Consider the following 121,896-nt stretch of genomic DNA (forward strand, 5'->3'; position numbering starts at 1 on the left):
AGATTTTCACACAAGTCCTAAAAGTAGATAAAGAGAACCCAGTTAAACAAATGAGACAAAAATATTATACTTGGTCATTTATTTATTGAGGAAAATGATCCAATATTACATATCTGTGAGTGGCAAAAGTATGTGAACCTCTAGGATTAGCAGTTAATTTGAAGGTGAAATTAGAGTCAGGTGTTTTCCATCAATGGGATGACAATCAGGTGTGAGTGGGCACCCTGTTTTATTTAAAGAACAGGGATCTATCAAAGTCTGTTCTTCACAACACATGTTTGTGGAAGTGTATCATGGCATGAACAAAGGAGATTTCTGAGAACCTCAGAAAAAGCGTTGTTGATGCTCATCAGGCTGGTAAAGGTTACAAAACCATCTCTAAAGAGTTTGGACTCCACCAATCCACAGTCAGACAGATTGTGTACAAATGGAGGAGATTCAAGACCATTGTTACCCTCCCTAGGAGTGGTTGACCAACAAAGATCACTCCAAGAGCAAGGCGTGTAATAGTCGGCGAGGTCACAAAGGACCCCAGGGTAACTTCTAAGCAACTGAAGGCCTCTCTCACATTGGCTAATGTTAATATTTGTGAGTCCACCATCAGGAGAACACTGAACAACAATGGTGTGCATGGCAGGGTTGCAAGGAGAAAGCCAGTGCTCTCCAAAAAGAACATTGCTGCTCGTCTGCAGTTTGCTAAAGATCACGTGGACAAGCCAGAAGGCTATTGGAAAAATTTTGTGGACGGATGAGAACAAAATAGAACTTTTTGGTTTAAATGAGAAGCGTTATGTTTGGAGAAAGGAAAACACTGCATTCCAGCATAAGAACCTTATCCCATCTGTGAAACATAGTGGTGGTAGTGTCATGGTTTGGGCCTGTTTTGCTGCATCTGGGCCAGGACGGCTTGCCATCATTGATGGAACAATGAATTCTGAATTATACCAGCGAATTCTAAAGGAAAATGTCAGGACATCTGTCCATGACCTGAATCTCAAGAGAAGGTGGGTCATGCAGCAAGACAACGACCCTAAGCACACAAGTCGCTCTCCTAAAGAATGGTTAAAGAAGAATAAAGTTAATGTTTTGGAATGGCCAAGTCAAAGTCCTGACCTTAATCCAAACGAAATGTTGTGGAAGGACCTGAAGCGAGCAGTTCATGTGAGGAAACCCACCAACATCCCAGAGTTGAAGCTGTTCTGTACGGAGGAATGGGCTAAAATTCCTCCAAGCCGGTGTGCAGGACTGATCAACAGTTACTGCAAACGTTTAGTTGCAGTTATTGCTGCACAAGGGGGTCAGACCAGCTACTGAAAGCAAAGGTTCACATACTTTTGCCACTCACAGATATGTAATATTGGATCATTTTCCTCAATAAATAAATGACCAAGTATAATATTTTTGTCTCATTTGTTTAACTGGGTTCTCTTTATCTACTTTTAGGACTTGTGTGAAAATCTGATGATGTTTTAGGTCATATTTATGCAGAAATATAGAAAATTCTAAAGGGTTCACAAACTTTCAAGCACCACTGTAGTTACACTTAATTGTAATTTTTAAGAAATCTTACCTTAAAAAATTTAAGTTACTTACCTCAAAAATTTTTACATAATCGGTTTCAATAAAATTTTTGAGCTCAGTGACCTTATCGGGTTTTGCAGTGCAGGGTCACGGCTGACCTGCAGCATGTGCCTGGGAACACTGGAAGACACAAGAATAGGCAGGATATACCTTTAATGGAATGCCAATCCAACATAAGGCACCATGTAAACAGTCCCATATGCGGCTCCATTGACCATTTATGGAGCCAGACCGAGCTGACCCACAACTATACCCTCAACACCCCAGGCCATTGGAAGGCATGAAGGGTAAGGCACTGTAAACCCAGCATCAGCGAGCAGGTGATGACAAAAACAAAAGAATAGTTGAGAAGCTTCCAGAGGCTGTGATTACTGCAATGAGCAAGAACTCTTCACTGCAGGGAGTAGTGAATACCTGAGCTTGAAACTAATTGTGGCAGGCTGTTCTATAGTAATAAAGGTAATAAGAGCCACCTTTGCTCAGTGCCTGAGGCTAAAGCCACTGTGCTATGGCTTCTGCCATTTTGATTGTGTTCTACAGAATATGTTTGAGTATAAGTACTTGTCTGTTATGTAAACTGTGGATTTCTACGGAAGTGTATTGTTGCCACACCAGAAAAAAAGAAAAAAAAATCAGTATTATGTAATAACGCGAAACGTTTATTATAACAATATATTTGTCACGTTATAACAATGTATTTTCACATTATTACATAAAACGTTTCACATTATAACGTCATAACTTTAAAGGTCCCATGGCATGAAATTTTCACTTTCTGAGGTTTTTTAACGTTAAAATGAGTTCCTCTGACCTTCTTAAGTCACCCCAGTGGCTAGAAATTTCATAATGTGTAAACCAAACTATGCCCAACATTTGAGAATGGCGCGTCAAAACGGCACGTTGATAAGCTCTTCCCTTTACTACGTCAGCAAGGGAGATGATCCCCAGGCCCCCCCTCTGGATTCCCACCCACTGTATGGATTGCCCCGCCCAGTTGTAGTGAGGAGACCATAGAGGACACAACAACATGGCATCACCTAAGCGAGCGAAACATGGAAATTGCGCTGTACATGGATGTGACAACACAGAAAAGAGTCTGTTTTTACTGCCGACGGGAGAGCCCCTGAAGACGCAGTGGCTTAATTTTATTTACTTCAATAATACGCCGTTGAGTCTACCTAAGACGGTGTATGTTTGTCGGAAGCATTTTCCTGAGGAATGTTTCCACAACTTGGGACAGTACAGGGCAGGTTTTGCACATCAACTGTCACTGAAGCCTGGGTCCGTACCAAGCATCCCTGCCGCATCAGCAACAAACACCGAACAAGTAAGTGTATAACTGGTTGTTTTGCCGTGTTTTAAAATCGGTGCGTTAGCCTAGCAATGGCTACATTAGCTGTGCAGCTAACCGCTTCCTGCAGTTAGCCAGGTAATCTGCGCTACAAAACTAAAGAGCATGCAGCATGCTCTGTTAAACTGAGTTTAGTCTGGAAATTGACTGTAACTTATGAGCTTATGTTTGACTATTGCTCCGCAATGCACGTCTTCTGTTGGATAAGCGATATGTTGCTGTAGTTGCTGCTTCTATCCTCTTTGGTTATGGAGTGCGTGTTCAAGCCTAGGGTATTATATGTTCGTAAACTACCACTCCGAACACTCTCACTCTCTGTTCTCTGTGTCACGTTGAGTTTACGAAAGGAGTCCGAGGGAGAACGGGGTTTTGTCTTAGCAGCGTGGCTACAGGCGCTGATAGCAGTGAGTATGTGTGTGCGCAGCTTGGTCAAGCCCCTCCCCCTCCCCCCATGGCCCGCCCCCACCCTCTACCCTTCCCTGCCTCCTGCTTCTCATTAGCAAAACGACACACTGGGAAAAGCGCTGAAATGGGGCTTTCTCCCAGGAGGCTATATTTACGTGCCGAGGGTTCATTTCGAGAAAGGCTGCGGATATAACATCCGGAAGCCTCCATGAGCCCGTTTAAAGTATCAACAAACCACCATGCCATGGGACCTTTAAACTCATGTTTGAATCTATGGTTTGAATAAATGAGGTGTGCAGAGAATAAACTGGGTAATATGGAGAATAAACTGGGTAATATGACTCATTTACATGATTTAATCAAGTTCTATTTCATACTTGGGTTGAACTGCAGTAAAGCTGGAAATATATTCACAGATTCAAATTTCCCAGATCAATAATTCTTAAGCGAAACGTTGTTAAAACTCAATAGAAGCTTCTTTCCTACTGTACCAAGGTAGACAACAAGCTACAACTCAATTTTAATCAAAACTAGTCGTTTTAGGGACCATTTAAAAAGTGCAAGACCAAAATGAGATACGACAGAAGTATTCAATCACTTCACTTTTATTCACTGTAGTGTCATCATAATCACTGCACACATCAACAATCTCCTGTTAGTGATTTTGGTGACAGCATAGTATATAACACAGTAAAGTTATTCAATATTTTTCCAAATAAAAATTCCCCAAAATTATGCAAAAGCACATTTTCCCAAAATTACTGTTGTTGTAAAACCACCAGGAGACAAAGACAATGGACATCATACTGCTGCAAGTGAAAGGGTGACCATGAAAAATCTCTTTAGAGTACAGCAACTTCCACCACATTTTCCTTGCTTCACTTATTTCTGCGTTGAAAAACCAATTCTGATCAAAAATTAAATCGCCGCTACAACTCCTTCTTTGACGTTTTAAGACAACTCAGGAGCGGCGCGCATTACCACCACCATCTGAGCTGGAGGGGCCGTTTTGAACAAAGTCTCTCTCTGCATTTACAGCATTCAATAGACAAGTCTATCAAGACGAGAGCAATCCACTGCTGCCACATAAAGCGGCAGGGTATGTGAATGTGCAAAGTTGCAGGAGTAGATACACAAATCAAGTATGGAGTATGTGTCACTGTCGAGCAAGGAAACCCAACGTAGTGATAATCATCAAAAGAGAGGTCTGAATATTCCTCCTGCTACTATGACAACTATTATTACCAATGATAATCATAGTTGTGGGGTGGCACAGTGGTTAGCACTGTCGCCTCACAGCAAGAAGGTCCTGGGTTTGAGCCCAGTAGCTGGCCTTTCTGTGTGGAGTTTGCATGTTGTCCGCGTGGGTTTCCTCCGGGTGCTCTGGTTTTCCCCCAAAGACATGCAGGTTAGGCTAATTGGTGGCTCTAAATTGACCGTGGATGTGAGTGTGAATGGTTGTTTGTCTCTGTCAGTACGCTTACATGCACATCCAAATCGAGCTGCTGTCGGTAATCGAGCAAAGGGTCCCAGCAGGGGTGCCAGAGAAATCCAATCCTACATGCACACAAGGAAATCGAGCTATTGTGTGAGGTACATTGTGCACCTGAGCCACAGGTGGCGCTACACGCCCCATCGTGTTGGTACACTTCCGGTTGTCGTCATGAAGAAGAGCTATTCAAGAGTGTAAACAAAGTTATCAGTTCCATGTTCTCCATTGCGCGTTTTTCTCCCGTCCATGAATTTTAATATATTCAACTCCTTAAGCTGAATGAGCATGAACTCTGTCTCCTCATTGCTCCAGAAGTGCACGTTTCTGCTCGCCATTTTCTCTTCTTTGTTTGTTCCTCCTGACCTCTTCTGCTGCTCGCTACTACTGTTGTCATGCCGACCGAGGCTGTCGTGTTTCCCGCTTGTGGTCTCGTCACTCGTCACTTCCGGAAGGGGCAGTGCTGAAGTAAGTAGCTCGACTACGTAGCTCGATAGGGTATACATGCACTAAGTAGCTCGGCAAAAATCGCATAATCTAGGTCGTGTAGCTCGATTACAAGAAATCAAGTTTGGTTCAATTTCAGCCTAGCTAAGGTGTTTCAATGGCATTTAGAACTTCGATTTCAGTCGAGCAACGGCAGAAATTCGATTTTCTCTATGTGCATGTAAACACACTGTGTGTCAGCCCTACAATAACCTAGTGACTTGTACCCTGCCTCTGACCCATAGTCAGCTGGGATAGGCTCCAGCTTTCCTGTGACCCTGTAGAACAGGATAAGCAGCTACAGATGATGGATGGATGAATCGTAGTAATAACAGCAAGTAAATCTGCTACAAGAGGATCTTACCTTGGAACACGTATAGTGATGTACAGTCTTGAAGGAATAACTTTATCCCAAATATGTTACTTTAAAAATTAAATAGAGAAAGGAAAAAATGAGAGGACTGCATGGCTGAAGAAATGTATGAATGAAGAAAGACGTAAACAAAGGCAACATGAATACTATGAAGATAATTTTGTGAAAATGAAAGAATTTTCTGTTCAGTTGACTGATTTATTGATGATTTTGCGAGACGTGCCTCTCCATAATGTGTTTGCAGGGTAACAATTTGGTGAAAGTTGAAAGAGTTTTTGCATTTAAAAAGAGTTTGAAGTGAAAAAGCTTACAGCACCTGGTATTCCCAGGCGGTCTCCCATCCAAGTACTAACCAGGCCCGACCCTGCTTAGCTTCCGAGATCAGACGAGATCGGGCGTTTTCAGGGTGGTATGGCCGTAAGCGAGAAATGAGAAGCACTACAGCCTATTTATAGTGTATGCTGAAGTCATTTGGGACTCACTTCTTCAATTGCTGTCGGACAGAAAGGAAACCTCTTGGTGTAAATCAAACAATCTGTCCCACCACCTGCACGAGCACATGGCTCCCCACCTCATGGGTTTCACAGCACTTTATTATAAAACTCACCCGTCTTTAGTTCCCGACATTTTTAAACAGGCACATTGCATCTTAGCTCATTGCTTTATTCTAATGCCATATACGCCTTAGAAAAAAAAAGTAAACTTGCCAAGACATCTTACTGCTGCAAGTGAAAGAAGTGTGACCATCAACAGTCTCTTTATACTACAGCAACTTCCACCACATTTCCCTTGCTTCTCTTCTTTCTGCGTTCAAAATCCAATTCTGATCAACAATTAAATCGCCGCTACAACTTCTTTGACGTTTTAAGCCAATTCAGGAGCGGCGCGCATTACCGCCACCATCTGAGCTGGAGGGCCGTTTTGAACAAAGTCTCTCTCTCTCTCTGTATTTACAGCTTTCAGTAGGTGACTCTATCAAGAGAGACTTACACGTGCTTGAACTGGAAACATCATTGGGGTGTTTTACATTTAGCCGAATTAAAAGGACGCCATAAACAGCACCGAAAAACACACAGAATGCCGAGCCTCCCTCAGCATCTGCGGAAATGAGCTTCCGTGGCCATCAGGACTCAATGATGTGCTGCACACACAGTGCATGCTCAGGTTGGTGCGCGATCACGATATAAAAAGTGAAAAACAGGCGCCTGCTTTTGCATACGGGTCATGAAATGCAGAAAATAAAGGGAAACATTAGGAAATAAATGAGGAAAATGGGTGCACAGAATAACAAAAAAAATCAAAGAAAAATTATTTTTCTAAAGCAAACCAACAAATACATGCATACATACATAAATGATTGAATAAATTAACACACAAGCAAATTAAAAATTAAATAGATGATTAAAGAAAAGGTTAGCAGGTTAGGCTAATTGGTGGCTCTAAATTGACCGTAGGTCAATATACTTACTTATACATACTGCTATATATACTAACTTAATATTTATATATTAATTAGTGTGCTTGCTCAAGCACACAGCAGCCAAAGGCAAGCACACTATTGTTCTTCTTAAGTTTACTTATTCTGCCTTATTCCGACACGTTTTTTGGATCCACTACTCCTCCTAGGGCGTTTGAGATAGAGACACCGTTCCAACTCTGAGATGTCTGGCCCGAAGTGGTGTAGTGTGCTTGTATACAGCTTTTGGATCAATGCGCCTGTTCTCTTGTTCTTGTCGTTTTTCTTTTGTTTTTTTCCCATAGAGAATGAAAAGGGCTCATGAATTTCCTATGGAGGAAAAATATGAGTGTGGGTCAGAGTGTGGCCGCCAACTCCCCTGACACATACATGCAATCGGTTCTGACCCACACTCATATTTTTCCTTTCTTTTTGCTCATCCCTTTTTCCTCCATAGGCTTGCATTGATTTTTGGCTCCATTGAAAATGACTGGTGTTTCAGGAGAAAAACTTTCACTCTCCATCAATTTTTTTAACCAAGTGACCAAACTTCAAGAAACTTCACTTGATGCCTCAGGCCAAGTCCCCGCACAGATCCATCCCCTCATCTGAGACCTGCACTCGTCTTTTCCTTGGTTTTCACGCATCTCTTTTTATCTCATAGGCTTCCATTGATTTTTGGTCCCATTCAAATGAATGGAGTTTTGCTCAGTAACACTTCACCACACATCCACCAAACTTCATATGGCACCTCAGGCCAAATCACCCATCACAGACACAATATCGGTTCAGACCCGCACTCGTCTTTGTCTTGCCTTTCATCCATCCATTTTTTTCCATTTTGCCGCAAATCAATGGAAGCTTGACTGAGTCATTCCTCCTTTCCCCATAGGTGATGATGCATTTGGCAAGGATCTGCTCATCTGAGACTTTGACAGCAAATCAACTTCAACTCAATGGCCACTTTATTAGGAATACTTACACGCATACACGATAGCAATTAGCATATAAGCATTCACGTGTTACGATGCTAGCTGTTAGCATGTTACCCATTACGATAGCATGCCTGCTGTTAGCTCGTGAGTTGTTAGCATGTTCACCATTAGTATGTTATCATGAGAGCTGTTAACATGTTAGGATTAGCATGGTAGCATGCAGAGTTCGCACGTTTGCTGTTAGCGAATTCGCCTGAGCATGTTAGCATGCTAACTGTTAGCATGTTAGCTGTTAGCATGTCACCCTTAGCGTGTTAGCATGCTAAAAGTTAACATACTAGCCATTAGCATGTTAGCCTGTTAGCTGTTCGCATGATAGCTGTCAGCATATTAGCCTTAAAGTGTTAGAATTTTAACAAATAGCATATTAATCATTAGCATGTTAGAATGCTAGCTGTTAGCATGTTATCTATTAGCATGTTAGCATTAACATGTTAACATGCTAGCTTTTAGCATGTTAGTATGCTGTTAGTATGCTAACTGTTAGCATGCTAGTTGTTAGCATGTTGGCATTAGCATGTTGGCATGCTAGCTTTTAGCATGCTAGCATGATAGCTGTTCTGCTACAGCTCAGCAAGCACACTTTGCATTTTCTCTGCGGAAATGCAGTCTAGTTTAAAGGAATACGCCACCCCCAAGTGAAATTGAGTCAGTCCCTGCAGTCCCTAGACTTGGATGAGTGAGCCAAAGCGTTTTATAGCTGACCCAGCCATTGTCCTGATCTGGAAACGTCCCGGTTAGCTTTAGCTTAGCGTAGTCGCTGTAATCCGGCGTGTCCAGATAGCATTGTCGTTGCAAAAGTGAATCAAATAACTCAAGATTTTTTATAATTATTTCTCATGACCTGTACATTCACATCGAGTACACATATCAATGCAAATTAACACGAAGGGATTTACTAGACCAATTTATATATGGAACTATTTTCGGCCACAGCACAGGCAAAGCACCGCTGCAGGCGCAAAGACACCACGCAGCACCTGAAAACCCTGGTTTCCTTGGTAACACTGGTGTATTGATGGAAGTTGTGGTGCTGCGTGGTGTCTTTGCGCCTGCAGTGGTGCTTTGCCTGTGCTGTGGCCGAAAATAGTTCCATATATAAATTGGTCTAGTAAATCCCTTCATGTTAATTTGCATTGATATGTGTACTCGATGTGAATGTACAGGTCATGAGAAATAATTATAAAAAATTTTGAGTTATTTGATTCACTTTTGCAACGACAATGCTATCTGGACACGCCGGATTACAGCGACTACGCTAAGCTAAAGCTAACCGGGACGTTTCCAGATCAGGACAATGGCTGGGTCGGCTACAAAACGCTTTGGCTCACTCATCCAACTCTAGTGACTGCAGGGACTGACTCAATTTCACTTGGGGGTGGCGTATTCCTTTAATAGTATATATCATATACTATCACACTATTGCATATACTATATGTACTGATATATACTTTAACTATGCCTATCATGTAATATGCTATGCGTTTTATCTATCTTATACCATTAAACACACTGCACATGTATGTAACTGTCCACAAAGTATTTGCACTGCTCACGACACTCTTATTTGCACTGTGACTACCTCACTACCTCACTACCTCCCATACTGAGAGCTGTATATTCTATTACTTGCTCTTATTTGTAATGTTTTATTTCTTTGGTATTTTGTATTTTAGTTTTTTATACGATTTCCTTTTATAATGCTATTTAGTTTTGTATTGATCTTGTGCAATGTGGAAATGTTACTGGATACCTTGAATTTCCCTCTGGGATTAATAAAATATCTAATCTAATCTAGGTCTGAATGTGAGTGTGAATGGTTGTTTGTCTCTATGTGTCAGCCCTGCGATGACCTGGTGACTTGTCCAGGGTGTACCCTGCCTCTCGCCCGTAGTCAGCTGGGATAGGCTCCAGTTTGCCTGCGACTCTGTACAGGATAAGCATCTACAGATTAATGGATGGCTGGTTGGTTGGATGGATGTTTCTTGTCATCATAATATTACACTGAAATTATGTTTGTATCTCCTGTCATTATATCAAGTCAAGTCAGTTTATTTGTCTACAGCTTTTCACAACAGATATTGTTGCAAAGCAGCTTTACAGAAAAATACAGACTTTAAACATGTGAGCTAATTTTATCCCTAATAAATTTATTTATCCCTGATGAGTAAGCCCGTGGCAGCAGTGGCAAGGAAAAACTCCCTCAGACAGCATGAGGAAGAAACCTTGAGAGGAACCAGACTCAAAACCAGACTCATTTTGGTGACAACAGATAGCATGGTTATAAATAACTTGCTTCTATAACTGTGTCCTATATAGTCACAAAGTAGAACTGTGTAACCAGGAAATTCATTAGAGTTTTAGCATGAAGTCTATTTTGTTGAAATTATCAATTATTCATTGAGAGACTGGAGTGCAAAACTGTTCATGACAACTGCAGTCCTAAAGTTATCATAGCAGTTGTAGTCCTCAGCCATCATAGCAAAATTAAGTGTCCAGAGCCATCTTCTAATTGTGTCTTTAGACTGTCCATATGAGGCCATCCTCCACAGGAGCAATGTGATGAGACTCCAGCCAGACGTAGGGCATCAGGATGGATCAGGCAGGTCCGAAGAGCAGGAGAGTTCAGCATGACTGGTGTCTCAGGATTGACATATATCTCTACAGAGGGAGAGACAGAGAGAGCAAGTGAGGGAGAGAGAGAGAGAGAGAGAGAGAGAACACAGGTTGTTAGGTATTTCCAGTGTTGCCTAATATTTAAGAACAGTATACATTTTGCACTGAATGCAAGCAGGGACTACGGCAAGACTAACTATGACAGCATAACTAAAAGGGAGAGCCAGAAGGTAACACAGACATGAGGGAGCCCTGGGACATAAAGCAGCCAGCTACTCCACCATCAACAAACCTGAGCAAATGTGTGATAGTGGGGAGGCAGCATCCATACATCCCAGTTTACCAAAACACTCTTTGCCCAGAGGTGGACAAAGTACCCAAGTTTATTACTTGAGTCAAAGTACAGATCCCACTGGTTAAATATTACTCTGATACAAGTGAAAGTTGTCCAGTCAAATTTTTATTTAAGTTAAAGTACTGAAGTAATTGCTTTTAAATATACTTAAGTACTAAAAGCATACTTTCTGTCAACGCATTGTTGTATTATTGCCACAACGCTTACAATACCGAATGCCTCTGAAGCAACCGACTGGATTTACTGACAAGCTTGTAAAACCTGTAGAGCTGAAGCTCCACCTCACATGCTAGCAAACTCTTTTCAAACTCGAAATCATATTGGATAGCTAACGTTACTAGAAAAGAAAGATTTCTACATTCTGTTTATTTGGCAAGATTATGCTAAAACATATTTCTGAAAGGACTTCAGATAAGTTAACGTTATTCATGTTAGCATAACCCTGTTTTTACATGCTAACTAACATTGTCCAAGTTAACTAGCTATGTGGTAACGTTAGCCATGGACAAGGCTGTAGCAATTTGGCAGGCAAATCCACAGAAAGTCATTTGACTGACCAGACTGCATAGCTGTTGCAATGTTATCCCTCGCTCTAAAAGCACAGACAACTTCATTGCAAGCTTTCTCTTGGAATAAAATGTTTACATACCTCAATATGCTTCCGCAGGTTGACGGCGAGTTTTTGTAGGCCGTGATGTGGTTCATTTTAGGCAAACATTTAAAACAAAACGAATCTTTAATCCTTTCAGAAAACTGAAAATGGGTTCTAGGTATGGCCATGGGTGTGTGTATTCTCCAGAAAAACCGCCTCCTTCCGTTTTGCCATCAACTGATCGTGTTCAAATAATACTGATGAGAAATTAACTTGATTTTATACAGTCTATGGATGTGACGTGACCATAGTGATTACTGATAGGCTGTCTCAGTGTCACCTGCGAAAAAACCAATCATGTTTTATAAAATAAAACAAAAAATATCCACTTTCAAAGCTGCTTCATAATAACGAGTAATGAGGACCTTGATAGAAATGTAGTGGAGTGAAAAGTACAATATTTGTCTTTCAAATATAGTGAAGTTAAAGTCATGTTTCCAAAAAAAACAATACTCAAGTAAAGTACAAATACTCAAAAAGTGTACTTAAGTACAGTACTCAAGTAAATGTACATCGTTACTGTCCACCTCTGTCTATGCCTGAGGACCCTCCAGATCTACTCCTTTACTGAATAAAAAGTTATTAACAAAAGGCTTGACTAAAAATATATTGTGGCAGCAGGGGCATAGCCAAGCATCGGTCTGTGAATGGAGGGTGGAGTCAGGGAAGGTAAGTGGTGGAATCACTGCACCTGATGGGAATTAACCTGTGTTTGTGTGTCTTCCCCAGTGACCGCGCCCTTTAAAAGGAGAGAGAGAGAGAGAGAGAGCAGAGAAAGGGAGCTCTCTCCCCAACCACAAGACTTGTGCATGTGTGGCTGGGAGAGTGTAAAAGGCAAAGCTGAAAAGCTGAAAATAAAAGAGTTTTGAGAACTCAGTTCTGGCCTGCCATGCTTCTGTGCTCCACCCACCTGGTCAGATACAACAGTGGTGCCAAAACCTGGGACGGAGTGCAGAAGGGAACAGCCACATGGAGTCCTCCACCTTTAAGGACCTGGTCCATGCCCTCGCCACGGCCCAACAGAGCCAGCACCAGGCGCTGATTGCCCTCTGAAAGGAGCAGGAACAACGGTTCGAAGCCCTGGTGTTGGTGCAACAGGAAGATCGCCAGGCATTCCGGCACCTGCTCGCGTCAGCAGGATCCACGATCACCACTGCTGTGGACCCTCCCCACCTCACCCTAACAAAGATGGGTCCGCATGACGACCCCGAAGCCTTCCTCGCTCTTTTTGAGCAGGCAGCAGAGGCGTGGGTTTGGCCAGTGGAACAGCGCGCGGCGCGCCTCCTCCCCCTGCTAACGGGCAAGGAGCAGCTGGCCATGCTACAGCTCCCCGTTGACAACCGGCTGGTCTATGCGGACCTCCGCAGGGCCATCCTCCAATGCGTGGGTCACACCCCGGAACAGCAACGGCAGCGCTTCCGCGCACTGTGCCTGCAGGAGGTCGGCCGGCCGTTCGCGTTTGGCCAGCAACTCCGGGACGCCTGCCGGCGGTGGCTGAGGGCCAACAACCGCGACCCCGAGGGAATCATCGATCTGGTGGCGCTGGAACAATTCATCGCCCGACTTCCGGAAGGAACAGCGGAGTGGGTCCAGTGCCATCGCCCGGCGTCGCTGGATCAGGCCATCGAGCTGGCAGAGGACCATATGGTGGCCGTTCCGATGGCAGGACAGCGTGTCTCCCCTTCTCCCCTCTCTTCTCTCTCTCTCTCTGTTCCTTGTCCTCGCCCCATTCTCCCACCACAGAGGCGGGGGCTGGCTCCACCCCAGCCGGCCCGCCGCACCCGTGGTGCCCTACCGTTTCCTACTTCCTTGTCTGTGTCTTCCCCCCCTCAGGTGAGTGATCTCAGGAACACCGGTGCAAGGAGAGAGCCTGGGCCGGTATGCTGGCGCTGCAGGGAACCGGGGCACCTCCAGCATCAGTGCTCGGAACAAGACAAGGGTGTAACAACTCCCCCACAGAATTTAACCTTTACAGAGAGGACATTATTAGAAGAACAGAGGAAAGGAAACCAGACACAGGAGTAGTCATAGGAGGCAGGAGGTGCAGTAATGTCAGATATGCAGATGACACCACCATCTTGGTGACAACAGAAGAGAGTGCGAGGGCTTATTTTGAAGAACTCATCAATATAAGCGATGGTTTCAACATGAAGATCAATGCCAAGAAGACAAAACTCATGTTAGTCAGTAAGAACAAAGATAAAAGGGTAAACATGTCATTAGGTGGTGAGGAAGTGGAACAAGTACAGTAGTTCAAATTCCTGGGTTCCTACAATACAAGTATAGGAGACTGTACCAAGGAGATACATAGACAAATTGGACTAGCTAAGGACAGCTGGATAAGATCTGGAGAGACAGAAACATGAGTAGGACATTGAAAATCAGAGCAATGAAGGCACTTGTTGTTAGGGTTTTGCTGGGATTCGAACCGGGTTCGTTGGTGTGATAATCCAGCAAACCCCCACTAGGCCACCAGGGGGATGACTCAAATGCAGAGGCGTGAGGCGGAAGTAGAAAAAGAATCAAAAGGTTTATTTAAACTATATACACTATATACAGGGCAAAACAAAAGACAAAAAAAAAAAACCAAAGAGTATAATCCAAAAGAAAAGCAAAGTGCAAAAATACAAAAGCTAAGAAGATCAAAAAACACAGTACAAAGGAAACTGGAGATAAACATAACAGCACAAAGACTCCGTGACAAGAGGACTGAACTCAGGGGTATAAATAGACAAACTAATTAAGGACACAGGTGAAGATAATTAGGCAATTAACACAAACACAAGACACAGGAACAGTGGCGGCCTCTAGAGGCCAAAATAAACACGACATGAAAAGGAAATAACAGCGGCCTCTAGAGGCCAAAACAGTCCTAGTCCTAACAGGACCCCCCCCTCTAGGAGCGTCTCCTGACGTTCCCAGGGCGATCCGGATGGGCCGAATGGAAGTCCCGACATAGTTCTTTATCAAGGACATCCCGAGCAGGAACCCAGCAGCGCTCCTCAGGACCATAGCCCTCCCAGTCCACCAGATATTGCAACCCGCCGCGGACCCGGCGGGAGTCAAGCAGGCGATTCACAGTGAACACAGTCTGCCCCTGGAAGATGCGGGGGGGTGGGGGGTTCCTAGGGGCAGGGGCATACGTAGACGTCAGTACGGGCCGTAACAGGGAAACATGGAAAGTGGGGTTGATCCTCAGAGTCCGGGGCAACTGGAGCCGGTAGGAGACAGGGTTCACCCTGCGCACCACCTTGAAGGGGCCAATGTAGCGAGGAGCAAGCTTGCGGTTCTCCACCCGCAGTGGAAGGTCCTTAGTGGACAGCCAAACACGCTGCCCAGGGCGGAAAGCGTGTGCAGGTCTTCTATGGCGGTTGGCCTGAGTCTGGTTGGTTCTGGAGGTCTGTATGAGGGTCTTCCTGACCTTGCTCCAGGTCTTGCGACACCGTCTCACATATTGGTTGACCGAGGGCACCCCCGCGTCCTCCTCCTGGTCCGGGAACAGAGGTGGCTGGAACCCGAATTGGCACTGGAATGGCGACAGCTTGGTGGCCGATGACTGCAGGGTGTTGTGGGCGTACTCCGCCCATGGCAGCCAGGTGCTCCACGATGTCGGGTTATCCATAGCCAGGCCTCGCAGGGTGGTTTCCAGGTCCTGGTTGAGCCTCTCCGTCTGACCATTGGACTGTGGGTGAAACCCAGAGGAGAGGCTGGCAGTGGCTCCGATGACCTTGCAGAACCCGTGCCACACTCGGGAGGAGAACTGGGGCCCTCGGTCTGAGACGATGTCCTGTGGAAGACCAAAGACTCGGAAGACATGATTAAACAAAAGTTTCGCAGTTTCAAGAGCAGAGGGGAGTTTGCACAGTGGTATGAAGCGGCAGGCCTTGGAGAATCTGTCAACTAAGACCAAAATGACCGTGTTACCTTGTGACTCAGGGAGACCCGTGATAAAGTCGACTGCCACGTGGGACCAGGGACGCCGGGGAATGGTCAGAGGATGCAGGAGACCCTGGGGACGCTGTCGTGGGTTCTTGGTTCTGGTGCAAACCTCACAGGACAGGACAAATGACCTTACTTCCTTCTCCATGTTAGGCCACCAGAAGCGTCTTTTCAGGAAGTCCAGGGTCCTCCGAGCTCCCGGGTGGGCGGTGAGAGGGGAAGAGTGACCCCACTGGAGAACCTTGGCCCGGGCTTGATGTGGGACGTACAAGAGGCCTGGTGGCCCCGTCCCAGGACCGGGGTCCTGGCGTTGGGCTCGTCGGACAGCCTCCTCAATACCCCAGCGGACAGGGGCCACAATCCGGGACACAGGGATAATAGGCCCGACTTCATTCTCCCTGTTAGTGGCAGAGAACAGTCTGGACAGTGCGTCAGGTTTGGTGTTCTTGGAGCCGGGGCGGTATGAGAGGGTGAAGTCAAACCGACTGAAAAACAGGGCCCACCTAGCCTGTCGAGGGTTCAGTCTCTTGGCTTGCTGGAGGTACTCCAGGTTCTTGTGGTCAGTCCAAACCAGGAATGGATGTTGTGCTCCCTCCAGCCAGTGCCTCCACTCCTCAAGGGCCAGTTTGACCGCTAGCAGTTCTCGATCCCCCACATCGTACCGGGACTCAGCAGGACTCAGGCGGTGGGAGAAGTAAGCGCAGGGGTGCAGCTTTCCTTCCGAACGTTGAGAGAGCACCGCGCCGACACCACTGTCCGAGGCGTCCACCTCCACGATGAATGGTTGGGAGGTGTCCGGGAGAACCAGAATGGGTGCCGTGCAGAAGCGGTCCTTGAGGTCTTTGAACGCCTTTTCTGCCTGAGGAGACCAGCCATAAGATCCACCTGTCCCTTTGGTGAGGTCAGACATGGGTGCTGCCACAGAACTGAAGTTCCTGATGAACTTGCGGTAGAAGTTAGCGAATCCTAAGAACCGCTGAACCTCCTTAACGGACTTGGGAGTAGGCCAATCCCGGACGGCCAGGGTCTTGGCAGGGTCCATTTGGAGTTGGCCTGTCCGTACAATAAATCCCAGAAAGGAGACCTCGGGAACATGAAATTCGCATTTCTGGGCCTTGGCGAACAGATTGTTCTGTAGCAGCCTCTGGAGAACCTGGCGGACATGGTGGCGGTGCTCCTGCACGGTCTTGGAAAAGATAAGGATGTCGTCGAGGTAGACAAAAACGTATAGGTTAATCATGTCCCTTAAGACGTCGTTGATTAGGGCCTGAAAAACAGCTGGTGCGTTGGTGAGTCCGAAGGGCATCACCTGGTATTCGTAGTGCCCAGACGGGGTGTTAAAGGCAGTCTTCCACTCGTCTCCCTGTCGGATACGGATGAGGTGGTATGCGTTCCGTAGGTCCAACTTGGTGAAGACGGTGGCGCCTTGGAGCAGGTCGAAAGCTGTGGACATCAGCGGAAGGGGATATCGGTTGCGCACAGTGATCTTATTTAGGCCCCTGTAATCAATACATGGTCGGAGCCCCCCATCCTTCTTGCCGACAAAGAAGAAGCCGGCTCCAGCAGGTGAAGTGGAGGGTCGAATAAACCCAGAGACCAGGGCATCTTTGAGGTATTCCTCCATGGCCTTGCGTTCTGGCTGAGAGAGTGAAAACAGTCTGCCACGAGGAGGGGTAGTCCCAGGGAGCAAGTCGATGGCACAGTCGTAGGCCCGGTGCGGAGGAAGAACGGCGGCCCTGCTCTTGCTGAATACCTCCTTGAGATCCCAGTACTCTGTGGGAACTTGAGATAACTCGGTGAGATCAGGGGGCTCGGCAGGAGACACAGGAGAGCTAGAGAGCAGACAAGAGGCATGGCATGCAGGGCCCCATTCCACAACCTGGCTTGTTACCCAGTCTATGCGAGGGTTGTGGCGAGTAAGCCAAGGAAGGCCTAGAATAACTGGGAACTCAGGTGAAGGAATCAGGTGCAGGGATATTTCTTCCTTGTGACCTTGAGACTGGAGGAAAACTGGAGAAGTAACTTGGGTGACTCTTCCATCACCTAACGCTTGGCCATCGAGGGCAGACACAGACAGTGGGACTTCAAGAGGTGCAGTCGGAATATTGATGCTTTGGGCGAAGTGAATATCCATAAAGTTCCCAGCCGCCCCTGAGTCTATCAAAGCTTGACAAGAGTGGACAGACTCACCCCAGGAGATGGAGACCGGGATGTAGATTCCTTGGCCAGGGAGTCCGGGAGAGAGGGTAGGCCCCGTCACAACCCTCCCTCGGCTGGACGGGGCGGTCCTTTTCCCAAGAGTTCGGGACATGATGCTCGGAAGTGACCAGGCTTGCCACAGTAGATGCAGCACTTGTCCCTCCTTCTGCGCTCCCTCTCAGATGCGGAGAGGCGAGTACGACCCACTTGCATGGGTTCTGGACAGTCACTGAAGGAGGTAGACGGTCTCCAGGTAGAGGTAGGGAGGCTGGGGGGGCTCAAGGCTTGGTGGCGTTCTCTCATCCTGTTGTCCAGACGAATAGCATGTGAGATGAGGGTTTCGAGGTCACTTGGGCATCCAATAGAGGCCAGACCGTCCTTGATGGGGTCAGACAGACCATGGTGGAAGGCTGACACCAGAGCAGTCTCGTTCCATCCACTTACTGCTGCGAGTGTTCGGAACGAGATGGCGTAATCTGCGACGCTTCCTCCTTGCCGGATGGACATGAGCTTTCGGGCTGCGTCGGTACTGATGTCTGCCTGATCGAAGACCCGAAGCATCTCTTCAGAAAACAGCTGGAAATCAAAGCACTCAGGTCCCTGTCTTTGCCAGATAGCAGTAGCCCAGGCTCGCGCCTTACCAGCTAATAAGGTGATCACAAAGGCAATCTTGCGGCGATCCGTAGTGTAGGTGGTAGGCTGAAGCTCAAAGGTGAGTTGACACTGGGTAAGGAACTCTCGGCACTCACTGTGCTTGCCGTCATACCTCTGTGGTGCAGGAAGGCTGGGTTCGCGAGGTGAAGAAGGCAGCATTGCAGGAGGCACTGGAGCAGGAGTGGGAGCTGGATCAGGAACTGGATCAGGAGCAGGAGATGCAGGCAGAGATGTCAGCTGTGCCAGGGTTTTCCCAATTTGCTGAAGCAGTTCCTCGTGGCGAGCGAGGGCCTCACGTTGGCTGGTGAGCGTACGTCCATGAGCGTCCATGGTCGCTCCAAAGCGTGTCAAAGCTGCCATAATTCCCTGAAGGTTGGCCGGGTAGACAGTTGAAGCAGCCTCTGCTGAGTCGGTCATGACAGAGTCTTTCTGTTAGGGTTTTGCTGGGATTCGAACCGGGTTCGTTGGTGTGATAATCCAGCAAACCCCCACTAGGCCACCAGGGGGATGACTCAAATGCAGAGGCGTGAGGCGGAAGTAGAAAAAGAATCAAAAGGTTTATTTAAACTATATACACTATATACAGGGCAAAACAAAAGACAAAAAAAAAAACCAAAGAGTATAATCCAAAAGAAAAGCAAAGTGCAAAAATACAAAAGCTAAGAAGATCAAAAAACACAGTACAAAGGAAACTGGAGATAAACATAACAGCACAAAGACTCCGTGACAAGAGGACTGAACTCAGGGGTATAAATAGACAAACTAATTAAGGACACAGGTGAAGATAATTAGGCAATTAACACAAACACAAGACACAGGAACAGTGGCGGCCTCTAGAGGCCAAAATAAACACGACATGAAAAGGAAATAACAGCGGCCTCTAGAGGCCAAAACAGTCCTAGTCCTAACACTTGTGTGGTCAGTGTTTTTGTATGGAGTATAGGGGTGGACCATCAAGAAGTTAGACATGAACAGGATTGAAGCATTTGAGATGTGGTGCTGGAGAAAGCTGTTGGGGGTGTCTTGGAGGGAACACCGAACAAACGAATCAGTGCTGGAGGAATTGCAAGTAAAAAGGGAGCTCATGGAGAGAGTGACAAAGTTAAAACTTCAGTACTTCGGCCATGTAGCTTGGGGTAGTGCAGGAGAGCTAGCACTGACTGTAATGGAAGGCAAGATCAAGGGCAAGAGGTACTGTGGGGCACCCAGGAAACAGTGGATGGACAGCATCAGGGAATGGACAGGAGCCAGTTACGCGCAGTGTAAACTAATGGCTCAAGACAGGAGAGATTGGAGAAAGAGAGTCAAGATCTGGTCACTGGCTGCCGCCAACCTTTGAATGAGGATGGCACATCAGTGAGTGAGTGAGTTAACTGTGCTAAGAAAATGGCTTACAGAGTTCTCCATAGTTACAAATATGACATCATAGCTGAGGGGATTTTCCAAGAAATGGGATTTCCTACATGTTAGTGTTCTGTTCCATGGTTCTACTACAGTGGTGCTTGAAAGTTTGCAAACCCTTTAGAATTGTCTATATTTCTGCATAAATATGATCTAAAACATCATCAGATTTTTACACAAGTTCTAAAAGTAGATAAAGAGAATCCAGTTAAACAAATGAGACAAAAATATTACACTTGGTCATTTATTTATTGAGGAAAATGATCCAATATTACATATCTGTGAGTGGCAAAAGTATGTGAACCTCTAGCAGTGTTCGAAATACCCGTCTGCAGTCTGCATTTTGCAGAATGATTTTCAAGATTGCAGAAGAAAAATTAAACAACCTGCAATTTTGCAGAATGAAAAAATCAGGCTTGGGATTCAATAGTGTGGCAGCGGGGGCGTGGTCAAGCGCCGGTCTGTGACAGGAGGGCGGAGTCAGGGAAGGTAAGTGGCAGAATCACTTCACCTGAGAGCAATTAACCTGTGTTTGTGTCTTCCCAGCAACCACGCCCTATATAAGGAGAGAGAGAGCAGAGGAAGTGAGCTCTCTCCCGCACCAGATGACTTGTGTGTGTGTGTATGCATGCATGTGGCTGGGAGAGTATACATTGTGACTGAAAAGTGCAAAATAAAATAGTTTTTGGAACTCAGTTCTGGCCTGCCGTACTTGTGTGCTCCACCCACCTGCTCTGACTTCTACAAATGGTTTTCAATTTAGCAAACTAGCAGCGCTGTAAATAAACTGAAACCTGTGCCGCGCGAACCTGACGGCATTTTCCAGGTCAGAGTTGAGCAATATTTACGTAATACCGACGAAAGGCGACGACAACCAAATAAGGGCAGTTGCCATTTTCCCATGTAAGATTTCATCACTTTTAATACCTACTGGGAGGACCAGACAACTACCTCAGCAGTGTTCGGCAGTTTCCGCCATGCATCTCCCAGAATTCAATGCGGCACAACAAACATGGCTCCCAAGAAGAGGATTGTTTCTTCGGGGCAAGAGTCCGACAAAAACGCCAAGAAAACAAGGATGATTTTGTCGTATCTCGGCAAAACTGGCAGCCAGCGTGACTCCAACAACAATAGCGACAGATCGCACGTCCGCGAGGGTGACAAAAATGAAGACGTCGCTGTTATAGTTGGATACATATATATTGGTAAATTGTATAGGTTTGTATATATTGTATTGTTGAATCATGCAAAATTATACTGATATTATATCCCTTTTGAAGACAGCAACAGTATTTTACCTTTATTCATAGATACTTTTGAATATTTTGTTTTCTCATACCAAGCTACACTAATGCATGTTTTGTGTGCATGTTCTATTTTTTTTTTACTAGTGCTGTCTTGCCTGTGGTGCGGACTAGCACAAAGTAAAACAGTTGCCCTGTAAGACAAAGCTCATAGGTTCAGTTCTGTAGCTCTCAGTTCTGCCATGATGAGTTTGTACCCAGTTCTCTGTTGTTAGTTTAGAGCAGTGAAGCCCCTGCAGTAGTTCTCAGTTCAGTTCATGACCTTGCACTTTAGAAGCCAGGCAAACACAATGAACCCAAACGTCTTTCCATTTGCCAGTTGGGTTTTATTCCTTAATGGCATCAATTCTTTGCATCATCGTAAGATGTAACAGAGTGTAGAATTGAAACCTTGCTTTCAATTTAAAACTACAGGTTGCAGATGCAAACACTGTGAATGAAGTACATTTTGGGTAACAATCTATTGTTCAAGCTAGAAACTTAATCTTGACAAAATGTAACATGACATGTAACATGAAAATGAATGTTTTGTTTCTTGAAGAACAGTTGTGTTCTATTTTTTTATTGTGGTGATACCTTTATTAGTGTGTTGTGTGGAAGGATAATGTGTGGGTGTGATAACTAGTACATTTATGAATTAGTTGGTATACTTCAAGTTGTAGTAGCCCGTAGTGTCAGGGCGAGGGGGATGAAAGACCTGTGGAGGTATCATGGAATGATAACTTTGCTGCAGAGAAGGATCTATGAAGACTGAAATTAAAAATAGAGAGAATAAAGAATTACAGTAGTGCTATGAGTTGTAAAGCTAGATATGATGTAAATATAGGCATTATTAGGTTGAGAAGGGTGTAGTATGGAGGCTTGTGTATTTGCAGAAAATATTTCCAAATTGCAGAACAAAATTTTGACATTCTGCAATATTGCAGAACACTGGAAAAAAGTATTTCGACCACTGTCTAGGATTAGCAGTTAATTTGAAGGTGAAATTAGAGTCAGGTGTTTTCAATCAATGGGATGACAATCAGGTGTGAGTGGGCACCCTGTTTTATTTAAAGAACAGGGATCTATCAAAGTCTGATCTTCACAACACGTTTGTGGAAGTGTATCATGGCACGAACAAAGGAGAGTTCTGAGGACCTCAGAAAAAGCGTTGTTGATGCTCATTAGGCTGGAAAAGGTTACAAAACCATCTCTAAAGAGTTTGGATTCCACCAATCCACAGTCAGACAGATTGTGTACAAATGGAGGAAATTCAAGACCATTGTTACCCTCCCCAGGAGTGGTCGACCAACAAAGATCACTCCAAGAGCAAGGCGTGTAATAGTCGGCGAGGTCAGAATCAGAATCACTTTTATTGCCAGGTATGTGGACACAAACTAGGAATTTGACTCCGGTTTCACTTAGCTCTCATAGTACAAAACAGATAAAAAGCGTATACACAAAACAAACAAACAAAAAAATGGTGCAATAGGTGCATAGTGCAAAGTAATCCAAGTAAGTCAAGTATGAAATATATAAAGTATACAGTTTGCACAGAATGACAGTATGAGTGTGCAGATATTTTACAAGGATATTACTGATTATATGAATCTGGATTTTAGCTGTTCATCACAGAAAGGATTTTCCCTTTTGGTGCAATATGGTGCATAGTGCAAAGATGAAATAGTAAATAAGTATAAATATAAGTAACAGTGAGCACAGAATGACAGTATGAGTGTGCAGATATTTTGCAAGTGATATTACTGATATATGAATCTGGATTTTAGCTGCTCACAGAGACAGCCTGAGAGAAAAAAAAAACCTATTCTTGTGTCTGGTTGTTTTTGCATACAGTGATCTATATCGCCTCCCTGAGGGGAGAAGATTAAACAGATTGTGACCAGGGTGTGATGGGTCCGAAGAGATGTTACCTGCCCGTTTCCTGACTCTGGACAAGTATAGGTCTTGGATGGAGGGCAGGTTGACACCAGTAATTTTCTCTGCAGACCTTATTGTCCATTGTAGTCTGTTCTTCTCCTGTTTGGTGACCGAGCCAAACCAAACAGTGATGGAAGAGCAAAGAACAGACTGAATGATGGCAGAGTAAAATTGTGTCAGCAGCTCCTTAGGCAGGTTGAGCTTCCTGAGCTGGCGCAGAAAGTACAACCTCTGTTGAGCCTTTTTGATGATAGTGAGTGTGTTGGTCTCCCACTTCAAGTCCCAAGAGATTGTGGAACCCAGAAACCTGAAGCTTTCAACAGCAGTCACAGTGTTGTTGGTGATGGGCAGCAGAGTGGGGGGGCTCCTCCTAAAGTCCACTGTCATCTCCACAGTTTTGAGCGTGTTCAGTTCCAGATTGTTCTGACCGCACCACCAGACCAGCCGTTCAACCTCCCGTCTGTATGCAGACTCGTCACCATCTCGGATGAGGCCGATGACCGTTGTATCGTCCACAAATTTCAGGAGTTTAACAGACGGGTCTCTTGAGGTGCAGTGGGGAGAGCACACACCCTTGGGGGGGCGCCAGTGCTGATAGTCCGAGTGCTGGATATGATGCTCCCCATCCTCACCTGCTGCTTCCTGTCAGTCAGGAAGTTTGTAATCCACTGACAGGTGGAGGAAGGCACAGTGAGCTGGGTGAGCTTGGTGTGGAGGATGTCTGGAACAGTGGTGTTGAATGCTGACCTGAAGTCCACGAACAGGATCCTGGCATACGTCCCTGCAGTAAAAAGGTGTTGCAGGATGTAGTGTAGATCCATATTTATTGCATCATCCACTGACCTGTTTGCCCGGTAGGCAAACTGCAGGGGGTCCAGCAGGGGGTCTGTGATGTCCTTCAGGTATGACAACACCAGTCTCTCGAAGGACTTCATGACTACAGATGTGAGGGCAACAGGCCTGTAGTCATTCAGTCCTGTGATATTGGTTTTCTTAGGAACCGGGATTACTGTGGAGCATTTGAAGCATGAGGGGACTTCACACAGCTCCAGGGATCTATTAAAGATCTGGGTGAAGATGGGAGCCAGCTGGTCAGCACAGACCTTCAGACAAGAGGTTGACACACCATCTGGGCCAGGTGCCTTCCTGATCTTCTGTCTGTGGAAAAGCTGACAGACATCCTCTTCACAGATCTTGAGTGCTGGTGGGGGGTCAGAGGCGGGGGGTGGCAGAATGGCAGGGGGCGTAAATGGGTCTTTAATGACTGAAGGGGGGAGAGGTGTGAATGTGTTGAATCTGCAGTAAAACACATTCAGCTCGTCAGCCAGTTGATGGTTCACTGCAGTGTTGGTGGATGGTCTCCTATAGACCCTTTTCAGTCACGTGACCTTCGTAAACGCGACCACCATTTTGGACATGTAGCGGACTTCGGCTCGAATTGGTTTGAATGCGAGGAAGGCGACAAACGGAGAACATACAAGAAAAAGGAGCGAGATGCAGAAAACACCTTCGCTATCCAGCGACGTAGGGCATTTACAGGGTGAGCAGAGGGAGAAATAACAACAGTAACGACACATTAGCAACGCCGTACAGAAATAACGGTTTATGGCACAGACCCTTTTGGTTCTTGCTCATCTAGCTGCTACAATGACTGCTTAGACTGCAACAATAATACCTAACACACATTTAAGTATCCGTCGTAAAGACGTGAAACTCATCGAGTGAGTTCATTGATAAGCTAACACAATCTAAAAGTAGACATACCATCACACTGCCCTGGCGCTGTGTACAGTTTCCCTTCTATGGTTTGTGCACTCACTATTTGCCATTACTTTCTCCAAACGTTGTTACAGATTACAGGGAACGGCCTGGATTTAAGAGACAAATACATGTTCCTCTTATTTTGAACACTTATTTGTAGGCAGTGCTTAATTTGTAAAGTGGGAGGTCCCGGAGCGCAGAGGATGAGCGGCTCCGGTGCGGAAAAAAAGAGGGGGGGAGGGGGGCGCTGCGCTGCGCTTCTGGGCATGTTTTGTAATAACACTGCAAATTAAGTTCATCTGCAGATATTTTGTGGATGTCGTTTCATGAGAGAAATCACCAACAAGACAGATATCAAAATCAGACATTAACACTAAATAAACTTGCATTTTTTAATGTAATTATTATTATTATTATTATTATTATTTTGTTACATAGTCAAAAGAGGTGTCGGATCACCGGATCCAGTGTAAATAGCTGCCGGAGCCAACACCCGAGGTTCCGGAGCGCGCGCCGGCTTGCTCCCCCTCAAATTAAGCGCTGTTTGTAGGACACTGCCTCTGATCTGTCCTACAGTCTACCAACAGCAAAGGAACACAATGCTAGCTAATGTCGTTAGCTAATAGCTACTACAGAAGAACAAAGAGGTTACAATGGGTTATTTTAGCCTATTTGGTTACACACTCGCCGCCACAGAAATGTTAACAGCAATGTAATGCCTTTTCTGGCTAATTTTATTCGTCTTACCTCCAACAAAGTGGTCACTGCACAAGCGTTGGTATGCCGCTATCCATCTTCTCCGTCGGTCAGCATCTACCGGGATCCGATAAAATGATAACCCTTGCCTTGTTTGTTGATGGTTACTACATCCAGGTGCACAACAATATCAAATCAAATCAAGTTTATTTGTACAGCGCTTTTAACAATAAACATTGTCGCAAAGCAGCTTTACAGAATTTGAACGACTTAAAACATGAGCTAATTTTATCCCTAATCTATCCCCAATGAGCAAGCCTGTGGCGACGGTGGCAAGGAAAAACTCCCTCAGACGACATGAGGAAGAAACCTCGAGAGGAACCAGACTCAAAAGGGAACCCATCCTCATTTGGGCAACAACAGACAGCCTGACTATAATATTAATAGTTTTAACAGGTATAACCCTCAACTGTCCTCATGGGGCCGTCCCCCACAGGAGCGGGGCGACAAAACTCCGACCAGACACAGGGCACCAGGATGGACCAAGCAGGTCCGAGGGGCAGAAGAGGCCAGCATCCCAATCCCAGGATCAACATGCAACCCAGAGGGACAGATGGGGGGGGGGGGGGGGGAAGAGAGAGAGAGAGAGAGAAAGAAAACATGTTATTAGGTATGCCCTAAAAATGACAAGTATTAAATCTGTGTGGTAGGCTCGCAGAGACGAGAGTCTTTACATCAGGCATGACACACAATGGCATGTTAATATGGTAAAAAAATATATCATGACTGCTCTGGCTGGATGCTTGATTGGGTGATGGGAGCACACTCCTCAGCAATGATGAGATGCAGATGGGACCCTTAGGCCTGGCCAAGACAATTCAGTTACATTTCACCGGGTCTGGGACATGCGACAGAATGTCTGACGGCCGATTCCCTGCAGGCTACGATAGCCAGTCGAGGTCCCCACCGTCTCCACCAAAAGATTTCCTGTTGACTCCATGTAACTCAGAGGGACAGATTTGGAGTGGGGGGGGGAGAGAAAGAAAACACAGGTGGTTAGGTATGCCCAATGTCACCTGAATAAGTAGGAACAGTATACATATTGCACCGAGTACAAGCAGGGACTCCGGCAACTAACTATGACAGCATAACTAAAAGGAGAGAGCCAGAAGGTAACACAGGCATGAGGGAGCCCCGGGACATAAAGCAGCCAGCCACTGCACCGTCAACAAACTTGAGTGAGCAAGCGAGTGGGGACTGACAGCATCCATACATCCCAGTTTACCAAAACACTCTATGTCTGAGGACCCTCCAGATCTACTCCTTTACCTCATAAACACCATTAACAAAAGGCTTGACTAAACAGATACGTTTTCAGCCTAGACTTAAATGCTGAGACTGTGTCTGATTCCCGAACATTACTTGGAAGGCTGTTCCATAACAGTGGGGCTTTGTAAGAAAAGGCTCTGCCCCCTGATGTAGCCTTCACTATACGAGGTACCAGCAGATAGCCTGCACCTTTTGATCTAAGTAGGCGTGGCGGGTCATAGAGGAGCAGAAGTTCACTCAGGTACTGTGGTGCGAGACCATTTAGTGCTTTAAAGGTCAATAGTAGTATTTTATAATCAATACGAAATTTGATTGGGAGCCAATGCAGTGTGGATAAGACAGGCGTGATGTGGTCATATTTTCTAGTTCTAGTAAGGACTCTTGCTGCGGCATTTTGAACTAACTGGAGCTTGTTTATGCACTTATTGGAACATCCAGACAGTAAGGCATTACAATAATCCAACCTGGAGGTAACGAAAGCATGGACTAGTTTTTCTGCATCATGCAATGACATTAAATTTCTTATCTTTGCAATATTTCTGAGATGAAAGAAAGCTATCCGGGTGATGTTATCAATGTGAGTTTCGAATGAAAGACTGGGGTCAATAATCACTCCGAGGTCTTTTACTGCTGCACGTGAAGAAACAGAAAGGCCATCCAGAGTTACTGTGTAATCAGAAAACTTACTTCTAGCTGTATGTGGTCCTAGCACAAGTACTTCAGTCTTGTCAGAGTTAAGCAGAAGGAAATTTATAAGCATCCAGTGTCTAATGTCCTTAACACATTCCTCAATTTTATTAAGCTGGTGTCTCTCATCAGGTTTTGCAGAGACATACAACTGTGTGTCATCAGCATAACAGTGGAAACTAATACAATGTTTACGAATAATATCGCCCAGAGGTAACATATATAGAGAAAAAAGCAGTGGACCCAAGACAGAACCTTGTGGAACACCAAACTTTACCTCGGTACGTCTAGAAATATCACCATTTATATCAACATACTGATAACGATCAGTTAGATAAGACCTGAGCCAGGAGAGGGCCATTCCCTTAACTCCCACAACATTTTCTAGTCTATCCAGAAGAATGGAATGATCAATGGTATCAAATGCTGCACTAAGGTCAAGCAACACAAGTAGCGAGACACAGCCCTGATCAGACGCCAACAGTAGGTCGTTTACTACTTTAACCAGTGCTGTCTCTGTGCTATGATGAGGTCTAAATCCTGACTGATACATTTCATGGATGTTATTCCTATGTAAATATGAGCATAACTGCTGTGCCACAGCTTTTTCAAGGATCTTGGAGATAAAGGGGAGGTTTGATATTGGCCGATAATTGGACAGCTGACAGGGATCAAGGTCAGGTTTTTTAATCAGGGGTTTGATAACTGCTAGTTTAAAGGATTTGGGTACATAGCCAATCATAAGAGAAGAATTTATTATTTTTAGAAGCGGTTCAATTACTCCAGGCATTATCTGTTTGAATAGATGTGTCGGTATATATAGTGTTGGTATAATATAGTGGCATGATGGAAGTCTTGCTGAAAATAAACACTTTCTTTGCTGCTGTTCCTCAATGCTGGCTGTGGTAAACTACTGGTAGTACACGTCCAAAATGGCGGCCGCGTTTGTCGTGACGTCACGTGAAAAGGGTCCATAGACCCTTTTCAGTCACGTGACCTTCGTAAACGTGACCACCATTTTGGACATGTAGCGGACTTCGGCTCGAATTGGTTTGAATGCGAGGAAGGCGACAAACGGAGAACATAGAAGAAAAATGAGCGAGATGCAGAAAACACCTTCGCTATCCAGCGACGTAGGGCATTTACAGGGCGAGCAGAGGGAGAAATAACAACAGTAACGACACATTAGCAATGCCGTACAGAAATAACGGTTTATGGCACAGACCCTTTCGGTTCTTGCTCATCTAGCTGCTACAATGACTGCTTAGACTGCAACAATAATACCTAACACACATTTAAGTATCCATCGTAAAGACGTGAAACTCGTCGAGTGACGAGTGTGTTCATTGATAAGCTAACACAATCTAAAAGTAGACATACCATCACACTGCCCTGGCGCTGTGTACAGTTTACCTTCTATGGTTTGTGCACTCACTATTTGCCATTACTTTCTCCAACCGTTGTTACAGATTACAGGGAACGGCCTGGATTTAAGAGACAAATACATGTTCCTCTTGTTTTGAACACTTATTTGTAGGCAGTGCTTAATTTGTAAAGTGGGAGGTCCCGGAGCGCAGAGGATGAGCGGCTCCGGTGCGGAAAAAAAGAGGGGGGGCGCGGCGCGGCGCTTCTGGGCATGTTTTGTAATAACACTGCAAATTAAGTTCATCTGCAGATATTTTGTGGATGTCGTTTCATGAGAGAAATCACCAACAAGACAGATATCAAAATCAGACATTAACACTAAATAAACTTGCATTTTTTTATTTAATTATTTGTTTTGTTTTTTTTGTTACGTAGTCAAAAGAGGTGTCGGATCACCGGATCCAGTGTAAATAGCTGCCGGAGCCAATACCCGAGGTTCCGGAGCGCGCTCCGGCTTGCTCCCCCTCAAATTAAGCGCTGTTTGTAGGACACTGCCTCTGATCTGTCCTACAGTCTACCAACAGCAAAGGAACACAACGCTAGCTAATGTCATTAGCTAATAGCTACTACAGAAGTACAAAGAGGTTACAATGGGTTATTTTAGCCTATTTGGTTACACACTCGCCGCCACAGAATGTTAACAGCAATGTAATGCCTTTTCTGGCTAATTTTATTCGTCTTACCTCCAACAAAGTGGTCACTGCACAAGCGCCGGTATGCCGAGGGCTGCCAGTCTTTCCTGTTTATGGCCGCTATCCATCTTCTCCGTCGGTCAGCATCTACCGGGATCCGATAAAATGATAACCCTTGCCTTGTTTGTTGATGGTTACTACATCCAGGTGCACAACAATATAGTGGCATGATGGAAGTCTTGCTGAAAATAAACACTTTCTTTGCTGCCGTTCCTCAATGCTGGCTGTGGTAAACTACTGGTAGTACATGTCCAAAATGGCGGCCGCGTTTGTCGTGACGTCACGTGAAAAGGGTCCATAGTTAGTAATGTTCTGCAGGCCTCTCCACACTGACGTCGGATCGTTTGCTGAAAGGCTGTTTTTAATCTTATCAGCATAGCTCCTCTTAGCTGCTTTCACCTCCATTGTCAGTGTGTTTCTGGTCTGATTATACAGAATTCTGTCTCCACTTTTGTAGGCCTCTTCTTTGTTCCGACGAAGTTGCCTGAGTTTTGCAGTGAACCAGGGTTTATTGTTGTTATATATGCAGAAGGTTTTGGTAGGCACACAAAGGACCCTAGGATAACTTCTAAGCAACTGAAGGCCTCTCTCACATTGGCTAATGTTAATGTTCATGAGTCCACCATCAAGAGAACACTGAAAAACAATGGTGTGCATGGCAGGGTTGCAAGGAGAAAGCCACTGCTCTCCAAAAAGAACATTGCTGCTTGTCTGCAGTTTGCTAAAAAAACATGTGGACAAGCCAGAAGGCTATTGGAAGAATGTTTTGTGGATGGATGAGACCAAAATAGAACTTTTTGATTTAAATGAGAAGCATTATGTTTGGAGAAAGGAAAACACTGCATTCCAGCATAAGAACCTTATCCCATCTGTGAAACATGGTGGTGGTAGTATCATGGTTTGGGCCTGTTTTGCTGCATCTGGGCCAGGATGGCTTGCCATCATTGATGGAACAATGAATTGTGAATTATACCAGCGAATTCTAAAGGAAAATGTCAGGACATCTGTCCATGAACTGAATCTTAAGAGAAGGTGGGTCATGCAGCAAGACAACGACCATAAGCACACAAGTCATTCTACCAAAAGAATGGTTAAAAAAGAATAAAGTTAATGTTTTGGAATGGCCAAGTCAAAGTCCTGACCTTAATCCAATCGCAATGTTGTGGAAGGACCTGAAGCAACCAGTTCATGTGAGGAAACCCACCAACATCCCAGAGTTGAAGCTGTTCTATATGGAGGAATGGGCTAAAATTCCTCCAAGCAGGACTGATCAACAGTTACCAGAAACTTTTAGTTGCAGTTATTGCTGCACAAGGGGGTCACACCAGATACTGAAAGCAAAGGTTCACATACTTTTGCCACTCACAGATACGTTATATTAGATCATTTTCCTTAATAAATAAATGACCAAGTATAATATTTTTGTCTCATTTGTTTAACTGGGTTCTCTTTATCTACTTTTAGGACTTGTGTGAAAAACTGATGATGTTTTAGGTCATATTTATGTAGAAATATAGAAAATTCTCAAGGGTTCACAAACTTTCAAGCACTACTGTATATATCTACACAGGGACAAAAAAAATACCACCCAGGTTTTTTGTACTGAATGTAGTTGACATTTTATGTTTTTTTTGCTGATAAAGGAAAAAATATTTTTCATGTGATTAAGCTGAATAATTATTGTAATTTGAATAACTTACCTTTCATCAAAGCATGGTGTTTTGGTGGGTTATATGAAGTGTGGCTCTCTTTCCAATGTAATGAAGTTTATCAATAATTTTTTTTGGTGAAAGTTTTTTTTTGCCCGGAAATTTCATTTTCCAGCTTCAGACACTGGTGGTAATCAGTTTCATCTCATCTCATTATCTCTAGCCGCTTTATCCCGTTCTACAGGGTCGCAGGCAAGCTGGAGCCTATCCCAGCTGACTACGGGTGAAAGGCGGGGTACACCCTGGACAAGTCGCCAGGTCATCACAGGGCTGACACATAGACACAGACAACCATTCACACTCACATTCACACCTACGGTCAATTTAGCCCATGTTTACATTAGACCGTATCAGCGGATCATCAGATTAACGTTTTTAAAACGATTAGTGTGCACACAGCAACACCAATACACGATTCGCGTGCACACAACAATACCAATACGCGGATACGCTCGGCTCCGCAGGCATCCTGCGCTCCAAATCACTCCGCCCTGAACAGCGAGTGCCCTCTGGAGGGTGCGCACTCCGGCCCTGCGCAGCTCACAGAGCGCGTGAGTGAAGCGCACTAGCAGTGTTTTCGGGACTGAGCCGCTGTGTGTGTGATCCCAGCGCATATCACTTAACACTTGCAAGTGGAAGGATGGCAAGCCTAAAGACAATCATAACTACACAATGGGCAGTATTTGCATCAGTATTTGCAGTATTTTCATACTTTTATACTCTTTAATGAAAGGTGATACAAGGCGGAAGTCCGCGCCGTTTTTCAGCAGTCGCGTCACATGACCAACGCCAGCGAATCAGGAAGGTGGATGTCACAGTGACGTTGTCCAATGAGGACGCCAGCTAGAGCTCAGCACAGCGTATTCGCGTATCTCAATGTTTACACAGCACCGGACCAGATACGATCTAGATTGAATACGTGGACGCTGGCGGATTCACGTTTCCAGGTGGTTTAATGTAAACGGACAGTGCATCCGCGAAGAAAACGAGACAGATACGGTCTAATGTAAACGTAGCCTTAGAGTCACCAGTTAACCTAACCTGCATGTCTTTGGACTGTGGGGGAAACCAGAGCACCCGGAGGAAACCACCCTTCAACATCATCCACAAAAACAAAGCTTATTTGAAAACTGTATAATAACACTACAGTAAACACAAAATACAAGGATTACACTGGTATAATATATTTATTGATAAATACGTTTCAAAACATAAGTGGGTTGGCACGGTGGTGTAGTGGTTAGCACTATCGCCTCACAGCAAGAAGGTTCTGGGTTTGAGCCCAGTGGCTGATGGAAGCCTTTCTGTGTGGAGTTTGCATGTTCTCCTCATGTCTGTGTGGGTTTCCTGTGGGTGCTCCAGTTTCCCCCACAATTCAAAGACATGTGGTTAGGTTAACATGGGGCAGCATTGGGCTGAAGTGCCCTTGAGCAAGGCACCTAACCCCCAACTGCTCCCCAGGCGCTGTGGCTTGGCTGCCCACTGCTCTGGGTATCTGTGTGTGCTCATTGCTCACGTGTGTGTGCATGTGTGTGTTCATTGCTTCAGATGAGTTAAATGCAGAGAGAAACTTTACTGTGCTTAAGTGTACGTGTGATAAATAAAGTTCTTCTTCTGTATTTGTAAGTATGCACAAACGCTAACTGCCAGCTTTTTTTCCCAACAAAACAACGAACCTTAGAATAGCCCATAAATAACTAAAACGGGTTTTTCCACCATTTTTATACCATAAAATTAACTTAAACTTACATCCTCACAACGCAGTGTCACCAGCTGGTCACAGTGAGTTTTATGCTGCTCTCAGCTCCATAAGTTTCACAGAATTAATTTAAAAATGGCGAGTTTACAAAGATTAAAACGTCAAAACAATAAACCATTATTGCACCTTGAACACAAAAGTTCAATGGAAGAAAAACTGAAAGCAGTCAAAAACCTTTCAGACGACATGCACTGCAGTGATGAATCAATTTGAACAAAGTTATAATGAACGTTTTTGTTAGTAAGCAAAAAAAAGAAACAGTGAAAAAGTGAATGTTTTCATCTAAACCTTACTTCAGTGAAAAAACTCCCTTTCACACAGAACATTTTTCAAAAGAAGCGATGTTTTTATGATTGGAGATGTGAAGTAGGCGGTGTAGTGGTTAGCGCTGTCGCCTCACAGCAAGAAGGTCCGGGTTCGAGCCCCGGGGCCGGCGAGGGCCTTTCTGTGCGGAGTTTGCATGTTCTCCACGGCCGAATCCCATTTCACCCCTTGGACTTGGCCCTTCCCCTCCATTTTGCGCGTTCACGTGAAGGGGTAGGGGTATCCCAATCCCAGTTAACGCGGAGGGGTAGGGGAAGGGGTAGGGCTTCTGTACCCCTCCAAATGGAGATTTTCCTGGAGCTGACTCCGAACGAAGGGGTTTGAGTGATTTCCCACAATGCCATGCGGATTTCAGCGAGATTTCATGCGGATTTCAGAAAGATGGCGGTTCCCGCGGCGAAAGATTGTCATAAATGTATTTTCTCCATTATTTACGTGTTTTAAGTTGTTATCCAGAGGAAACACGCTGCTTGATTCGCTTTCGAGCTGAGAATGAGCAGCGATTTCTGAAATCCAAGCTGCTGCTAAAAAGCTTTGGGAGTGAGTATTGTTTTCGGTTGCTTTACTGCGTACGTTTTGTTCTGTTATTCTCGCTTTTATTGTTTACATGAGTGTTCTGACACCTCATTCTGTCGGATGTGGTGCACGAAGCGCCAAAGATATCCCATTCAGTGGTGTTAGTTAACAAATCACACCCTGCCAGCAGAGATTTCTGGCTCTGACTGTAGCGGCTGGTCGCAGCCAATGACGCATTTGGTCGCGTTTTGCTAACGTAAACGCTGACGGAGGTACGCGATGACGTATGTGATCGTTGAAGGGCTATCCCAATACGTAAGGGTTGAATTTCAAGCCCTATCCCTTGTAGCTCAGTTTCAGGGCCCGTTTACACGAGGACGCTGTCGGGTAAAAACGACTAAATATTTTATCAGAAGTGCCTTTCGTTTACACGAGGACGGCGTTTCCGAGGCTGAAAAACGGATAAAATTGAAAACGCCTTCCAAAGTGGATAAGTTTAAAAACGGCCCCCATTGCGTATCCGTCTAAACTACCCAATACGCGAAACTCTGCTCGGATCTGCTCACGTCGGGTACGCGTTTACGTCATACATGTGTCATATACTGTACATGCCAGCCCGGGAAGCAAGAAAGTAAGTGGGGGTGTCGTGGCTCAGATGGCTAAGGCATCATACCATAAAATCCGGGGACCCAGGTTCGGTTCCGACCTGAGGTCATTTCCCGATCCCTCCCTGTCTCTTTCTCCCACTTATTTCCTGTCTCTCTACACTGTCCTATCCAAAAAAAAAAAGTAAGAGCATGTCTGATTACATCGATCCAACAGACCTTCAAGCTGCTCTGTGTTTTAATGCAGTAGATGTGTTTTCCTGCTCACCCGCCCGGCTGGAGCTCCTCAGTTTGGTGTCGCCAAGTTACACGCGTGCGTGCACGCGCGCGCCGCCTATTCAAGCCGCTCGTGAAACCATAAACCCGAGACTGAAAACAAAACCAGCAGCCGAACGGGTTTATTTTGCTGAGATGGACACTGCCTTTTCTCTTCTTCACCGAAACAAGAGTGAGTGTTACTTAATAAAGGCAGATTAAAAGAGTTTCGGTTTGCTCCTGCTCCTCCCTCGAGCACTACAGTACCTCAGCCGGACCGGTGTTCTGTAAAGTTATCCTAGCAAGTTCGCATACAGACCGTTTTATTATTCAAAATAAGTCATTACAAATTATTTGACTCAGCCAAAGACTCGACCAATACGCACAAAACATAAAAATCGGCAAATGCGTGAAATTCTCACCGATTTTCTATCAGCCCAGCTGATCGGTGGGACAAAACTACTGTTAAATTTTCCTACCCTCCTGGATTTCGCACATGCGTAGTAGGCTTGGTAGGATAACTTGACAGAACAGCGGTGCAGATCAGACAAGACAGAAGACGTTGCGCATGCGTGCAGACATAGCGGAGACATTTATGCGTCACCGTATAGACGCAGATTTCCTCCTTGAAAACGGTCGTGTAGACGCGGAAAAAAGTGAGAACAAAAACGGACTTTTGCGTTTTTGTTTTATACCGTCCCCGTGTAAAGTGGGCCTCAAGGGGAAGGGCCAAGGGGAAGGCGGAGGGGAAGGGGGAGGGGTAGGGGTAGAAATTAGAATTGGGATTGGGCCCACGTGTCCGCGTGGGTTTCCTCCGGGTGCTCCGGTTTCCCCCACAGTCCAAAGACATGCAGGTTAGGTTAACTGGTGACTCTAAATTGACCGTAGGTGTGAATGGTTGTCTGTGTCTATGTGTCAGCCCTGTGATGACCTGGCGACTTGTCCAGGGTGTACCCCGCCTTTCGCCCGTAGTCAGCTGGGATAGGCTCCAGCTTGCCTGCGACCCTGTAGAACAGGATAAAGCGGCTAGAGATAATGAGATGAGATGAGATGAGATGTGAAGTACCTCTGGCCAGTACAGGGTTAATCTGTGACGTCAAACAACCGGAAGTCTTACCAAAATAGAACGCGATCGAGAACATCGTTCCTACTTCCGCAAGACCTGTTCCCATAGTAACGCTTCCCAGACTCAAGCATGGTTCGCAGTAAGTGCTCTTCGTTTTTAATAATATTCTACACATAATTAAAACAACGAAAGGTATTATATATTTCCCCATAAATATATGCTGGCATAGAATAATATTTACTTTTTGAACTTCAGGTTCGCAAAAGGTTGTACATTACAGCTTTACCTGTTGCAGCTTGCTAGCTGGCTAGAAAGCTCATAAGGAAAGTGAGGTAGAAGAAGAGATGAATGTACAACCAGATTCCATTCCGAAATCTATTCTTTTCCACTTCGTGACGACTGGCTTGTGTTCGAAATAAAGCAAAACAAACTTTATTCAGTCACCCGCGCGGGTAGCACCTCTTGCTAATTTATTATTATTATTTTAGCACATCTTTATTAATACCTTGATAACTGTTCTTCTCTGCTGCCTGAAGGCGCCACTGCCACTGCCGGTCGCTTTTAAAATCTTTCACCCTGTTTTCCCAGTAAACCAAATAATAATCTGCCCAGAAGAAACTGATTTCATGTGTTTTCTTCAATGTTGAAAGTATGAATTATTATTATAGGGAAAGAATGTAAATTTGATGAAGGTCTTGTTTACAAAGATGCACTGAAAATGTCCTTTTTTGTAATAGAAATAAGCGTAATAAATTTAATTAAGTTAAAAAAATACCTTTGGCAAATAGGTTCTGTAATGTAAGTAAGTAGTTCAGGATTAAACCAAATTTAACACTTTAATTGTCTATACAAGTTGATCGCGATAAATATATGTAGGTAAAACTAAAGAACAATTAAGGTCAAGTATTTTGTAAAAAATTTTTTGGAAAGCCCTAAATACTGTAAAGCCTTGAGCCACCTTAATGCCTTTTATTTAACAATTATTCCATGAAGTCATGAGCTGATAACCGATGAGGCGCATAGCACTGAGTTGGCTATAAGCCATGTACGATGAGATTGAGTGCAACAGTTATTTTATTATTTCTGCAGTCACTGGATTTTGAGAAACAGCAATTTTTTTTTGGCAAAGTCGATAAATAAAAATTTTATCCAAAACATCCGACAAAATCATTTCCGCTTGGGTGGACTTCTTAAAAACCTATCAAAGAATGGTTTCGATCGAACATATGAAAATTGCTCAAACTACACTAATGGCCCTTTTCCACTACCCTTTTTCAGCTCGCTTCAGCTCACTTCAGCCCGACATGGCTCGCGTTTCGACTACCAAAAACCAGCACAACTCAGCTCGTTTCAGCCCTGCTTAGCCCCTAAAACTCGCACCGTTTTGGAGTAGGGCTGAAGCGAGCCAAAGCGAGCCGACTGAGGCTGGGGGCGTGAGCAGACACTCCCCTGTGCACTGATTGGTGAGGAGGAGTGTCCTCACATGCCCACACACGCCCCGCGAGCGCGCTGGGATCTGTAAACACCGCAAACCCGGAAGGAGAAGAATTACGAGAATTTCTGAAGCCTTATGCGCCTCGCCTCATCTATACGCTCTTGCCAGTATCTGTCCGCGTTGTCGGTGACAACAAGCCACAGCACCAAGACCAGCAACACTAACGGCTCCATGTCCTCCATGTTTATTGTTTACTATTCGGGTCGTGAGACTACCGCTTAAAAGCTCACTGATGTCACTGTTTGCGCTGCTTAACGACATCACCTGACGTCCACCCACTTTCGCTAACTCCACCCAATGTGTCCACCCACTTCCAGCCAGCACGGTTCAGCGCGATTGTAGTCGAAATGCAACTCCAACAGCCCCGCTCAGCCCGACTCAGCACGGCACGGCTCAGCCCGACTCAGCCGCGTTTGTAGTGGAAAAGCGGCATATGACGCGGTACGCGGTGGTCCGGATCACCGTATTTTCCATACAAAACGAGGGCATTAATTAATTATTTTTCCTGGATTGTGGTCCGGTTCACCGTATGCTGTATTATATTACGATATAAATAAAAACTTACCAAAATCATACTGTGTTTGTCATTTAATACGAGTTTTTTTACAAAGTCGTACATCATTTGTTATTTTTTCTCAAACCGGAAGAGAAATGCATGCGTAAAACACACGCGCAATAAAAGATACCAGTTCTAACGCATGTAAAAAAGCGGGAGCTGCCACGAGGGAAGTGAAAAATAATTTTACCAACTTTCGTCATTATGTCTCAGGGTGGTTATGAACAGCTTCTAAGGAATAAGAAAAAATGTGCTAGAGACTACAAAGCAACAGAAGAAAGGGCAAAGGAAAGAATTTATTCTAAATTAGGGGAAGAAGTAGCTGAAAATTTAAAATTTATTTGTCTTCTGAACTTGGTGGTCCGGACCACACCTGAAAACGGCGTGGTCCGGACCACAACGGTAGTCCGGACCACCGCGTACCGCGTCATATGTGTGAATCACCTGGATATGTTCTTGAGCACATGAAGAAGCTTTTCTTTTTCATATATACATTACAGTACAGTGAAATTCTTTTCTTTGCATATCCCACATACAGGGGCGGCACGGTGGTGTAGTGGTTAGCGCTGTCGCCTCACAGCAAGAAGGTCCTGGGTTCGAGCCCCGTGGCCGGCGAGGGCCTTTCTGTGCGGAGTTTGCATGTTCTCCCCGTGTCCGCGTGGGTTTCCTCCGGGTGCTCCGGTTTCCCCCACAGTCCAAAGACATGCAGGTTAGGTTAACTGGTGACTCTAAATTGACCGTAGGTGTGAATGTGAGTGTGAATGGTTGTCTGTGTCTATGTGTCAGCCCTGTGATGACCTGGCGACTTGTCCAGGGTGTACCCCGCCTTTCGCCCGTAGTCAGCTGGGATAGGCTCCAGCTTGCCTGCGACCCTGTAGAAGGATAAAGCGGCTAGAGATAATGAGATGAGATGAGATCCCACATACACTATATTGCCAAAAGTATTCGCTCACCTGCCTTGACTCACATATGAGCTTAAGTGACATCCCATTTCTAATCCATAGGGTTCAATATGACATCGGTCCACCCTTTGCAGCTAGAACAGCTTCAACTCTTCTGGGAAGGCTGTCCACAAGGTTTAGGAGTGTGTTTATGGGAATTTTTGACCATTCTTCCAGAAGCGCATTTGTGAGGTCACACAGTGATGTTGGACGAGAAGGCCTGGCTCTCAGTCTCTGCTCTAATTCATCCCATAGGTGTTCTATCGGGTTGAGGTCAGGACTCTGTGCAGGCCAGTCAAGTTCATCCACACCAGACTCTGTCATCCATGTCTTTATGGACCTTGCTTTGTGCACTGGTGCACAGTCATGTTGGAAGAGGAAGGGGCCAGCTCCAAACTGTAAAAACAGTCTGCATGCCTAGGTGCTTGATTTTATACACCTGTGGCCATGGAAGTGATTGGAACACCTGATTCCGATAATTTGGATGGGTGAGCAAATACTTTTGGCAATATAGTGTATCCCAGCTTGTTAGGAAGTGCAGGGTCAGCCATGATATGGCACCCCTGAAGCAGACAGGGTCGAGAGCCTTGCTCAAAGGCCTAACAGTGATCAGTAACCCAGAATCTTGACCACTGAGCCACCAGTGCACACACATGCTGTGCCCTTCCAACAAAATCATGAAATTATTAATCATGCAGTATTTGCAATTAATGCTATTTTCATGGTATTAATGGTAAAACTTTCTTTTCCAAAAAGTCACTGAGGATCTCATCCGCCGTCATGCTGAACACAACAATGGTGAGATCTTTTCTTTGGAAGAGATTTCACTACATCAGAAGGACATTGAACGGATTGAGCACATCGATAGGTGGTGCCGAGACCTGAAAATCCTCTATTTGCAAAACAACCTCATTTCCAAAATAGGTACAGAGGCACAGTATGTTTTTTATTTGGTCATGGTGTTGTCATGATCATAGTGTCACACTTGAGTACATTTTCATTGAGAAACCAATTTGTTCTGTGTATCATAATACCTATTCGTGTATATATGTTCTGTAGAAAATGTTGGCAGACTGAAGAAGTTGGAGTATCTGAATTTGGCATTGAATAACATTGAAGTGATTGAAAATTTGGAAGGTAAAAGCTCTATTTCACCTTTTCACTCTTTATGTGGCTTATTTATTTATTTTACAACTGACTGCTGGAGTGACAGCTTCAGCTGGGTTTTTTTCAACGTGTATGTTAACATATAATATACATGTGTATAATACATGTGTAGGTTGTGAAGATCTTCAGAAGCTTGACCTCACTGTGAATTTTGTTGGCCGACTGAGCAGCGTGGAGTCTCTGAGACAGAATGTGCATCTCCGGGAGCTCTTTCTTGTGGGAAATCCTTGCACTGATTTCAAGGGTTATAGGCCATATGTAGTGGCTTGCCTGCCTCAACTTCAGGTACTGCATACTGTATAATCAGTCAGAGTAACAGGGTTTCATTCTAATTTTCTCTTCCAGCAGAGTTGAGTTCCAAGATAAATCGAACATATCTGAACCACTTAACGGAGACACCTTCAGATTCCCCTGATTAGCTAGTTCAGTAATATTTTGCAGTAGTTGCACAGCAGTCCTTGCTTTTATCCCATTAAGCCTTTGTTGACTTTCACTCACAACTCTCTTTCTTTGACAGAAGACCAGTGAGAGAGCAGATTTTCTAATAAGAACACGCATGTGGCAGCAAGGATAATGTAACTTAATTGATTCTCTGGGTGACGGGCAGGGGAATAATCTAGAGTGTACTGAGGTCAGGGGCTTGGCCCACATTGTCAACATGCCCACCCCCCATACTCTGTTCTATCTTAGCACCTCTTTGCGACCTCATTGAGAAGAGAAAGGCAGTCATGTCGTTCCTAAATATTCAATATTAGAACAGGTGTTCATCTGCAAAGCTACAAAGACAACTGTTATCACAAAGTTGATGACAACAGTGCCACTTGGTATATAGCCTTCTTGATTTACAACCCCAAATCAGAAAAGTTGGGATGGTGAGCAAAATGCAAACAAAAAAGAAAGCAGTGATTTTCTAAATTTACTTTGACCTGTATTTCATTGCAGACAGTATGAACCCAAAATATTTCATGTCTTGTCTGGTTAACCTTATTTCATTTGTTAATATTCTTCCATTCCTGTGTTTCAGGCCTACAACACATTAAAAAAAAGTTGGGACGGGGCAATTTAAGGCTAGTAATGAGGTTCAACAATTAAATAATGATGTGAATTGAAACAGGTGATGTCAACAGGTAATTGTAATCATGACTTGGTATAAAATCAGTATCAAGGACAGGGCTGGTCTTTGAGGAGCAAAGATGGGCTGAGGATCTCCAGTTTGTCAGCAAATGCTTGAGAAAATTATTGAAATGTTTAAAAACAGTGTTTCTTAAAGAAAGATAGGAAGGGATTTGGATATTTCACCCTCTATGGTGCATAATACCATTAAACAATTCAAGGAATCTGGATGAATTTTAGTGTGTAAAGGGCAGGGGTGCAAGCCTAAGCTGAACACCTGTGCTCTCTGATCCCTCAGATGGCACTGCATCAAGAACCATCATTCATCTGTGGCTGATATAACCACATGGGCTCAGGATTACTTTGGCAAACCTTTGTCAAGCACTACAATACAGAGTTACATCCCCAAATGCCAGTTAAAACTTTACTGTGCAAAAAAAGAAGCCTTATGTTAACTGTGTCTAGAAGTGCTGTCAACTTCTCTGGGCCTCGGAGGCATCTGGGTTGTACCATCACACAGTGGAAATGTTTATTGTGGTTATATGAATCAGTATTCCAGGATGCCATGTGCTGTAGACCAAAGACATAAAGGACTGTCCAGATTGTTACCAGCAACAAGTCCAAAAACCAGGGTCTGTCATGGTATGAGGTTGTGTCAGTGTCCTTGGCAAAGGTAACTTACACTTCTGTGTTGGCATCATTAATTCAGAAATGTCCATTGAGATTTTGGAGCAACATATGCTGCCTTCAAGATGACATATTTTCCAGGGATATTTCAACAAGACAATGCAAAGCCACATTCTGCACACATTACAAAGGCATAGCTGTGGAAGAAGAGGGTGTCTATCCCCAATAGAGAATGTATGGTGAATTTGAAGCAAAAATTATAACAACAATGGCCCCGTACTGTTGCACACCTTCAGACCTTTTTGCAGGAAAAATGGGACAAAATAAAACTTGAAATGCTTCATCACTTGGTGTCTTCAGTCCCTAAACATTTTTAAGTGTTGTGAGAAGGAATGGCAACATTATAATGAGGTAAAGGCTTTTATGTCCCAACCTTTTTTTTTTTAATGTGTTGCAAGATTCAAAATTGAAATAAGCATTTATTTTGATAAAAACAATAAAATTCATGAGGTAAGACATCAAATAATGTGCTGTTGTATTGTTTTGAGTGCAATATAGGTCAAAGATTATTTAAAAATCATTGTTTTCGGTTTTAATTTCAATTTCTCACACACACACACACACACACACACACACACACACACACACACACACACACACACACACACACACACAACCAGACCCCTGCCTTTGGCCACTATTTTATCAAAGACAATATATTCAAATCAGTCTGTTCAATCTCATCTGATTAAACATGATTAAAATATATTTAAAAGCACAGCAGCTTCAAGGATGGATAAACAATATATAACATGCATGCTGTATTTACTTCTTTGTAGAGTTCATAACATACCAGACCAGATAACATCCACAAGAAACTAGTGGCCAAAGACAGGTGTCTGGTAGTGTGTGCGTGCACACGTGTGTGTGTGTGTGTGTGTTATATTCAAGTTAGTCTGATATTCAAACTCATCTAATTAAACATGTGTAAAATGTATAGAAATACATAATGTTTACAAGGATGGATAATCAATATGTAACATTAGCCAGCCAGGGGATTGCTGAGGATCAGATTCGACCACCCAAATGGTTAAACTCATCAAAAGTATGTGATAAATTAAACAATAAGTTAATTAAACAGTAGGTTAATTGTCAAGCATATAACAGTGTAACATGTCACGTTATGTAACTTGTTAAGCATGTATCGTAACAATTCACCAGATTCACTATTTGAATCGATTTGATTCACAATAAAGGGTTCATGATTCGATTTTCTCGCAATATTCTTTGAAAAAAAAAGTTTATTACCAAAAAATGCAACATTTTAGTTTTCTATTCTTTATCAACTTAAAAATTATTTTTGTTAAATTAAAAAAATAATAATTTTGATCAACAATAATTATTTATAAACATTTGTAAAGGTTGGAGTAAAATATAATAACATTAACTTGGCCTAAAATGTTCCTTTTAAAAATGAAAACAAGCAAAAAAAAACAAAAACAAATATGCCTTTTCTTAATAACTATTTCTGAACATTTGTGAAAGGTGTTGTTGATAGGCTTAAACAGAAAACAACTACCTCTGTTTTCTTTTCTCTAGCTTTCAGTAGTCTGTAAAAAGATAACTCTGATTTCTTGTTAAAGCTAATTGTACAGTCAACTGCACAACAGTGGTTTCTCATTTAAATGTTTTATTTTTATTTATTTATTTATTTATTTATTTTCCCTTTGCATTTGGGCTGTGTTGCTTCTGCCAACAGTGACAATGTGTGCATTCCCTCTATTATATATTATTTCACCCTCTGCTGTCTAAATAGCACAATTACAGCTAGGAAAAATGAAGAGATGATGCAGCTGTGATAATCATGGTTCATTTTTAAAATTTCATTGATTTGAATTGTCATAAATTTGTATCATGATTTATAGTTACACGATATATAGTTACATGCCTAATATTAATAGTAACCTACACCATGGCCCACAATTCAAAAGACAATGTAACTTACAACCAGTAGGACAGGTTTGGGGCTATAGAAAAAACGTTCAGGGTCAGGGTTAGGAAAATTAGCCCATAGCCCAGTTTTAGGCCTGCCCCTGGCAATGGGCACAGTTTCCTTCCTGTCAATTATGTATAGAGACATTTTAGATTACTTTACTAGCTGGTAGAATAATTTGTACTAGTTGTACTAATGTATGCTAATCTGTAGTATTGGGTGTTACAAATCAGCACTGGGACACAGGACAGGTAAAGAAGAATAAATACCAGCACATAAATCATCATGTTTTTCTGTCTGTATGCAATTATCTGGTGATCTTTTATCCTTAACAGTGGTTAGATGGCACAGCAATAGGTCGAGCAGAACGGATACAGGCACTGCAAAACCTTGATGACTTGAAGAAGTGTGTCTTAGAACAAGAGGCTGAATATGTGGAAAGGAGAGAGAAACAGAAAAGAGGGGGACTAAAAGAAACCTCAAGCAGCAACCCACAGGATTTAGATCAGAAGCATCTCCTGAGGAACTGGTGAGTATGATGCATTACACAAAACATAAAAAGTTGAAAATGTTAGCGTATGCGTGTGTGCATGTGTGTTTCACAAATGCATTATGCATTCAGCCAATCCTTATCAACTTGTAAAGTTGAAAAATTTTAGAGTTTCCCACCAAGTATTTGCATTTGAACACCATAGAAATTTTCCAGTAAATACCAGGATATACAGTTGGGTGCATAAGTATTTGGACAGTGACACAATTTTCATAATGTTGCCTCTGTACGCCACTATAAACAATCTGATATAAAAATAAAAAATAAATCAAGATGTGACTAAATCGTAGCCTTAAGTCAAGGGGTTTAACAAAAATATGGAATTAGCATTTAGGAATTACAGGCTTTTTTAAAAATACATAGGCCCTCCATTTTTACAGGCTCAAAAGTAATTGGACAGTTGACTGATAAGCAATTTCATGGCAGTTCCGGCCCATTTCTTTGTTATCTCATGACAGATTAAGGAGATAAAAGGTCTGGAGTTGATTCCAATTGTTGAATTTGCATTTGGTAGCTGTTCATGGTAACTCTCAGTATGCAGGCCGAAGAGATGTGAATGCAAGTGAAAGAGGTCAAATTCAAATTTCATTTGTCACATACACAATCATACATAGTACAACATGCAGTGAAATGCTTATTGCAGTGCTTCATAAGTAGTAAAGATAGTTGAAAAAAAGGAAAAGTAGTAACAAGAAAAGGAGTAAAATAGAATGTAATAAGTAGAATAAAATATAAAAATAAAAAATGTGATAAAATGCTCTGCAGAATATACACAATATGCAGAATATGTATAAATATATGTTGCACTAAAGAAAAAAATTGAAATATATATTGCACTGTACTGAATGAAGTTGTACAAAGTGGTACAATTGCAATAGAAATGTACTGTATCTGTTGCACTTTAGTGAGATGGAATTGCATGAAAATGTGTAAGAGATGGGGCGGATGAGGGTGAAGTGATGACAAGACCTAGTTATTGTCTGTTATTGTCCTGGTTAAGAGCCGGAATGGCCTGAGGGAAGAAGCTCTTCCTCATTCTCTCTGTATTGGCCTTAGGGAGCAAAAGCACTTCCTTGACCTCAACAAAGAGAAGAGTTCATAGTTGGGATGGCTGAGGTCCTTCATTATCTTCCTGGCTTTGGTTGGTGTAGACAGATTGCAGGTCAGGGAGCTCAATGTGGATTGTGCTTGGCTTGGCTGATGCAATGCGCTTGGCTGATCACACCACTCTCTGGAAAGCCCATCTGTCCTGCTTTGGTGCTGTTCCCAAACCAGGTGGAGATATTTCCTGTCAGGATGTTCTTGATGGTGCAGGAGTAAAAATTCCTCAGCATCCCCGGTGGAAGACGGAAGTCTCTGAGACATCATAGATGGAACAGACACTGGTGGGCCTTCTTAACCAGGATGTTGATGACAGGTCTTGTGTGAATGCCCAGGTATCGAAAACTATCCACTTTCTCCACTGGGGTTCCATTGATGTTGAGGGGCTTGTAGTTCCTCCTCTGCTTTGTGCAGAAGTCTACAATCAGCTCTTTTGTCTTGCTAATGTTTAGGAGAAGGTTGTTGTCCTGGCACCAGATCTCCAGGTTTCTGACCTCCTCCATGTAGGCCTCCTCACTGACTACGTTTACATGCACATCCAAATCGAGCTGCTGTCGGTAATCGAGCTGAAGGTCCCAGCAGGGTGCCAGAGAAATCCAATCCTACATGCACACAATGAAATCGGGCTATTGTGTGAGGTGCATTGTGCACCCGAGCCACAGGTGGCGCAACACGCCCCATCGTGTTGGTACACTTCCGGTTGTCGTCATGAAGAAGAGCTATTCAAGAGTGTAAACAAAGTTATCAGTTCCGTGTTCTCCATTGCGCGTTTTTCTTCCGTCCATGAATTTTAATATATTCAACTCCTTAAGCTGAATGAGCATGAACTCTGTCTCCTCATTGCTCCAGAAGTGCACGTTTCTGCTTGCCTGTGGCAGTGGGGGCGTGGTCAAGCGCCGGTCTGTGACAGGAGGGCGGAGCCAGGGAAGGTGAGTGGCAGAATCACTTCACCTGACGGTAATTAACCTGTGTGTTTGTGTGTCTTCCCAGTAACCGCGCCCTATTTAAGGAGGCAGAGGGCGAGCAGAGGGGACAGCTCATCCCGGGACTAGAACACAGCGCGCGCGTGCGTGTGTGTTTTTTCTCTCAAGAATAAAAGTAGGCTGTTAAACTGAAAAGTCTGACAATAAAAAGCCTATTAGTACCAGAAGCTTTGTCCTGCCGTCCTCTGTGCTCCACCCACACTTCAGAGAGCTCTACATCGCCATTTTCTCTTCTTCGTTTGTTCCTCCTGACCTCTTCTGCTGCTCGCTACTACTGTTGTCATGCCGACCGAGGCTGTTGTGTTTCCCGCTTGTGGTCTCGTCACTCGTCACTTCCGGAAGTAGCTCGACAACTAGCTTGATAGGGTATACATGCACAAAGTAGCTCGGCAGAAATCGCATAAACTAGGTCATGTAGCTCGATTCCGAGAAATCAAGTTCGGTTCAATTTCAGCCGAATTAAGGTGTATACATGGCATTTTGAACTTCGATTTCAGTCGAGCAACGGCAGAAATTCGATTCTCTATGTGCATGTAAACGTAGTGACTTTTATCTAAGATCAGGCCTACCACAACAGTGTTGTCAGCAAACTTGACAATGATGGTGGAGTCTGATGAGGCTATGCAGTCATATGTGTACAGAGTACAGCAGGGGGCTCAGAACACAGCCCTGGGGGCTCCAGTGCTGAGGGTGATGGGGGAGACGTATTTCCCCACAGTTATTGCCTGTGATCTATACGAAAGGAAGTTGAGGATCCACTGACACACAGTAATGGGCTGAGTCCCAGATCCTTCAACTTCGTGAAGAGCTTTGAGGGGATTATTGTGCTGAATGCAGAACTATAGTCCACAAACAGCATCATAAACAGGTTGATTAGATACAATAGAAATACCCTTATTTCTATTAGTCAACAATCTACTCACCTACCGACATTTTTAACACCGGATCCAGCCTGGCCAAGGGAGATCTTGAGGGAGAACAAAGGCTGCGACCCAAAGCGCTGACCTCAGGGGGGAAACGAGCTAGCATCAGGAACAGGCTGTGGGCTCACACACATTGTGCACCCATGCCCAGTATCCAGCGAGCCAATGTACAATCCATCGAGAGCAAGTTTGATGACCTTGGGGCCAGAGTCAAGTTTCAGAGGGACATTCGAGACTGCAAGCTTCTCTGCTTCACCGAGACATGGCTGAACCCAGCAGTACTGGACCACGCAGTACAGCCAGCGGGGTTCTTGGTTTACCATATGGACAGAACAATGGAGCAGGGGAAGGCAAGAGGAGGTGGTGTGTGTTTGATAGTGAATAACAGAAGGTGAATTAGTGCGAGCATTTCTCCTCTCACACATTCATGCTCACCCAGCCTGGAACTTCTGACCATCAAATGTTGACCTTTCTATCTTCCGCAAGAATTCACCTTGGTCATAGTCAGTGCTGTTTATTATCTCCACCTCAGGCAGACACAGACACTGCCTTGTGTGAGCTACATGAGGCTCTCACTCAACACATGATGATAAACCACCAGGACGCTGCGTTTATTGTGGCAGGGACATTAACAGTGCTAACCTCAAACATACACTTCCAACCCTCCACCAACACATCACATGCCTCATCAGGGGAAATAGGGCATTGGATCACTGTTGCACTACATGCAGGGACTGTTACAAGGCAAAGTCTCTACTGGCATTTGGGAACTCAGACCATGCCGCTAGGGCTGTGCGATGTCCCCTTAATTGGCATCGACGATGTTTACAGTGCAAACATCGTGATGGACGATCATATCGTGGGCGGGGGGGTTAATACCACATTATTAAATATATTATTATTATTATTATTAAAAGTATTAGATACTCATCCGAGGCTTTGGCACGTAAAGAAAAAAAAGCGCTAGATGATGTGGAATATTTGGCCTTGATAACGGATATGTGGTCCAGCTGCAACATGATGCCCTATATGTCAGCTACCGTACATTATGTGGACCGAGAGTGGGCAATGCAGTCCAAATGCCTGCAGACGAGTTTCATGCCAGAGACACATTCAGCGGACAATTTAGAAGACGCATTGCGCGGGACACTTGCCAAATGGAAAATAGAGGAGAAAAAGATCGCCTGCATAACAACGGACAACGGGGCGAATATTGTCGCAGCCATCAGGCAATTGAAATGGCCGTGGTTAAGTTGTTTTGGGCACAATTTGAACCTGGCCATAACCAACTCGCTTGCGCAACAGAGGGCCAGTACAGCCCGAGCGTTTGGAGTTTGCCGAGCAGTCAACACTGCGTTTGCGCACAGCTGGCTTCGGAGAAATGAGCTGCGCAAAGCGCAGGTGGAAATGAACCTCCCCGAGCACTCACTGATCATGGCAAGATATTAATCTGCTCTAACAATGAAAGACTAGTATTCAAACTATGAGAAGAAACTACACTTAAGCTATTACTCATTGTTTATTTACACCATATCAATTGAAGATGCGTTTCGGCCTTTAGTGCGCACTTGAACGCGCTAATTTTTCCAATTTATTAGTGTTTGAATTATTGCACCAGCTTTTAAAATCATGATTTAATATTGTTTTTTTTACTGTCTTTACATTTGTCAGAATCACCTTCATTCTTCCATTTGGTTTGACATTGTGGCTTAGAGTGGACCATTTTGTGTCTGAAAGTAGGCCTATTTACCAGATTAAAGTTATTTGACTTCTGCCGAAGTCTGCGCTTCACTGCCGTTTGATAAGGTGCAATATTTCCCGACTGAAGTCGTTAATAGTGGCTATTTGTTTGAACAACATGACAAATTTTACATTAAAAGTATAGTGTAGGCTAAAAAATGAAGTCAAAATTTATTATTAGTAGCATACTGTATTTGTGTAACCACATGCTATGTTCACTAGCACGTCCCTGCACCATAGCCTACGTGAACAAGTGGTAATAGGATATTACTTTATAATGATTTATATAATTATGTATTTATATATAATTATATGTTATATAATATATTTATTTATTAAACAAAACTAACTAACTAAACTAACAAAAAACTAACTTTTTAGGTTAAATAGACCCAGATGATACCGTATATGCATGTTTATGACAGGAGGGGGCGTGGTATCACGATGGTGGCTCTCCATCGTGATGGATGACCACCATCGTCGATGGACGATGGCATCGTCTATCGGCACAGCCCTACATACCGCCGTCTTCTTCATTCCCGTTTACAAACAGAGACTGAAACAGGAAGCCCCTGTCACAAACACAAACATCACTGTCACAAACAGTCCACAAACAGGTCATCATTAGGATAAAAAAAATCCCTCAGACCTATCAGAGATATAGCAAAAACGTTAAGGGCTAAGTCAAGATCATTTTCAAGGAGGTAGGCATATCATTGTCAAAGTCTACAATCAAAAGACGCCTTCTTGATTGTAAATACAGAGAGTTTAGGTAAACATGCAAACCACTGGTAACACTCAAGGAGAGAAAGGCCAGATTAGTCTTTGCTAGAAAACATCTAAAAAAAAAAAGCCTGCCCAGTTTGGAACCAGGTTCTTTGGACAGATGAAACCAATATTAATTTGTACCAGAATGACTGGAGGAGAAGGGTGTGGAGAAGAAAAGGAAGGGCTCATGATCCAAAGCATACCACATCATCTGTCAATGTATGTATGGCTGCTACTGGATCTGGCTTATTGGTGTTTATTAATGATGTGACTGCTGATAGAAATAGCAGAATAAATTTTGAAAGGTATAGAGCTTTCTGTATAGCTGAACCAAAACATACCGTTAAAGTAATCCAAGAGCATCCTAAGACAAAGAAATGGAATGTTCTTAAATGGCTGAGTCAGTCACTTGACTGCAACCCAATTAAGCATGCTTTTCACTTACTGAAGAGAAAACTGAAGGTAGTAAGACCCCAAAACAAGCAGCAACTGAAGCCGACAGCAGTAAAGGCCTGGCAAAGCATTTCAAGGAAGGAAACTCTGCATTTGGTGATGTCCATGGGTTTCAGGCTTCAGGCAGTCATTGACCATTGACTGCAAAGGATTTGCATCAAAGAATGATGAACACTGAATGAACATTCATGCAGTTCATATCAAACATCAGAACAAAGAAAAAGTGGGATCTCTGGGACATGGATATTGGTAGCAGAAAGGCTGGTTTGAGTATTTCATAATCTGCTGGGAATTTCACACACAATCTCTAGAGTGTAGATAGAATAGTGCAAAAACAGAAAACTGAGTGAGTGACAGTTTTCATCAACAAGAAACTCCTTGTTGATGAGAGAAATCAGAGGAGAATGACTGGTTTGAATGGACAAGAAGTCTGTAGTAACTCAAATAAGCACTCTTTACAACTGTGGTGAGCAGAAAAGCATGTCAAAACACACAACACATTAAACCTTGAGGTGGATGGGCTACAACAGCAGAGGACCACATCAGGTTCCACTCCTGTCAGGCAGGAACAAGAAGCTGAAGCCCAATATGGTCGTCTGCTGTTGTAGCCCATTCACCTCAAGATTTTATGTATTGTGCATGCTGAGATGCTCACCACTGTTGTAAAGAGTAATTATTTGAGTTGCTAAAGTTGGGTCCATAAGTATTTGGGTCCATCACTCACTTACTCACTTCTTCCAGCTTGTCCCACTTACGTGTGTGGGGTTGCTTGCCATGTGGACCCTATTGATCCACATGACATATTAATTGGAGCATAGTTTTACATCGGATGCCCTTCTTGCTATTTGGGTCCATAAGTGGCACAATTTTTGTAATTTTGCCTCTGTACAGTACTACAATGGATCTGAAATGAAGCAATCAAAATGTGTTTGAAGTGAAGATATTGATGACAGGAGAGTTGAACCACTCTGTAAAATTTTCTCTAGCACACCCCTTTCAAGACTTAGAATGGGTTTAAGGTCAGGACACAGTGGTGGTCAATTCATTTGTGAAAATGATTCCTCATGCTTCCTGAACCACTCTTTCATAATGAATCCTGGTACTGTCATCCTGGAATATGCCCGTGCCGTTTGTGAAGAAAAAATACATTGCTGGGATAACCTGATCATACAGCACATTCAGGTAGTCAACTGATGTCATATTATTGCCACATAATGTTGATGAGCCTCAACCTGAAAAACCCTATCATCAGACCCTATTACCTTTTTTGATCGCTCCACTGAGTCCAAGCTTTATGCTCTCAAGCAAACTGAAGTCTTTTTTCTGATTAGCCTCAGTAATAAGTGGCTTTCTTATGACCACACAAATATTTAGTCCCAATCCTGTGAGTTCTCGTTGCACTGTGCGTATGGAAATGTTCTTACTTTCACTATTAAACATAGCTGTGAGTTCTGCTGTCAATTTTTTTTTTAATGATTCGACTTCACCAAACCTTGACGTGATCTCAAGATTTTATTTTTGACCACATTTCTTCTGCAAAGTTCATGGCTTACCACTATGCTTCCAGGTTTTAATAATGCATTGGACCATTCTTAACCAAATTTCAGCAATCATCTTAGTTGTTTTCTTTGCTTGATGCAGGTCAGTAATTTGACCCTTCTGAAACACAGTAACATCATTTCCACAACCATGGGATGTCTTCTGGCAATGCTGTTTAAGAAATGAGAAGCTACTCACTATTACCCCTTTTCCACCAAATCAGTTCCAGGGCTGGTTCGGGGCCAGTGCTGGTGCTGGTTCACAACTCGTTCAACTTGCGAGCCAGCTGAGAACCAGTTTGCTTTTCCATAGTTCACGGTGCTAAGGGAAGCCACGTCATTACGTCGCTGTATACGTCAGTTACGTTGTTGTATACGTCAGTTACGTCGCTACGTTTGCATAAACCTTGGCGCGAATATCAAAGCAAAAACAACACGGAAGAAGCAGCAGCAGGAACAACAACAACAACAACAATAGTAATAATAATAATGGATGACTTCGCGTTTGTACAGTTGCTGCTTCTTGTCGCTTAAAAATGGCGATCTTTCGCGGTCTTGTTATTGTTGTTGGTCTTAACAACTCTGCCCCCCCGCTGACGTAAGCGGTTCTTTCCTCTGGCCCAGCAGAGAGTTGGTGCTAGCCTGGAACCGTTTTTTCTGGCCCCAGAGCCAGTTCTTTGTCAGTGGAAACAGAAAACCCGGTTCCAAACTAAGCACTGGCCCCGAACCAGCCCTGGAACTGCTTTGGTGGAAAAGGGGCATTCGTCATTTAGGGTTAAAAGAATTGTTGCCAGTTGAAACATATTAACCACTGCAGTAATTATCCAATCAAAGGCTCTTAAGTATTTGCTTATGTAAATCCAAACAGTGCCTTTTTTTTTTTTGGTCAGGCGGTGTATATAGAGTACCAGTCAAAAGTTTGGACACACCTACTCATTTCATAGGTTTTTCTTTATTTTGACTTTTTTTCTACATTGTTGAACAATACTGAAGACATCAAATCTATGAAATAACATATGGAATTATGTGGTAAACAAAGTGTTAAAAAATGTTTCTTCTTTAAAATTTTTCAAAGTAGCAACAGTTTACCTTGATGCCAGCTTTGCACACTATTTGCATTATCTTAACCAGCTCCATGAGATAGTCACCTGGAATGCTTTTCAGTTAACAGGTGTGCCTCGTCAAAAGTTAATTAGTACAATTTCTTGCCTTCTTATTGCGTTTGAAACCAGCAGTTGTGTTGTGTCAAGGTAGTGTTGTTACAAAGTAAACAGCCTGATTTGACAACTACGGTAATCCGCATTATGCCAAGAACTGTTCAGCTGAGTAAAGCGAAATGTCAGTCCGTCATTACTTTAAAACATGAAGGTCAGTCAGTCCAGAAAATTACAAGAACTTTGAATGTATCTTCAAGTTCAGTTGCAAAACCCATCAAATACTCTGATGTAACTCATGAGGACCATCCCAGGAAAGGAAGACCAAGACTTACCTCTGCTGTAGAGGATAAGTGTATTAGGCCCTGTCCATACAGTAACGGATTCAGGTGAATCTGATAAAATTATTTATCGTTTCGGCCTGGCGTCCACATGGCACCAGTGTTTTGGGTGCCCCAAAACGAAATCTTTTGAGAACGGGTTCCAGAGTGGAAAAATCTGGCAACGGCGCCGTTGCGAAGTCGTCTGGATGAGTAGAACGGATTTGTTTACGATGACGTCACAACCACATGACTGTCAGTGCTTCACGCCGGGTAGAAGTGTAACGAACTCGATGCGAGTTGTCAACAAATCCTATAACTTGGTTCATGAAACGCACTTACAAAATATTTTCACTGTGACTATTTATTGTGTAATGGTGCAAAGTGAGAGAGAGAGAGTGAGAGAATAGCCCTTAGGGCAGAGTCTTTAGTCCAAACACTGCGGAAGTACTGAGTATAACCAAACCGTGCACCGCCCATGCGCTTTCCAAAAACAAAAACAATCCCGCCAGCAAAAATAGGAAAAAAAAAAGGAGCGATCTCACCTCTTCAGATATTGGTTTAAGTCCGACAATACATTCCTCAAAAAGGGCGTAGAAGAACAAAGTAATCCATCAACGTGTAGCATTCAATTTATTCCGGACCATTAAAGAATTCTGGAGGATATCAGAATGTTGGCGTACTGGCTTCCATCTACCCCCATTCATTCCTGTTTCTGCGTCTTTCGTTTTACGCTACTGATTAATAATCAAAACTTTATGTTGCTGATGCTACAGAAGAAGGGGTTTATGCGCATGCGTCTACTTCTATTGTTCTGGTGTCTCAGATGGGACCATCTTACAGCACACGTAGAGGTGTGGCATGTGTATTGCATCATTTTCAGCAAGCATTGCGTTGCCATATGTACCTGATATTTTACTGATCCGTTGCCCATGTGGACGCGATATTTAAAAAAAAAAAATCTCGTTGCCGTTGTCGTGTGGATGTAGCCTTAGAGTTACCAGCCTCAGAAATCACCGTTTAACAGCACCTCAGATTAGAGTCTACTTGAGTTCTTCACAGAGTTCAAGTAGCCAACACATCAACGTCAACTGTTTGAAGGAAACTGTGTGAATCAGGCCTTCACCATTGAATTGCTGCAAAGAAAGCACTACTGAGGGAGACCAGTAAGAAGAAGTGCTTCTTCTTTCTTGGCTTGGGCCAAGAAACACAAGGAATAGACATTAGACCAGGGGGAAAACTGTACTTTGGTCTGATGTGTCCAAATTTGAGATTTTTGATTCCAACTGCCATGTCTTTGTGAGATGCAGAAAAAGGGAACAGATGGTATCTGCATGTGTGGTTCCCACTGTGAAATATGAAGGAGGAGGTGTGATGGTGTGGGGTGCTTTGCTGTTGACCCTGTTAGCAAATTATTCAAAGTTGAAGGCACAGTTAATCAGCATTACTACCACAGCATTCTGCAGCGACATGCCATCCCATCTCTTTTATGCCTAGAGTGACCATCATTTGTTTTTCAACAAGACAATGACCCAAACACACCTCCAGGCTATGTAAGGGATATTTAACCAAGAAGGAGAGTGAAAGGCCCTGTCCACACGGCAACGGATTCAGATGAGTCCGATACAATTGCTTATCGTTTAGGCCTGGCGTCCACACGGCACCGGCGTTTTGGGTGCCCAAAACGCAATCTTTTTGAGAACGGGTTCCAGAGTGGAAAGATCTGGCAACGTTGCTGTTGTGAAGTCGTCTGGATGAGTAGAACGGATTTGTTTACGATGATGTCACAACCACATGACTGTGAGTGCTTCACGCCGGGTAGAAGTGTAACGAATATCACCAGGATATCACCAGGAAAAAGCCTTACAGAGCACTAGTGAGAGTGAAACACGAGCTTGGATATTATTATTATTATTATTATTATTATTATTATTATGTTCAGTGTTAGTTCACAGTAGTAATGCAAGAAGCAGAATAGTGACAGTAATAGTGAAGCAAAAACATGCAATTGTACAAACACTGCAGCTCTACAGCAAAATATTCATTTATGAAATGGTCTGATTCTTACACACATGCAAACTCCTCACCTTTCGGCGAAATTCGCCGTTTTGGTCCCAAAATAGGTCACTTGTGTGAATCGTGTAGATCCGAAGAGTTTTTTTTTTTGGGGGGGGGGGTAGGCAGGCTACAACGCTATTGTTGCCAAACATTTCACTTACAAGGTTACAGCCAATCAAGATAAACAGTTACTAACACGCTTCTTTTCCATTGGAGTTCTGATCAGCTGGTGCACAACCCACTGCTGGTTGCCAGTCCTCGCTTACGAATTCCACAGATTCAGACCGCAAAGTCACCTTTTTATAGAGAGATCTGGCAACCTCATCTCGCGACTGAATCTGAATACCAATGGAACAGTTTCCAGCGCGCTCGGGGGTGAATAACCATGGGCGGATCTACCGGGGTGGCATATGCCACTCTAAAAGAAAGCCTTGCCACCCCTGCTGCTACCCCAGTTGGCAGCGACGAATTCAAAGAAAAATTACGGCCAATTTGACATTTACGTGCGCGAATTTCCAATGTCCGACTGTGGCGAATGCAGCACGAGATAACGCCAGAGATTGGTTGTTTTGGAAAATTGAGAGGCGCGAAGCGAGGGAGCCAGGAGTCGCGAGGAAAGGAGACACGGGAGGAAAGGGGTAAAAGCTGATTAACTATCTATCAAAAAATGAAATTATAATGAATGAACAGTGCTAGCATAGTTGCGATGCTGATTTTGAGAGGATAAAAATCAGGTTGGAGAACGTTATTTAGCTAACTATACATGTAAGGCAAAAAAAAAGTGTGTTTCCGGTAACCCGACCGATCGAGAATTTCCGCGTCGAAATTGCCGACCGTAAAGTTCTTATTACAAATTTCCCTCGATATTTTAGTGTAAGTGGCGTTAGTTTGTCATAATTTTTTGTTTCAACGCATTCAAGTTGTGAAAGAAACGATAAAAAGTAAAATGTTTTGCCACTTCTATCAGCCCTCCTGGCTGTAATGCAAATTGCTTCCTCTTCAGTATACAAGTGTACTTCCATGGCAGGGAAAAACACTACATTTTGCCGCCTATGTAGTCCCCTATTTATACAAATAGGAGTCATTCAGGATTCAGCCATGTTTTTGCTCGACCCAAGTTCTACAGTAGGCTAGGCGAGGCCGTCTGCTTTTAATGGAAGTAGCCTAGCCTAGGACGTTAAACCATATTTTCACGTTATTTCTTGATAAGGTGTTTTCACATTATCACATGAAAATGTCATGAAATAACGTGATAATTTCGTATCATGAAATTACGTGATATGTTATTACATGATAAATATATTGTAAAAACGTGATAACTCTGTTAACAATATCTTTTCACGTAATTACTTGAGTCTAAGCCAATTTTTTTTTTGAGTGTGGCAGCAATACGCTTCCGCAGATCATAACTCGAACTCTTGCGATATTTTTTTTATTCGTTTAAAGATTTAAAACACTTATTTTATTATGATGTGTGGTATAAAGGATTCTGTGCCAAAATACTATTTTGTAAGATGTTTACTTGTGTTAATTTTTTCGAACAAAATAAAACAAATTAAGAAAAAAAATTTCCTACCTACCGACCTTATTTTAGTATTTCATTTTACCTGAAACACACTTTTTTTTTTTTTTTGGCCTAATGTTAGCTAGGTCTGACATTAGTTTTGTGTAAAGTCGGCCACAAAAGTTAATATTGATTCAGCGTCTGTCAAGGAAAACATTGCTATTGGCTGAAGCTTATGATTCAAATATTGAGGATCTTAAACATGAGTTACATCAGACGAGGAGAGTACTAGACAGAAAAAAGGGGGAACAGGAGAGTCCTACCACTCTCATGGAGTTCACTGTTTTTGGACCCATACCAAGATGATGTTGTTTTTTTTTTTTTGAGTTGTTCAGGTTGTGTAAAATAGCGGTTGTCTTGCCTGTGAGCATCCTGTGAACGAAGTTTTTCATCTCTCAGGCTCATAAAGACTTATTTGCGGTTGACTATGACAGAAAAGAGACTATCAAGTTTGGCTGTACTCAGCATTGAATCAAAGCGCACAAAAGCATTAGATCTTGATAAATTTGTGAAGCGTTTTGCTGAGCAACATGGAAATCGCCGCATTCAGCTGTTGTAGGCATGACAAGTTCATGTTATGCTCACTGGTGAGCCTTTACAAAGCGTGAGGAAAAAAAACTATAAAATGTGACACTGGTGTAAATGGTTTAAATCATGCTGAACTTGAAGCAGTGTTGTTATTGTTGTTTTTTAGTGTCTGTTCTTTTGCATATACAGTATAAAACTGTCCAGAAACGGTATAGACCTCATCTGAGAATGTGTGTTCTTCGTGAACAATAAAGGCATGAGATTAAGTTTATCTGTATGAGTTTGTAAATGGCAGTCTGTGCCCTTTTGTAGTGTGTACATACTATTTGTCATCAAACTGTGATTAAATTCAGTATATATACATGTCTGTAATACGTTGACACCCCTCAAAAATTCCTGCCCCCCTCTTGACACCCCATAAATATTTTTCTAGATCCGCCCCTGATTTCACATAGGTGATGTCTTTAAGAAAATTGACAGACAGGGATTGGCCAGGTGTGTCCTCTGGGGTACGTCTGTTAGATAGCACAGGCAGTAATATATACCTTTTTGTAAATAGCCCACTGTGTTGTACACGGGTGAAAATTAACTTCACAAAATATCAAACTTTACCGGCCACTGACAAATAAATGGTACAATTTACCGGCCACTCAACAGTAACTTATTAAGACATGTTTATGGAAAGTTATTTTGTACTGTATTAAATTCAAGATGTCACTGGTTGCAATTTTTTTTGTAACATAGACTACGAAATGTACTTTTGCGCGCGTGCCGTGTCCCCGTGCATCCTTCTCACCTTTTTCACCCCTGACCAGTTTGCATGCCTGTTCTTAACACCAGTAGTGCCAATGATCTTCTCATTGCGATGCGATGCGAGTTGTCAACAAATCCTATAACTTGGTTCATGAAATGCGCTTACAAAATATTTTCACTGTGAATATTTATTGTGTAATGGTGCAAAGTGAGAGAGATAGAGAGAGAGAGAGACTCTGCCCTTAGGGCAGAGTCAATCCTGCCAGCAAAAACAGGGAAAAAAAAGGAGCGATCTCACCTCTTCAGATGTTGGTTTTAGTCCTACAATACATTCCTCAAAAAGGGCATAGAGGAGCAAATTAATCCATCAACGTGTAGCATTCAATTTATTCCGGACCATTAAAGACGCTGCCTTCCGCGTAGAATCATACGTCATCCTCGCCGCCATATTGGATAGGTCAAAGCGGAGAATAAAGATTCATGCGCTGCCTTTAACTGTACCAACAGGTTTACCGTCCAAACGAGATCACATGGGATTACCTTTCACAGGTGAGAAACAACAAATTAATCCATCAACGTGTAGTATTCAATTTATTCCGGACCATTAAAGACGCCGTCTTCCGCGTAGAATCATACGTCATCCTCGCCGCCATATTGGATAGGTCAAAGCGGAGAATAAAGATTAGCTGCGTTTAACTGTACCAACAGGTTTGCCGTCCAAATGAGATCACATGGGATTACCTTTCACAGGTGAGACTGGAAAAATACTTTTCATTGTATTTGGTCATTATAATGTAATTTTACGAACAGATTTTCCTGACTTTGTGGCTAATATGAAGTCTCGCGCATAATAGTTTATGCGCATGCGTCCTTACTTCTTCTATTGTTCTGGTGTCTCCGAAGGGACTGTCTTAGGCTACGTTTACATTACGTCGAATCAGCGGATCATCAGATTAACGTTCTTAAAACGATTCGCGTTGACACTAAAACCGTTAGCCGTGCACACAGCAACACCAATACGCGGATACGCTCGGCTCCGCAGGCATCCTGCGCTCCAAATCACTCCGCCCTGAACAGCGAGTGCCCTCTGGAGGGTGCGCACTCCGGCCCTGCGCAGCTCACAGAGCGCGCGAGTGAAGTGAACAAGCCACGATTCGGGACTGAGCCGCTGTGTGTGAGATCCCAGCGCAGATCACTTATTACTTGCAAGTGGAAGGATGGCAAGCCTAAAGACAATCATAACTACACAATGGGCAGTATTTGCATCAGTATTTGCAGTATTTTCATACTTTTATACTCTTTAATGAAAGGTGATACAAGGCGGAAGTCTGCGCCGTTTTTCAGCAGTCGCGTCACATGACCAACGCCAGCGAATCAGGAAGGTGGATGTCACAGTGACGTTGTCCAATGAGACGCCAGCTAGAGCTCAGCACAGCGTATTCGCGTATTCTCAATGTTTACACAGCACCGGAGCTGATACGATCTAGATTGAATACGTGGACGCTGGCGGATTCCCGTTTCCCCGCTTTTTCAGGGGGGTTAATGTAAACGGACAGTGCGTCCGCGAAGAAAACGAGACAGATACGGTCTAGTGTAAACGTAGCCTTACAGCGCCCCTAGAGGTGTGGCATGTGTATTGCATCGTTTTCAGCAAGCGTTGCGTTGCCATATGGACCTGATATTTTACTGATCGTTGCCCATTTGGACGCGATATATTTTTAAATAACATCTCGTTGCCGTTGTCGTGTGGATGTAGCCAAAGAGTGCTGCATCAGATGACCTGGGCTTCACAATCACCCAACCTAAACCCAAATGAGATGGTTTGGGATGAATTTGACTGCAGAGTGATAGAAAAGCAGTCAACAAGTCCTCAACATATGCGGGAACTCTTTCAAGACTGTTGGAAAACCATTCCAGGTGATGACCTCTTGAAGCTGGTGGAGAGAAAGCCAAGAGTGTGCAAAGCTGTTGTCAAAGCAAAAGGTGGCTACTTTGAAGAATGTCAAATGTAAAACATTTTGCTTTGTTTACACTTTTTTGCTTATTACATAATTCCATATGTGTTATTTCATAGTTTTGTTGCCTTCAGCATTATTCTATAATTTAGAAAATAATAAAAATAAAGAAAACACATTGAATTAGAAGGTTTGTCTAAACTTCTGACTGGTAGCATATACAGTCGTGAAAAAAAAAAGTACATCCCGTGGAAATTGTAGACTTTTCTCAACATAGTGAAACAAGCAAACATTTCACTCTCTTTGATAAAATGCCTACAGATAAAGATAATATTCTCTAACAAACAACACATAAAATTGATATTTTGTTGGTATTTTCATAATTTAAATTTTTTTTTTAAAATCAGTAAAAATTTTTTTTTTTTAAGTAAGGACACCCCTACATTTATCACACTTTCCAGTCTAAGCCAAGTCAAGCCAAAGTCCTTCTCATGCCAAGTGTCACATAGGGCAACACCAATCTCCGTTTTCGTAGCCTTCGGCCCCTCGCCTATTACATAGCTAGGGTTACAGTGGGGGGCTAGTCCTCTGGTAACCGCGAGAGTTTGACTCCCCACTCACATCTGTATTGCAGCGTGCCTTGCCAGATGGCAGTAGGTACCATTTTTATGATAGTCTTTGGTAAAGTCCATAAAATTAGAATCAGGTGTTCCAGATTAGGTACCATTGATTAGAAGCTCCTGCAGGTGAAGTTTCAGATCAAACCTGACTTTTTTAAATCTGACATCTAGGGTCTGATATTCTCTTTGCCATTGAAGTAATCATACCAAAATCTAAAGAGCTTTCTAAGAACCTCAGAAAAAAGGTTGTGGATGCCTATGACTCTAGCAAGGGATTTAAAAAGCTCGCTAAATTATTAGAAAGAAATAATTCCAATGTAAGGAAAATCATCACTGCCCCAGCAAATTCAGCCCAAGACCCAGCTTTTGCAACTGTTGGTGTGAAAGTGCATACATCTACAAACAGAAAGAGATTGGACAAATTTGACCTGCATGGGAGGCATGCCTGGAAAAAGCCTTTGCTGTCCAAAAGAAACATTAAAGCAAGACTGCAGTTTGCCAATGAACATGTAGGCAAAGCCCAGGCCTTTGGAATAACATGCGCTGGATAGTCGAATCAAAGGTACAGTGGTGCTTGAAAGTTTGTGAACCCTTTAGAATTTTCTATATTTCTGCATAAATATGACCGAAAACATCATCAGATTTTCACACAAGTTTGAAAAGTAGATAAAGAGAACCCAGTTAAACAAATGAGACAAAAATATTATACTTGGTCATTTATTTATTGAGGAAAATGATCCAATATTACATATCTGTGAGTGGCAAAAGTAGGTGAACCTTTGCTTTCAGTATCTGGTGTGACCCCCTTATGCAGCAATAACTGCAACTAAATGTTTCTGGTAACTGTTGATCAGTCCTGCACACCGGCTTGGAGGAATTTTAGCCCATTCCTCCGTACATAACAGCTTCAACTCTGGGATGTTGGTGGGTTTCCTCACATGAACAGGCCTAAACCATAATACTACCACCACCATGTTTCACAGATGGGATAAGGTTCTTATGCTGGAATGCAGTGTTTTCCTTTCTCCAAACATAACGCCTCTCATTTAAACCAAAAAGTTCTATTTTGGTCTCATCCGTCCACAAAACATTTTTCCAATAGCCTTCTGGCTTGTCCACATGATTTTTAGCAAACTGCAGATGAGCAGCAATGTTCTTTTTGGAGAGCAGTGGCTTTCTCCTTGCAACCCTGCCATGCACACCATTGTTTTTCAGTGTTCTCTTGATGGTGGACTCATGAACATTAACATTAGCCAATGTGAGAGAGGCCTTCAGTTGCTTAGAAGTTACCCTGGGGTCCTTTGTGACCTCGCCGACTATTACACGCCTTGCTCTTGGAGTGATCTTTCTTGGTCGACCACTCCTAGGGAAGGTAACAATGGTCTTGAATTTCCTCCATTTGTACACAGTCTGCCTGACTGTGGCTTGGTGGAGTCCAAACGCTTTAGAGATGGTTTTGTAACCTTTCTCCAGCCTGATGAGCATCAACAATGCTTTTTCTGAGGTCCTCAGAAATCTCCTTTGTTTGTACCATGATATACTTCCACAAACGTGTTGTGAAGATCAGACTTTGATAGATCCCTGTTCTTTAAATAAAACAGGGTGCCCACTCACCTGATTGTCATCCCATTGATTGAAAACACCTGACTCTAATTTCACCTTCAAATTAACTGCTAATCCTAGAGGTTCACATACTTTTGCCACTCACAGATATGTAATATTGGATCATTTTCCTCAATAAATAAAAGAGCAAGTATAATATTTTTGTCTCATTTGTTTAACTGGGTTCTCTTTATCTACTTTTAGGACTTGTGTGAAAATCTGATGATGTTTTCGGTCATATTTATGCAGAAATATAGAAAATTCTCAAGGGTTCACAAACTTTCAAGCACCTCTGTAGAGTTGTTTGGCCACAGTAAGAGAACACGTGTGGTGCAGATCAAAGATGGCTTTTTAGGAGAAGAACCTCATACCAACTGTGTGAAGCATGGTGGTGGAAATGTTATGGTTTGGGTTGGTTTGCTGCCTCAGGGACTGGGAAGCTTGCATTCCTTGATTCAGCTATGAATTCTGAATATCAAAGAGTGCTTGAAGATAATGTGAGGCAATCTGTTCAAAAGTTGAAGTTGAACTGGAGGTGAACCTTTCAACAAGATAGTGATCCTCAGCACACGAGCAAATCCACCAAGCAAAGGCTCAAAAAAGAAATGGAGGGTTATGGAATGGCTTAGTTAAAGCCCAGATTTGAACCCCATTGAAATGTTGTGGGGAGATTTGGAAAGGGCAGTCTCATCTCTCATCTTATTATCTCTAGCCGCTTTATCCTTCTACAGGGTTGCAGGCAAGCTGGAGCCTATCCTAGCTGACTACGGGCGAAAGGCGGGGTACACCCTGGACAAGTCGCCAGGTCATCACAGGGCTGACACAGACACAGACAACCATTCACACTCACATTCACACCTACGGTCAATTTAGAGTCACCAGTTAACCTAACCTGCATGTCTTTGGACTGTGGGGGAAACCGGAGCACCCGGAGGAAACCCACGCGGACACGAGGAGAACATGCAAACTCCACACAGAAAGGCCCTCGCCGGCCATGGGGCTCAAACCCGGACCTTCTTGCTGTGAGGCAAAAGCGCTAACCACTACACCACCATGGGAAAGGGCAGTATATGCAAGAAAACCCTCAAAAATCTTGCAACTGAAGGAATTTTGCTTGGAAGAGTGGTCAAAAATTTCAGCAAGCCGATGTCAGACTGGTAGATGGTGTGCAGACAAAAGCTCACAAGACAAAAGCTCACACCCTTAATATAAAAAGAGACAAAAGCTCACAATCATTTTAATTTTTTTATTATACACAAACATATACATATCACAGGTGTTACATATCACATATTATGTATCACAATAGAAATATATTAGATGTCACAGATATTGTATACAAATTCACTTTAGGTGGATGCAGTGATTCACTTTAGGTGGATGCAGTGCCCAACTGCACTGAGGAAGTCTGCCAGTGATCTTCGTTCAGATACAAAGTCCTGGCAGAGGATTTGAAGGCGCTTCTGTAGCTCCACGTGGTATCGTCGTTTGCACTTTTTGATGACCTGCCCTCTGGTGTGCTGCAGTAGTTGCATGCTTACTAAAGAAAGCATAGTCCCGACGGAGTCCATCTACTGCAGTCCAGAAGGATGGGTGTTGATGCCCAGTGAGCTGCAAAAAGGAGGTATTCCAGCCCTCACAGGCATTGTTTGTCCTATCCTGTCCATTTAGAGTGACTTGATGCACATTCCAGATGGGTACTCTGAACTGTGGTGGAATGTTCCGGATGCATAGTGGTGGTGGAGGAGCTCTAGGCTGCATTTGTCCTTGTTGAACACGTCAAAAGGTTCCAGTAACATAGAGTGGTGCTTGAAAATTTGTGAACCCTTTAGAATTTTCTATATTTCTGCATAAATATGACCTAAAACATCATCAAATTTTCACACAAGTCCAAAAAGTAGATAAAGAGAACCCAGTTAAACAAATGAGACAAAAATATTGAGTGAGGAGTAATCATACAGGGGCAGAATTCCAGTGAGGAGTACTCATACAGGGGTGGCACGGTAGTGTAGTGGTTAGCGCTGTCGCCTCACAGCAAGAAGGTCCGGGTTCAAACCCCGTGGCTGGCGAGGGCCTTTCTGTGCAGAGTTTGCATGTTGTCTGTGTGGGTTTCCTCTGGGTGCTCTGGTTTCCCCCACAGTCTAAAGACATGCAGGTTAGGTTAACTGGTGACTTGAAATTGACTGAAGATGTGAGTGTGAATGGTTGTCTATGTGTCAGCCTTGTGATGACCTGGCAACTTGTCCAGGGTGTACCCTGCCTTTTGCCCATAGTCAGCTGGGATAGGCTCCAGCTTGCCTGCGACCCTATAGAACAGGATAAAGTGGCTAGAGATAATGAGATGCGTAATCATACAGCATACAAAGACATTCTATACAATTGTGTGTCAAATTTTGCAGCAAAAGTTATGACATTATGGATGTAATGGTCAGGTGTCCACAAACCTCTGGTCATATAGTGTATATACATTTGTGACAGCAGGGGCATGGTTCAGTATCAGCTGCACATGATGATTGTCCCCTGTGTTTTATTACCACCAGCCTATGTATGTGTGTGAGGTTTTTTCTTTTTTTTTGTGCTTCGTGTGACTACCGCATGTGAGTGAGAGAGAGAGAGAGAGAGACTGACTGACTGACTGACTGACTGACTGGTGTAGCTGGGAGAGCTTGCAACAGAGATAGAGAGAGAGAGACTGACTGACTGGTGTAGCTGGGAGAGCTTGCAATACAGAGAGAGAGAGAGAGCGCATAAGCTTGACCTTGAATGAGGCGAAAGGTGTGAGGTTGCATTTCCATTAGTTTGAATTTTTGTTGTTTTTGAAAGTGCGCAGAATTGCACTGCTGAAAATAAAAGTGAGTCTGGAGCTATGCTGAAATTCCTGAGTCTTCCCTCTACACCCACATACACTGGGTTCTACAGTATTCTACTTATAGTTCAACTATATGTACTTATCCCATTCAGGGTTTATTCTTGCTTTACACCATGTGCTCCTGATATAGGCTCCCTGTGTGCACAAAGCAAGGTCAACAAAGACATGGTTTGTCAAAGTTGGTGTGGAAGAAGTCAAGTGGCCAAAGCCCTGACTTCAACCCCACTGCACACCTTTGGGGTGAATTGGAATGCCAAATGCACCCTAGGACTGCACTTGACATCAGTACCCGACCTCACTAATGCTGTTGTGGCTGAATGTACAAATCTCCATAAATAAATTCCAAAATCTAGTGGAAAGCCTATCCAGAAGAATGGAGGTTATTTAAACAGCAAGGGGGGGAATCCATGTTAATGTCCATGGTTTTGGAATCTGCATACAGTATATGGGTGTGATGTATGTAAGTGTCCACATACTTTGGTCATATAGTGTATATCATGGACAATTTGACACTTGTTATTTGATCACAAACCAAATTTATTTGGCTTATGTCCTTTTCACAATCCAACAGTTTGATAAAATCTTAAGAAAACACAGTTAGCTAGCAAGGGTTTAGACATTTAGGCAGACTGACTGTACTTCCTACTGCATTTTTTAAACTGGATCCTTACCTAGCATGATCTTTGCAGGCAAACAGCAAAGACAAGGTTAGAATGTAGCCTAATTAAAACATTTTGTAAAACACACCAGTGGGAGGTTTTTTAAACCAATTTTGAAATTTAAAAACAACAAAAAAGGAAATTTGTAAGTCATTATTAAAATTTAAGCAAATTTGTGATTTTGACCATGATTTTGACTGTGACATGAGATTTTCCATGAGTCTCGTCCCTTCCACTGAAGCACATGTTCAGATACATAGACACACAGATGGATTTGATCTAACATGGATTATCAGGTTTTACACAAAACTGTAGAGTCTGTGTCAGCTCAAGTACACACTGTCATTAAAGCAAAAAGGGGACATTCAAACACTAAGAAATTTTTAAAGATTCTACTTTTCACAAGTTGTTGCTGATAGTATCATTTGTAATGAAAACAGTCAGAATACCACAGAGAAGCATTTTATTTCATTTCTGGCCTCAGACTTTTTGACTCCACTATATGTCATAGTCATCTTAATCATTTGCTGTCTACCATCAGTGAGTTAGATGGAGAACAGTGAACATAAATGAAATTGAACCATTTTGACTGTAAGTGAAGGGTTTTATTTCACATGATAAGAACCATTTAAAAAGAGAGAGTGACTGAATAGATGGACCGACTGACCATGACCACACATTCCCAATGCAGTACCATTCTGGGCTCTCTGTGTGAAAGGGCTGAAAGACTGAAAGATTTCCCTGTATATGTATAAAAGTGGTGTGAAAGTCTTTGCCTATAACAGTTGTTTGTGTCATAATTGCTTGTGCATGTTTGTTTTAGCTCTCAGAGAATTAAGGAGAACAAGAACCCAAATCTTGAATGTCATCAAAATCAGAATTCAAACTCTGAGGATGAGGAGAGTGATTTTTGGGAAAAGCCATGTGCCTTTACCCCAGAGTCAAGACTGGAGGCACATCGCCACCTAGAAGAGAAGAGGAGAGCAAAAGCGAGAGAGAGGTATACTTCTAGTGAGAAGGAAGTAGAACCAGAAAAAGAGGGTGGATGGAGCAAGAAGCATGTTGAGGGAGGAAAAAAGAACAAACATTCAACAAGAATAGGTTACAGCTTCTCTGGCCTCCAGTTCATTTTCTCACCATATTTATAAAACAGCTGGAGCAGTCATACAGTGATGACATAAAAAAGTGATGGACTTATCATATGAGTTTGCAGTGATGCCACAGCAGAGCATAATGTGTTAAGAAAAAATGCTTCAGTTAACATTGCTCCTTTATTTTATCAGCTGTTCAGTTAAAAAGATTGAGTAGATTTCTTTTAAAGCTGAAGTCCTCTTGAATATTCTTTTGAAAATCACAGGTCTGTTTTTGTGTTATGTCTAAGCAATTAGGCACCATCGTCCTGTCTCTGCTAATCATTGTAGGTACCAGAAATTTTACTACCAGTGTTAACTTTCGTACCAGTGACCAATGGAAAAAAAAAAGGAAACCCCTAAACCCATGTACACAGACAGGGATTTGATGTGAATAGAAGAAGCTGTCTTCTGATTTTACCATTCATCAAATTCTCTCACCACCTGGAGGGAAAGAGCAGAATTAAGAAAGCGAAAAACATCAAATAAGAGTAATTTTAAGAGCAATCAGAACAGCAAGGTCTTGATGACCTAACATTCTATAGAGGGAGGAATAATTACATTTGTGTTGCTGTCCCAACAATGCCCCCCCCACACACACACAGACAGAGAGAGAGAAAGAGAGAGAGATGCAGACACACACCTGAGTAGAATTAACACACTAAATACTAACATAGAGACGTGGACAAATTTGTTTGACCCTTCCAAGAAAAAAAAAGAAACCCACATCCATCTCTGAAATAACTTGAAACTGACAAAAGTTAATGGCATCCATCATTGTTTATTCGATGTTTAACACAAATCAGACTTTGCTTTTGATTTTTGATTCAACTGTAGAGTTTCCCCAAGAAAAACTGAAAAGAGTAACAGGTAGTTTGGTCCACCCTTCCTGAGCAAATTGCTCTTTCTCAGAGCATGCTTGAAACTGGAACAGGCTGTTCTGATTACTACTTGTTGTGGTTAGTTAAATCTTTGAGATTTATCTTTGCTCGCACATTCTGCTCTCTGCTGAATAAAGGTTATGTTGACCAGTAATGTCTTTCTTCTTTCATGAGATTATGATCCTAACGGGTGATGTAATGGTACAGTACATAATGTCTCTTCTTTCATAAAGTAGTATAGTGTAAACCAGTAATGTAATGCTTCACCACCCATTTATGTTACCCTGTCATATATACTGTACAGGGGCGCAGATAGGATTTTTGAACTGGGGGGGGACTGAGCTGTCAGCAAATGATTCCATGTATGTACAACCCCGATTCCAAAAAAGTTGGGACAAAGTACAAATTGTAAATAAAAACGGAATACAATAATTTACAAATCTCAAAAACTGATATTGTATTCACAATAGAACATAGACAACATATCAAATGTCAAAAGTGAGACATTTTGAAATTTCATGCCAAATATTCGCTCATTTGAAATTTCATGACAGCAACACATCTCAAAAAAGTTGGGACGGGGCAATAAGAGGCTGGAAAAGTTAAAGGTACAAAAAAGGAACAGCTGGAGGACCAAATTGCAACTCATTAGGTCAATTGGCAATAGGTCATTAACATGACTGGGTATAAAAAGAGCATCTTGGAGTGGCAGCAGCTCTCAGAGGTAAAGATGGGAAGAGGATCCCCCTAATTCTGCGCCGACAAATAGTGGAGCAATATCAGAAAGGAGTTCGACAAGGTAAAATTGCAAAGAGTTTGAACATATCATCATCTACAGTGCATAATATCATCAAAAGATTCAGAGAATCTGGAAGAATCTCTGTGTGTAAGGGTCAAGGCTGGAAAACCATACTGGGTGCCCGTGATCTTCGGACCCTTAGACGTCACTGGAGCACATACAGGCATGCTTCTGTATTGGAAATCACAAAATGGGCTCAGGAATATTTCCAGAGAACATTATCTGTGAACACAATTCACCGTGCCATCCGCCGTTGCCAGCTAAAACTCTATAGTTCAAAGAAGAAGCCGTATCTAAACATGATCCAGAAGCGCAGATGTCTTCTCTGGGCCAAGGCTCATTTAAAATGGACTGTGGCAAAGTGGAAAACTGTTCTGTGGTCAGACGAATCAAAATTTGAAGTTCTTTATGGAAATCAGGGACGCTGTGTCATTTGGACTAAAGAGGAGAAGGACGACCCAAGTTGTTATCAGTGCTCAGTTCAGAAGCCTGCATCTCTGATGGTATGGGGTTGCATTAGTGCGTGTGGCATGGGCAGCTTACACATCTGGAAAGACACTATCAATGCTGAAAGGTATATCCAGGTTCTAGAGCAACATATGCTCCCATCTAGACGATGTCTTTTTCAAGGAAGACCTTGCATTTTCCAACATGACAATGCCAAACCACATACTGCATCAATTACAGCATCATGGCTGCGTAGAAGAAGGGTCCGGGTACTGAACTGGCCAGCCTGCAGTCCAGATCTTTCATCCATAGAAAACATTTGGCGCATCATAAAACGGAAGATATGACAAAAAAGACCCAAGACAGTTGAGCAACTAGAATCCTACATTAGACAAGAATGGGTTAACATTCCTATCCTTAAACTTGAGCAACTTGCCTCCTCAGTCCCCAGACGTTTACAAACTGTTGTAAAGAGAAAAGGGGATGTCTCACAGTGGTAAACATGGCCTTGTCCCAACTTTTTTGAGATGTGTTGTCATGAAATTAAAAATCACCTAATTTTTCTCTTTAAATGATACATTTTCTCAGTTTAAACATTTGATACGTCATCTATGTTCTATTCTGAATAAAATATGGAATTTTGAAACTTCCACATCATTGCATTCCGTTTTTATTTACAATTTGTACTTTGTCCCAACTTTTTTGGAATTGGGGTTGTATGTACTGAAGCTTCAATATGCATTAGAATTGTGAGTTTTCTAACTGAATGAACATTGGTAGACAAAGGCCTACCTGGTCAACACTAGCCATACATGATCAAATTGTTATTTGTCTGGTATGTTAATCACGCTCCAAAACTTCATGTCTTCTGCATCTCATCTCATCTCATTATCTCTAGCCGCTTTATCCTTCTACAGGGTCGCAGGCAAGCTGGAGCCTATCCCAGCTGACTACGGGCGAAAGGCGGGGTACACCCTGGACAAATCGCCAGGTCATCACAGGGCTGACAATGTCTTCTGCATGTTTTATTTAAAACATTTGCTGATCTCAGCAGGATGAAGAATCTCATCACAGAAACTTTAACTGTAACTTCTAACAAACAGAGAATGTCCAAAAATTAATAACAAAATAAAATTGAAATGATTCACACTCGTGCCTTCATGTAAATGATTAGAAACATAAAATGTGTATGAAAACAGAAGTATAAACACTTGAACAACAGATTCACACAAATAAAAATAAAAAGTATTTTTTCCAATAAACAAAATAGAAAAAAAAATTTCCCTCTGCAGCCAAACAAATTTACCGTCTAGAAGCAGACTCAACACAGACCCTCCAAGTAGAGGTCTGCACGGGACAGAATTTTCAGTCCGCTCCCGCATTGTGCAGTCCCGCTCCCGCAAAGAATTATGATTTTCAGTCCCGCTCCCGCCCGCAAATCCCGCATGATGCAGACGTTCGCGTTATTTCTCATGAAAGTTCTTGTCATTGGCTTGGGGAATTAAACATGCTGAGCTTAGCTGAGCTCTCCACTGACCGATCCTTCACCTAGCGCACGTAGCGAGGGTGCGGGTTGCCAGGCGGCATGCGCAGCTGAGGCTTTACAGAGATACCCAACACACCTACCAAAATCTACAGTGGATATTAAGAATATTGTACATTGCACATATCTTATATGTCACTCCTCACATTTACATTCTAGGAAATACAAGTAGGCCTGGCGGCACGGTGGTGTAGTGGTTAGCGCTGTAGCCTCACAGCAAGAAGGTCCGGGTTCGAGCCCTGTGGCCGGCGAGGGCCTTTCTGTGCAGAGTTTGCATGTTCTCCCCATGTCCGTGTGGGTTTCCTCCGGGTGCTCCGGTTTCCCTCACAGTCCAAAGACATGCAGGTTAGGTTAACCGGTGACTCTAAATTGACCGTAGGTGTGAATGTGAGTGTGAATGGTTGTCTGTGTGTCAGCCCTGTGATGACCTGGCGACTTGTCCAGGGTGTACCCCGCCTTTCGCCCGTAGTCAGCTGGGATAGGCTCCAGCTTGCCTGCGACCCTGTAGAACAGGATAAAGCGGCTAGAGATAATGAGATGAGATGAGACAAGTAGGCCTATAAGAAATTAATATAATTTATGGGGGCGTCGTGGCTCAGGTGGATAAGGCGCCATACCATAAATCCGGGTACCTGGGTTTGATTCCGACCCGAGGTCATTTCCCGTTCCCTCCCCGTCTCTCTCTCCCGCTCATTTCCTGTCTCTACACTGTCCTAGCCAATAAAGGTGCAAAAAGTCCAAAAAATATCTTTAAAAAAAAGAAATTAATATAATTTAAAGACACAGCGTGATGGTGCCCCGCCCCCTACTTTGAGTGGATTTGAGCATAAATATCTACAGCTCACGTTCAGGGGTGCGTTTCCCAAACAACCAACCAAGTTAGCATTAAACCAATATGGTACGATGCAAGTTTGAAATAACTAACATCCAAAAAACGACTGTTTCCCAAAGCTGTAGTACCAACTTGGTCTGAACCAAGTTTATTTGAACCAACACAGTTCAAACCACGATGTTTTCAGATGTGTTCGGATGGTCTCGTTTATTGTCGGAATTCAGAGAAACAACCCGAAGTTGGCTGACAGTGCGAACGGCATTTCACCATTAAATGACCATTAAGCCAAATTTGGTGCGTCCATAATCTTCCCCTGATGCTTGCAACTTGGTGTAGATGTTCATTTAGACTAATATAAAATTGCAATACCCCTCATTTGGAAATCACGTGTAAACAAAAGGCATCTCCATAAATTAAAGCATCATATACTAGTTTTGGCTATAAGGCTATTTGCCCTGATTAAAAATAGCTAAGCAAACTGCTGTGAGATGGCACAGATAATGTTATGTAGATCTACATGTTGTGTATTTATAGGTGGCATTGTTAGGTTTATTGTAAGTTTATTGTTTAGACTCTGACATTCTGCTGACACATTCCAAGTTGAGCGCTGCATGCGCTCATGATTGACAGCTCTTGCTTTGATTGACAGCTCTCGCTTTGCGCACTCGCACTCCCACTTCCGAGTCTGTGGCGTTATGATTCCAACCGCGATTTCATTCTCCTCTCATATGAAGTGTTGCGCAACCACAACCAGCTCCTCAGATTATACACTGTCTATTTCTCGCTTTAAATTGAACAATCTGTGCGATACACAGTCCTTTTTAATACTAGTTAATACTTCTTAATACTTTTTTAATACTTTTTTAAATACTTTTTAATACTTAGGACTAATACTCGTCCCAACAGCCAGCCGCTGTGTCCGGGGATCAGGTCGTCGAGGCCCCTGCCTTCGACTGCCACCCAATCCACACTGCACCAGTCCCCTACTGCTACCTCTGTGGGTGGTGAACCCACAGGAGGTCGGGCCCACGTCACCTCTTCGGGCTGAGCCCGGCCGGGCCCCATGGGCAAAGGCCCGGCCACCAAGCGCTCGCATACAAGCCCCAACCCCGGGCCTGGCTCCAGGGTGGGGCCCCGGCTGCGTCATACCGGGCGACGTCACGGTCCTCAGTTTTTTCTCCATAGGGGTTTTGGTGAACATGCCTGGGGAGGTGTTCCAGGCATGTCCCCCCGGGAGGAGGCCCTGGGGAAGACCCAGGACACGCTGGAGGGACTATGTCTCTCGGCTGGCCTGGGAACGCCTCGGTGTTCTTCCCGAGGAGCTGGCCGAGGTGTCTGGGGAAAGGGAAGTTTGGGCTTCCCTGCTTAGACTGCTGCCTCCGCGACCCGGTCCCGGATAAGCGGAAGAAGATGAGACGAGACGAGAGGACTAATACTCTTGACTTTTTAACGGTAAATGTACCTCTTTTTAAAGCAGCACTTCTGAAGCACTGTGAGCTTCACTAGAGGAGCTCTGCTCTTCTGCCATGATCGGAGATCTCAAACACGGAAGAGCGGAAAGGAATCGGAAACCTACGCGAGATTAGACCACATCCGCAAATTTAGGCATCTTAAAATGTTTTTATTAATAATGCCAAATAAAATATCCAGCACAAATTATATATGATAAACATAAATTAATAATTTATAAATTTTATTTTAAACACGTTTTTAGTTAGCGGGACTGCAGCTTATCACATCTCCCGCCCGCTCCCGCATTGTGCACTCCCCCTCCCACCCACAATGCAGGGCTCTACCTCCAGGATTTCGCGATGTTGCGATTTGCAACTTCAACGCAAATTCAACCAATCCTCGTGAATTCAGGGCGGTGTTGCAATTATATCCAATCACCGCAACTTTCCCGCAAATTTGACCAATCGTTGGTGTCGTCTTGAGGTGACGTCGACAAACTAGCGAGCAGTGTTGCCAGATTGAGGGGTTTCCCTCCCAAATGGGCGGTTTTGAGTGGAAATTAATGGATGCCAACATGTTTGCCAAAATGGTATTTTATTTTCCATTGTTTAGGCAGCTTCAGCATCATACTGTGAGATTCTGTTCAAATTGTTTTTTTTTCTTCTATGAAGCCTGAGCCATTTATTTTATTAGTTTATAATTATTGTTTAATTTAGTCTTCAGGAGAGACTGCCTGCACACAGTACTAGTATTAATAATTTTTTTCTTACATGAAAGCTGAGGCATTTATATTATATTTTAAGGTAACTAAATGTTGTGCTGTGAGGTTCTATGCACTTTAACTTTTGAACCAACAGGTGCATTTGGATAAGTAAAGCCTATTTTTCTGCATTTTTGTAGTCCTGGTAATCTTTTATATTGGTAAAGTTGTTTATAGGACCATTTCTCAGTGTCTTTGTTTTTTTAATCAATAGTTTTTCAGTAATAACTTAATATTTAACATATCACTCAATTTTAATCACAAAAAGACAAAATCGCAGCAATTTCTCGCAACTTTCGCTTCCTCCCGCAATGTAATCGCAACAAAAACCTAAAAAACACCGCAACTTTCATTGCAATTTTTTGGAAACCCCACCGCAACATCAGACATTTTAGCCCACAACAATCACAGAAAAGGCCCGCGAAATCCTGGGGGGACTGGCAATAGGTCCCAAAAACATCTCTCCGCCGCTTCCCAGTTTAAAAACTGGGACATCATGGAACATGGAATTCGAAAAAAATGGACAGTTAATGAAATGAAACAAAAACCCCAACGTTTATGCTGGTAGATGCTAGATTTCAATGCTTTTCCGACTTCAAACTTCCAACTTACGAGTACAACTGAATGCACCATTAGTCGTAGCAGAAGCACCGTTGCTATCAAATGGATCAGCTGTGCAGTGTTATTAACCGAGAATTATGTGGAAAATTGAACACCTTGGTTTCCCAACTCTGCAAGGATCTGCTCCAGCCTTTCCCTTTCTTGAATCGGTGTAATGTGGATTGATCACAGACAAGGCTACTGCTGCTGCCATTTCAACTTTGTGCTGCAATGTAAGTTAGTCTAACTAACAGAACATTAATCCTCACTTTTTCTACCTATGTTTGGCGCCTTACGTAGGGACGGTGGGTGGGGGGGACAGATAGGGGTCACTATAAATCTGGGGGGGACATGCCCCCCCCCCGTCCCCAGTGCCATGTGCGCCCTTGACACTGTAGATAGCTTCATCGATCACATCATTATCATCATCCAATCACATTGCTATAACACACTCTTGAATGCGAATATATACTCATGTTTGTCCTACAATAAACTAAGAAACATCTCTGAGCAGCTGTGTCTGCATCAGTGACTGTTTGCTCCTGGATCGATCCCTGAGGCAGAATCTCTTAGGTGGCAGAGGTCAACATTCCTAGATTATACTTTGCCAATTCAACCTCCTTCAGGACAGACAGATCAAAACCTAACAAGTGCCTTCTTCCCACTAAATGTTTCAGCTCTTTCCAGAGATGTTTGATAAGATTCATGTCAGGGCTCATAGAAGGCCGCTTCAGAATAGTCCAGTGTTTTATTATTTGCCATTATTGGGTGCTTTTAGCTGTGCGATTTTGGTCTTCATCCTATTGGAGGACCCATGACACTGGGTAGTATATTTCACTCCAGAATGCCTTGATAGTCTTGAGATTTCATTGTGCCCTGCACAGATTCAAGGCACCCCATGGCAGACGCAGCAGAGCAGCCCCAAATCATAACCAAGCCTCCATGTTTCACAGTCGGTATGGTGTTCTTTTCTTTGAAAGCTTCATTTTTTGTTCTGTAGACATAGAGCTGATGTGACTTGCCAATAAGCTTGAGTTTTGTCTGATGTCTTCAAAGGACGTGATCCCAGAAGCATTGTGGCTTGTCAATATGCATTTTAGTAAATTCCAGTCTGACTTGCCCGCTGTCACTCAAAAAGTGACGGATGGTGCAATCAGACATTGATGTACCTTGACCTTGGAGTTCAACTTTTATCTTTTTGGAAGTTGTCCTTGGCTCCTTTTTTACCATTGGCACTATCCTTCTGTTTAATCTGTGGTCGAGTTTCCTCTTGTGGCCATGTCCAGAAAGGTTGACTACAGCCCCATGGAACTTAAACTTCTTAATAATATTTGCAACTGTAGTCACAGGAACACCAGGCTGCTTGGAGATGGTCTTATAGTCTTTGGCTTTGACATGCTTGTCTATAATTTTCTTTCTGATCTCCTCAAACAACTCCCTCCTCTCCTTTCTCTGGTCACATGTTCAATGTGGTGCACATGACGATACCAAATGGCAGAGTGATGACTTCTCTCCATTTAAATAGACTGAATGATTGATTACAAGATTGAAGACACCTGTGATACTAATTAAGGTTAAACAATTAGTTTGAAATATCACTATAATCCAATTATTTATAATCTTTTCTAGGGGTACCAACAAATTTGCCCAGGCTATTTTAGAATATTTTTGTAAAATAAACAATAAATCATTTCTTTTCACTTTTATTTGCTTTACTCTATGAGCTACCAAAGGCATGCAAGTATACATGAGAAAATGGCTTTTAATTTTGTTACTTTTCAGGAGGAATAAAGCATTGTTTCAACAAGCTGTAAGGGTACCAACAAATTTGTCCACATCTGTACTATTAAATAAATAAATAAATAAATAAATAAATAAATAAAGTACTTAATTATTAATGTGTGACTATGTGTTTGTATTGCATAAATCATGTAAGCTGAAAATTGGGTCACTTAAGCAAAGAAAATCTCAAGGAGGCTGATGGAAATTTCCGAAATCAAGTGACTTCTTACATCAGGATGTACTCACTCACTCCTAATGTAGGAATCTCACACTTGCACATTCATGCAGTTATCTACTCATGTAATCAAGTGGCAGCAGTATAATGCAAACAATCATACAGATACAGGTCAAAACCAGTGTTGCCAAATACTGCTGACGTTTTCCAGCCCAAAATATGTTCAAAATCCGCCAAAATGCACTGGAAACCGCCCAGTCTGGCAACACTGGTCAAAACCTTCACTTAATGTTCCCATCAAACATCAAAATGAAGAAAAAGAGTGTGATCTGTGAGACTTTGACTGTGGCATAGATGACTGGTTTGAGTATTTCAGAAACTGCTGATCTCCTGGGATTTTCACACACAACAGTTTTCAGAATTTATACAAAATGATTTGAACAGCAAACAAAAAAACCCCAAACAAACAAACAAACAAACAAACAAAAAAACACTGAGTGAGTGACAGTTCTTTGGGTGGAAATACAACCCCGATTCCAAAAAAGTTGGGACAAAGTACAAATTGTAAATAAAAACGGAATGCAATAATTTACAAATCTCAAAAACTGATATTGTATTCACAATAGAACATATCAAATGTCAAAGGTGAGACATTTTGAAATTTCATGCCAAATATTGGCTCATTTGAAATTTCATGACAGCAACACATCTCAATAAAGTTGGGACAGGGGCAATAAGAGGCTGGAAAAGTTAAAGATACAAAAAAGGAACAGCTGGAGGACCAAATTGCAACTCATTAGGTCAATTGGCAATAGGTCATTAACATGACTGGGTATAAAAAGAGCATCTTGGAGTGGCAGCAGCTCTCAGAAGTAAAGATGGGAAGAGGATCACCAATCCCCCTAATTCTGCACCGACAAATAGTGGAGCAATATCAGAAAGGAGTTCAACAGTGTAAAATTGCAAAGAGTTTGAACATCTACAGTGCATAATATCATCAAAAGATTCAGAGAATCTGGAAGAATCTCTGTGCGTAAGGGTCAAGGCCGGAAAACCATACTGGGTGCCCGTGATCTTTGCGCCCTTAGACGGCACTGCATCACATACAGGCATGCTTCTGTATTGGAAATCACAAAATGGGCTCAGGAATATTTCCAGAGAACATTATCTGTGAACACAATTCACCATGCCATCTGCCGTTGCCAGCTAAAACTCTATAGTTCAAAGAAGAAGCCACATCTAAACATGATCCAGAAGCGCAGACGTTTTCTCTGGGCCAAGGCTCATTTAAAATGGACTGTGGTAAAGTGGAAAACTGTTCTGTGGTCAGACGAATCAAAATTTGAAGTTCTTTATGGAAATCAGGGACGCCGTGTCATTCGGACTAAAGAGGAGAAGGACGACCCAAGTTGTTATCAGCGCTCAGTTCAGAAGCCTGCATCTCTGATGGTATGGGGTTGCATTAGTGCATGTGGCATGGGCAGCTTACACATCTGGAAAGACACCATCAATGCTGAAAGGTATATCCAGGTTCTAGAGCAACATATGCTCCCATCTAGACGATGTCTTTTTCAAGGAAGACCTTGCATTTTCCAACATGACAATGCCAAACCACATATTGCATCAATTACAGCATCATGGCTGCGTAGAAGAAGTACTGAACTGGCCAGCCTGCAGTCCAGATCTTTCACCCATAGAAAACATTTGGCACATCATAAAACAGAAGATACGAAAAAAAAAAGACCTAAGACAGTTGAGCAACTAGAATCCTACATTAGACAAGAATGGGTTAACATTCCTATCCCTAAACTTGAGCAACTTGTCTCCTCAGTCCCCAGACGTTTACAGACTGTTGTAAAGAGAAAAGGGGATGTCTCACAGTGGTAAACATGGCCTTGTCCCAACTTTTTTGAGATGTGGTGTTGTCATGAAATTTAAAATCACCTAATTTTTCTCTTTAAATGATACATTTTCTCAGTTTAAACATTTGATATGTCATCTATGTTCTATTCTGAATAAAATATGGAATTTTGAAACTTCCACATCATTGCATTCCGTTTTTATTTACAATTTGTGCTTTGTCCCAACTTTTTTGGAATCGGGGTTGTACTTTGTTGATAAGAGAGGTCAGAGGAAAATGGCCAGATTGGTTTGAGCTGCCGGGAAGGATATAGTAACTCATATAATCACTCTTTACAACTGTGGTGAGCAGAAAAAAACATCACAACATGTACAAAATATTGAAACTTGAGGTGGATGGGCTACAACAGCAGAAGACCACACCAGGTTCCACCTACTGTCAGCCAGGAACAAGAATCTGAGGCTATCATGGGCATAGATTCACCCAAACTAGGTCTAGGTCTTCACCTGTATAGTTTCAGTGAGCCTGTGCCCATGATAGCCTCAGATTCTTGTTCTTGCCTGACAGAAGATGGAACCTGATGTGGTCTTCTGCTGTTGTAGCCAGTCTACCTCAAGGTTTGATGTGTTGTGCATTCTGAGATGCTTTTCTGCTCATCAAGGTTGTAAAGAGTGATTATTTGAGTTACAATGGACAGACCAGTCTGGTCATTCTCCTCTGGCCTCTTTCTTATCAACAAGGTGGTTCAGCCTGCAGCATACAGAATGTTTTTAGTTTCTTGGACCAGTTTGTGTCAACTCTAGAGACTGATGTCTGTGAAAATCCCAGGAGTTCCACAGTTTCTGAAATATTCAACCAGCCTCTCTGGCACCAACAGCCATGCCATGGTTAAAGTCACTAAGATCACATTTTTCTCCATTCTGATGTTTGATGTGAACATTAACTGAAGCTCTTGACCTGTATCTGCATTATTTTATGCATTTTGCTGCTGCCACAAGATTGAATGTTTGAGTAAATGCAGGAATGAGCAGGTGTACAGATGTTCTTGCTAAAGTGACCAGTGAGTGTATGTTTGAGCCCTTGTGCTGCAGATTGTGGGTATGTTACGCACGTACTGCAGATATCTTCACTTGTATGCAAACTCTCACTCAGCCTTCTCCTGCTATATTGTGTAGAGGTCTAGAGAGGAAGGATAAACCTGTCAGAACATTGATCACACCTGATGGAAGAGTGCTGAACGTGAATGAACCAAAGTATGTCTACTAGCACAGACACCTACACCCATAATACACATTCCAGCATTTACGTATTGTCCGCTCCATTATTGTTCCTTCAGGTTGGACTTTACGATAAGTGAAGATGAAGAAAAAAATTGTGTGCTTCTGGATCTGCATGTATACAGGTACACACACACACACACACACACACACACACACATACACACACCAGTTCTCTAAATATCTTGCACAGGAGCTATTTATCCAGGAATGTATAATATTCTGTCTGTACTGTGTGGTTGCAGGCATTTGGACACCTCCTTGCTGGATGTAGATGTTCAGCCGACATACGTGAGGGTGACTGTCAAAGGAAAGGTGCGATATTGTCTTTCTTGCCAAAAAGTGTACAAACATAATTATTTACTTATGCATACTTACACACACATGTCTCTGCCACTTCCTCCATCTTTCTCTCACACTGACTCCCCTCTCTCAAGAAGAAGATGACTTTATTTGTCACATATACATTGGAGCACAGTGAAATTCTTTCTTTGCATTTAACCAATCTGAAGCAGTGAACACACAAAGCCCAGAGCAGTTGGGGGTTAGGTCAAGGCTCAAGGGCACTTCAGCCATTGATGAGGAGGGAGGAGAATGCTGTTCATTCACACACACACACACACACTTACTTTCCTGCTGGTCCAGGGAATCAAACCGGCAACCTTTTGGTCCAAAACTTTAGGCTATGGCTGTCCCATAGTAAATATCTCAATCTTCTCTGATGAGTTAAATAAGCTGCAGGTTTGGTGGTTGTTAAAACATATCGCCTTGCTTTAAATCGACATATTCTTCAACACTTAAAGATTTTGTGTGTGCGGCTGTGTATAGATAATCTTTACAGTTGCAGATCAGAGTTCAAGGTCTTCTCACTTACTCACTCACTCACCCGCCCACTCAATACACATGGGGGCTGTACTTCCAAGAAGACTGTAGTTAATGATGATAGACCTGTAGAGATGGTCTAGCATCTAGCCTCTGACCTGTGGATGAACTCATATGCATATTTTAATAAACAATGTATGTCCTGGAAACTGTCTTACCATGACAATTAGAATGAAATGACAATTTAGACTAAGGTTTCAGCCTGCAACCAGGCTTATAGCATCTTTGGACGCTTTCAGTTTTTATTAGGAAAAGTTCTAGCAGAGATGAAAGATGCAGTTTTTGTGTTATTCACCATGTTTAAACACTATTTTAAACAGCTTTTACAGCTGAGTATGCAGAGTTTTATCAAAGTTTTATCCAGTTTCACTCAGAAGAGGATGATTCTGGTTCCACTCAAAGTTCCTCAAATTGTCTTAGGGAGTTCTTCCCTGACAAAGTTCCCTCATGACAGAGTCATTATTCCTTAATGAATTCATTAGGTTATAACAGAGGTCATCATCTCTTTATCTACTTTTAGGACTTGTGTGAAAATCTGATGATGTTTTAGGTCATATTTATGCAGAAATATAGCAAATTTTAAAGGGTTCACAAACTTTCAAGCACCTGTGTGTGTGTGTGTGTGTGTGTGTGTGTATGTATATACACACACACACACACACACACACACACACACACACACACACACACACACAGGTGCTTGAAAGTTTGTGAACCCTTTAGAATTTTCTATATTTCTGCATAAATATGACCTAAAACATCATCAGATTTTCACACAAGTCCTAAAAGTAGATAAAGAGAACCCAGTTAAACAAATGAGACAAAAATATTATACTTGGTCATTTATTTATTGAGGAAAATGATCCAAGATTACATATTTGTGAGTGGCAAAAGTAGGTGAACCTTTGCTTTCAGTATCTGGTGTGACCCCCTTATGCAACAATAACTGCAACTAAATGTTTCTGGTAACTGTTGATCAGTCCTGCACACCGGCTTGGAGGAATTTTAGCCCATTCCTCCGTACTGAACAGCTTCAACTTTGGGATGTTGGTGGGTTTCCTCACATGAACTGCTCGCTTCAGGTCCTTCCACAATATTTTGATTGGATTAAGGTCAGGACTTTGACTTGGCCATTCCAAAACATTAACTTTATTCTTCTTTAACCATTCTTTGGTAGAACGACTTGTGTGCTTAGGGTTGTTGTCTTGCTGCATGACCCACCTGCTGTTGAGATTCAGTTCATGGACAGATGTCCTGACATTTTCCTTTAGAATTTGCTGGTATAATTCAGAATTCATTGTTCCATCAATGATGGCAAGCTGTCCTGGCCCAGATACAGCAAAACAGGCCCAAACCATGATACTACCACCACCATGTTTCACAGATGGGATAAGGTTCTTATGCTGGAATGCAGTGTTTTCCTTTCTCCAAACATAATGCTTCTCATTTAAACCAAAAAGTTCTGGCTTGTCCACGTGATCTTTAGCAAACTGCAGACGAGCAGCAATGTTCTTTTTGGAGAGCAGTGGCTTTCTCCTTGCAACCCTGCCATGCACACCATTGTTGTTCAGTGTTCTCCTGATGGTGGACTCATGAACATTGGCTAATGTGAGAGAGGCCTTCAGTTGCTTAGAAGTTACCCTGGGGTCCTTTGTGATCTCGCCGACTATTACACGCCTTGCTCTTGGAGTGATCTTTGTTGGTCGACCACTCCTGGGGAGGGTAACAATGGTCTTGAATTTCCTCCATTTGTACACAATCTGTCTGACTGTGGATTGGTGGAATTCAAATTCTTTAGAGATGGTTTTGTAACCTTTTCCAGCCTGATGAGCAGCAACAACATTTTTTCTGAGGGCCTCAGAAATCTCCTTTGTTCGTGCCATGATACACTTCCACAAACATGTGAAGATTAGACTTTGATAGATCCTTGTTCTTTAAATAAAACAGGGTGCCCACTCACACCTGATTGTCATCCCATTGATTGAAAACACCCGACTTTAATTTCACCTTCAAATTAACTGCTAATCCTAAAGGTTCACATACTTTTGCCACTCACAGATATGTAATATTGGATCATTTTCCTCAATAAATAAAAGACCAAGTATAATATTTTTGTCTCATTTGTTTAACTGGGTTCTTTTTATCTACTTTTAGGACTTGTGTGAAAATCTGATGATGTTTTCGGTTATATTTATGCAGAAATATAGAAAATTCTAAAGGGTTCACAAACTTTCAAGCACCACTGTTAAGTGGTTGTTAAGCTCAGTTCAATCTAAAAGGGCACTTTATGTTTTCATTTGAGGATGTTACATCTTTATGGATAAAAGGAATGTAGACCTATGCAAATACCAAGACAAAATGTTTATTGCACTTTGTTTCATGTTTGTCCAGCATCGGCATTATATTTTGCCAGTTTGTGTTAGAATGATTTTGTATCGTTATAAAAGCAACTTTGTGCAATAAAAATGTTAACGAAACTGATTTAATCTTGTAAAAAGCATGAGTCCATATTTGTAGGTATCTAATTATCCAGACCCAAGAAGGGGAGGAGGGTTGATTTCTGGACCTCTTGCAATTTTAGTTGAAGACCCCTGGGTTATAATGATATCAGATTTTTTTTTTCCTTCTCATAATTTTTTTTTCCACTGTCAAAGACAGCGCTAATGTATAATTGAGAAGTCAGTTTTAGGGGTGACATGCTATATGATGAATCAAAATATAATTGTATACAAAACTTGATTATAGCGCAAATGAAAAATGATTTTAATTATTTTCTAAAGTCTGTCAATAAAATAACTTATAAATCATTTCCACTGATCAGCCATGAAATTAAAAACACTGACAAGTACTGTGAATTACATTGATTATATTGTTACACTGGCACCTGTCAAGGGGTGGGATAAATTAGGCAGCAAGAGAACAGTGAGTTCTCGAAGTTGATGTGTTGGAAGCAGGAAAAATGGGCAAGCATAAGTATCTGAGCGACTTTGACAAGGGCCAAATTGTGATGGCTAGATGATTGGGTCTGAGTTTCTTTAAAATGGCACATCTTGTGGGGTGTTCCCCATATGCAGTGGTTAGTACCTACCAAAAGTGGTCCAAGGAAGGACAACCAGTGAACCAGTCACAGGGTCATGGGTGTCGAAGGCTCACTAATTCACATGGTTCATGAAGGCAAGCCCATATAGTCCAGTCCCACAGAAGAGCTACTGCAGCACAAACTGCTGAAAAATTTAATGCTGGTTAATGCTAGGTGTCAGTATTAACTTTTTCAGCAGTTTGTTCTTTCAGATCACCATAAAGAACTGACTCTTTTGGTTCCCAAATGGCTCCTTGAACTTTTTCTCCCCAAATCTGATCATTGATCTATGCCTACCAATCACTTAAATTCACTCACTCACTGCTTCCAGCTTGTCCCACTTACGTGTGTGGGGTTGCTGCCATGTGGACCCTATTGATCCACATGTATGAAGTGGAGCATAGTTTTACGTGCCTAAACTGAAAATATAGATTTTTCCTGCCACAACCCTCATATTTCTGGGCTTGGAAAACAACCATTCACACCTATGAACAATTTAGAGTAGTCAGTTAACCTAACCGCATGTCTTTGGACTGTGGGGGAAACCAGAGCACCCAGAGGAAACCCATGCAGACACAGGGAGAACATGCAAACTCCACAAGGAAAGGCCCCTGCCAGCCACTGGGCTTGAACTCAGAACCTTCTTGTTGTGAGTGACAGTGCTAACCACCGTGTCGCCCCTCCTACCAATCACTTAAATTATTATTTTTTTAAAATTGCCATCCTTATTTTCACCTCCTCAACACACTGTACATGTATCGTATACATTATGACAAACAGCAATGCAGCTGAAATATTGTGCTGCCTCAGTTAAACACTTTGTAATGTTGCCATTCATTCTCACAACACTTAAAAGATGTTTAGGAACTGAAGTAACTAAGTGATGAAGCATTTCTGGTGTTATTTTGTCCAATTTTTCCTGCAAACAGATCTTAATGTGTTCAACAGTACAGTATGCACTGCAAAAAATTGAAAACTGAATTTGAGGAGAAAATTACTTAATACTAGTGAAATTATCTTGCTGCATGGACAGATATTTTTACTTGATAAGATATCTTAGAATAAGTTGGTTGCAATCTAGAACTAGGTTTAATAATCTCAATTGGTGTCTTGTATTCTTCTAATAGGAAATGCTAGATTGTTTCAACTATTTTCAAGATATTTTCACTTGCTAAGATATCATTTTTTGCAGTGTGGGGTCGTCGTCGTCATATTTTTTTTGTTTCAAAAATTGCCACACATTCTCTATTGGGAACAAAGGGGACAGGCACCCTCTCAGAGAAGTGTAGGTTAGCTTTGCCAAGGGTGAACAAATCCCTTACCATCCTTCTTTGAGACACATTGTTTTTAAACATTTCAATAATTTTCTCACGCAGTTGTTGACAAACTGGAAATCCTTGGGCCATCTTTGCTCCTCAAAGACTAAGCCTTTCCTGGATGCTGCTTTTGTATCAAATCATGATTACACTCACCTGTTGACATCACCTGTTTCAAATCACATCATTATTTCCAGTGCACTCCATGATTATTAGCACCCTGTGTAAAGATTAGTGAAAAGGGTTAGAAAAAAATCCACCTTTTGTTGAAGTAGCCTCATCGCACGCTGAAAAAAAAAGAAAAACCCAGCCTTTAATTGAATTAAATTTATTCAGAGAAAAACAAATCCCTCGTCAAGAAATAATTATTTTCATGAAAAACACGTGCCACTATTATTGGCACCCCTGCATTTAATACTTTGTACAACCTCCCTTTGCCAATAAAACAGCACTGAGTGTCAGATGTGCAGGCAATGTACCAATGCAATCGCAGGGAAGAGTTTGTAGCAAATTGGCAAACAAAACCAAAATGTAATCCAACTTGCATTCAAGGAGAAGTAACAGTCATGCAAAGCACAGTCAGTGTGTCAAAGGCAGGTCAAAGGACAAAGTAGGGAAAGGTGGAAGTAAGGTCATAGAGATGAGCAGTATAGTGTACACTGCAAAAAATTGAAAACTAAATTTGAAGAGAAAATTACTTAATACTAGCGAAATTATCTTTCTGCATGGACAGATATTTTTACTTGGTAAGACTGGCCTCGCCAACACAGTGCCCGTGGGCACCAGGTAGCCTGCCAGGAGCCTGGGAGCCCCCCACGATGGATGTTCTAAAAATAGCCAGTGACTACTGCACTGTTCAAATCATATTTGGTAATCTTTAAAAATAAAAAAATATATTTTTATTGTTTTCACAGGGTGGCCGTGGGTCCTTAAAAAGTCTTAAAAAGTCTTAAATTTAATTTTCCTAAAATAAGGCCATTAAAAAGTCTTAAATTGTCTTAAATTTCAAACCCCGTGGTCTTAAATTTTCAATCTTAAATTTATGGAGATTTTACTCAGTCATATCGTTAAAATGTGGTACACTTTGGATGGGGAAAAAGTTTAATCGTTTTTGATGCTCACAATTATACCGCGCAGGCTCTGAATCCACCGGTTGCTAGACACACGCGTGCTTGACAACCACTCAGTGCCTGATCTGTTGTGTAAGTCCTATCGTTTGAGAGAGAGAGAGCAGCCCCACCCCTCTCTGCTCCCTGAGTGCAGCCCCGCCCCTCTCTGCTCCCTGAGTGGAGCCCCTCCCCTCTCTGCTCCCTGAGTGGAGCTCGTCACCTTGGTAACGGTGCAGGTGCAGGAAAAAGACAATATGACAAGCAAAGAGCGCTTTTTCTTAGAGTTCCCTTTCCTCGAACAACGCTGATTTACACGGAAATGAAAGGAGCTATTCACAAAATTCTTTCACATTGAGCACTACAAGGCTCTCATGAACACATTGATGTAAGTTTTTTGTCCCTAGTGTAAAAAATGTGGACAATAGAGCGAGTTAAAAACAAGTGACATTTCTGATTTTGCAGTCAAAGCGCTGCCAGGTTTATAATGGGAGTCAATGAGGCAGATCGGCTGTCCTCTCCTTACTTTCAGGCTTCTCATTCAAAAACTGTAAATCCTATCGCTCAGGTAGACACATTGTGTGAATCAAGACAAGTGTGGCTACTACTTTTGAGAAAATTGTGTGTAGAGTGAAAATTGTGGCTGAAAACACAGTTTAAATGAGAAAGTTAGAGCTTTTTTTTCAGGCTGCCTACACTCTAAACTCCTGAGCCCCACTGGTGTGTAACGCAATAGACACCCATTATAAAGTCTGAATTTCTCCAGATTTGCTCATGGTGTTTGATCTGTGACTGATCAAAAAGTATAGAACCTAGCAAAAAAGTTGAATGCCAGATCCACACAGGAGAAGTTTGTCTCCGTTTTAAAGTTTGAATCATGTCTCTAGGTGAAAGCATGCCAGAGCAGCGGATGTTTGAAAAACATTGAAAATGTGTGATTTTTTCAATTAATTCCATAGAAAATGAATGGGAAATTTTGTGTGATTTTTTTCCCGACTATGTCGCGAAAAAAATCATAGAATGCTGAACAAAGTAATAGCATAGTGAGTCCGATCGAGCCGCACGTTTTGATGTATTGTTTGTCTGTGTGCGATGTACGGTTATTGGATTATTCGAAATCGAAATTTGTACAGAAGATGAAAAACGGAAGAACAAGAGTTTGCTGTGCTTTGCTCCCTATATGGGAGTCAATAGTTTGCAATGCATAGCACTGCATCCCTAATAATAAACTCCTGTGCACGCAGTTCCCAGGATTAAATATATTTTCCACAGACCATTTATTTATTCACTTTACTCAAATACAAAGTAAAATGGCAGTAAATCATCTTTCCTTTCTTGCGTATTGCATCATGAGGCGTTCCTGGCTTGTAAATCTCTTATTTTCGGTGCATGACACATTCACGCAACTGAGCATGCTATGAATTAACAACGACAACAGTCTGCGGTGGTGGCTACACAATTAAACACTCAGTGAACATTTCTCTATTTGTGTATGCAAATACACTCCAACGACTCAGTTTGGTTTCATTTACAACCAGCGGTGTCTTTTGATGCCAGCATGTAATTGAACGAGAGAAGACTTGTTTACTGGAGACAAAATAAGCGTTATCTCTGCTTCTGTTCCCTCTGATGTCGCCTCCGACTGCCCCGACACACTACTGCCTCCGCCGAGTGCGCGCGCACACACACACACGGCATGTAGGGGCCGCGGAAGAGTTACTCTCCCTTGATCAATGAAATCGGCTGGGAATTTGTGGTTATCGGTACAAACAGCGCAAATCACAACTTAAATGAGTGCGGTTCAGTTTGACATTATTGTAAGTCCGTTAGATAAACATTTAATTTTATTAAAATCGAAAATTAATATTTAGAGCCTGTGGGCTACAAAAATAATAGTCATTAAAGTAGCCGGCTGGACTTAATTGTGTAGTCGGCTGTATGGCCGGCAGCCGGCGCTTATGGAAAGCCCTGTCGAATTAGCTCTGCGCATGCGCCGTGCGGCACAAAAAAATGGCAGCCGCCATGAAGGAAGGAGATCCAGAGTTTTCAAACATTTGCTTAAGTGTGAAATCGCAAAATGGTATTCTAGCGAACAACAAAATAGTAAAGATTCAGAAAAACAAATCATTCAGTGATCATTTTAATAGTGTAATTTCATCCGAACTAGGCCTAACGGTCGATTTAGAACTACAAAAAGTCCATGTGTCGGACATTTTAAGTACCTTTGTAAAAGTTTTGCAAATGTTGCAGTCAGCATTTAAAATGCTAACTTAAAGTTTTTGTACAAGTTTCAGTTGATTAAACTGTCATATTTTATTAAATGTGTCTGCTTTTGTAATAAAAAAGTACTGAAAGAAAAAGCAAACACAGCATTGCGATTTTCTTATCCATCCATTAAAAAAAAAAATCTCTCCCTCCCTACTGAAAATTTTTTTGCTCGGTGGACAGGAAACGGATTTTTTTTAAGGATGGCCTTGGATTCAAACGTTGTGACTGCATTCTGATTGTCACAGTTACAAGTTTATCCTTATATTGTGTTCTGAGTGTGTGAATGCCTGTCAAGGAAAAGAAATGAAGTACTTCTACTAGAATAGTGTTTTCTGATGAATGTTTACAAGAACAATAAGTTACATTAAATTTATATAGTTTTTTTTTTTCAAAAGAGTATGTTTTTGCGTGACTTTAGATTTGGTCTTAATTTTTTTTTGGAACATGGTCTTAAAAAGTCTTAAATTTAACTTGGACAAACCTGTAGACACCCTGTTTCATGTTTTAAGATGCCTTGAAGTTTAATCCAGAAATATATTTTAAAAATCCCCCTAACATTTTTTATATTAAAATAGCAGCTTAACATAGATAATTTTCTTTGCCGGGTCAAAGTTTAGCCTACTATGCCACCATGCCAACTCCCCCTTGCGTTCCTCAGTCATTAGCCCGCCAATGGATAGTGATCAACACAGTGCGATAAGTTGTACATTTTCTGTAAAAGGTAGTTTTGTAAAAAAGTGTTTAAAGGTGATGCCGGAGAGCAAGAAAAAGAAGACTTACCACTTTCAGGATGAATGGGAGAAAGAGTTCTTTACTCAAGTTGGTGAACACTGTGTGTGAATGATCTGTGGAGCTGCTGTAGCCTTGGCTAAGAGACACAATGTGGAGAGACATTTTTCTACATGCCACAGAATGTTTGATGCTAGCTATCCTCCAAGCAGCGCATTATGTGCTCAAAAGACTCGTGACCTCAAGGCAGCTTTGGGCAGACAACAGTCTTTTTTCACCAAGCCGGCAAAGCAATCAAAAGCGGCTACGGAAGCTTCCTTCAGAGCAGCACACTATCTGGCTAAGCACAAAAAGGCATTTTTGGACGGAGAGGTGGTCAATGGGGTGATGTCAGTGGTTGCAGACACTTTGTTTAAAGATCACAAGAATGGGAAGGAGATCCTCACTGCCATCGTGGATGTTCAGCTAAGTGCCAACACCATCGCCAGGAGAGTATCAGCAATGTCCACTAACTTGGTGGAACAGCTGAATGGTGACATGAGTACATGCAGGTACTTTAGCATCCAATGTGACAAGTCGGTGGATAAAACCAGCACGACGCAGCTGATGGTCTTAGTCAGAATGGTGTTCAGTTATTTCACTGTGAAGGAGGAGATGCTTACTTTGCTGCCTCTGAAAACCACAACAAGGGCTGTTGACATCTATGAGGCCATCAAGTGCTATTTTACAGAGAAAAACATCCCACTTCAAAAGTTGGTATCGGTAACTACCGACGGCACCGCCGCGATGACTGGCCATCATTCTGGTCTTATTGCGCGCTGCAGAAACGATCCGGATTTTCTGCATTTCCTCAGTTATCACTGTATCATCCATCAGCAGGCAATTTGTGCCAAAGTGATGGGTTTTGATCACGTCATGACTCTGGTAGTGAAGATTGTTAACAGTGTCCATGCGAATGCCACACAACACCGGGCATTCAAACTTCTTCTGGAGGAGCTGTCAGTTGAGTACGGTGACCTCTTGCTGCACACAGAGACACGGTGGCTCAGCAGGGGTAGAGTTCTGCAGCACTTTTTGTCACTTCTGGACGAAATCAAAGAGTTCATGGAATCCAGAGGGCAGGACACTACTTTGCTCCAGGACACTGAGTGGGTGCTTGACCTTGCCTTTCTGACAGACATCACAGGGAAACTGAATCACTTGAACTGTGAACTGCAAGGCCTTTGTCCGACTGTATCGGACATGATCAGTGCTGTGAACGCATTCAGAGCAAAGTTGAACATTTTCTCTGTGCATTTGCAAAGTAAGAAATTCCTGCACTTTCCATCTGTGCAGTCAGTTTTGAATGGAAATGCCCCTGCATCTGTAGCCTTAGACGGGGCTGTAGAAAAGTACACCCACCCAGCTAATATCTAGGCTTGGGCAGGAGTTTGAAGAAAGATTTCATGACTTTGATAAACTGCAGCCTTGTGTTGCATTCATTGCTAATCCTTTCATGCAATGTGACATCACATACATTTCTGAACAACTAGGTGAAGTATTCAACCTGAATGCTGATGAGAGTGAAATGGAAATCATTATGTTGCAAAATGACATTACTCTCAAAGCCCACCAGGGATCCTCAAACTTCTGGTATCTTGTGGACTCAGAAAAATACAAAGGTGTGCACACAGTAGCCTTGAAAGCATGTCTGTTTAGTTCGACGTATCTCTGTGAGTCAACTTTTTCTAACATGAATTTCATTAAAAACAAACACAGAATTTACTTAACTGATCTACACCTTGAAGATTCAATCAGAGTTGCTGTGTCAAGCTACAGCCCCTGACTACAGTGCACTGGTGGACTCAATGCAGTGTCCGGCTTCCCACTAGGAACCATTCGCATGCAAAAATCAACGCATGAAATGCATTTTAAAACTTAGAAGAGAAAAGAATATTAAGAGAATGCTGAGAATGATTTCTTGAATGTTATGAATCTGCAATAAGATGAAATCATTTAAGGATGTAGTTAAGAGTTTCAACTTGTATGCTGTGTTAGAAGTGCAAGTGTTATATTACTATTGCAGTGCAGTTTTCTAAGGAATGGATTTTGAATAGTTTTAACTTTCACAGAACTGTTGTGTGTTGAAAAGGGATAATTATAGCCTTTTATTATTGTGCCTTTGGCATTTCCAGACCTGTTTTTATGTAACAGCTATTAATTGCAGTGAGAATATCAGAATGTCTTTTTGTTTGAATAATTTTAAAAAGAGGGCAAATGTACTTTCCCAACATGAGATTACAAGAAACAACAAAATACAACAGAATATGTTCATTATTATCATTATTAACTTATTAGCATTAGCTAATAAGGGTTAGCATAATTAAACTTTGGAATTTGCAAAAAAAGTTGGTAATTCCTAACAGTATTGATATGTTGAGATTATGATTATTCATAATTAAAATGTTCATGTTACAGTGCCAGTTTCTATTCCTTGATTGTTGTTAATTAAAAGCACATAATCCTACAAAGTCTTATTTTAAAGGGATGTTAAGCCTTTCATTTATTTTAAGTAAATTATTTTGAATGACTAGCCCTCCATATAGTTTCTCATCCTTCGGGTAGCCCTCAGTCCCAGAAAAGTTGGAGACCCCTGTGGTAAGACATCTTGGAGTAAGTTGGTTGCAATCTAGAACTAGGTTTAATAATCTCAGAATTGGTGTCTTTTATTCTTCTAATAGGAAATGCGAGATCGTTTCAACTATATTCAAGATATTTTCACTTGCTAAGACGTCAATTTTTTGCACTGTATAAAGGCTTGGCATGGTCAGGTATGTAACACTGAGTGATACTTCGCGTTGAACAGACGGAGGAAGAATACTTAAGTAGTATTTGAGTGGTGATTAGGGAAATGCGAAGCAGGTGCGGCACTGATTACAATTCGGGAGAGGGAGGGCAGTGTGGTGATTGCTGGGAGTTGTAGTTCACGGCGGCCATATTTGAAGGCTGCCATGAACTCGGAGCTTCTGTTTCATGCATGACAGACATAAAACTCGGGGTGCCTGACATGAAATTATTGCTTGAACAGCGGGTCCAGGACGTTCCTGGCTGGGACCCAACTGAGTTCCTCAGGGCTGTAACCTTCCCAATCCACCAAGTACTCGATGTTACCCTGTTTGTGATGTGAGTTGAGGATTTTGTGTACCAAATACACAGGTTCTCCTCCAGATTGAGTGGTGGGTGATGTGACTGAGGTGTTGGTTGTTAGGGGCCCTGAAGTGGTTGGCTTTAGGCAGGAAACATGAAAAGTAGGTGAGAAAGTGTGGCAGTGCTGAGGGAGTTCTAGCTTGTATAACACCTCATTGACTTTTTGGAGAACCTTGAAGGGGCTGATATACTTGGCGCTGAGTTTTTTGCAGGTGTTGGGGTCCTGTATGTCCCTTGTGGAAACCCATACTCTATCCTCAGGGATATACACAGGTGTCTTTCATCTGCACCTGTCAGCAAAGTGCTTATATTTCCTGGCCACTTGTTCAAGGTGTTGGTGGATGCTCGCCTAAACTCGCCCACTCCAAAGAAACCACTGATCGATGGCCAGTATTTTGATGGGGGAGTCATCCCAGGAGAAGAGTGGAGATTGATATCCCAGTACGCACTGAAATGGCGTGAGCTGTGTGGCTGAATATTTTAATGAGTTTTGCACATACTCTGCCTAGGGTAGGAATTGAGCCCAATCCCTCTGATTTTCCATGCAGAATACCCTCAAGAAGCACCTGATTTCTTGATAAGCCCATTCTACCTGGCCGTTGGACTGGGGGTGATGGCCAGAGGTCAGGCTGACTGATACCCCCAGTTTGTCCAGAAACTTGAACCATAGTTTAGATGTGAACTGAGGGCCCTGGTCACTCACTGTGTCCTGTGGGATGTGAAAGTAGTGGAAGCCCTGAGAGAAAATCAATTCTGCTGTTTTGAAGCCTGTGGGTAGGCCAGGTAACGTGTTGAGCCTGAGGGACTTGAAAAATTAGTCTATAATCACCATGATGGTAATGTGGTTCTGTGATTTGGGAAGGTCTGTGATGAAATCAATTGCTAGGTGGGACCAGGGGTGTGGGGAGTGGCATCAGCTTGCCTACCAGTAGTGCACGGGGTACTTTGGCTTGGGCACAAGCAGAGCAAGAGGAGATAAATCAGTTAATGTCAGTGTAAATGTTTTGCCACCAATATTTGGCCTTGAGCAACTGGTAGGTGCACTGGCTGCTGGGGTGCCCTGTGGCTAGTGAGGAGTGAGCCCACGTGATGAGTTGACCCTTGAGTATGGAGTTACATACTGTTGGTCAGGGGGGCAATCTTCCGGAATGCTACAGGGCAGTGCCTGTGCTATATCCTTGTCTATGTCCCATGTGAGGGCGTTGATGAAGTATTTGGGGGGGGTAGGATGGTTGTGGGCTCCTGGACAGTGGTCATGAGGGAGTGTATTCTAGACAGGGTGTCTGCCTTGGTATTCTTGGAACTGGGTCATTATGCAATTGTGAACTTGAACCTGGTGAAGAAGAGGGACCAGTGTGTTTGATGAGGGTTCAGATGTTTTGCAGATTTAAGGTATTCTAGGTTTTTGTGATTGGTATATATTGTAAAAGAGTGCATGGCCCTCTTGAGCCAGTGTCTCCATTCCTTTAAGGCCAGCTTGACAGCCAAGAGCTCCTGTTTTCCGATGTTCTAATTTTGCTCTGCTGGTGTGAGCTTTCTGGAGAAGAACGCCACTGGGTGTAGCTTGGGTCTCTTCCCAAAGCATTGTGAGAGCACTGCCTCAATCCCTGACTCCAAGGCGTCAACCTCCACAGTAACGGGCTTGGTGGGGTCGGGGTATTTGAGGATGGGGGCTGAGGTGAAGGCAGATTTTAGCTGGGTAAACGCCTCTTCAGCCACCTGGTTCCACTGGAGGTGCTTGGTCCCCTTCTTTAGTAGGGACATGAGGGCTGCAGCAATGGAAATGAAGCCCCGGATGAAGTGAAAGTTTCCAAACCCCAGGAATCATTGGAGCTCCTTGATCGTTGTGGGAGTTGACTATATCATCACTGCCAATATCTTGTCCTTGTCCATGCTGACTCCCCCAGCATTTATGACATAGCCCAGAAATGTGATTTGCGGTATGTGGAATTCACACTTTTCTGCCTTGACGTACAAATGATTGTCCAGGAGCTGGCCAAGCGCAACCTTCGTATGCTTTACGTGGCTCTCCTTATCAGGAGAGTAGATGAGAATGTGATCTATATAGGTGATGACGTAGCAGCTGAGCGTGTCCCTGAGCACGTCGTTAATCAGGCACTGACAGAGACTGGGCATGCAAGATAGCCCATATGGCATTACACAATACTCAAAGTGGCAGCAGTAGTGCTAAATGCCATTTTCCTTTCATCCCCCTCTCAAATCTATACCAAGTTATAGGTGCTTCTGAGGTTGAGTTTAGTGAAGATCCATGCTGAGCACAGCCACTCCAATGCCAAGGGAACCTGAGGTAGGGGATAAGGGTATTTCACTGTGACTTGATTCAAGCCCCAGTAATCAGTGCATGGTCTGAGGCTTCCTCCTTTCTTCTCAACAAAGAAGAACCCAGCTGATGCGGGTGATGTGGAGGAACGAATGTAACCCTGCTGCAGTGCCTCTTGTATGTACTCCTCCATGACCTTTTGTTCTGAAATAGCTAGGGGATAGATGCGACAGTGTGGAGACATGGTACCTGGGAGGAGGTTGATAGTGCAGTTGTAAAGCCAGTTAGGTTGTAGTCCACTAGCTCTCCCTTTATTGAAGACCTCCCTGTAAGCACTATAGCATGGTGGGATGTGAATGGTGCTGATGGGACCAGGGCTGTCCACTAAGGTGGATGCTAGGGTGAATTAAGGCAGGTGGAGGCAGTCCTGCTGGCATGACTGGGCCCATTGTTTGAGTTCCTCGTCCTGCCAGAGATATGTGGGTCGTGGTGCTGTAGTCAGAGAAATTCTAGGATAATGGCCTGGTTTTGTACACAGATGATGAAAAGAGAGATTGTCTCCATGTGTAAAGCACTGACCTGAAGCTCCACCGGCAGTGTGCGGGTAGTGACGCCCCCCCCCCCGGGGTCCATCGTCAATGGCCTTAATGCTTACTGGTTGCGTGAGTTCTTGTGTGGGTATCTGGATGTGGCAGCGGGGGCGTGGTCAAGCGCCGGTCTGTGACAGGAGGGTGGAGCCAGGGAAGGTGAGTGGCAGAATCGCGACACCTGAGGATAATTAACCTGTGTTTGTGTGTGTGTTTTCCCAGTAACCGCTCCCTATTTAAGGAGGCAGAGAGAGAGGAGAGAGAGCGCAACCCGGGACCAGACAAGTGTGTGTGTGGTGTGTGTGTGTGTGTGTGTGTGTGTATGGAAGGAAGTATTTAGACTGAAAAGTTGTGAAAATAAATAGATTTATCTGCCTCCAAGCATTGTCTACCGTCCTCTGTGCTCCACCCACACTCGATACGCGCTACAGTGGTGCCGAAACCCGGGAATTAAGGTGCAGCACCAACACAGCAGCCCCATGGAATCCTCCCCGTTTGCGGACTTGGTCCACGCCCTCGCCACGGCTCAGCAGAGCCAGCACCAGGCACTTGTCACGCTCCTAAAGGAGCAGGAGCGCCGCTTCGAAGCCCTGGTGCTGGCCCAGCAGGAAGATCGAGAGGCGTTCCGGCGTCTCCTCACGGCGGCGGGGTCCACCAGCGCCCCGGCCGTGGGCCCATCTCCCCTCACCGTGACCAAGATGGGCCCGCAGGACGACCCCGAGGCGTTCATCACATTGTTCGAGTAGGTCGCCGAAGCCTCGGGGTGGCCGATGGAGCAGCGTGCGGCGCGCCTCCTCCCCCTCCTGACGGGAGAGGCGCAGCTGGCCGCACTACAGCTCCCCGCCAACCGCAGGCTGGCCTACGCCGACCTTCGCCGGGCTGTCCTCCAGCGCGTGGAGCGCACACCGGAGCAGCAGCACCAGCGCTTCCGCGCTCTGCGGATGGAGGAAGTCGGCAGCCCGTTCACGTTCGGCCAGCAGCTCCGGGACGCCTGCTGGCGGTGGCTGAGGGCCGAAGATCGCGACGCCGAGGGAATCATCGACCAGGTGGTGCTGGAACAGTTCATCACCTGCTTACCAGCCGGAACCGCGGAGTGGGTCCAGTGCCACCGCCCGGCGTCGCTGGATCAGGCCGTGGAACTGGCGGAGGATCATCTGGCGGCTGTTCCGGCGGCAGGACAGCGGACGTCATCAGCTTCTCTCTCCTCTTCTCTCTCTCTTTCTTTCCCCCCTCCTCCCGTGTCCCGTCCTCTCCCCATTCCCCCACTGCGGAGGCGGGGGCCGGCTCCACCCCAGCCGGCCCGCCGCACCCAGGGTGCCCACCCGTTTCTCCCTTCTGTGTCTGTCTCTCCCCCCCCCTCAGGTGAGTGAGCCCCAGAACACAGCTGCAGAGGGAAGGCCCGGGCCGGTCTGCTGGCGCTGCGGGGAACCGGGCCACCTGCAGCAACAGTGCGCAGCGATGGAAGTGGGGGCGGTGGTGCGGATCCCCGACGCGCCAGAGGCTGCCCTCGATCGGGCCGGAGCGTATCGCATACCGGTAAGTGTACAAGGGGCTACATATCAGGCGTTGGTGGATTCAGGTTGCAATCAGACCTCAATCCGCCAAAGCCTGGTGCAAGACGAGGCATTGGGGGGAGCACAAGGGGTGAAGGTGTTGTGTGTGCACGGGGATATTCACAGCTACCCGTTGGTGTCGGTCCACATACATTTCAGAGGGGAAAAATCGATAGTGAAGGCGGCGGTTAATCCCCGCCTTACCCACTCTTTGATTTTGGGGACTGATTGGCCGGGATTTCGGGGTTTAATGGCACGCCTAGTAAAGAGTGGGTCCTGCCAGTTGACAGGGGAGGGTCCCGGTGTCGCTTTGGCTGGAGCTGCGGTCGCAGAGCCGTCTACGTCATCTCTGCGACAGAGTGAGGAGCCACCGGCCCCTCCTCTTTCTATTGGGGAATCCCTCGCGGATTTCCCACTGGAACAATCGCGAGACGAGACTCTGCGACATGCGTTTGACCAAGTGAGAGTAATCGATGGTCAGACGCTCCAGCCGAACGCCACCCCGTCCTTCCCCTATTTTTCCATTTTGAGGGATAGGTTATACCGAGTGACGCAGGACACTCAGACAAAACAGCGAGTCACCCAATTGTTAATTCCAAAGAGCTGCCGGGAATTGGTATTCCAAGCGGCTCACTGTAATCCCATGGCTGGACACCTCGGGCAGGATAAGACACTCGCCCGGATAATGGCCCGATTCTATTGGCCGGGGATTCGCGGCGACGTCCGTAAGTGGTGTACGGCGTGCCGCGAATGCCAGTTAGTAAATCCAGCGGCCATTCCAAAAGCGCCCTTGCGCCCCCTACCATTAATCGAGACCCCGTTCGAAAGAATTGGGATGGATCTCGTCGGGCCATTAGATTGGTCAACACGAGGGTACCGCTTTATATTGGTTCTGGTGGACTGTGCAACGCGATACCCGGAAGCGGTGCCTCTTCGCAATATCTCAGCACGCAGTATTGCGGAGGCCCTCTTCCACGTCATCTCCCGGGTTGGAATCCCAAAAGAGATTCTGACTGACCAAGGCACCTCGTTTATGTCACGGACACTGAGGGAACTGTATGGGCTACTGGGTATTAAGCCGATCCGCACCAGCGTTTATCACCCATAGACGGACGATTTAGTTGAACGGTTCAATCGCACCCTCAAGAACATTATCAAAAAATTCGTAAGTGAGGACGCACGTAACTGGGATAAGTGGCTCGAACCCTTGTTGTTTGCAGTGCGAGAGGTCCCCCAAGCCTCCACGGGGTTCTCCCCGTTTGAATTATTATATGGGCATAAGCCGCGCGGCATCTTAGATGTTCTGCGGGAAAATTGGGAGGAGGGACCTTCACAGAGCAAAAACGAAATTCAGTACGTTATGGATCTGCGCGCAAAACTCCACACGCTCACCCACCTAACTCAGGAGAATTTGCGGCAGGCCCAGGAACAGCAAGCCCGCCTGTACAACAAGGGCACGCGCCTTAGAGAGTTCACTCCGGGAGATAAGGTACTCGTCCTGTTGCCCACGTCGAGCTCCAAATTAATCGCCAAGTGGCAAGGACCCTTTGAGGTCACACGGCGAGTCGGGGACGTCGACTATGAGGTTAGGCGAACGGACAGGGAGGGTGCGCTACAGATCTACCACCTCAATCTGCTGAAACTCTGGAACGAGGAGGTCCCCGTGGCGTTGGTGTCGGTAGTTCCGGAGAAGGCGGAGCTGGGGCCGGAGGTCCAAAAAGGGTCATTGGCATCATGTACCTCTCCGGTCCCCTGTGGAGACCACCTCTACCCGACCCAACTCACGGAGGTCGCCCAGTTGCAGGCCGAGTTTTCGGATGTGTTCTCGCCCCTGCCCGGTCGCACTAACCTCATAGAACACCACATAGAGACGCCCCCGGGGGTGGTAGTGCGGAGCCGTCCTTATAGATTACCCGAACACAAAAAAAAGGTGGTTCGGGAAGAACTTCAGGCCATGCTTGAAATGGGCATCGTCGAGGAGTCCCACAGTGACTGGAGCAGCCCGGTGGTCTTGGTTCCCAAGGCCGACGGCTCGGTCCGGTTCTGTGTGGACTATAGAAAAGTCAACGCGGTGTCTAAATTCGACGCGTACCCAATGCCTCGTATTGATGAGCTGCTCGATCGACTAGGCACGGCTCGCTTTTACTCGACATTGGATTTGATGAAGGGATATTAGCAGATCCCCTTGACTCCATTATCCCGGGAAAAAACGTCCTTTTCCACACCGTTCGGCTTACACCAGTTCGTCACACTTCCTTTTGGGCTGTTTGGGGCGCCCGCTACGTTTCAGCGGCTGATGGACGGGGTCCTCCGGCCCCATGCCACCTATGTGGCCGCTTACCTAGATGGTATCATCATTTATAGTAATGATTGGCAGCGGCACCTACAACACCTGAGGGCCGTCCTTAGGTCGCTGAGGCGGGCGGGACTCACTGCCAACCCGAAGAAGTGTGCGATTGGGCGGGTGGAAGTACGGTATCTGGGCTTCCACTTGGGCAATGGGCAGGTGCGTCCCCAAATTAATAAGACAGCAGCGATTGCGGCCTGCCCGAGGCCCAAGACCAAAAAGGGGGTGAGGCAGTTCCTGGGGCTGGCTGGCTACTATCGTAGGTTTATACCTAATTATTCGGACGTCACCAGCCCGCTGACTGACCTCACTAAAAAGGGGGCGCCAGATCCGGTCCAGTGGACGGAGCAGTGCCAGCGGGCTTTCTCTGAGGTAAAGGCTGCACTGTGTGGGGGGCCACTTTTACACTCCCCTGACTTCTCTCTCCCTTTTGTGTTGCAGACCGATGCGTCGGACAGAGGGCTGGGGGCCGTTTTGTCCCAGCAGGTGGAGGGGGAGGACCGCCCGGTCCTGTACATCAGCCGGAAGCTGTCAGTGCATGAGGGGCGCTACAGCACAATTGAAAAAGAGTGCCTGGCGATTAAGTGGGTGGTCCTCGCCCTCCGTTACTACCTGCTGGGGCACTCTTTCACTCTCTGTTCGGACCACGCGACCCTCCAGTGGCTCCACCGCATGAAGGATGCCAACGTGCGGATCACCCGTTGGTATCTGGCACTCCAACCCTTCAACTTCAAGGTGGTCCACAGGCCGGGGGCACAGATGGTCATGGCGGACTTCCTCTCCCGTCAAGGGGGGGGGGAGTCGGCTGCGGGCCGGACGAGCGCCCGGCCTGAGTCGGGCGGTGGGGGTATGTGGCAGCGGGGGCGTGGTCAAGCGCCGGTCTGTGACAGGAGGGTGGAGCCAGGGAAGGTGAGTGGCAGAATCGCGACACGTGAGGATAATTAACCTGTGTTTGTGTGTGTGTTTTCCCAGTAACCGCTCCCTATTTAAGGAGGCAGAGAGAGAGGAGAGGGAGCGCAACCCGGGACCAGACAAGTGTGTGTGTGTGTGTGTGTGTGTATGGAAGGAAGTATTTAGACTGAAAAGTTGTGAAAATAAATAGATTTATCTGCCTCCAAGCATTGTCCTGCCGTCCTCTGTGCTCCACCCACACTCGATACACGCTACACTGGAGTTTCTGGATGACTGCACTGTCGATGAATTTGCCATCAGCCCTGACGTCTATCAGGGCAGACAGAACATGGGACGATTCTGAGAGCTTTAACAGTACATTTAACTTAACCCTTTGGGGTCTGAGGGTATTTTCTGGCACTCTAATGATTTTAGCATGCTCTGATGTTGTTGTCAGTTTCAGCAAATCTAAGCAGTATTTTCAAACTTACATGACTTTTTTTGTATTCAGCACAAGTTCAGCTACAATAATATCTTAGTTTGTATGTCATGATTGTACTTTAAAAAATAACAGTTAAATGAAGATGTTGTAAAAAGCAGTTTTAGAACCGTGTTGGAATCTGTGAAAGTACATTATCTTTGTGACAAACCGTTTTGGTCACTTGAGGTAATTCTGTTAAGTCTTAGGAGTGTATCAAGCACAAAAACTTAAATCTGCTCCATTGATTTGGACAATTAAATGGCCATCAAAAAATGTATGTCCTGTTGTTTTGGGATGAAGGGTTGGCAGTGGGAGGGGTATTCAATGAGAAGAGTACAAAATTCCATTCCATTCAATGAGAAGAGTGATTACCCCTCCCACTGCCAACTCTTAATCCCAAAACAATAGGGCATACATTTTTTGATGCAGGGCTGTGAAAAATCCGCGGAATTCCGCGAATTTGGCCGCCAAAAATATCATTTTAGTAAATCATCTAATTTTGCAATAAAAATGGGGGGGGGGGGGTAGGTTTCTTTTGCGACAATGACAGACCGGTTTACGGCATTTGCGCCATGCTTACAAACCACGGCGCGAATCTTGTGCTCTTTAAACACGCTTTCGATATCAACGGTTTTGAAAAGGAGAATTTCGCGGTATGTCCGTGTCACGGAGGGACATCATTCAGAGGGAGGACGGTGAGACCGACGATGTCAAAAACATTTGACAAGGAAAACGGCATCAGAAATCCATGGAATTGGCGATGGCTGGAGTTTAAAGTCGGTAGTGAATGAGCACATACAGAAGATAAAAGAACCGGGGAAAGCTTACTGCATCTTGTGCCATCAGGATGTGAAGTACGGTTCTGGTGGAAGAATGCGTTTGGTTGACCATGTTAAAGGAAAAAAACATGCGGAATTGGTGAAATTGAAGCTGTCGAACTATAGATTACCAGGTAGACCATCTTGTTCACATTTATATATTCAATTTATAATAATAATAATAATAATAATAATAATAAACAGTTCAAATTAAATGGCATGGTTGAGAAAATATTTGCTTTCAGGAGATGCTTCAAATCTATCAATATACACAAAATCTGTTCAGCTTCTGGGGCCCTGTGGGCCCCAGGCCCCCAGCTCCTGGGGGGCTGCTCCCCCCAGACCCCCTGCTAAAATTGTTTCCTCGGATTTTGTCATTTCTATTTCACAGCCCTGTTGATGGTCATTTAATTGTCCAAATCGATGGAACAGATTTAAGTTTTTGTGCTTGATACATTCCGAAGACTTTACAGAATCACCTCAAGTGACCAAAACAGTTTGTCACAATGGGTAAGGTATTGTTTTTTTCACAGATTCCAACACAGTTCTAAAACTGCTTTTTTACATCTTCATTTACCTGTTAATTTTTTAAAAGTACAATCATGGTATACATCCATCCATTCATTATCTGTAGCTGCTTATCCTGTTCTACAGGATGACTATGCCCAGCTGACTACGGGCGAGAGGCAGGGTACACCCTGGACAAGTCACCAGGTCATCACAGGGCTGACACATGGAGACAAACAACCATTCACACCTACGGTCAATTTAGAGCCACCAATTAGCCTAATCTGCATGTCTTTGGACTGTGGGGGAAACCGGAGCAAACCCTCGCAGACACAGGGGAGAACATGCAAACTCCACACAGAAAGGCCCTCGCCGGCTGCTGGGCTCGAACCCAGGACCTTCTTGCTGTGAGGTGACAGTGCTAACCACTACACCGCCGGTATACATATAATATAGATATTATTGTAGCTGAACTGGTGCTGAATACAAAAAGTCATATGACTTTGAAAATACTGCTTAGATTTGTTGAAATTGACAATAACATCAGAGCATGCCAAAATCATTAGTGCCAGAAAAAACAAAGAAGAAAAGAGAGCAAACAAGTGGTGGTGCGCGTTTTATTTACTCAGTGACGGTGTGTGTTTTATATACTCAAGAAGCATACAAAGATTATGCACTACAGTGCATGAGCTTACGATACGGCGTCTGTGAGTTGTGAAATGTAGATATCTAGTTCACTTAACATCTCCTGATGTTCCCTGCACTGAAAGAGCAATTTGCTGTCTCCTCTGCTGCATCCATGATGTTGGCAAAGTATTCTGTCAGATATGCAGGCAATTTACAGATGCAATTATATGCAATTTATGTATTGATGTATTTATTTATGTGTATTTTGTGTTTTTATAGTATGTTTGGTGCCGTTGTGAAACGAATTGCCCCACTGGGGGACAAATAAAGGTTGATTGAATTGAATTATGGAGAAGAGTTCATAGCAAACTGGCAAACAAATCCAAAACATAATCCAATTCATAGTCAAGGAGAAGTAAGGATCATGTGAGGTGCAGTCAGTGTGTCAGGCAGGACAAAATACAAACTAGGGAAAGGCCAAAGTAAGGTCATAGTCAAAGATAGGCAGTATAGTGTGTAAAGGCTTGGTACGGTCAGGTACATAACACTGAGCAGTACTTCACATTGAACAGATGGAGGAAAAATGCTTAAGGTGTTGACACAGTGGGGAGACACAGACACCGTGGATAGGTTTAAAAGCCTGAACTCAGGAAAACTTTAATCCTCTCAAAACTTACTGCATGTCAGTTTTATATGTAAAGTCTAGACGCGCCAACCGACGTCATCATAACGCGGCACAGTAAAGAGCAAAACAGCGACTCAACAGGTAATGCAGGACGTGACAGAAACAATTATTTAAATTGAACACCTAATAGCTGGCTGTGAATTATGAACAATGCGGTGCCCCTACACATGCCCCCCCAGAATTCACAAAGACAGACAAGTTCATCCGGTGAGGTGGGCGCAGTGCTCAGCCAAAACTACTTTGGCCCTCAGGCGCTGGGACCGCAGGAACAGGAAGTTCAGGGTTTGTGGACTGTGGAAGCGTGGTAGATGGTGGACGGCCCCGCTGCGGGGGCTGGGCAACCACCACCGGAGAATCCAAGTCCAAGTGAGCGGGTTTAAGGTGGTCCGCTGACACCCGGTCTCGCTTGCCCCCGACATCAATGACAAAAAAATCTGTCCCCCATTTCCAGCACCCGGAACGGACCATTGTAGAGCGGGCACAAGGGGCTGCGGTGAGCATCATGACGGATGAAAACATATGCCGCATCCTGCAGTCCTGGTAAGAGCTGTGAACGCGGCATGCCATGCTGAGAGGTGGGCACTGGCACAAAAATCTGGGCACCCTGGAGGTGCGCCTGCTGCTGCTGACCAGCAGACCATGGGCGGGTAACATCAGGCAAGAAATCACCTGGCACCCGCAGAGGCTGCCCATAGACCAATTCGGCTGCAGAAGAAAGTAGATCCTCTTTGGGAGCAGCCTGCAGCCCCAACATTACCCGAGGCAAACGATCCACCCAGCTTTCGTCACGGAGGCTTGCCCGTAATGCGGCTTTCAATGAACGGTGAAACCGCTCACATAGTCCATTGGCTTGCGGTGGTAGGCTGTGGTGCGGTGTATCTGGGTTCCGAGGCTGTTGGTGACTGCAACCCATAACTCCGATGTGAACTGCGAGCCGCGGTCTGATATTATGTCAGAAGGGACACCAAAATGGGCTACCCATGTGCTCAGGAATGCCCGCGCGACATCAGCTGTGGAGATGGACTGGAGTGGAATGGCCTCGGGCCAATGAGTGGTGCAGTCAGCCACAGTGAGCAGGTGCATAAAGCCCTGGGAGGTCGGCAAGGGTCCCACCAGGTCCACATGTATGTGGTCGAAACGTCTCTCTGGGACATGAAAGGTTTCAAGAGGGGCTTTGGAGTGACGGTGCACCTTAGCCCGCTGACATTCGAGGCAGGCGGCGGCCCAGTCACGAACATTCTTTTTGAGGCCATGCCAAACAAACTTTGCTGCCACCAGCTTCTGTGATGCTCTCCTGCCAGGGTGGGAAAGGCCATGCACCGCATCAAACACCTGCCTGCGCCAACTGCCAGGAACAATGGGTCAGGCCAAGGGCTTTGAACCAGAATTTTTTTCCTATTGGTTCGTTCCGAACAGAAACGGAATTTTAACGTTTCCAGTTTTGGGTTCCACCATTAAATAGACGTTCCCGAACCGGTTAGAACAAAAAAATTTTGTTCCCGGAATGGTTAATTACGTTCCCTGTCAGCTGTTTAACAAATGGCTATAAAATTATGTCTCTGTCTCATCCAGCTTAAGCCAAATGTAGGCTAATTCTATTACAACCTTCATTAAATAAGACAAGAAATAATTCAAAACAATTATTATTTCAAATGTTGGCGATTTGGATTCTCAGTATGTCTTCCCAGCTACACAAACAGAAAAAGTGCCAAAAATGAAAGATAATTCGTTTAGTGTGTTACCAAAGGCTAGTCAGGCCCTATAGAGGGCTACCGCATGACGTCACCGCGCTGCGAGATTTTGTTAGGCGCCATATTGGCGGACCAAGTACACATCTATGCAAGTACATACATACATAAAACAAACTACACCTGAAATGTAGTCAGGGCCGGTTCTGCCCTAATCTGGACCCGGGTGCAACATCGCGCAACCCCCCCCCCCCCAAAAAAAAATAAAAAACACCAGTCTAAATCAGGACAACCATCACATAACTATATCTATAAACATTTTATATCAACTATTTTAACTAAATGGGCTATAATAAATACGCCTGCAGGCAGCCACGGCGGGCTGCCTCAGAAAAGTAACCATTCAATGACACAACTGAAAGCCTGCAGCCACGGCAGGCTGCCTCAGAAAAGTAACCATTTGTCCTACCTTAAAACTCGTTTTGCATTTTCTGCCTCCTTTTTTGTATTTTCGACCCTCCGTTTATTTTCTTTCCTTTTCTGAAAACCCGATTTGTGTCCAGACATTTTGTTCTGCTACCAACGAACTAACTCGTCAGGTCTCGTCTCTCGAGCCCGCGATGATTCCCGTGGGAAGGGCAACAATTGATACATTTTTACAAACAGCAAATAGGGAGGTTGCAACGTTCAGGCTCTTCTTTGCTCAGACACTCAGTAATGCACTTACTCACTTATTATCACGTGGAGACGTGATAGTAGTCCATCTTCCCGCTCTCTCCATTCAGTCAGTGAACGTCACACAGGAAGTGAACCCCAGCGGGTCATAGAAACTTGCGCAGGAGAAGAATGACTTTTTTATTTGTAGGCTACGGAAACTTTGAGGAACGAAATAAAAACCGGTATTAACCGGTTGCCATTATTTTTAATAAGCGTTTCTGTTCCGGAACATAAAAAATAATAAAGTTTCTGATTTCGTTTCTGTTCCATGTGAAATAGAAAAAAAGTTCCCGGTTTTCGTTTTCGTTCCTTGAACCGGTTCAAAGCCCTGGTCAGGCCTGACCTGTGGATACATCACAAAGCAGGATGACACCTGCATTGCCAAAAGGAACATCCACCAAACGAAGTCCACTGATGGCAGTCCTGTACGCCTGAACGCCAGCATCATGGACCTGGTCCGCTGCCATGCGGATATAATCCACCCCGAGATGTACTGCCCCCGCAAACTGACGAGGGAGACAGTCCACCACATGATTATCCTTCCCTGCCACATGACGGATATCCGTTGTGAACTCCAAAATAAAGGAAAGCTGACGCTGCTGCCGGGCAGACCACAGCTCTGAAACCTTGGCCATAGCAAAGGTTAAGGGCTTGTGGTCCACGAAAGCAGTGAATGCTCGGCCTTCCAACAAGAAACGAAAGTGTCGTACGGCCAGGAACAGGCCTAGCAGCTCTCGGTCAAATGTGCTGTACTTCCTCTCAGCTGGGCGCAACTGTCGGCTGAAAAAGGCCAGTGGCTGCCAAGCGCCATCAACTAGCTGTTCGTGGATGGCCCCAACGGCATAGTCAGAGGCGTCTGTCGTGATGGCAATAGGGGCATCCGGGGACGGGTGTGCTAGCATGGTGGCATTGGCCAAGGCTGTCTTGGTGTCCATGAACGCCTGAGTCCTTTCCTCTGTCCAGTCAACTGTGTGCTTAGCAGCCTTACCCTTAAGAGCTTCATAGAGGGGATGCATGAGGTGGGCTGCATGTGGGACGAAATGATGGTAGAAAGTCACCATGCCTCGAAACTCCTGTAGGGCCCTGACTGTGCCCGGCCGTGGGAACTGGCATATGGCCTCCACTTTTGCAGCCAGTGAAGCTGCGCCCTTGCTCGTGAAATGGTGGCCAAGGAAATCAATGGCAGACAAACCAAACTGGCACTTGGCTGTGTTGATGATCAGTCCGTGATCGCTCAAACGCTGAAATAGAACCCTGAGGTGCGCCAGGTGTTCAGCCTTGGAAGTACTAGCAACGAGAATGTCATCCAAGTACACAAAAACAAATGGCAGGTCGCGCAGAACACTGTCCATGAGTCGCTGAAAAGTCTGAGCAGCATTTTTTTAACCCAAATGGCATGCAGAGGAATTCGAACAAACCAAAAGGAGTGATGACAGTGGTTTTGGAAATGTCCTGTGGATGCAGCGGCACCTGGTGATAACCACGGATGAGGTCCACCTTTGAAAAAATGATCTTACCAGCCAACCGGGCAGAAAAGTCCTGAATATGAGGAACAGGGTAGCGGTCGGGTATAGTGGCCTCATTCAAGCGGCGGTAGTCACCATACGGACACTATTCTCCACCAGGCTTCTGAACCATGTGTAATGGCGAAGCCCAAGGGCTGTTAGAATGCCGTATGATGCCAAGGCGCTCCAGCATCTCGAACTCTGCCTTGGCAATGGCGAGCTTCCCAGGATCCAAGCGCCTAGCGCGCGCATGAACCGGGGGACCAACGGTTGCGATGTGGTGCTCCACACCATGTCTGACCATGCCGGATGAGAAAGTTGGTTGGGTGAGGGCGGGGAACTCCCCCAGGAGGTGTGAGAACTCATTCGCCGCAAAGGTGCTGGACAGACGGGACGAACTGGAACAGCTACGTTTGCAGGGGAGTGAGGTAAAAGTCTCTGCGCTGATCAGTCATCAGTTTCTAACGTCCACCAGAAAGCCATGAGCGCAAAGGAAATCCGTGCCCAGTAGGGGCGTGGACACTCTTGCCACCACAAAGTTCCATGTAAACTGTTGTCCACCGAAAGACACCACGGCGCTGCACTCACCGAAAGTCTGGATGGAACTACCGTTCGTGGCCTCCAATACGGGACCCCGTTTACCCTGCTGAATGTCCAAGTCCGTAGCAGGCAAGATGCTTACCTGCGCACCTGTGTCACAGAGGAAACAACGTCCGGAAACAGCATCGATAACAAACAGCAAATCGCCTGCATGGCCAACGCTCATTGCTGTAAATGAGCACCGGCCTCCCTGTTTCCCGATGCCCTGAAGCAGCAGGGTGGGCGGCACTTCGTAGCCTTGGGCCCAAAACGAGCGTGGTAGAAACACGGGCCTTGCATCCTTTGTTGCGCTGCAGCGACGAGAGCTCCCTCTGGTGGCGCTGATTCTGCAGCACAATGATGGACAGCTGCCTTGCAGTGCTGCATGACAGAAAAAACCTTATCTGCCTCCTTAGCCAGATCGCGCAGGCCACTGATGTAAGGACCAGCAAGCACCGATCTCACCTCCCCTGGCAGCTGCTGAAGGAAGAGCTCCCTAAAGATTAAACAAGGCTCATGTTTGCCTAGGAGAGACAGCATGTGGTCCATCAGTTCCGAAGGCTTTGCGTCACCCAAACCACTCAATGAAAGCAAACGGCGGGCTCGTTTGGAATCGTTCAGTTCGAAAGTCCCCAGCAAAAGCGCTTTAAGGCTGCCATATTTATCCTCAGCTGGAGGATTCTGCAGCAAACTCACGACTCTGACAGCGGTTGAGCTACCCAGGGCTGTGACCATATAGTAATATCTTGTTGCATCGTCCGTTATCCATCTGATCGCGAAATGAGCCTCCGCTTGAGCAAACCACACCACCGCATGACCTTCCCAAAACTCCAGTAGCTTGAGCTCAACAGTGTTAGCCTCCATCGTGGTAAAAAAAAAAAACTCTTAGGATTACCGTCCAAAGAGTCGTCAGGGTCACCAGTGTAAAGGTGTTGACACAGTGGGGAGACACAGACACAGCGGATCGGTTTAAAAGCCCGAACTCGGGAAAACTTTAATCCTCTCAAAACTTGCTGCATGTCAGTTTTATATGTAAAGTCTAGACGCGCCAACCGACGTCATCATAACGTGACACAGTAAAGAGCAAAACAACAACTCAACAGGTAATGCAGGACGTGACAGAAACAGTCATTTCAATTGAACACCTAATAGCTGGCTGTGAATTATGAACAATGCTGTGCCCCTACAAAGTAATGTTTGAGTGGTGATAAGGGAGGTGCAGCACTGATTAGAATTCTGGAGAGGGAGGGTGGTGTGGTGCTTGCTGGGAGCCGTAGTTTGCGGTGGCCATATTTGAAGGCTGCCATGAACTCGTGGTTTCTGCGTCATGCGTGACACTGAGTCTTCTCCTATAACATAGTATAATTAACTCATCTCATCTCATTATCTCTAGCCGCTTTATCCTTCTACAGGGTCGCAGGCAAGCTGGAGCCTATCCCAGCTGACTACGGGCGAAAGGCGGGGTACACCCTGGACAAGTCGCCAGGTCATCACAGGGCTGACACATAGACACAGACAACCATTCACACTCACATTCACACCTACGGTCAATTTAGAGCCACCAGTTAACCTAACCTGCATGTCTTTGGACTGTGGGGGAAACCGGAGCACCCGGAGAACATGCAAACTCCACACAGAAAGGCCCTCGCCGGACCCGGGGTTCGAACCCAGGACCTTCTTGCTGTGAGGCGACAGCGCTAACCACTACACCACCGTGCCGCCCAGTATAATTAACTATACTATGCAAATTAAATTTAATTCAACTTTATTTGATTTATATTGTTGATATTTTAAATATTTTAATTACAACAGTAACGTGCATGTGTGTGTTTTTGCAGGTGTTCCAGTTGGTTTTGCCTGCTGAGGTTAAACCAGACAGTAGCACAGCAAAGAGATCTCAAACTACTGGCCATCTGCTTATCACCATGCTCAAGGTACTTGAGTGAACCTTCAATGAACCTTGATACAGATGATGCCAATGTGTATATATAAATTTATCAGGGCCTAAATAACAATTGTGTGCTCCTCATCAGTTTCTATAAACAAATAACTTCTGTTGACAACAAAAAAAGCACAACTGATTTAAATATGTAGTCTTTTTTCCCAAGAAACCAGGTGGGAAAAAATAAATAAACCCTTCCTACATTCCCAATGATTAAGAGAATAATTAGTAGCCTGATGTTACCAATGAAATACAATATTAATTAATAATCAAGAAGTGTGTCTACCTCTATTAAAGTAGAACATTTGGCAGTTTGGTGTTATGGAGTACTGTTCTCTGTTGCTGCTCATCAATCTGGGAAGGACAATAAAGCCATCTCCAAACAATTTGTAATTCACCATTCTACAGTGGAAAACACCAAACAAATAAACAAAATAGGGCTACTATTATCAAATGGCAATTTATAGTGCAATATACAAGCTAACTATGTTTTAAAACAACACTGTCTTTCCCAAATCAATACATTGTTATTCTACCAGATTTAGTTCAGTTTGTTAGATCAGAAAAGTTTGCTGGACACACTATCAGAATCTATTATAAAGCAGGGATCACAGTCAGACCTGTGATCCTTTAACTGGCATTTCATTATAATTTTTTTGTCTTAATATTTTACACCTTAACTTTTTGCACCTTTGGGACCAGCACAAAAGAAATTCCGTTGTGCCTTAACAATGACAATAAAGTGCTTGAACTTGAACTGAATAATAACCATATGATTTTCGGAGAGTTTCTTTGAATAATGGTGAACATGTTTTGAACAATGAAAAATATGTGTAATGAATGTACAAGTTTTAAAATAATTTTATATTAATTTTTTTTGGAGATTCAGCAGTGATATGCTGCTGCCTTGTGCACAGCACACTGTCTATGAAATGGTAGCTTCAGTATTTCTTTTGTTTGTACGGAATTATTGATATAAATATTGTTTTGTTTTGGAGTTCAGTAAGGTACTGTTTAGGTCTGGCTACTGGAGTAATCTGCTGAAGAAAAAACTCTGAATAATCTATTCATTCATGCTAATGAATTTGGTATTATACCAAGTTCAACTTATAATGGCCACATATTGCAGATAGACACTGCAAATCAAAAATGCATGATACTGTTAACTTGTTTCCTAATAAAACACACAGAGAAGAAGGTTGGCATGGTGGTGTAGTGGTTCGCATGGTTACCTCACAGCAAGAAGGTTCTGGGTTCAAACCCAGTGGCCAGCGAGGGCCTTTCTGTGTGGAGTTTGCATGTTCTGTCTGTGTGGGTTTCCTCCGGGTGCTCTGGTTTCCCCCACAATCCAAAGACATGCAGTTAGGTTGATGTGGGGTGGCCTTGAGCAAGGTACCTGCTCCCTGGGTGCTCTGGTGTGGCTGCTCACACACTCTGTGTGTGTTTGCTGCTTCAGATGGGTTAAATGCAGAGGATGAATTCCACTGTGCTTGAAGTGTGCATATGACAAATAAAGGTTTCTTTCTTCAAACACGAAACAGTAAACCTTTTTGGGGATATTTTCAAGTCTTTTTGTGTGGCAGTTTTTAAGTTGTAGTTGGGGTGGGAATTTTGCTGAATCCCGGCAACCCTCCCCATAAGTTTTGGTGAACTGTCCTTTAAGGAAAAACCTGCTGGCATAACTTTTTTGTTCCTTTTGCTAGATCCCTTTGGACACACCTAGTCAGAAGATTTCTGAGAAAGGCAAATTATTCAATCATAATTGATCTGTGTACAGTTATATCCCTACAGTCATTACAAATATGGGTTTGTGTTTTGTTCGTTTAGATGCATGGAGAGGTAAAAGTTAAAAAAGCAACTCATAAATTGACCAGTGGTGGCTGCAGAGGAAATGGAACTTCAGAGACCTTAAAGGAAAAGGACAGGTAATAAAACATTCACTACTCATATTAGTTAATTTTATATATGTATATTAAGGTGTATTATGTAGTGTGACTGCTAAAGTGCTATAACATGGCTAAATCAGAAAGAGGTGGTGAATCAGTGCATACTCTCACTTTTCAGCGATTTTTATTGCACTCTAGGCACACAAACAACACATACATAGCGCTGGGCTGTTCAGATCTCTCTCTGGTCACCAAACACACAAAAAAAACCACACATAAATCATGTGCTGGCAATCCGACACAGGTGAGACTTGTGTTACCTGCCAGTTCAACCTGCCTCCTCTCCATCCACAGCTGATGCCTTCACTACCACATATCCACTTGCTGGTAACTGTATAATATGGACTCATTTTTCTCCCAGGGCAAAATTAATTGGCTGGTTAACACTGGCATGTTGTTAGTTTGGCTGAGCACAAGGCAGTATTATCCTGTTTGCACTTGGTTGGTATTTTTATAGGTAGTGTATGGTGCAAAAGGGGTGCTGTATTCAAAAATCTTCTGGTGCAGTGAGGTTTTCAAACCCATTTGGATTAAAAATGTGCATTTATAAGCACCTCTGCCTGTCTGAAGGTGTCTAATTCCACCCAACCATACATGCTCTTGTTTTTGGTCACTATTCTTAGTGGTGGCGCTAAGTAGTATATGCAGAACCTTGGCTTCTCCTGCAGACATTCTTGGCCAATTCCACCTGCTATCTTAGTTACTGTGGTATTTCTTTGATAATTTTAATCAACAAATTAGTAATTTAGGCCATAGTGATTGTAACAGGGATAAAACATTTACTGAAGATAAAGGAATGAAAGCAGTAAATGCATTGCAAAGCATCTACTACTCTCCTGTGTTAATCAGTGTGGTCTTTCTTCATCCTCCAGGCTTCATATCTGACCAACCGCTCCTTTAACTTTTATGTTGGATCCGACAAGTCATGTGGGATTCCAGTCCTGATACTCATCTCCATCAAATCACATGCGTCTCTCTCTCTCTCTCTCTCTCTCTCTCTCTCTATCTGTCTATCTATCTATCTCTGCTACATTCTCCAGGGTGATTTCTGGTTGCCAGAGATTAGAAGTTGACCCCAGCAAAAGCTTTGATGTACAACTGGCTAACATTGTCCCTAAAGAAGTCCACACTACCCATGGTCCCCTGCAGCTCTCCTGGCCTTGTCAAGCTGAAGAGAAGCCTGTCTCCAAGGACTTTGTGGATGACCCCGAAGTGCCCCCTCTCATGTAACCACTTCAAATTTTTTCTTAAATCAGCATCTCTATGTATGACAGCCATTTCATTCTGGTGTGTGTGTTGGAATTCCAACACAAGCACACCCCATTTTAATTAATGAGGTACTGATTAGGTGAGCACCTGAACCAAATCTTATTTAACAAGGAAAAGTATAAAAACCACTCCTGTGGTCATCACTATCCTCTTGCAATAGGACCAGGTTGGATGGTGAAAACCAGTGCTAGTAGTACCTTAAATTTAATTGGAATACAAAAATATCTATTCATCATTCCAAAAGAGTCAAAGGGAAAAGTTTTGAGTGAGGAAAAAGAAGGGTTTGATTCTGGCTTTACTGGCAGAGGGATACAGTAAGTGTCAAGTTGCTTACATACTCAAAATTTCAAAGACAGCAGTTCATAAGAACAAGGTCAAGGAGCAGACATTGGGGACAATAAGGTTACAGATGGGCAGAGGGCGAAATGACTCTCCACTGACTGGGCTGATTGTCAACTCCTTCAAATGTCATTCAACAACCGTAGGATGAATTCAAGTGACCTACAAAAAGAATGGCAAATAGCAGCTGGGGTTAAGTGCATGGCAAGGACGGTTCAAAACAGGCCCCTCTGGGCAGGGTCGAAGTCATGCAAAGCTAGAAAAAGGCCCCTCATCAATGAAAAGCGAAGAAGAGCCAGGCTGAGGTTTGCTAAAGACCATAAGGATTGGACTGTATAGGACTGGAGTAAGGTTGTCATCTTTGATGAGTCCAATTTTCAGCTTTTCCCTAGATGGAGACCTGGAGAGGCCTACAAGCCACAGTGTCTCGCACCCATTTTGAAATTTGTTGGAGAATTGGTGAGTTCGCATGTTCTTCTTGTGTCTGCGTGGGATTGCTCTGGTTTCCCCCCACAGTCCAAAGACATGCAGGTTAGGCTAATTGGTGGCTCTAAATTGACTGTGGTTGTTTGTGTCAGCCCTGTGATGATCTGGTGACTTGTCCAGGGTGTACCCTGCCTCTCGCCCATAGTCAGCTGGGATAGGCTCTAGCTTGCCCATGACCCTGCACAGGATAAGCGGTTGCAGATAATGGATGGATGGATATACACTACTTTTGGAGCATTGCACTAAGCTTTTCACTGCATGTTGTACAATGTATGATTATGTATGTGACAAATAAAATTTGAATATTATTGACATACCACATGAAACGTATTTCAGTTTTGTTTATTTAAGTTTGTAATTCAGATATCTCCAGCATTGATAGTATACATTCACACAAGGAACAGAGTGTGAGTTGCACTTGTATAGTGAATGGAGTTATTTCACTACTAGTGTTGACTTGTATGGGGGGGATACAGGTGTTGTGTTGGAATAAAGAAATTACAAACTGGTGAGAGAATCTGATTTTTTACTTTGTTATAATATCTTAGGTTTGATTTATGGGTTAAAATTAGAATATCTTAATTTGCAAAGTAAAAAACAAAACAATAATAGTAACAAAGTAACATTAGCTACAAAGTGAACATAAAGAGCTTGCCTGTAAATTGTAAAGTAACACAAATGAAATGTCACCCAAATGAATGGTAGTAACGAATGAGTGAACAGTCTCTTTTCATATTCTCAGTTGAGTGAGATTACTTGAAACAATGTGAACATGTGACTTGACTCCAGCCACCCATTTCATAAAGTCTACTTTTGTTTTAACTAGTTGCTCAGGCAGACTTGCTTGTTGACATTTTCAGATGACAGAGCTGACCTCTTCTTCTGCATAATGTGGCCTGCCAAAGAAAACAGTGTCTCACGTGGCACTGTTCAGGCAGGTGTTGCAAAGTACCTCTGTGCAATATGCACTAGCTTACTGTGGGCACCTGCATGTGCTGACCACCACTGTAGTGGACATACCTCTATGCTGACACTGGGCTCTGCCCTATACCTGTCTAAAGTCTTGTCTCTGGATAGTGCCTCATCATAAGAGTCTGACTCTGACCCCATCAGTCGGAGGGCCATCTTCTTCTTTGGTGGCTCTGGTTCCATTTCCTCTTTGGAGGGATGTGATGCAAGTTCTTTGTCCTTCAGTATCTCACTCAGCTTTTGCCACATCTCTTCCCTCTCTTTTCTGGGCAGGCATCTGAGGTCCTTGAATCTGGGATCCAGAGCTGTTGCTACCTTTAGCCATGCCATGTTTACATTCTCCTTTCATCAGTTGAGGTCCTCTGTGAATGCAGCTTTTAAGCACACTATATAGGCAGGGTCAACATCAGAGATGTCCATCTTACGTAAGAGGTGGCAGAGTGCAGGCAGCACAACAGGGCAGGAAACATATTTGCCACCACCCAGAAGCTCAGTGACATACCTACAGACACACAAGATACACAGAATTAATGCCTATACTTTTCATTCACACCCATTTAGGGAAAAAGCCTACAATTATTTCTAAATTACAAAATAACAAAGTGGCTATCGAATTGTATTTGTCAAAACATAAAATTGGAGAGGGAAATCACCTCGGCACAGTGGTGTAGTGGTTAGCGCTGTCGCCTCACAGCAAGAAGGTCTGGATTCGAGCCCCGTGGCTGGCGAGGGCCTTTCTGTATGGAGTTTGCATGTTGTCCGTGTGGGTTTCCTCTGGGTGCTCCAGTTTCCCCCACGGTCCAAAGACATGCAGGTTAGGTTAACTGGTGACTCTAAATTGACTGTAGGTGTGAATGGTTGTCTGTATCTATGTGCCAGCCCTGTGATGACCTGGTGACTTGTCCAGGGTGTACCCTGCCTTTTGCCTGTAGTCAGCTGGGATAGGCTCCAGCTTGCTTGTGACCCTGTAGAACAGGATAAAGTGGCTGGAGATAATGAGATGAGGGAAATCACCTTAACTGCATGGCTCCAGCAACTTTGCCAGCCTGTCATATTCAGCTGAGGTTAGCATGGCTAAGTTATGCTTCTGCTGTACTAGGGTTGCCATCAGTGGGTCTTCGTTGTGCTGGATGCGCTTTATCACTTGGAGAGTTGAATTCCAGCATGTAGGTAGATCCTGGACAAGTAACTCCTCTTCTTGGCCATGAGAGGTTTGCTGAAGTTTCAACTCTATTGTGTTTGCTGGACTATGTTTGAAATGTCCTACTATTTTATGGCACTTAGCTAAAGCACCGACAAACCTGCTGTCATGGAGTGCCACTGTAATTTCCTTCTGTATAATATGTGCTACACAGGGCATATTCTCGAATGGTAGCCATAACCATATTTCAAGCACTATCAGTTCCTATAGTGGTGACCTTGTCTGTTATATCCCACTCCTTTGCAACTTCAAGAAAATGATTTGCGCATGCATCAACCTTTCAGCTGTTTTCAACACACCTAAATCAAACAAGTGAAGTTGCCACTTGTCATCGATGCCATTATACCGAGGTAATTATGGTTGCTTATTGATGTCCAGTGACCTCCAGTCAGTGCAGTGTATAGATATTGTGCCAACTGCTCCACCTTCTTTGCCTTTTCATTGGCATACAATTCATGAATTCTTGTGACAATTGTTCCCCTCGAAGATGGCTTGTATGATGGGTCACCTGAGAGGATCTGGATAATTTGTTGAAGTCCCTGGTCTTCAACAATGTTGATGGGTCGACAGTCTGTGGCAATCCATTTTGTGATTGCATTGGTTAATTTAGATGTTGCTGCTTTGTTGACAGACTTGCCCTGGCTACATTCTGGCAATGTAGTTTGATGAACACGGCTGACGTTAGATCCTGTCTCAGTGCTAGCATCCGCAAAGGTGTGTGTAGCAAGTGTTCTAGGTGGGTGGAGCATAGAAGCACGGCAGGCCAGAACTGAGTTCTCAAAAACTCGTTTATTGTAGCTTTTCAGCTTTAACTACACACACACACGCACGCACACAAGTATCCAGGTTGGGAGTAGCTCCCTTCCTCCGCTCACCCTCTCCTCTTATAGGGCACGGTCACTGTGGAAGACACACAAACACAGATTAATTCCCGTCAGGTGCAGTGATTCCGCCACTTACCTTCCCTGACTCTGCCCTCCATTCACAGACTGATGCTTGACCATGCCCCCGCTGCCACATACCCCCACCGCCTGACTCAGGCTGGGCAGCCGTCCGGCCTGCAGCTGACTCACCCCCCCCCCCCCCCACCCCCACCCCGACGGGAGAGGAAGTCCGCCGCAACCATCTGCGCCCCCGGCCTGTGGACCACCTCGAACTTAAACGGCTGGAGTGCCAGATACCAACAGGTGATCCGCGCGTTGGCATCCTTCATGCGGTGGAGCCACTGCAGGGGCGCGTGGTCCGACCAGAGGGTGAAAGGGCGCCCCAGCAGATAGTAGTGGCGGGCGAGAACCGCCCACTTGATGGCGAGGCATTCCTTCTCTATGGTGCTGTACCTGCCTTCGCGCACCGACAACTTGCGGCTGATGTACAGCACTGGACAGTCCTCCCCCTCCACCTCCTGGGACAGAACAGCCCCCAGCCCTCTGTCCAATGCGTCCATCTATAAAACAAAGGGGAGAGAAAAGTCAGGGGAGTGTAACAGTGGCCCCCCACACAGTGCAGCCTTTACCTTAGAGAAAGCCCGCTGGCATTGCTCCATCCACTGGACCGGATCTGGTGCCCCCTTTTTAGTGAGATCAGTCAGCGGGCTGGTGACGTCCGAATAATTAGGTATAAACCTACAATAATAGCCAGCCAGCCCCAGGAACTGCCTCACCCCCTTTTTGGTCTTGGGCCTCGGGCAGGCCGCAATCGCTGCTGTCTTATTGATTTGGGGATGCACCTGCCCATTGCCCAAGTGGAAGCCCAGATACCGTACTTCCACTCGCCCAATCGCACACTTCTTCGGGTTGGCTGTGAGCCCCGCTCGCCTCAGCGACCCCAGGACGGCCCTCAGGTGTTTTAGGTGCCGCGGCCAGTCATTACTATAAATAATAATGTCATCTAAGTATGCGGCCGCATAGGTGGCGTGGGGGCAGAGGACCCTATCCATAAGCCGCTGGAACGTAGCGGGCGCCCCAAACAGCCCAAACAGAAGTGTGACGAACTGGTGTAAGCCAAATGGTGTGGAAAAGGCCGTTTTCTCTCGGGATAGTGGAGTCAGGGGGATCTGCCAATATCCCTTTATCAAATCCAGTGTTGAATAAAAACGAGCCGTGCCTAGTCGATCGAGCAACTCGTCAATACGAGGCATTGGGTATGCGTCAAATTTAGACACTGCGTTGACTTTTCTATAGTCCACACAGAACCGGACCGACCCGTCGGCCTTGGGTACCAAGACCACCGGACTGCTCCAGTCACTGTGGGACTCCTCGACGATGCCCATTTCGAGCATGGCCTTGAGTTCTTCCTGAACCACCTTTTTCTAGTGTTCGGGCAGTCTGTAAGGGTGGCTGCGCACTACCACCCCCGGGGGGGCGTCTCAATGTGGTGTTCTATGAGGTGGGTGCGGCCGGGCAGGGGCAAGAACACGTCAGAAAATTCTGTTTGCAACCGGGCGACCTCCGCAAGCTGGGTCGGGGAGAGGTGGGCTCCACAGGGGACCGGAGCGGTGGGTGATGCCGATTTTCCCTTTTGAACCTCCGGCCCCAGCTCCGCCTTCTCTGGAACCACCGACACCAGCGCCACGGGGACCTCCTTGCTCCAACGTTTTAACAGATTGAGGTGGTATACCTGTAACGCCGCACCCCTGTCCGTTCGCCTCACCTCATAGTTGATATCCCCGACTCGCCCTGTGACCTCAAAGGGTCCTTGCCACCTGGCGATTAATTTAGAGCTCGACGTGGGCAATAACACGAGTACTTTGTCTCCCGGTGTTAATTCCCTAAGGCGCGTGCCCCTGTTGTACACGCGGACTTGACGTTCTTGGGCCTGCCGCAAATTCTCCTGGGTTAGGTGTGTGAGTGTGTGGAGTTTTGCGCGCAGGTCAATAACGTATTGAATTTCATTTTTGCACAGGGAAGGTCCCTCCCCCCAATTTTCCCGCAGCACATCTAGGATGCCACGCGGCTTATGCCCATATAATAATTCAAACGAGGAGAACCCCATTGAGGCTTGTGGGACCTCTCGCACTGCGAAAAGCAGGGGTTCGAGCCATTTATCCCAGTTACATGTGTCCTCGCTTACAAATTTTTAAATTATGTTTTTGAGGGTGCGATTAAACTGTTCGACTAAGCCGTCCGTTTGTGGGTGATAAACGCTGGTGCTGATCGGCTTGATTCCCAATAACCCATACAGTTCACGCAGTGTGCGTGACATGAACGTAGTGCCTTGATCAGTCAGAATCTCTTTGGGGATTCTGACTCGGGAGATAACGTGGAAGAGTGCTTCCGCAATACTACGTGTGGAGATATTGCGAAGCAGCACTGCTTCCGGATATCGCGTTGCATAGTCCACCAGAACTAAAATAAAGCGATACCTTCGTGTTGACCGATCTAATGGCCCGACGAGATCCATCCCAATTCTTTCGAACGGGGTCTCAATTAATGGTAGAGGGCGCAAAGGCGCTTTTGGGATGGCCGCTAGATTTACTAACTGGCATTCGCGGCATGCCGTACACCACCTACGGACATTGCCGCGAATCCCTGGCCAATAGAACCGGGCCATTATTCGGGCTAGTGTCTTATCCTGCCCTAAGTGTCCAGCCATGGGATTAAATTGGAATACCAATTCCCAGCGGCTCACTGGGATCAAAAGTTGGGTTATTTGTTCCTTAGTTTGAGTGTCCTGCGTCACTCGGTATAACCTATCCTTAATAATGGAAAAATAGGGGAAGGACAGGTGGCGTTTGGCTGGAGCGTTTGATCATCGATTACTCTCACTTCGTCAAATGCATGCCGCAGAGACTCGTCTCGCGATTGCTCTAATGGAAAATCTGCGAGGGATTCCCCGAGAGAGGGAGGAGGAGCCTGCTGCTCCTCACTCTGACGCGGTGATGACGTAGACGGCTCTGTGACAGCTGTTCCCGCCAATGCCACTCCGGGACCTCCCCCCGCTAAACTACGGCAGGACCCACTCTTCACTAAGTGCGTCATTAAATCCCAAAATCCCGGCCAATCAGTCCCCAAAATTATAGAGTGGGTGAGGCGAGGATTAACCGCCGCCTGAACTCTAAATTTCTCCCCTCGAAACAGAATGTGGACCAACACTAAAGGGTAGCTGTGAACATCCCCATGCACACACAACACCTTCACCAATTGTGCTCTCCCCAATGCCTCATTTTCATGGATTAAAGCAAAAAAAAAATCATCTGACTGAAAAAAAAAAGCTCCATGTCGTTGGCCCCTACCACGTCAGCGATGCGTCAAATTTTAAACGCCGTGTTGTCCATTATCCCCTAGGCCCCTACTTATAGTACATTGACATAATTTTAACAATGACTAAAGCTAAGGCAAGACTTGACCATTGTCATTACTGGCTATTCATGATGAAACATCAAGTTTTCAGCACAAAGTGCAAATTTATTTCAACAATACTTTAGTAATGCACAGCAGTGGTTAAGAGAAAAGTGCAAGTGCAGTCGAACTTGAACCATGCTTTCAAAAGGGTGGAACAGAAAGAAAAATAAGAAAATCTGTTGAAATAAAGCTAGGAAACAAGAAAAGTAAAGTGAAAGTTCACTTTTTCTGCTTCTTCGCAGTGAAGCCAAAGGCATCTAGTTTGGCAACACCTGATGCCTGTTTTTGTTTCTTTTTCCTTGGCACAGCAGCAGGAGCTTGCCATTATCGCCCATTTCATTTAGCCAAGCCCATCTCCACTTATTCTTTACGGTTTTGTCGATGTCTGACACATCTGTGCCTTCATTTAAAAGAAGCGCGTCCATGCTGGCAAAACCGAAAGTAATTTGATGCGCTCTAGTGATGGAAATCGAAGGGCCTATGTCAGGTGAAATATGACCTTATACGCAGTACTCGAGTTGAGGGGGGATGTGGGGGGAGGCATCCCCCTTCTGAAATAAAAATCTCAAATCATCCCCCTTATAAAACGGCCATCCCCCCATCACATCCCTTGGGCCATTTTACCAATTAATGTGGAAATTAGCCTACTATTATTTTAACAAATATTACTACCATTTCAACATTAGAGGCTTTGCGCAGTGATAGCCTACATGTAGCCGGATAAAAAAGACGCATATTTATTTATTCAGTTGCACCTCTCATTCACACCTATACGGAGGTTTCAGTCACTGAAAACAGCTACTTTTGCAAATTCTGGGCAGAGTGGAGATTTCTGAAAACTCCATCTTCAGACACTCGTGTAAATCGGGAAAACGAAGCAACAGTGGGCGAGAGGGCGCACGTGAATATAATGAGTCATTAGGTGTGAATCTTTCACCGAATGCCAAAGGAGCACTTGCATGTGACGTCACAGCCGATCCAGATTGTGACAGACGCCATCGTGTCGGTCAAACGCCATATTCCGCCTTCTACTTCTGGTTCTACTTCTGCTTTTACTTCTACCTTTTCTTCTGGAAAACCCTACTATATACAATTCTACTACAACGGCTGCAGCTACAAGCTCTCCCTACCTGTGCACGTTTTTTATGTTTTTTGTGTGTATTTTTGCGTGTTGTTCATCTGTACCGGACTTCAATATCCACTACAACCGTATGGACTTACTGGACATTGGTTTCCAGCAGAAAATGACGGTTTGTAGCGATTTCCATCGCATGCACAACATTCCGGACGAGAAAAAAAAATAATAATAACATTCCGGACGAGATGGCGAGACCAGCGGGGTCTCCGTGGATTGTTATTGGAAGCAAAGGGAAGGAGGCGGCGCCGGGAGCGGAAGCAAAAGCGAGGCTACAGGCAGAGCCGGCCTGTTGACTAAGCTCAGAAAACAGCTACTCAAACCTCCACTGCCAAGCCTCTACCTCTCCAACGCCAGATCCATGTAAACAAGACGGACGATTTGGAATTACCTTATTCTATTCTATAATCGGCTGGTCAGTGCTATACTCAATACTTAAGGGACTTACCCATCCACTGAGGATTATTTTCTTGTTTACAAGATGCCACATTTGAGTCGCTGACAAATCCTGAATTTCTGTAGCGATAACTGTCCAGAGATTTATAAGCACGCAGTGCTTCACCACTGAACAGTGAGGGAAAGTTAATGAGGTAATCATACACGTCCGGGTATTCCGCTGGCAGTTCAAAATCCGGTCGTGAAAACTCTGTCCGGTAAGCCATAAGGGTCACAAATCTGTAGATCGTTTATTTTAGACATATATCTAGTTATCTGTTCATTAGAAAAATGAGCCGTGTAGTCCGTCGGTTGAAATTGATCCATTCTGTACACGAGTGCAGCAGTATTCAGCGGTGTTTTTGACCAACAAGATGGGGGTTGTGTACTTTCCGGTCACGTGACTGCAAGATCTCTATTGTCCCGGTTCTTCATG

The 121,896-nt window shown here is 44.0% G+C and overlaps 1 protein-coding gene and 1 non-coding gene across 6 annotated transcripts; one reads left to right on the top strand and one right to left on the bottom strand.

Annotated features, from left to right (window-relative positions):
• Positions 1-5,989: 5,989 nt before the first annotated feature.
• On the bottom strand, positions 5,990-6,108 carry LOC132871989 (5S ribosomal RNA). The gene has a single exon (XR_009651355.1). It is a non-coding gene; the product is annotated as a 5S ribosomal RNA (ribosomal RNA).
• Positions 6,109-6,765: 657 nt separating this feature from the next.
• dnaaf11 (dynein axonemal assembly factor 11) lies at positions 6,766-113,884 on the top strand. 5 transcript variants are annotated; one of them, XM_060905954.1, is made up of 13 exons: positions 6,766-6,849; positions 39,746-39,913; positions 40,049-40,126; positions 40,269-40,441; positions 44,225-44,418; positions 66,851-67,027; positions 79,465-79,542; positions 79,626-79,691; positions 79,812-79,881; positions 109,237-109,332; positions 111,168-111,265; positions 112,327-112,512; positions 113,276-113,884. In XM_060905954.1, exons 1-13 carry the CDS (start codon positions 6,792-6,794, stop codon positions 113,334-113,336), a joined length of 1,503 nt encoding a protein of 500 aa, XP_060761937.1. In that variant the 5' UTR covers positions 6,766-6,791; the 3' UTR covers positions 113,337-113,884. The 5 variants fall into 5 exon arrangements, with proteins under 5 accessions (XP_060761937.1, XP_060761940.1, XP_060761941.1 ...); XM_060905955.1 differs by lacking the exon at positions 6,766-6,849 and adding an exon at positions 36,087-36,136; XM_060905956.1 differs by lacking the exon at positions 6,766-6,849 and adding an exon at positions 39,434-39,477.
• Positions 113,885-121,896: the final 8,012 nt, after the last annotated feature.

Source organism: Neoarius graeffei, chromosome 23 (assembly GCF_027579695.1).
Source record: "Neoarius graeffei isolate fNeoGra1 chromosome 23, fNeoGra1.pri, whole genome shotgun sequence".
NCBI lineage: Eukaryota > Metazoa > Chordata > Actinopteri > Siluriformes > Ariidae > Neoarius > Neoarius graeffei.

What these genes read in the sequence shown, in the direction of transcription:
- dnaaf11 (XM_060905954.1), top strand. Translation starts at nt 6,792, where the DNA reads ATGAGCTTCCGTGGCCATCAGGACTCAATGATGTGCTGCACACACAGT. An exon ending in AGAGCAAAAGCGAGAGAGAG is followed by an intron (nt 67,028 to 79,464) that starts GTATACTTCTAG and finishes TATATTGTGTAG; the next exon opens with AGGTCTAGAGAGGAAGGATA. An exon ending in CTGAACGTGAATGAACCAAA is followed by an intron (nt 79,543 to 79,625) that starts GTATGTCTACTA and finishes TTGTTCCTTCAG; the next exon opens with GTTGGACTTTACGATAAGTG.